Genomic DNA, 144,179 nt, shown 5'->3' on the forward strand with positions numbered 1-144,179 from the left:
TATATATAAAAAGGGACTAAAAGGGACCCTAGCAATTCCAGGCCCATTTCTCTAACAGATGTTGCTGTTGTTGTTAGCTGCGAAGTCGTGTCCGACCCATCACGACCCTATGGACAGCATTCCTCCAGGCCTTCCTGTCCTCTACCACTCTAACAGATATTGTGACTAAAATATATGCAGACGTCCACTTGAAAAGAATTGACAGCAGGTGGATGAAAAGTGTATTCCTTGTAGAAGAACCAGCAGTCTTTAGGCAAATGTGATCCACTATTGAGAATTCTTTTGTCTTGAACCATCTAAGTATAAAAATGTCAGTCAGAGGAGATAATGGTTTGCTGCCTTTATAGCATTTGACACAGTAAACAAAGAAATATTATGGAAGAAATTGCCCTTAAAATGGAGCTCATGCCCTTAAAATGACTGCCCTTAAAATGGAGCTCATGACGTTCTCCATTAATGGAGATTTTCAAAAAGAGGCTTGACATTCATTTTGTCAGGATCTCTTGCTATGGGCAGGGGGTTGGACTAGAAAACCTCCATGGTCCCTTCCATCCCATTTTTGTTCATTTGTTTGAGAGTGTGTTTGGGGCTCAATGGAGCCATGAGAAGTAAGATTGATATGTATCAAAAGGTAAGACAAAGGTGTTGCCAATATGACATTTGGGTTGCATGTGCTGTTAAGAAGACTTGGCTCCTATTCTCATAATAATTATCTGATTATGGATGAGTCAAAGTCAAAAGTGATGGTCTTTGGAAAATGATAGCATTGCCATATAGGGCTAATAGATAAGGAGGCAACAGAGCAAGTTCACACCCTTCCTTACCTGGGGGAACTTTTATCTGTGACTGGATCTGGGCTCCCTCAACGTCAAAGGAGCTCATTTAGAAGGCACAAGTGAATGCACTGTTAATTTTTTTAAAACAAAATCATAGGTATGCAGCTTCCTTAGACTGAATTATTAAATACAAAATACTAATGTTACTATTATGCACTTATATTGAGCTGAAATTTGGGATTTAATTTATATCACTACTAGAACAAACCCGATCGCATCATCTGAGAAGTATCTTGAGGGTGGATAAAAGGACTTCAGGTGCTGCCCTCAGGGCTGAATTGGGAATTTATACAATTTATAAAATTGGAGTCATATAATAATGATGATGATGATGATGTTAATATAAATAATAATAACGTCATCTAGCCCAACACCCTGCTCAGGCAGGAAACCCTAGAGCCCTCTCTGTGGGAAGGTGCACTGTCACCCCAGTCCTAGGCCTTCAGATGGGTTTTACAAAACCTTTTCGCTTAGGCCTCCACTGCTGTGTGAAAAAAAAAGGTTCAATCAATCATTCATTTTCAACTTCTTGCAGGAAAAAAAAAGTTGGAATTGATTGATTGAACTTTTTAGTCTCACCCAGTCTGCAGTTACAACTGCAGCCATGCCCACCCAATGGTCATGCCCACCCAATGGGCCACCAATCCGGGTGGCAAGGCTCCATTGATGGCGGCCGTTTTGGCCGTCAGCCCCGCTGTTTTCCCTAGAGCTGCCAAAAACAGCGACGATCAGCTGTTTGGCGGCTCGGAAACCCGCTCCTCGGGAGAAGAGGAGGGGGTGAGCGCTTAGGCAGGGGTAGAGCTCCCCTAGATCACCAGAGTTAAACTCTTGTGGTTGAAGGGTGTGAGCCCCCCCCCGAAGCCTGAGTATTCTCCGGACTCCGGGATGCCTCTGCTCCAAGGCTTTGGAACAGAGCAGGATGCTGCAACCATCCCTGCCATTGATAGCTAACTGTGGATTACTTGGATGCAGGCAGAGCTGTGCAGGAGAATGCTGTAAAGCAAGTATTTGAACTTTAACTCAGAGTACTTTGTGGAAAAGTTGCAAGCGGTGCGGAAAGTGAAAGTGCTCAATAGAATTAAGTGGTGTTAAAATGGCTTCCAAACCAACTAAAGTTACTAGAAGTGCTGGTGCCTTGCCAGTTCAGCAGTCTTCATTACAGGCTTTGATGCCTCCTCCTGTGGCACCCGCACCAGCTTTAACAATAAAAGATTTGCAGGATGCTTTGCAAGAGGCTTTGAAAAAACAATCTCAACAAATAGCTGAACTTATTGAGGAGAAGAATACAGAAATAAGAGCAGACATTTTGGTTGCATTTCAAGGGCTTGCTGTTTGCATTGAGCATCTGGATGAGAGAGTGGAAGAGCTTAGCCAAAATAATATGAGATTAGATGCTAAAATGATGGACACTGAAACTGTGATGGAGAAGATTGATGATGATTTAATAATGGTACAGTACCGCGAAATGGAGTTTGCTGTGAGAATCAGAGGTTTGAAAGAAGATCCTAAGGAAAATTTGAAAAAAGTATTGTCAGAAGCTCTTGAACAGGTTCTGGGGCGTTCAGCAGAAGATATTATGGTGGATATAGATAAAATATTTCGTGATAACTCCTGGATTGCAAGACAAAGGAAGTGACCTAGAGATGTGGTGGTTTATTTTATGAAGAGAGCAATTAGAAATGAGGTTATTCAAGCCTTTTATAATAACAAATTTACAGTGGCAGAGCAAGAAGTTTTAATTCTGAAAGAGATTCCTCCAAGAATTTTAAGGAAAAGGAAAGAATTTGCTTTTTTGGCAGAAGAATTAAGGAAACAGGATATCCAGTTTAGATGGGAGATCCCAGTAGGCATGGTGGTGATGCACGCAGGCACGAGATATCATCTTAACACAGTTTTACAGGCACGAGATTTTTATGCTAATATTTTGAAGGCAGGCTCCCCACCGTCCACGGAATTTAAAAGGAGGAATGGTGAAGGAGAGCGTCAGCCACGAAGGGAGAGTATAAAAGGAGCTGAAGGAGTTACTCAGTTGAAAGATGGAGAATCCCAGCAAACTACAGGAGTGGATCAGATTCCAGTGCCAATGGAAGAGGTTAGAGATCAAAGAATGACACGGGCTGCAACCAGACGAATGAGACAAGAGCAAGAACAACAGAAAGCCATGACTACATCTGAAAAACTTACTTATAGTGAAGCAGTGGGAGGAGCGAAGCCAAAGAGAGTGCAGGTGATTCTGGAAGAGGCGCTCCAAAAGCTTCAGGTCGCAAAAGATGGCGACAAAGCTTCTAACTTGGAATGTTAATGGATTAAATTCTCCACATAAAAGAAAGAAAGTATTTCAATATCTAAAACAATTTAAAAATGATGTTATTTGCTTACAGGAAATGCATATTCAAGCAGCTGATCAAAAGTATTTGATAAACTTTAGGCTGGGTACACAGTTTATTGCCTCTGCTCCTGACAAGAAAAATAGAGTTGTTATTTATGTCAAGAATACTTTAACAGCTAGTTTAATTGAAACAGATAAACAAGGAAGATATGTTATAATTGAAGTATTAATAGAAGGCAAGAAAATACTTCTGGTTGGATTATATGCTCCTAACCAACAGCAAGGAGATTATTACACAGCAAGATTATTCAGTGGGATTACAAATCTTGTATTCTTATGGGAGACTGGAATGGCGTTTTGGATGTACAAATGGACAAAAGAGGCCTTTTTAGAAGTACGCCAAGTCACGCTAGACTGCCTAAATCATTTTTTGAGATGAAGGATGACTTGGAATTGAGAGATGTTTGGAGAGAAAGGAACTTGCAAGAAAAAGACTTTACTTTTTTCTCTGATAGGCATCAATTTTTATCCAGGATTGATTTTGTATTAATTACTAATGACTTTTTTTCTAGGATTAAGAAGATTAAGATATGTCCAAGAACTATATCTGATCATAGTCCAGTATGGTTGGAGATAGAAAAATATAATGGAGACAGATGGTCTATAGACAGACTAAATGAAAATTTGTTTAGATATCAGGAAAATGTGGAAGAGTGTAAAAAACAGATGAAAGAATTTTTTAAAATTAATATGCATAAGGGTACTCCTATTGAGATGGTTTGGGATGCAAGTAAAGCTTATATGAGAGGAGTGTTAATATATTTGAATAATAAACATAGACGTAAATTGGAATTTAGGCAGCAAGAAGTAGAGGAGGAAATTAAGAGAAAAGAAAAGGCTTTAATTTTGAATCCATCTGATGGGAAGATTAAAGAGGTAATTACTTTACTAAGAGGTCAGTTTGATATGTTGATGGGAGATCAAATGGCAACTAACTTACGGTATGCTAGACATAACACTTTTTGTAATGCTAATAAACCGGGTAGGTGGTTAGCTTACTTGTTAAGGAAGAAACAAAGGGTATGTAATATAGATAAAATAGAGTACAAGGGTAAAGTGGTGTATCAGCAGAATCTTATTAAAAAGGCTTTTGTTGATTTTTATTCTAAGTTGTATGTTAGAGATAAGATTCAAGATAGAGATATAGATAGATACTTGCAGGAAGCTAACATTCCTGTTCTTACACAAGAACAAAGGGAGGGGATGAATCAATTGATAAATGATGAAGAAATGTTTTTTAGCAATTAAGCAATTAAAGGTGGGTATAGCACCGGGAATTGATTGAACTTTTTAGTCTCACCCAGTCTGCAGTTACCACCGCAGCCCTGCCCACCCAATTGCCATGCCCACCCAATGGGCCACACCAACCCAATGAGCCACACCCACCCAGCATCCGAAAATACATAAGTGGGTTTTGGGTTGCGTTTTGGGCACTCAGTCTCTAAAAGGTTCACCATCATTGCCCTATACCATTTCAGAGAAATGGCTGTCCAGTCTCTTCTGAAAAACTTCCAATGTTGGAGTATTCACAGCTTATGGAGGCAGGTTGTTCCATTGGTTAATTGTTCTCACTGTCAGGAAGTTTCTCCTTAGTTCCAGGTTGCTTCTCTCCTTGACTAGTTTCCATCCGTTGCTTCTTGTCCTGCTTTCAGGTGCTTTGGAGAATAGCTTGATTCCCTCTTCTGTTTGGCAGCCTCTGAGATATTGGAACACTGCTATCATGTCACCTCTGGTCCTTCTCTTCATTAAACTAATAAGAGTCTTCAAACGCTAGTAGAAGAAAGAAATTTCATTTAAAACATTCTGTCAGAACCCATATTCTAACGGGGCTCTTTTCTTTCTTTAACTCAAACTGTGTTCTCTCTATACTTCTGGGTTCTGCCATGTTCCTGGATGGGACAGGGGAAAAGCACTGTGGGTTATTGCTTTATTTTCCTCTATTGCTACACTGTAATACTTTGCTCTTTCTGCATACTTCATCTGTGAACTATCTCTCCCCTTGATGTCAGCTAGAAAAGGGGGGAGGAGAAAGGAATGCGCCTCCGGCAACTGGTTTATCTCCACATTCGGAAGGGAAGGTGTGAAGAGCCAACAAAACATCACTGCTAACCTGAGACAGCCCGGCGTAATCTACTCTTTCCCACAATGGACTTTAACACCTGGGGATTGGCCTATTTGAACTGACCGGATGTACTATGGGGTGGGGTTTGCTTGGGACACTTTTAACCTATTGATCTGAGTGGGAAACCCTCAGATCCTGTCTATTATGCCTGCTATCAGCTTCTCCTAATAAAAGTTCTTTTTGGAAGAAACTGCTTCTACGAGTTATGCTTTCTTAGGATGAGGTTTTGAAGTGGGCCCCGATACATTCTTGATTTTATATTAGGAATTATCATCTCCCTGTCTTTTTTGCCACTTGAGAAAAACCAAAAAAAATGCTGCACAAAGAATCCAAGATGTTCAAAATAGAGAAAAGTAGGGCCATCCTCAGAAAGGTTGGCACACTGAAAGGCATCAACTGCTACAAATGTACCTTCCAAATATTAAGTTAAATCTTCCAAAGTCCTTACAATGAATATATTTGTATTTCTGGAGCTCCAGAAAGAGAAGATGTAACAGATCTATTATTTTGAATGACAATTATTTAAGAAAGAGGGAGATCAATATCTTGGATTGCACTTTAGAGAAGCAATCTATTGGGATTCCAATATTTGAAAAAATGTATTTCCTTTGCGCTCAGAATTCAAAAATTATATATAATAAAGCCCTATTTGGAAGGAAATTGTGGTCTGATTGTGGTAAATTCTGAGGTTATAAAGAAATACCATTTTCATTCTTTATGCTTATTCTATTTTACCTTTTTTCTAAATTCTGTTTTTCAATGCAATCTTGTTAAATTTTCTGTATATTATATTCTGTATCGTGATATGGCCTAATGACTAATCAACAGGAAATGTTCTAATATGTGCATGAGGAAAAAGTTGGATTAATTAAAAGCTAAAAATTGGGACTTGGTAGGATGCCAAATATAACACAGAATTCTTCATTGTTTTTTTCAGGTCAGTGGGAGAATTGCTTCAGAGGCTCTGAGTGATAAAATTCATTTCCCTTTTTTCCATCTGATGCTCCCCAAAGAAGGGATCCAGTACCCAGGAATTGTCCAACTGCTCCTCCATTTTGGATGGAGCCTGATTGGTCTCTTTGCTCCAGACACAGAGAAGGGAGAGAATTTCATGAGGACTTTTACTCCTATGCTTGTCAAGAATAGAATTTGTGTTGTTATATCACAACTAATCTCAACGACTGAACATACCCCATTCCTCAGGGATGCCCTCTCTAAGTGGAGACAAGTCAACGTCTTTGTTCACTTCATAGAATTTGATTCCCTTTGGGAAAGAATTCTTCCCTTCCATTCAGCACTTGAAGGTTTGCCAGGACCCATTGAAGGGAAAGTCTGGATCATGACATTGGTTGGAGGTTTTTCAATTAAAAAGGATTGGCGTCTCAAGCACGTCCATAGTATTTGGATCTTTCCCTTGCAGTTGAAAAAGAGTTGGAAAAATGATAATGCCTATAAATCACCTTTCTTTGTGGAACCTGAATTTCAAGCTGAGCTTTTTCACTGTTCTGTTTCAAAACACACCATTTCTGTCAAAGGCCGGAGAAGATGCACCCAGAAAGCACCAGTGGAGACCCAAGAGAAAAAGAATAGGATGCGGATCCGAAATAATTTTGTTACTTATAGCATCATTAAGGTTCTGACCCACGCCTTAGGTGCTGCATCCAAACCCCAGGGGAGAAGGAAGAAGGGTCAAGAGAGGTTGGGGGCTCAAAGGCTGCAGCCATGGAAGGTATGGGGTCCCAACAAGGATCCATCAAACTAAATTCCTTCTCAGGGTCTTTTGTGCTCTCTGGACTTGGTGGTTTAAGATCTTATGCTTCTGTACAACATCTCCTACGTATCAGAAGAGTGCTGCATTATCCCTTCAACAACCAAGACCTTTATTATATTCAAAAAAAAGTTCCCAGACTTTTTCTAATTTTAAGTTCCTGTAAACTAGGAAAAGAAACAAGGGCTGGAAACAGATAAAAGAGAGAAGCAACCTGGAATTAAGGAGAAACTTCCTAACAGTGAGGACAATTAACCAGTGGCGCAGCTTGGCTTCAGAAGTCATGGGTGCTCCATTACTGGAGATTTCTAAAAAGAGACTAGACAGTCACTTGTCTGAGATGGTATAGGTTCCCCTGCTTGAGCGGCGGGCTTCACTAGAAGACTTCCATGGTCTATTCTATTCTATTCTATTCTATTCTATTCTATTCTATTCTATTCTATTCCATTCCATTCCATTCCATTCCATTCCATTCCATTCCATTCCATTCCATTCCATTCCATTCCATTCCATTCCATTCTATTCTATTCTATTCTATTCTATTCTATTCTATTCTATTCTATTCTATTCTATTCTATTCTATTCTATTCTATTCTATTCTATTCCAACATGATTCTTCTGCCTCAAGTCTTAAAGCAGCTCCTTTGATCTCTTCCTCCCTTCTTTGTCCATGACTATAGCTGGTGAAAATTTTGCGCAGTGTCTTCTCCAAGTGTGGTTCCTGCAAGAGGACCTGGTATCATTCCACTGCATCATTAATGATATTATCGACAAATTAATAATACGGTTATTATCGTAACATTAAAATATTACTCTACTTTATTATAATCAGTAACCATTCTATGCATAGAATAATGTGAGAAAAATTACAAATAAAATATTAATACAGATTATAGCTGCCATTCATTACATTCACACAATTGTGAATCAAGTCCTGGATGCTAACAATTAGTTAGTTTCCTATTGAATTTTACTGATGCACCTCTCTCTAACAGAAAAACATATTTTTTATTTTCTGGAAGCTGAAAGGCCCTGCCTCAGTTGAATCTCTCAGGAAAGCAGAACTCTTGAAATTAGCATCATATCAAAAGGAACTTTTATTGAGAGTCAGTGACAGCAAGAGAAGGCAGGCAGAATCTGACATTCCCAGGTAAAATTGTTAGGCTAAACCCCATTGTTTGGAAACTTTGGTAAGATGTTCCCGGGCATTTCTTCCTTGGTGTGGTGAGGCAGATGATCTCTGGCAGCAGAACCAAGTCAACAAAGCAAAGCTAAACACATGACAGGAGACCTCCAAGGGTCCCCCCTTCCATCAGGATGGCAGGATCCTGACAGGGACCTATAGGGACCTGAGAGAAGTTGGGAATTTTTAAAGGAGACCAAAATAACTTTGTTTAAGTGTTATTATAATTTTTGCATCACAAAATCAAAATTTATCTACTTCCTTTATTAAAGAAAATATAGAAAAAACAATGACCAAGGTGTAATTGTTTTTCATAACTCCCTAGTTTCATCAGTAATATTAATATTTATTTGAGTACAATTTTTGAGACAGTTGTATCCACTTAATTATCTCATACCATCCAGCACTCAATAGAATAGATCCCCTGTTAAGTTCGGAGCTGTCCAGCACAGCGCCTCCTGTAGTTAACCTGTATGTCAGTCGCATACATTACACCCCTTCCCCCATAAGAACAGACATGCCATCCACTTGTGTTCCCCCCCTTAACCTATAATGAATAACTATTATTGACTCTATGTTCCCCTCATGACCGTACATAATCTGAGAGGTAGCTCGGGGGTCTGTGTTCCCGGACTGACCGCCTCAGTGTTTTCCCTGAGTCCTGTGTAGTGTTGTTTCCATGTCTGAGTTGTCTATGTGCCTGGGAATTCCCCTGATCCTTCTGTTGCTGTGTTTGTGTGGGCCTTATTGTTCACTGATCAGTGTCCCCACTGCCAGTTTCTGTATCTGATTGGTCCGGATTATCTGTATCTGGATGGTCAGGGTGTTTGAGATCTGGGCCCTCCATTTGTGTGGTGTTGTCTGGTGCATTCTCAGGAGCTCTTCTCCTTACTTGGTCTACATTTTGCCTCCATTGACGGCCCCCCTCCACCCTTACTATGAATGATAATGGCCCCGTTCTATGAATCACTTCCCCTGGCACCCACACATGTCCAGACCCATAGTTCCTTGCCCAGACCAGGTCTCCGATGTTGAATTTTCTGTGGGGCTTGGGTTGCTCTGTTTCAGCTGCTACCCTGTCGGGGTGAAGTCTGTCTAGTTTTGTGATGAGTCTTCTGCCCCAACGCAGTTCCGCTGGACTTTTTCCTGTGGATGTGCAGGGTGTGGTGTGTTGATGAATTGTGCTAACCTCTGTCTCCAGTCCCCATGTATGATGCATTTCAGAGCATCTTTGGTTGTGCGCATCATGCGTTCTGCCATCCCGTTAGACGCTGGATGGAACGGGGCAGGCGTGACGTGTCTAATCCCGTTGGTCTTTGCAAACATCTGGAACTCCGTAGATGTGAATTGAGGACCGTTATCAGAGACTAACATGTCAGGGAGGCCATGTATGGCAAAGAGTTCCCTGAGCACTTGGATTGTCCTTCCTGTGGTCATGCTACTTACTGGCACCACCTCCAACCACTTAGAATGGCTGTCCACTACTACTAAGAATGTCTGTCCCTGAAATGGTCCCGCATAGTCAATATGGACTTGGGACCAAGGAGTGTGTGTAACTTCCCACTTGTGGACTGGTGCCTGCGGCTGTTCAGGCCGAGACCTCTGGCAGGTGTAACAACCAGCTACCTGTTCCTCTATCGCCTTGTCCAGACCCGGCAACCACAGGTAGCTCCTGGATAGGGCCTTCATTCGCACAATTCTGGGGTGCCCCTCATGGAGTGAATGTATGACCCTATTCCTCAACTTCTCTGGAATTATGACCTGGCACCCACACAGCAAACAACCTTTGTATGCAGACAGTTCATGTCGCCTGTTAAAGAATGCTTGGACCTCCTGGCCTGGTGATTTATCTTGCCACCCTGTGCTCACCCAAGACCGTACCCTGCTCAGCAGTTTGTCAGCCAGCGTTGCTGCTGCAATGTCCTTTGCATTGATGGGGCACTCAGGAAGATCCTGCAGTGACAATATTTGATGTGCAGGAGCTGGATCAGGTTCAGTACTTGCTATAGGTAGTCTGCTTAATCCGTCAGCGTGGCCCATCTTCTTGCCTGGCTTGTGTACTAGCTTGCAAGCATAAGCCGACAGGAAGATGGACCACCTGAGCATCCTGGGAGACAGGATCTGTGGGGTCTGTTTGTCTGTGGTGAAGAGACCTAATAGGGGTTTATGGTCAGTGAATATGATGAATTCTCTACCATACAGATAGTCATGGAACTTCTTGACTCCTGCGACTATTGCCATGGCCTCTTTTTGTCTATCTGTGTGTAATTCTGTTCTGCCACTGACAATGTCCTGGAGTAATATGCAATGGGAGCTTGCTTCCCATTGTCTTCTAAATGGCTTAGGACTGCCCCCACCCCATGGGGGATGCATCACAAGCAATACAGATTGGCTTGGACTCTATGAAGTGAGTGATTGTGGCATTACTTGCTAAGAGATCCTTTAACGCCCTGAAACTCTTGTCATGCATGTTTGTCCACTTCCATGTAGTGTTCTTGTCCAGAAGCCTAGGCAAAGGCTCTGCTATAGATGTTTTGTGGGGTAAGAAGGCATGGTAGAAATTTAATAGCCCCAAGAAAGCTTGGAGTTCTTCCTTATTCTTTGGTGTGGGAGCTCCTTTAATTGCTGCCACCTTGGATGCTGCAGGGTGGATACCCTGAGCATCTATCCTGAACCCCAGGAATTCAGTGTCTGTTACCCCAATGCTGCATTTGTCTCTTTTAAGTTTGAGACCTGCAGCCCTAAATCTTTCAAGCACAGCGTGTAAATGCTCAGCCAATACCTCCTTGTTTTTTCCTGCAATCAGGATATCATCAAAGTAGGGGCATACTCCTGGAATGCCCTTGAGCGTTCGCTCGATGATCTCCTGAAAGATGCCTGGAGCTACGCTAACTCCAAATTGCAACCGGTCTACCCAAAACGCCCCCTTGTGGGTAACAATCATCTGTGCATCCACGGTCTCTTTGCTGACTGGCAGCTGCTGATACGCTTGTGCTAGATCGAGTTTTGCAAAGATTTCGCCACCCTGAAGCGACGCAAGGATTCTACTGACCATTGGGACTGGGTAAGCATGCTGATTTAAGCCTCTATTTATAGTACATTTATAGTCTGTGCAGAACCTCACCTTGCCGTTTGCCTTGAGTGGGGTGACTATAGGAGTCTCCCACTCGGCTCTATCAACTGGCTTCAGGAGCCCTTGCACGACTAATTTGTCCAGCTCCCTCTCTATCTTGTGTTTGAGGGTGAACGGTACCCTCCGGGGTTTGATTTTGATGGGGGTAACATTGGGGTTTAATTTAAACGTGATTGGTGGCCCTGTGTACTTCCCTAGAGTCTCTTTGAATACGTCTGCAAAAGCATTGCAAACGGATTTGATGTTGTGAGCTTGGGTGGTATGTATTCCTGTTATACTGATGCCCAGGGGCTTGAACCAGTTTAATCCTATGAGGCTAGTCCACTGCCCTTTGACCACTAGGACATCCAGTTGCCCCTGGAATCCCCATAGCACACTGCAAGTGTTGCCTCCCCCTTAATTTTGATAGGCGTTTGCTGAAAATCTGTTAGTGTGAGACTAGATGGCCTCAAGGTAGCCCTCTATTTGCTCCAGCTGCAAATCTGGGTAAATGTCTCATGTGAGATCACTGAGACTGCTGAGCCAGAGTCAAGCTCCGTGTTACAGGGGATGCCCTGGAGCCGCACGTCCAGCCTGATTTTGGGAGTTAGCCAGCAGTTTCCCGTGTTATGGACGGCTTGCCTGCCTTCGAAACAGTTAACCAATGTAATTTGCTGTTGAGCCCCAGTACCTGTCGATTGAGGGTCTTCCACGTCCACGTTGTGAAGGCTGTTGTGGGTACGGTTGCGCCAGATGGCCGTGATGTGACCGGTCTTCCTACACGCTCTGAACTTGGTCGTCTGGAACTTACAGGTAGACCGGGGGTGGTTGCCTCTGCATCCTGCGCATTTCAGCTTGGTGTTGCAGCAAGAGCATCCAGAGCACTTCTTCTCTGGGTTGGCTGCTGTCGACCATTGTCCCTTCTGGTTGTCGTGTCGCACCAGTGGTTGGCCCCGTTTCATCTGGAGTGCATCCACTCTGGTCTGGTTGATGGTGCCGCTGCTTTTCCCGCACACGTTCACCTGGTGTACGGCTGCCCCAGAACTGCTGGTCTGGGACTCTGATTGTTCTGGTTGTTCAGCCAACTCTTATGCCAGAACCTCATCTTGGACCTCCTGCAGCGTCATCTTGGGTCGTGCAAAAAGTTTCTGCCACAGCTTTCGGTCCTGGAGACCGAAGATGAGTCTGTCCCTTAGACGCTCTTCCAGGTTGTTGAACTGGCACAAACGGGCCGCTTGCTGGACCTCAGTGATGAAGTTAGCAGCCGATTCACCGGGCCGCTGATCCAGGCCAGCTCCAACATCCGCGGGTTAAAATGCTGGTCCAACTTGGACCGGAGATCACTGTAGTCGGCTTCGTCCGGGGATTCTGGGGCGCACAACCCTACTGCTATATCGTAAACATCCGATCCACTCGAGCAGAGTAGGGCTGCCACCTTTAACTCATTGCCCCTGATGCGGTTCATTTTTATGAACAGTTCCACTTGACCCACGTGTGACTCCCATCATTCTGGATGAGTGATGTCGAATGCAGGTATCTGGCCAAATTGTGCCATCGCATCCAATCTTGCTGTTTCTCTGCTCCTGGGTTCCGATCCTGCTTCGAGCATCCGCCGGGTTGACTGGTTGAGCGCGGCTTCTTCGGCGGTCGATGCTGGGTAGACTGGTTGAGCGCGGCTGCTTCGGCGGTTGATGCTGGGTAGACCGGTTGAGTGTGGCTGTTTCGACGGTTGATGCTGGGTTGATTGGCAGTTGTTAGCAGATACCAAAACAGGATCCCATCCTTGTCTCCACTGTTACGTTTTGAGCAGTAACACACACACGCGTGATGGCTACAAATGATCTTTATTGGAATGGCAGACTGGAACAAATCAAACTGGGGAAACGAGGTTACTTGGGTCCTTTTGTACCTGTCCAGGTGGGTGCTAGCCAATGGATTCAAACCTGGTTTTCCCGCCAGGGTGTCACCCAAAGGGCTTGCAAGGTTTTCCCGCCGAACGTGGCTCCTTGCCGGAGCTGTCCAGCACAGCGCCTCCTGTAGTTGTTAAACTGTATGTCAGTCACATACATTACATCCCCAATCATCACATCATGAAGGATTTTTCTAATTCTTTCCTAAAAACAACTTATACCACCAGCATTCAAACAATCTGTTAAGGAAGTATAATGATGTCAAGTTTCCGATGTATGGGCTTTTCAAGTCCTTTATTAGCCTAATACACTGGCAAATGTATGCTCAATGGAAGCTGGAATCTGAAATCTCCGCCCCTTGCACAATATATTTAAACACAATTCTCCACCTTTCTAATTTTGCCATTAATCATATTCTCCAATTAATTTAAAGAATCAGTTTCCCTTCCGTGAGAAAACCCTCCAAGGTCTTATCTTCTTAGTTAGAAATGGCCTTGAAAGGTGCAATCCTACTTGTCCCCCCTCCCAACCTTAGACTAAATGTATTAAGGCAATACACAAGTTTAACATATGAAATAGCTACTCCTTCATCTCTTGTCAAGCAATAACTTTCGATGTTAGCAGTGTTGACAAACGATACATGTGAATTGGTTTGGAGGACAAGAGAACGAGATGCAGGAAAGGATCAGATAAGATGGTTTGGGGGGGAAGGCAACCCAGAGCTGCATAATAGGCAGAGAAATAAACTCAGAAAAAGTCCTCCCTAAATTTGACTGTCAGAAGAGATGGTGAAAGGTTTGTGCTTCCACACTGCAAGATTTTGTTAATATAGCCTTACAATAAAGTAGAATTACTTCATCTGGTCATTTTCCAATCTCCTCTACCTGAATGAAGATTAGCCTTGCAATTTTCTTCTTAACAAATCCTTGCTTTCTCGTAATCACCCTGTTGTTTGCAAGGAGTTTATGAATATTCTAGTTATTTGTGTATTTTGTTTACTCGAAAGGTGATCTTTGCTAGATTGACATTTTTTGTCAATTACATTTTGTCAGTATGCATTTTATCAGTGTAATACATGATTTAGAAATATTGCTGAATCTTCGTACTTCAGTTTTGAAGATAATGGTAATACCTGTTCTCCCAACTCACAATATTTGCAAGTTAAACCACTATAGAAGAAAGATTCAAATGTAAAAAGTGATAAGAGATAAGAAACCAAGATTTCTGCTTTTAAATTCCTGGATGTTTCCATTCTAGTTCCATCCATTTCTAAAGAAGAGGGAATTGTACAATCTTTCCCTGCTGAAAGTGTACTTGGATCAGAATGGAGACGTAGCAGCAGATCTGCAGATCATTAGTAGATTAGTTCTCCCCAAGGAGGATCCCATGCACAAGCAATTGGGGAGTTTTGAAAGACAAAGAATTACAATCCACCAAGATGCTTTGTTCAAGTTGCTCAACAAGGTGGGGAAAATTTTGATGTCTTTTCTCTTTTTTTCCAAAGCCATTTCAAGTGGGCTAAACCCAGTCAAAAAATAGTGGGCAACCTTCACTGAGAATTGAATGTGTGGAATAAACCTCTATAATTTTCTTAGGCAGATAAGCATGCTTCAATTCTGTTGACCAAGGCTTTTCTTCTTCTTCTTTTTGAAGAGATTTTATTGGTTTTTATAGGATTGGGGAGGGGTATGAAGGGGTGGGAATTAGGGTTAGGGTACAGGGAAGGTTGGGGTGAGGGTTGGGTTTTCTCCCAATAACATTCAATATTTGGCTAACAGCATATTGTCTGGGTAAATATATATAAATTAAAATGATAAAGCTAATGATTGATAACAATAATAAGCATAGTAAATTATCATAAACAATATTAAGTTTTCAAGGCATAGTATTTTTCTTACTAAAATAAAGTCAAAATTACATATCACATTCCTTTCTCTCTAATTCATTTATCTAGCCATTGATAAAATTTATTCCAAGTTCTGGATTAAACTGAATGCTCTTTCTCTTTAAACTCTAATGTTAATCTATCCATTTCTGCACAATCTAATATTTTCTGAATTAATACTTCTTCAGTCGGTAAATTTTTATTTTTCCAATATTGAGCATACATAATTCTCGCTGCTAGCGGTACATGTAACATTAAGTATCCACTCTCCTTGTCATAGTTGGGAACTATCATTCCTAACAAAAATAATTCTGGTTTGAATTCTATTTGTTTTTTTTAATTCTTTTCTCCAACCATATGTGTATCTTAAGCCAGAACCTTTTAGCTTTAGGACATGTCCACCAGATATGAAAATAAGTACCTGCATTCAGGTTTACAGTTTTCATCATTGTTGTGCTCTATTTCCTCTCCAAGTCATTTTATTGGATTGTGGTCTGCCCAGTCATTGGTTTTGATTTCCGCTTCTTGAATCTTTAGTTTCAAGTCCAACAAAATCCATATCATGTTGATTCTTGACCATGATTTGTGTCTATTTGAGTAAAATATATATTGTAGTTTCTCTGGGCTTTTCTCTCGCCATGTATCTAAAATGCTGAATTCTTCTATCATTTTTGAAAATGCTCTAGATAACAAATTTCCTCCTTTCCTTCCTTGCTTGGCACTTTTATAGTCCAAAGTTCCACCCACTGTTGCATTAAAGTCTCCCATTATACAAACATTTTGGTAGTTTAGGTCTAATATTTTCTTACATAGTTCAAGATAAAATTGTTCTTGGTTATCATTAGGTGCATATATTCCAATCATTAATATCTGCTTTTGGTCCATCATAATTTCAACCATTAGAATTCCCCTCTTCATCCACATAGATTTGTTTGGGACTCGTCTTTTCTTTAATGTAAAAGGATATTCCTCTTTTCTTTTTGAGATGCCCATGCGAAGTAGAGTTTGCCAATTTTTGATTGCTCTAAAATTTTGATATGTTTCCTCTTATTATGCGTTTTTGAAGACAAATTATGTCCATTTTTAATTTTTTGTAAGTATGTAAAAAAATTTCTCCCTTTAGAGGGGGAATTTAAGACATTGATATTTATTGATAAGATCCCAGTCTCCTCCATCCATTTCAATTATTGTTGTTGTTGTTGTTAGTTGCGAAGTCGTGTCCGACCCATCGCGACCCTATGGACAATGTTCCTCCAGGCCTTCCTGTCCTCTACCATCTTCTGGAGTCCATCTAAGCTCACGCCTACTGCTTCAGTGACTCCATCCAGCCACCTCATTCTCTGTCGTCCCCTTTTCAATTATATATAGGTCTTAATCTTCTAGTTGATCTTATCTGTCTCTGATCTCTTGGTCTTATGCCTTCTTCTGAGTAGGAGTATGTAGTTTTAGTTTCTTTAGTCTATACCCTCACTCTTTGGTTGGCCTCACCTTTAACTGGCATTTCCTCTTGTTTTTTGGGTTCCGGTTTGTCTCTCTCCAGAAAGGGTCTGTGACTGTCAAAGAACTCCAATGTTTTAAGTGGTGTATCCAGTCTGTATCTTTTCGTATCCCAATAGATTAAAATCCCTTCTGGAATCAGCCATCTAAAGTTCACTCCTTTTTCAACAAGTTTCTTAGTTAGAAATTGGCAAGCCTCTCTTATCCTTCTAGGGATTTGCTTGAGAACCACGATTTCTTTTTCTTTGTATTTCAATGGTTCATCTCTTACTTTTCTCAGAATCTCATCTCTTGTAGCTCTTTTATCAATTTGAGTTGACACGATAGGCCTGGTCTACTTCCCCTTCCATTTGTGACTTCCCAAATCCTAATACATCTGCCAGCAACTCTGTTATCAATTCTAAAAGATCCTCCTCCTTCTCTTCTTGTATGTTTTGAAATCTTAAAAAGTATGATGCTTGCTCCATTTCTATGACCGTAAGAGAGTCTTCCAGTTCTCCATTTATTTGCATCATTTTTTAGTTTTCATCTTTCAAGTCTTCTAGTTTCTATCAACCTCAGTTGACTTATGTCCCATTTTTTGAATTTTTTGTTGATTTTCTGCAATCAGCCAACTTGGGGAAACAGCCAAGTTTCAATCAGAGATAACTCAATTCAGGGAGGGTGGATAAAATTTTCAGGTTTCACCACTATTTATTTATTTTATTTATTTATTAATTGAATTTATATACCGCCCTATTCCCGAAGGACTCAGGGCGGTAGATGGCACTAACTATCAATTCCCACCCTGTTTGCAAGGAAATTAAAAAGAAATAATAATTTTCGAATTTAAAAAGTTTAAGAAGTAAAAATAGAAAGTGAAAGTTATGATGGCTTCCACACAGAATGCCTAGTCCTATAGAGACAAAAGCTTTCCCAAACATTTTTTTTAATTTTAATCCCATTTATATCCCACCCTTCTCTGAATACTCAGGGCGGCTTACAAGCTTAGCAGTAGCCTTCATTCTATGTATATCCCTGCTTATTAAGGCTTTCACACACACCCCAAGCGGCATTATTACAAAGTCAGCTTAATTGCCCCCAACAATCTGGGTCCTCATTTTACCTACCTCGGAAGGATGGAAGGCTGAGTCAACCTTGAGCCTGGTGGGATGCGAACCTGCACTAATTGCAGGCAGCTGGTTGTGGTCCCATCCATGACCATTTATGCCACAAACAGCCTTGTAATAAAATAACATTTTCACTTAGCCGGGAGCTTAAACCACCGCTTGTAGGAATGACTTGGGAAGTCTATCAGTCTCCATTTCATTATTTTATTTATTTTTATTTATTTTATTTATTTTATTAACTTTGCACCAGTAGTTATATGCTTTAAAACTGCTGCTAGTATTTATGAAGAATGGAGGAATGCATGTTAATTCCACTACGAGGAGGAACCCACCGGTTGCCAATTAATGGTTAAATGTTTTCTCAGTTTTATCCCTCCAGACTTTGTTAAGTAGAAAGGTACTTTTTCTTTTTTGTAATCTGATATGTCAGAAGAAAAAGGGAAAAACTGAATGAAGCATCTTCCTGCAATTGTATCTCCTGCAAGCATTTGAAAGGGGTCAGAGATTTCATATTTGTCTGTGTGAAGCCCAGAGACAACTTGGCCAATGCTCATGTCTACCTCCATCTTACATGGATGGTGAGTCCTAACATATTTTTTTGACATTTCTTCTTTTTCTCTTTAGTCTTTGCCTCAGTCTAAATGTGTGGAAAAATGCCATCCTGGATTTGTCAAGCAGGCTCGAGAAGGACAGCCATTTTGCTGCTATGACTGCATTCCTTGTCCAGAGGGGACCATCTCCACTCAGGAAGGTGGGTGACACCATAGGGAAACTTTGATCAATAGGCATGTTAAAGACACATGTAAATTTGATTTTTTTTAGTTCTTAATTTTAATGGTGTCCAATTTCTTCCCTAAATGGGATTTATACGAAAAAATATCTTGAATGATGAGGTAGAATGAAGGATGTTGTGGATGGCATAGGAAATATCCCTTTTATTTGCCAGTTTGGATGTGTCCTTCCACATTTATCTTTGCTAGGAACACATAAATTCTCCGTATCTTGAGAAATGATTTTACATCTGTTGAAAGAAAAATCTTCATCAGGGTCCAGTCCAAGCTGGGAATAAACAATGGAAATTGCTTTAGAAAGAACGTTGAAGTCTATTGAAGAGAAGAGCCAGACAGAAGCGTGGCTCTGGGAAAGCTGACCACATGTTTTTGGAAGTGGTGGGTTTTTATACCTTCTGCGGCTTTTTATGTTGTTTCCTGTTCCTGTTTGAGGATTTGTATTTCCTTTGTCATGCACTTTGTATGTTGGCTTCAAGAAGCAAATGAAAATCAAACAGAGGATTCACCACAAAATCTTTGTGGATATTTCCTTCCCACCTTTTCTTATCTTTCCCATTTTCTTTGTTCTTAAATAGTGATATTTATTCGGCCCTACATGGCATGGGTCCGAAGTACCTCAGGGAGCACCTGCTGCCGGCATCAACTTCCCTCCGCCCTGTGCGTTCCCACAGAGAGGGCCTCCTCAGGGTGCAACCGATCAGAGAATGTCGATTGGTGGCCCCCAGGGGGAGGTCCTTCTCTGTGGGCGCCCCGGAGCTATGGAATCGGTTGCCAGTTGAGCTCCGGATGGCGCCCGACCTTCGCTCCTTCCGTCACGATCTGAAGACACTCTTATTTGAACAAGCCGGCCTGGCCTGATGGGGGATGGCTTGGGTTTTTATTGTTATTTTAATATATGTATTTACTGTTTTTAGTTGGGCATATGTTTAATTTTCTTTTAACTTTTGTATTTTTGTAGTTTTTATATATCTGCCCTGTTCACCGCCCTGAGTCCTTCAGGAGAAGGGCGGTATATAAATAAAATTATTAAATTAAATTAAATTAAATATACAAACAGTTACAACAGGAACAAAAAAAGAATATAGTCCTAGTTCTGAAAGGGGAAAAAAATTACATGCTGTGTTAGGATTAAAATGAACAGAAAAGGGGGGAGGAGAACTAATAAAAGATCAATCTACTTACCATCCATTGATACCAATGTTGAATTTATTCTCTCTTTAAAATTATTTGCCAAATCTAGAGAGTATGGAAATATATCACTTCATCTTCTCATTTCTACAGTGTAAAAAGACTTTGCAGACAAAGTTTGTGTTTTATGAATTCCTTCATGAATTAATTTTCCTTAAGGTCAAGATGCTACCTACCATGCAAGCAGCACACAGGGCCCTGTTTCCAGGAGATCTCCAGGGTTGTTGAAAGAGTCATATTTTAAGGGATTTTTAAAAAGGCCTCATAGTTTGGAGATACTGTGAATTTCTGTGCTCTAATGATTATTTTTGCTGAAATTCACCTTTTAAAACCGTACATGAGAAAGGACCAGGGTATCTGCAGGGCTTCCTCTCCTTGAGGATACCTGCTTGTCCCACGAGAGCAGATAATAATTGGCATTCAAAAAGATATGTTCCCTAAAAGATTCCCACTTGATGGGTCCTCAGATGCCTGCTTTTTCTGGTGTAGCTCTTGCCCCATTGGACCCACTCCCCCTTGAAATTCAATAGGCCCCCATTTTCTTAAACCTGTGGAGACTTGCTACTTCTCCCAACCATTAGGAATAAAGTAAAATCAGTGCAAGATAAAAATCTGGTGGATTACCTCAGAGTAGGGAGGTTGCGGCACCATTATTTCTTCTTTTATTTTTCTTTTGTTGTTCTTGGTTTTAATAGTTATATATATTGGGGAACTTTTTTGCTGGAGTGTAAGAATATACCATCATTAAGACTTTCTTGTTTCTTGTTTCTCAGATACTGACAAATGCACCAAGTGCCCAGATGAACAATATCCAGCCAAGAACCAAGTCCGATGTATCCCCAAAAGAATAAGCTTCCTGTCCTATGAAGAGCATCTGAGCATCAGCCTCATCTCCTTTGCCCTACTCTTGTTCCTAACCACAGGCCTTGTTTTAATCATATTCATTCAAAACCTAGAAACTCCCATTGTCAAAGCCAACAACCGGGACCTCTCCTTCATCCTCCTGATCTCCCTCCTGCTTTGCTTTTTGTCCTCCTTTCTCTTCATTGGCCAACCAAGAAAAGTCACCTGTCTTCTCCGACAAACAATGTTCAGCATTGTCTTCTCAGTAGCCGTGTCTTCTGTGTTGGCCAAAACTATCATGGTGGTGATGGTCTTCCTGGCCTCAAAACCAGGGACTAGAATGAGAAGATGGTTAGGGAAGAGCTTGGCCAACTTTATCATCCTTTCTTGTTCAGTTATCCAAATTTTCATTTGTATCATGTGGCTGGGAGTTTCTCCCCCATTTCCTGACTCTGATCTTCATTCCCAGCCTGGAGAGATCATTCTTCAATGCAATGAAGGATCTCTCACCATGTTTTATGTTGTCCTTGGCTACATGGGTTTCCTTGCTGCCATTTGTTTCACTGTGGCTTTCCTGGCCAGAAATCTGCCTGGAGCTTTCAATGAAGCCAAACTGATCACCTTCAGCATGCTGGTCTTCTGCAGTGTCTGGATCTCCTTCCTCCCCACTTACTTGAGCACCAGAGGAAAATACATGGTGGCCGTGCAGGTTTTCTCCATCTTGGTCTCCAGTGGTGGACTGTTGGGCTGTATCTTCTTCCCCAAGTGCTACATTATCATCCTGAGACCAGATCTAAACACTAAGGGAGATCTAGTGATAAAAGTAGGGAACTGATAATGAAATTGTTTCTTGGGTTCCTAAAATTTAATTATTGATTTTGTTTGTTCTTGGTTTATATGTTTAGTCTGCCTGTTTGACTATTAAGGTTATTTAAAGTATAAGGAAATAAAGAAGTTAGATTAATAAAATTAAAATCCAACATAATTATCAAATAATAAAATAAATTAATAATTAATATTTGTGTTTTTAAACTGTTGCTAGCCCTCCTTTTCCTCAGCATGCAGGTTAACCAATATTTGGATTAAGCAACCCTTTAAGAGAGAACACATAGGAGCATTATCCTGGGCTTTGGACTGCTTTAAGCTTGGTAGGTATCTTTAAAGTTAGTTAGGAGGTTATCAACTTCATCTCCTTCATGATTCTTTCTGAATTGGTATTTCAGTTCCTCCAAGGTCTGTGTCAAGGTTCTGGTTGATGATCCCAACAATGCAAACACCTATGAGACATTCTAATCTCTTCATGTAAATCTTTATTGAGTACATCATTTTGGCACGTATGAAAGCAGAAGAAGCTCTGGCAAAACCCCCCCAAGCCCTACATAGAAAAAGCATAGTATTCTCTCTCCTCCCTCTCAATATTGGGGCCAATTGAATGCAGCAGTATTGTTTTGAGAAAGTTTGGTCAGACACCTGGTAAATGTCCTGGGTTCCCATGGTCTGCTTCCTTAATCATTGAAGTCTGCATTCAAATCTGATTCCTTTCCCCCAAGTACATTGGCAAGCTGAGAAGCAATAACTGTTGCAGCAGGAAAAAAAGGTCCTTTGAAACTTGACAGGCGAACCCTCCTAATATCTAGCAAGTACCTGGAAAATAGCAAACACATATTAAGGCATTTGTTTTCCCTTAATTCCCCATTTAAGGGCCCCTGGCTTTTGAAGATATTCTGGCTGGAATCTACTTATTAAGTCTTCTGCTCTAATGTTATGGGGTTTGATCCAACTTTCTCCCTCACTGGATAACCTCTCCACTGTAATAGATACTGTAGTTTCCCCTTATGGATTCTAAAGTCTATGATTTGCTTAACCTCATAATATATTTCCCCCTCCACCCTTACTGGATCAGGTGCTTCTTTTCCAACTGGTACCAGTTTTGATTATTATTATTATTATTATTATTATTATTATTATTATTATTATTATTATTATTAAATTTTTATACCGCCCTTCTCCCGAAGGACTCAGGGCGATGTACAGGGCATACTTTACCCAGCATTCTGTGCAGTTTCAGTTCTGTAGTCATCGGGTGCATAATTTTCACAATCGGGGAAGGACCTATGTACTTAGGGCCTTGTTTTCACAGGGAATCCTCAACTTTAGGTACTTGGTGCATTGAAACATTTTATCTTTTTTTAAAAAATCCCATTTATATCCCGCCGTTCTCCGAAGACTGAGGGCGGCTTAAAATATAAGCACAAATCAATGTGCTTAGCAATAGCCTTCATTCTATGTATATGCCTGCTTATTAGGGCTTTCGCCACCCCCAAGTGGCATTATTACAAAGTCAGCTTAATTGCCCCCAACAATCTGGGTCCTCATTTTACCTACCTCGGAAGGATGGAAGGCTGAGTCAACCTTGAGCCTGGTGGGATGCGAACCTGCACTAATGGCAGGCAGCTGGTGTTACTTAAGGAGGCATTAGCCCACTGCTCCACCAAGGCTATATCTCCATCTCTTCTCCTCCTATCTTCTTCTATGAGTCTCCCTGTGAGGTAGGACAGATTTATGTCTTCCCTCCTGGCCCCTTCCAGTGAAACAATGAAATTGCTCCAACTCCTGTCCAGGGAAGCCAGAATGATAGCTACCATGTTGGCATCAGTTACAGGGTATTCTCTGGACATCAGTTCTGCCCTGAGTGCCTTTAATTTTGCAAGATGTTCAGGCATGCTGGCACCAAACCTCAGTCTGGTTGTGTAAAACTCAGTTGTGTGTCTGGTGATCGAACCAATGGTATTGCTGTTGAATAAATTGTATAATAACTGCCAAACTTCACCAGCTCTGAGTCCTTCTGGAATGCTGGAGAACAAGTTGTTATCCAGTGAACTCAGCAGCGTTGTATAGGCCTGCCTGTGCCGCCACTCTTCTCGGGGTCCCCACGGAAGTGGAGGAGGTTTCTGTACCATTTCTAGAGTCCCATTCTTTAATAGATATACCTGCACATCTCTACTCCAACTGTTGTAATTCTCCCCCCCAAGTTGCAGTTTTTTAAAGTCATTCGGAAGATTAGATGTTGGAGAAAAGGAATTCTTGTCAGTGGCATTTTGAAACATTTGAGAGGTGTCCATTGAGATAAAAGGTAAAGGTATCCCTCTAGTGGTCATGGGGGGAATTTTTCCTTGATTATTTGGTAAATCCATCTGGGCATGCTCGGGATTCTTCTCTTCCCATGAGGCATAGGGGGGCGGAGCCCAGATTTGCCAGCTGGCAGGAGCTCCAAAGATTTTTCCTGAGGATTGCAAAATGCCTCCTGGCAGGATGGAGGCTGGATGGCACGTGGATTGCCTAGATTGCCTGAATTGCCTTGAGAAGCCCATCGCTGGTCCTGAAGACCTGAAGAGAAGGTGGGAGGCCATGGGGGTTGATGGTTGGTAGGCTCCAGGCTGGACCCCTCCCGGCAGTTAGGCCCTGGGGAGAGGGTAGGCGGCCTTGGAGGGGGGCTGGTCACTCCTGATGTCTTTTTGGCCTCCAGGGCTGCAACCAGGACCTGGATGGCTGTCTCAAGTGCTGATGTATCAGCCTCGGCTGGACAGTCTTTATTGCTATAATAGGATTTTAGGCTTTGTGGTGGGGAGGACCCAGGGGATTGCATGCTACTTCGGCTGGATGCCAGGGATTGCATGCTACTTCGGCTGGATGCCAGGGATTGCTGGGCCTCCAGGCTTAGTTGAGGCCTGTCTTTATTAGACCATGTGGGGTTACTGGGGGCCGCCATCTTGTTTCCTGTGCCAGGCCATGTGGACGCCCTGGGGGGAGCCATCTTGTTTCCGGTTGCCCCAGGAAGCTGTAGCTCACAGTTGGGTGGGGAACTTCGCGCCAAAAGCCCTGGGGTCCCGGGGTCACTAAGGGTGGCGGGTGCCATATTTGGGGGCCTCATGGTCATTTGGGAAAGACTCACCAGGTGTTCAGAGGTTTCCTGGGCTGGTGTCCCCCTCTTTTGTGTTGTAAGGAGCTTTAGAAGCAGCTCTTCACGTTCCTGTTCAGTCATCTTACTCACGCGGCGTTTGGCTTCAGCCAGGTCTGTTTCTGCAGCATCTGAGCAGTCTTGGGCAGTCTGCAAGCCTTCCATGCTTCCCTCTGTGGCGTTCAGTGGTAGGGAGGCATGCAAAGCTCTGCTGGATCCTCTGAGGGAATGGAGGTCATCTGTGCTCTCACCTGCAGCGGAGTTTGCTTCAGGGGCTGGAGGCAGGGATGCCGTCTTTGATTGAAGACTTCTGTTGTGATTCAGGGTCAGCCTGTGGGTCTGGCAGCCGGCTCGGATGTCTCGGATGACTCAGACGAGGGGGAGGAGGAGGGTGTTGAAGACGAACTTGCTGATGATGGCTTGGAGGCTTCGCAGAGCCCCCAGCCAGGCCCCTCTGGCTTGGTGGAGACTCAGCTGCGAGAGGCCGACAGTGCAGATGAAGAGGACCCACAGCTGGCCCTCTGTGGGGAAGGGCTGGTTGCTGAAAGCAACCGCTCCGTTTGAGGATCAAAGTTCCGGTATCTTGTTTCTTGTTCTGTTGTTTGTTTGTGAATTAAACTTGGCAGACGTTTTCCAGCCTCAGACGTTCCAGCCTCTGCCGTTTGTACAGGGGTTGCCTTTCTGCAAGGCTGGTAGCAGGCTGGTACAGAACAGTTTGCTTTCAGCCTCCCACCCCTTACAACTATTATGGAGCAGCTACGTGCCGAGAATGCTCAGCTCACTCAGCAACTCACTTTGCTGGCAGCTCAGGTGGCTCAACTGCAAGCACAGATTCATGCTGCACCCCCACCCAGGAGAAAATGCCAAGTTGCAATGCCGGACAAATTTACAGGTATTCCTAAACAGTTTCCTGCTTTCCTGGGACAATGCCAGCTCTTTATCAGCGTGAGAGCAGCTGATTTCCCCACTGACCGGGATAAGGTGAGGTTTGTGTTAAGCCTTCTTTCGGGGGATGCAGCTCGTTGGGGCACGCCTCTGCTGGCACAACCTAGCCCATTGTTGGACAACTTTGTGGGGTTTTGTGACCATATGCGTCTAATGTACGAGGACCCAATTAAGACGCAGACTGCCACCCGACGCCTGAAAGCTCTGAGGCAGGGTCAACGCCCCCTACAGGGCTATATCAGCGATTTCCGGCTGCTTAGCCAGGATTCCGCCTGGAATGAGGCTGCGCTCGTGGATGCCTTCCAGGATGGATTGTCGGAGGAGATGTTGGATGAGCTGGCCCGTGTGGACATTCCCTCAGATCTGAATGGGCTGACTCATCTTTGCCTGCGGATCGATGCCCGGTTGCAGCAGCGAAAGAGTCGCCGTGCCACCCCACAGACCCCTGCCGCCCCTGTTGTGCGTGAGCCCCCAGTCCAAAGGGAGGAGCCAATGGAGCTGGGTGCCGCCAGGTCTCGTCTATCGGTGACGGAAATGAACAGACGACGATCGGGGGGGGTTGTGTTTTTACTGTGGGGACCCTGGACATTTGGCTGCTTCTTGCCCAAAGAAGCGTCAGCGGGCATCAGTGACCAAGCCTGCCCCGAGACAGTCCCCTACTTTGCTGTCGGGAAATGCCCCGAGCCCGATCTAGACGGTGTGATAGATCGGGCGTCCCACAACAACAACACCGAGTGACGCCGTTCCGATGGTGCCTGTGAACCTCCACGGCATTTGATTTTGGAGGCACGTCTGATCCTTCCTGGCAAGCCAGAGGGGATTCCAGTCCATGCCTTAATTGACTCTGGGGCCACCACAAACTTTATGGACTCAGCCTTTGTGGCCAAATGGGCTGTTCCCCAGTGTCCGGTGGATCCGCCCATGTTAGTGGAGACTATCGATGGTCGAGTGCTCCTGTCCGGGCCTATTACGGCCGCCACGCAACCAGTATGTATGGCCATCAGTTCCCATGTGGAGGCCATCCAGTTCTACATCACTTCAGATCTGCACTTCCCCGTGGTCTTGGGACTGGCGTGGCTCCGGGCGCATGACCCACAGATCTATTGGTCACAGAACTTGGTCACCTTCCCAAGCTTGCAGTGCGTGGACCACTCCCGCCATATCTGTGCTGGCCAGGTGGAGGGTTCCCCAGGGGTTTCCTTGCCTCCCGAACTGTCCGACTTTGCTGATGTGTTCAGCGAGTCAGAGGCGGATCAATTACCCCCACACAGGCCCTATGACTGCTCCATTGATTTAGTCCCTGATGCGCCTCTCCCAGTGGGGCGTTTGTACTCCATGTCGGAGCCCGAGTTGGCTGCATTGCGGGACTTCCTGGAGAAGAATTTGGCTCGCGGTTTCATCCGGCCCTCGTCCTCGCCAGTGTCTGCAACCGTGCTCTTCATCAAAAAGAAGTCGGGCGAATTACAGCTTTGCTGCAAATACCGGAAACTCAACGCCATCACGGTGCGCAACCGTTACCCGCTGCCCCTCATCCCCGAGCTCTTGGACCGACTCTGGGAGGCTAAGATCTTCACGAAATTGGACCTGCGTGGAGCTTACAACCTCGTCAGGGTTCGGCCGGGTGATGAGTGGAAGACGGCGTTTGGTACTCGCTATGGACATTTCGAGTACACGGTGATGCCGTTTGGCCTGACCAACGCCCCCGCTGTGTTTCAGCATTTTATGAACGACATCTTTCGGGATTTGTTGGACCAGTTTGTTGTGATCTACCTGGACGACATCCTGATCTACTCCCCGTCGCGTGAAGTGCATCATCAGCATCTCTGTCAGGTCCTGCAGCGACTCCGAGAACATCGGCTGTTTGCCAAGTTGGAGAAGTGCCAGTTCTACCAGGTGACCATCGATTTCCTGGGTCACCGCATTTCTCCTGAGGGCATCGCCATGGAGCCGAGTAAGGTGGAGTCGTTGCAGAGTTGGCAACCCCCGCGTCGCGTGAAGGATGTTCAGCAACTTCTTGGATTTGCCAACTACTATCGAACTTTCATCCCTGGCTTTGCTGCCTTGACAGCCCCCCTCACCCGGCTCCTGCAGAAGAAGACTCGGTTCCAGTGGAACGCACCAGAACAACAGGCGTTCCAGGCTTTGAACGAAGCCTTCATGAAGGAGCCCATCTTGAAGCATCCTGACCCGCAACGGCCGTTTGTCGTGGAGGCGGACGCCTCCGACATTGCCATTGGGGCAGTGTTACTCCAGGCAACGATGCCCAGCGGTACCCTTTTCCCTTGCGCGTATCACTCGGAAATTGAACCCCTCGGAGCGCAACTATACCATCTGGGAGAAGGAGCTGCTGGCCATCAAGGCGGCGTTCAAGGCTTGGAGGCATCATCTGGAGGGAGCGCGGCATCAAATCGAGGTCCGGACGGACCATAAGAATCTGGAAAGCCTGCAGACCGCTCGGAATTTGAACCAACGCCAGATCCGGTGGTCTCTTTTCTTTGCGAGGTTTGACTTCCGGGTTCGGTACATACCAAGCGGGCACAATCAGAGAGCGGATGCTCTGTCCAGGAAGCCCGAATATACCCGAGTGGAAGACAAGCTTCTGCCCAGGACAGTGATCCCCGTTGAGTCTTTTGCTGCGGTACGGGAGCCGGTTGATATACGGGCTCGGATCCGGGAGGCGCAGCAGCAGGAGGCGTGGGTGGCTCAGCGGAAGGAGGAGGTGGGGCCAGATTCGCTTTGGACGGTCACGGATGGACTCTTGTATTATCGTGACCGGCTCTATGTTCCGGGAGGGCCACTCAGGGGACTCGTCCTCAGCCAGTGTCATGATAACCCGGCAGCGGGGCATTTTGGCCTGTTCAAGACTCTGAACCTGGTCTCCTGTACCTTCTGGTGGCCCCGAGTCCGACACGACGTCCAGTCTTATGTCACCTCCTGCATTCCATGCAGGCAGGCCAAGTCAGCGACAGGGGCCCCACCTGGATTACTGCAGCCTTTGCCAACACCCAAGAGACCCTGGGGGGCTGTGACCATGGACTTTCTGACGGATTTACCCCCATCCTCCGGCTTCACGACAGTGTTTGTGGTGGTGGACATGCTGACCAAGATGGCGCACTTCATCCCCTGTCGCGGCTTACCGTCAGCTCGCGCCACTAGTTGCAGGTTCATCCAACAGGTGTTTCGGCTGCACGGCCTCCCCGATAGAGTCGTCTCCGATAGGGGGGCCCAGTTTACAGCCCGCTTCTGGCAGGAGTTGATGCGTGCGCTGGACATCAAGGTTTGCCTCTCGTCCGCGCATCATCCTCAAACTGACGGGCGAACCGAGAAGGTCATCGGTATCCTGGAACAGTATCTGCGCTGCTTTGTCAACCTGCAGCAGAACAATTGGGTGGACTATCTGGCCATAGCTGCGTTTGCCTTTAACAACTCGCAGCACACCTCCACGCAGATGACACCGTTCTTGGCCAATGTGGGTTATCACCCCCGGTTTTTCCCCCTTTCTCCCGTGGACTCACCGGAGCCGGCAGCGAACGACTTCATGGCAGAGTTACAGGCGATCCATCAATTGGTGCGACGGCAGCTGGAGAAGGCCAAGGCTGATTACAAGAGGTTCGCCGATCGGTCGAGACGGGATACGCCTCCACTATCGGTGGGGGATCGGGTCTGGCTGTCCACCAGGAACCTACCATCCACACGGCCGGCGAGGAAGCTGGATCACCGATATCTAGGACCGTTCCCAGTCGAGGCTGTCATCAATCCGGTCGCCTATCGCTTGACTCTGCCACGTTCCCTGCACATGCACCCCGTCTTCCAACGGTCTCTGTTGGTCCCCGAGCAACCGGCTTGTCCACTCCACAAAGCGGAACCTCCCCCATCAGGACCTCGTGATGGAGGCAGCACCCCCGAGTACGAGGTCGCCAGCATTAGGGATTCCCGTTGGCTGAAAGGTCGTTTCCAGTACTTGATCGAGTGGAAAGGATACGGACCGGAGGACTTCACCTGGGAAGACGCGACCGCCGTTCATGCCCCTGCGTTGGTGACTGCTTTTCATGAACAATTCCCATCCCGACCGCATCCGGATCGGCAGCCCCGGGGGAAGGGCCCTGCGGTGCGGGATAGTGTTGTGATTCAGGGTCAGCCTGTGGGTCCGGCAGCCGGCTCGGATGTCTTGGATGACTCAGACGAGGGGGAGGAGGAGGGTGTTGAAGACGAACTTGCTGATGATGGCTTGGAGGCTTCGCAGAGCCCCCAGCCAGGCCCCTCTGGCTTGGTGGAGACTCAGCTGCGAGAGGCTGACAGTGCAGATGAAGAGGACCCACAGCTGGCCCTGTTCAAGGACGCCCGACGCAGGAGGCAGACCAGTAGAAGCAAGCAGAGAAAGGCTGTGGGACTCCTCGGAAGGAGGCACAGGGAGGCCACGCCCTGAACTCTAATAAAGGGAGTGTTTGGGGAAGGGCTGGTTGCTGAAAGCAACCGCTCCGTTTGAGGATCAAAGTTCCGGTATCTTGTTTCTTGTTCTGTTGTTTGTTTGTGAATTAAACTTGGCAGACGTTTTCCAGCCTCAGACGTTCCAGCCTCTGCCGTTTGTACAGGGGTTGCCTTTCTGCAAGGCTGGTAGCAGGCTGGTACAGAACAACTTCTGGTCACAATCGGAGATCTCCTGCCATCTGTTTTAAATGGATTTGTGCTGGATCTTCCAGACATCTTGTAGTATAGCTGCTGGCTGGCTTGGAAGCGTTCCCTTAAACCATCCTCTTGCTTCCAACTTGTGAAATGGTCTCACGAGGTCGATGGATCGTTAAGGTGCTTCCAAGTGAAAAGGCATCACGCAGAGATGCAATCATATGAAGTTTATTCAATGATAGATTAAAGAGAAAGAATTACTTGGCATGAAGGCATTCATGCCTGCATGTGAGAGAGAACAAAAGAAAAGAAAACAAGCTAGCATAGCATAACTGGAACAGAAGAAGAACAAAAACTGAAGAGGATCTGAACAAAAAGCCGCCCCTTTGAGCAGAGGTATTTATGGGGGGTCTTGGCCCCTTTCTAACCATAGAACTCTCTCGCCAATGGGGTTGTAGGGGTCTGGGACCCCTGACTCATCAGTGGAAGCAAAGAAGCCTCTTTGCTTCCATCTGATGACCCTTTTGGGTAACTGCCATGGCTGGCACATAACATCTAACATATTCTGTGTATGTTAGATGTTACAATCTTTGGGCTGTGAATATCACTTGGGATTTTAAAGGTTAAATGTTAACACTATAACTAATATCAAAAGATAAAATTTAATAACAGGACATGGATATATTTCATTGAAATTGGACTGGTAATTTTTTTCTTTAATTGACCATGCTATTCTTAGAAATTTGTTAGTTTAAACACGTTGCATTGAACATTAAGGGAAATAGAGAAGGATGTGATGATAACGTAACCACAAACCATCTCTGGGATGGCCAATACGGTACGTCTGTACAGAGAATTTGAAACTTTTAAAGGATCTACTTTGGATTCAGGGTCCATGGCTATCCAGCATGGCAACATTGACAAGAGGAGAGAAGCCATTGCTGTGCCTGGCTCTGTTCTTGCAAGCCCATACAGGTGGCCTCCAACTCCCTAAAATTGGGCTGACGTTTTGTTGCTGGTTGTGCTGCAGACAGGTGACAAGAAATTCCCCTTCCTGACAAGAAGAATGGGTTTCAAGTCCTCATGAAGGCAACTGGGGGGATGGGGCAATGAAGCATGGGTCCTGGAGAGCCAGGAATGGCAGAGGGAGGGCGCTCTGGAAGAGAAAAGGGAAGGCAGAGCCCCCAACCCAATCCAGTCAGGGCAGCCTTGGGTGTGATCAGAAACCTCTCTTCTGAGGGAGGGGCCTGTTCAGCATCACTAACATCACAATCAGCATTGTCAACACAGAGCAAAAATTGTATTTTCTTGCTTCCTTCCTTCTTTCTATTCTTTAACTCTCAAAGTAAGTTACAGATTTTGAACCAACCTAGAACTAAGGAGAAATTTCCTGACAAAACAATTAATCAGTGGAACGGCTTGTCTCCAGAGGTTGTGGAGAGAGAGAAGCCAAATGCAGCTGATTCCATCTGTCTCTGCCCAAAGTCTCCCCTGGAGGATTCGGCCAAAGAGCAGAGCTGAAACTTTGAGGATAATAATAATAATAATTCTCCCTCTCACCAGAGATCCCCGGCTAAATCAACTAGTTCTTGGACTCAGAGTTTGTTGGGCACTTCTCTGGAGAGAAATGAAAGGGGAACAATCCCCATAGGATTCAAAATGATAGGGCAGAGCTAGAATTAAATCAGTCAGCAAGAATTGAGAGGTTGGAAAGCTCCATGCTTGAAATTAGCCCCAGAGGGAAGACACGGCACCTGTGGCTGAAGAAAAAGAAATCTGACATTTGTTGGCATAATAGCGGTTAAAGAGAAAACCCCGGGGACTACTTCATGCCTGAACATGTCACAGAACTGGAATAGCTTCCTACTGACTTAAAAACAAAGTTTACTTTATTGTGAAAGTTAATGCTGAAGGACACCAATATAAAAAGACTGATGCAATAGTGTGACCAGGATAAAAATAAATTAAAAAAATCTTCTATTTAAATACTAGTCATCAGGACTTGACACAGTTTTTTTAAAAAATCACACACCTGCACAGAGAATGAGAAAGAGAGAGAGAGAATGAGAGAGAGAGAGAAAGAGAAATGAGACAAATAAAGGAAGGAAGAAAGGGAAGGGAAGGACCCATGTTCCACTGCAGCTCCCTTCCACACATGGGGCACTGAGGGGGGAAAAGCAAAGCCCAGACTTGTCACGTTGCCCATAGAAAAGGCTCAGCAAGGAGGAGGGGAACTGGGGGAACCCTTCACACACACACACATTCTGGGAAGAGACTAACATGGATTTTCAGGGGAAAATGCAGCCAAGGGGGGGGGGGTTGTGAAGCTCTGGTTCTTCTTCGTGTGTTTCCAGGAAAGGCTCCTGGTGGGGAGAAGCCACACAGGGCCTTTGTCTCCAAAGGGGGATCTGGCTTTGCTGGGGAGGGAAAGGCGAGGGGGGTCTCCCTGGAGGGACCCTCTGGGGCTCTGGGGAAATATCCTTATTGGATATTTTCTTGTCCCCCCCTTGTCTTTGCTCATTCAAACTCTTCTCCATGAGTCTGATTGGTGGTGTTCTGTTCCAGTCTATGACCGGCCCTGTTTGAATGTCAGGGACAACCCCTTTTTATAATCAACAGGCTGGAAAAAAACCCAAGCAAATTTATTTCCAAAGAGTTCAAACAAAAGTGAAATGAACAGTTGAAACAAGACTTAAACCAAAAGGTTAAACAAGAGTTAAACAAGAACAACAGACCAGGACTCTAGCAGAAGATCTTCAAATGGTTGCTTTCAACAACCAGCACCTCCCACACCTACTCCTTTTATCAGCAGTCCCAAGGCGTGGCTTCTCATTGCCTTCTCCCAAGTTGCCTCATTGCCTTCCTTTGTTCTGCTCTGCTAGATTGCCTCCTGCTCCTAGCATCCCTGAACAAAGCCAGCTGTGGATCGTCTTCTTCCAATCCCTCATGCTCACACAGCTGAGTCTGAGGAGGAACAAGACAGGAGGGCCTGGCTGAGAGTTCTGCAGTGCATCAGAACCTTCCTCTGACACCAAAGGCTCTCCAAACCCCTCCTCCTCCTCCTCTTCAGAATCATCAGACTCAGCTGCCGAAATGACAGGCTGATGCTGAATCACAACAGGAACTGATGGCCATACATAACGGTTGTGTGGCGGCCTTAATTGGCCCAGACAGGAGCACATGACCATCGATAGTCTCCACTAACATGGGTGGTTCTACCGGGCACTGGGGAACAGCCCATTTGGCCACAAATGCTGAGTCCATAAAATTTGTGGTGGCCCCAGTCAGTTTAGGCATGGACTGGAATCCTCTTCAGCTTGCCGGGGAGGATCAGACATGCCTCCAATATCAGATGCTGTGGAGGTCCACAGGTAGCATCGGAAAGACATTGCTGTTTTAAACCAGCCTGCTACCGGCCTTGCAATAAGGCAAACCCCTGTTCAAACAGTAGAGACTGGAGAGCGTCTGAGGCTGGAAAGCGTCTGCCAAGATTTATTACAACAGAACAAGAAACAAAACACTGGAACTTGAATCGTTTACGTTTACGTTTTATTTAATTTATATACCGCCCTTCTCCCTGGGGACTCAGGGCGGTTCACAGGGCATATAAATAAAAATACAATACTATACAAAAGTTAAAACAAAGATTAAATCAGTGCCCAATTAAAAAAACAATAATGCAATCTAAAATGACAATTTAAAACCCAGCTCCCCCATCAGGCCAGACCGGCCAATTCAAACAAATGGGTCTTCAGACCACGACGGAAAGTTCGGAGGTCCGATGCCGTCCGGAGCTCCACCGGCAGTTGGTTCCACAAAGCCGGGGCACCCACAGAGAAGGCTCTCCCCCTGGGGGCCGCCAGTCGGCATTCCCTGACCGGAGGCACCCTGAGGAGGCCCTCTCTGTGGGAACGCACAGGGCGGAGGGGAGTTGAAGCCGGCAGCAGGTGGTCCCCGAGGTACCCCGGACCCATGCCATGTAGGGACTTAAAGATCATAACCAAGACCTTGAACCTCACCCGGAAGACAACTGGTAACCAATGCAGCTCGCGGAGCAAAGGTGTAACATGGGAGTACCGAGAAACTCCCAAGACAACTCTCGCGGCCGCATTCTGTACCAGTTGGAGCCTCCGAGTGGTCTTCAAGGGAAGCCCCATGTAGAGAGCATTACAGTAGTCAAGGCGAGAGGTCACGAGCGCATGAGTGACCGTGCACAGGGCATCCTGGTCCAGATAGGGCCGCAACTGGCGCACCAGGCGAACCTGGGCAAAAGCCCCCCTAGTCACGGCCACTACATGATCTTCTAGGGTAAGCTGTGAATCTAGGAGGACTCCCAAGTTGCGAGCCCTATCCACGGGGGGTAAGAGCTCACCCCCCATAGAAAGAGATGGAACATTTTGAATGTCCCGGGATGCCAGAATGCACAGCCACTCAGTCTTGTCAGGGTTGAGCTGAAGTCTGTTCCTCCCCATCCAGACCCGAACCGCCTCCAGGCAACGGGACATCACAGCGAGGGCATCACTGGGGTGGTTTGGGGTCGAAAAGAAAAGTTGGGTATCATCGGCATATTGATGATACCCAACTCCAAAACCACGAATGATCTCACCCAGCGGTTTCATGTAGATGTTGAACAGGAGAGGCGAGAGAACCGACCCCTGAGGAACTCCACAAACGAGAGACCTAGGGGCCGATCTCTGCCCCCCTTCCAACACCGACTGCGAACGTCCCAGGAGATAGGAGGAGAACCACCGAAGAACCGTGCCTCCCACTCCCAATCCCCTGAGACACCGCAGCAAGATACCATGGTCGATGGTATCGAAAGCCGCCGAGAGGTCTAATAGGACTAGGACAGAGGAATATCCCCTGTCCCAAACCCTCCAGAGATCATTCACCAGAGCGACCAATGCCGTCTCCGTGCTGTACCCGGGCCTGAAACCCGATTGGGTTTCAGGGAGTCTCCCGATACTCCCATGTTACACCCCTGCTCCGCGAGCTGCATTGGTTCCCAGTTGTCTTCCGGGTGAGATTCAAGGTGCTGGTAATGACCTACAAAGCCCTTCATGGCATGGGTCCGGAATACCTCAGGGAGCACCTGCGGCCGGCATCAACTTCCCTCCGCCCAGTGCGCTCCCACAGAGAGGGCATCCTCAGGGTGCCACCGGTCAAAGAATGTCGACTGGTGGCCCCCAGGGGGAGGGCGTTCTCTGTGGGCGCGTCGGATTTATGGAACCATCTTCCGGTTGAGCTCCGGATGGCGCCCGACCTTCGCTCCTTCCGGTGCGATCTAAAGACTTACCTGTTTGAACAAGCCGGCCTGGCCTGATGGGTGATGGGTTTGGGTTTTATTGTTTTTTATGTATTTTAACTTAACTTATTGTTATAGTTTTTGGGCATCTTGTTTAATCTTTTTTAACTTTTGTATTCTTGTTTTTTAACATGTATTACCCTGTTCACCACCCTGACTCCTTCGGGAGAAGGGCGGTATACAAATATAATAAAATAAATAAATAAATAAATAAATAAATAAATAAATAAATAAATAAATAAATCACGAACGTAGATATGTCGCAAAGTGGCCCAACAACTAGCAGCAGACACCTCACCACGAATATGGGCAAACTGCTGGTCATTCAGTGTAAATCCAATTATACATAGAGCTTTTTCATTGTCACGGTTAAAGTTACAAAGGCACTGAATAAAGTGGCTTATGACCATTTTTCACTTATGACCATTGCAGCAAAACCAGGGATCATGTGCCTCTCTCCTTCTCATTCCCATCTCCTTCCTTCCTTCCCCCTCCCCTCCTTCCTTGCCTGCCACCCTTTCTCATTCCCATCTCCTTCCTTCTTCTCATTGTCCCTTCCTTCCTTCCTTCCTTCCTTCCTTCCTTCCTTCCTTCCTTCCTTCCTTCCTTCCTTCCTTCCTTCCTTCCTTCCTTCCTTCCCTCCCCCTCTGTGCCCAGGAAGTGTGAATGAAGGGAGCAGAAAGAGCTTGGAGCAAAGGGGGGGGAGGGACGGGAAGTGTGAATGAACACTTTCTGCTCTGTACATTCCCCCCCATTCACTCCAAGCTCTCTCTGCCCTCCAGGCTCTTTCTCCTCTGTACATTTGCACATTCCCCCATTCGCTCCAAGCTCTCTCTGCCCTCCAGGCTCTTTCTTGTATGGGGGAAGGGTGAGTGCTGGGCCAGAGAGCCTGGATGGACAGCAGCAATGAGGGAAAGCCGGGCCATCTCCTTGCCACCACTCGGTGGCCATGGGGGGTGGGTTCTGGGCATGGCCCACAATACGGTGATTAGCCGCCTGCCATGGCAGGGGGAGAGAAGATTGTTGCCCCAAGCTGCCTCACAGATCGCCATGCCATGACACCAAATTCCATAACTCTTTGTGACCTTCCCTAGAAGCCTCTGGAGGCAAGAGACTCCATTGAAGGACAGCAGAAGTCACTTTCATTTCTCTTGAACTATCTCCATCCAGCATGACCTTCTGGACATGTCCTAACAGGAAGGACTAAGACCACTACAGAACACTGCCCCAGGGGGTCTATCTGTGACTTTTCCCTAACATGCTTTTTTCCAGCTACCCCTCCTTACATGGAAGAAGTTTATTTATTTTATTACATTTATATACCGCCCTTTCCCGAGGGACTCAGGGCAGTTTACAGGGTAATTAAAAACCCAAAATACAAAAGTTAAAAACCAAGTTTAAAAAAGATTAAATTTATCCCTGTATAAAAAAAACCCCAATTAAAATAAATTAATCCTCAGCCTGGGCCAGAGAGCTCGAAGAGCCAGGTCTTCAGGCCCCGGCGGAATGAACGGAGGTTGGGGGCAGTCCTCAGCTGGTTCCAAAGGGCAGGCGCCCCCACTGAGAAGGCTCTGTCTCTGGGTGTTACCCGCCGGCAATCTCTTACCAGTGGCACCCTGAGCAGACCCTCCCTGTGGGAGCGCACCGGACGAAGGGAACTTGATGCCGGCAGCAGGTGTTCCCTCAGATATCCCAGACCCAAGCCATTTAGGGCTTTATAGGTCATCACCAGCACCTTGAAAGTTCAGGGTCCCAAGAGCAGAAGCTCCTTCTCACTGCAATCATCACCATCCGTATCTCTCTCAGACCTCTTCTCCTGTGTCTCCAGTGACTGCCTTTGATGTCAACATGAGACTGAAGCAACATGGAAGGGATCTTGCATCAGAAAAGGATAAATATCACAGCTTATGCTTTTTGTGGCTCACATTACAGGACAGACAGGAGATGCGCTCTTGAATATATTTTCTCTCTCTTTCGGGGGAATCTTGGTTTCTGTGTCTGAATCAGGAAAGCCACTGGATATTCCACCCTGTCAAAGCCCTTTGAATTCTAATTCTTTTTTTAGAAAGAGGAAGGAGATTGATCCCACCCCATGAATTATGGACCTCCTGCTTCTTCTTCTGATGCTGCTGGTGTCCCAGCCAATCTGTGGGAAGCTGAGGATGAAGTGCCCGCTGAATTTGGACCACCAGGATGGAGAAAAGCCATGGAGCTACTATAGGCCAGGAGATCTTCTCATTGGTATAGTCATCTCACCATCAAAAATAGTACCTGCAACATTACCTTTCAACAAGATTCCTTCTAGTCAGATTCGGCTGTAAGTCATGCGATGGAGTTTCATTCCTTTCATTTGCAGTTCTAACACTCTTCTTTTCTTCTTCTTGTTTTACTTGCTCTTATATTGCATTTCAATATAATTTTTTTAAATCATTTTGACTAACAAAGCCTTTCCCTTTTGCCTTATTTTCTGAGAGTAGAAACATGAGGCAAATGAAACCTGAAAGAAGTTCACATTATTTTCCTCTCTCTGTTCAATCCTAAATTCATGACTGGAATACTGACTTTTCTTCAAAGTAATGATTGAAATGTCCTAATTTCCTCTGCCCAACCATTCCTATATTTTTTATAACTGATTGATATGCAATGTCTGATTTTTAAAGGAATAGAAGAAAAATAATTGTATGTTTCTGATTTGTTAAATCTTTTTGAGGACTATCTTCAACACTAACATTATTAAAGTTTGATGGGTGACTATCATTTGCCTCTGGTTTTGGATCAATATTGGATAATGTTTCAGTTAGTTTGTGGAGAAAAAAGATGACTAGATGGAGAAAAAGTATTTTTGCTGTTGTTGCTGTTGATGATGGTAATATTAACATGATCATGGTTTTACATTAGTTCATCCTATGGAAAGCAATTCATACTACTCATGATTTTCAATATTGAAGTGGTTAGCAAAATTCCGCGGCTCCTGCACAATCTCACACTTGGCTACAACATCCAGGACAACTATGATAACACCCTCGGCACTTCAGATGCCTTGCTGGACATGCTCTCTACTGGAGAAGCCAATGTTCCCAACTACAGCTGTGGAAGGAAGGACAAGCTTTTGGCTCTTGTTGATGGAGCTATCAGAGACAGCTCCATCCAGATGTCAACATTAGCAGGCACCTACAAAGTCCCACAGGTTTGTGTTTGTCCTTCCCTTTCTGTAATGTTAGTGGAGTGTTGGTGTGTAAGTGATAGATCCAACTGTGTCTTCTCTAGGTAATTCAATATTATTTTGAATAATAATGATGATCAGTCTATACTTCGAAAGGAACTTTACTCCATTCCAAGAAATGGTGTCAAATTAATAACACCTATCTTATTGCAAAAGCCTCCTTGTGTAAACCAGCCCATTTCCTCTCTGTTTCAGAAAACTTTCATAAAATGTACATGCAGGGCTGCAGATCCCCCTGTTGTAGAAAGAAGAGACTCACGCAAGCTCTTCAGGAAAGGAAAGATTTATTGCACAGGTTCAGAAGGCTTAAACAAAGCAAAGGGTCTGAACCCCGAAGGGCTCATGAACAGACATATTTATACACCTCTAATTCCTAGTTATACATTGTTATACATCGTTCCTTATATGGTTACATCCTGCACATTCTTATCAGACAACAGTTTACAGAAGAAAATTACATGAAGTACGTGTAGTTTCACAGACAGGATATGGCTATCCCAATCAACATCTACCTTAAGGAAAAGACTATGTTTGCTTAAACCATCTTTGTACACTTCCTCTTTACCCCTAAGGTTTTTTTGTAGGAAGACTATGCTCACCGCAACATCACTAACATCATCTTGGATGATGAAAGTTTCCTCAGGATCAGGGTGTTTAAGAACTGGTTCTGCTGCAAATAATCTTTTCACCGTGGCATTTGTAAGTCTTATAAATAAATATTGGGATATGCAATCTGGAGGAAGCAAGAATCAAAAGAGACCTGTCTTTTCATGACATCATCCCAGTTGCTTAGAGGCTTCTGCTGCACACTTGTGAAGATGAGGAGAGGCTGTATGTCCAGTCAAAGGATCTTCTGTACAATAGGAATGTGCAGTACTGATTTTTTTTACATGGTCTTAGTTAAAATAATGATATCCTTAATCATGAACAAATCTCAGATTTTTAAACAGAGTCCAACGGGATTATCTTTCCTACTGATGATAAAACATATATGTATTATGAACCTTTAGGAGACACTAACATTAACCAACCATTTTATCAAAAATCTACAAATATGTTAGGCAACGTATCAACTATTTTTTGCCCTAAAATTCTCATGGTCAGATTCATAATAAAAGGTTTGAAGAGCAATATGGCCTCTGGAGAGGAATTTCTACCAGCTGAACAATTCAAGAAATATCCCGACTGGTGGGGCCCTCCATTGACAGATACTTTTATACATATAAATAATATCCGCCAAGCCCATTTGGGTCAAAGATGGCAATTGTAATTCCTATATATATATAAAGGGACTAAAAGGGACCCTAGCAATTCCAGGCCCATTTCTCTAACAGATGTTGCTGTTGTTGATAGCTGCGAAGTCGTGTCCGACCCATCACGACCCTATGGACAGCATTCTTCCAGGCCTTCCTGTCCTCTACCACTCTAACAGATATTGTGAATAAAATATATGCAAATGTCCACTTGAAAAGAATTGACAGCAGGTGGATGAAAAGTGTATTCCTTGTAGAAGGACCAGCAGTCTTTAGGCAAATGTGATCCACTATTGAGAATTCTTTTGTCTTGAACCATCTAAGTATAAAAATGTCAGTCAGAGGAGATAATGGTTTGCTGCCTTTATAGCATTTGACACAGTAAACAAAGAAATATTATGGAAGAAATTACCCTTAAAATGGAGCTCATGCCCTTAAAATAACTGCCCTTAAAATGGAGCTCATGACGTTAATGGAGATTTTCAAAAAGAGGCTTGACATTCATTTTGTCAGGATCTCTTGCTATGAGCAGGGGGTTGGACTAGAAAACCTCCATGGTCCCTTCCATCCCATTTTTTTTCATTTGTTTGAGAGTGTGTTTGGGGCTCAATGGAGCCATGAGAAGTAAGATTGATATGTAGCAGAAGGTAAGACAAAGGTGTTGCCAATATGACATTTGGGTTGCATGTGCTGTTAAGAAGACTTGGCTCCTATTCTCATAATAATTATCTGATTATGGATGAGTCAAAGTCAAAAGTGATGGTCTTTGGAAAATGACAGCATTGCCATATAGGGCTAATAGATAAGGAGGCAACAGAGCAAGTTCACACCTTTCCTTACCTGGGGGAACTTTTATCTGTGACTGGATCTGGGATCCCTCAACATCAAAGGAAGGCACAAGTGAATGCATTGTTAATTTTTTTAAAACAAAATCATAGTTATGCAGCTTCCTTAGACTGAATTATTAAATACAAAATGCTAACGTTACTATTATGCACTTATATTGAGCTGAAATTTGGGATTTAATTTATATCACTACTAGAACAAATCCGATCGCATCATCTGAGAAGTATCTTGAGGGTGGATAAAAGGACTTCAGCTGCTGCCCTCAGGGCAGAATTGGGAATTTATACAATTTATAAAATTGGAGTCATATAATAATAATGATGATGATGATGGTGTTAATATAAATAATAATAAAGTCATCTAGCCCAACACCCTGCTCAGGCAGGAAACCCTATACCTGTGGTGGTGAACCTATGGCACGTGTGCCACAGGTGGCACACAGAGCCCTCTCTGTGGGAAGGTGCACTGTCACCCCAGTCCTAGGCCTTGATTGATTGGAATTGATTGATTGAACTTTTTAGTCTCACCCAGTCTGCAGTTACCACCGCAGCCATGCCCACCCAATGGCCATGCCCACCCAATGGGCCACCAATCCGGGTGGCAAGGCTGCATTGATGGCGGCCGTTTCGGCCGTCAGCCCCACTGTTTTCCATAGAGCTGCCAAAAACAGCGACGATCAGCTGTTTGGCGGCTCGGAAACCCGCTCCTCGGGAGAAGAGGAGGGGGTGAGCGCTTAGGCAGGGGTAGAGCTCCCCTAGATCGCCAGAGTTAAACTCTGGTGGTTGAAGGGTGTGAGCCCCCCTGAAGCCTGAGTGTGCTCCGGACTCCGGGATGCCTCTGCTCCAAGGCTTTGGAACAGAGCAGGACGCTGCAACCATCCCTGCCATCGATAGCTAACTGTGGATTACTTGGATGCAGGCAGAGCTGTGCAGGAGAATGCCGTAAAGCAAGTATTTGAACTTTAACTCAGAGTACTTTGTGGAAAAGTTGCAAGCGGTGCGGAAAGTGAAAGTGCACAATAGAATTAAGTGGTGTTAAAATGGCTTCCAAACCAACTAAAGTTCCTAGAAGTGCTGGTGCCTTGCCAGTTCAGCAGTCTTTATTACAGGCTTTGATGCCTCCTCCTGTGGCACCCGCACCCGCACCAGCTTTAACAATAAAAGATTTGCAGGATGCTTTGCAAGAGGCTTTGAAAAAACAATCTCAACAAATAGCTGAACTTATTGAGGAGAAGAATACAGAAATAAGAGCAGACATTTTGGTTGCATTTCAAGGGCTTGTTGTTTGCATTGAGCATCTGGATGAGAGAGTGGAAGAGCTTAGCCAAAATAATATGAGATTAGATGCTAAACTGACGGATGCTGAAACTGTGATGGAAAAGATTGATGATGATTTAATAATGGTACAGTACCACGAAATGCAGTTTGCTGTGAGAATCAGAGGTTTGGAAGAAGATCCTAAGGAAAATTTGAAAAAAGTATTGTCAGAAGCTCTTGAACAGGTTCTGGGGCGTTCAGCAGAACATATTATGGTGGATATAGATAAAATATTTTGTGTTAACTCCTGGATTGCAAGACAAAGGAAGTTACCTAGAGATGTGGTGGTTTATTTTACGAAGAGAGCAATTAGAAATGAGGTTATTCAAGCCTTTTATAATAACAAATTTACAGTTGCAGAGCAAGAAGTTTTAGTTCTGAAAGAGATTCCTCCAAGAATTTTAAGGAAAAGGAAAGAATTTGCTTTTTTGGCAGAAGAATTAAGGAAACAGGATATCCAGTTTAGATGGGAGATCCCAGTAGGCATGGTGGTGATGCACGCAGGCATGAGATATCATCTTAACACAGTTTTACAGGCACGAGATTTTTATGCTAATATTTTGAAGGCAGGCTCTCCACCATCCACGGAATTTAAAAGGAGGAATGGTGAAGGAGAGCGTCAGCCACGAAGGGAGAGTATACAAGGAGCTGAAGGAGTTACTCAGTTGAAAGATGGAGAATCCCAACAAACTACAGGAGTGGATCAGATTCCAGTACCAATGGAAGAGGTTAGAGATCAAAGAATGACACGGGCTGCAACCAGACGAATGAGACAAGAGCAAGAACAACAGAAAGCCATGACTACATCTCAAAAACCTACTTATAGTGAAGCAGTGGGAGGAGCAAAGCCAAAGAGAGTGCAGGTGATTCTGGAAGAGGCGCTCCAAAAGCTTCAGGTCGCAAAAGATGGTGACAAAGCTTCTAACTTGGAATGTTAATGGATTAAATTCTCCACATAAAAGAAAGTATTTCAATATCTAAAACAATTTAAAAATGATGTTATTTGCTTACAGGAAACGCATATTCAAGCAGCTGATCAAAAGTATTTGATAAACTTTAGGCTGGGTACACAGTTTATTGCCTCTGCTCCTGACAAGAAAAATGGAGTTGTTATTTATGTCAAGAATACTTTAACAGCTAGTTTAATTGAAACAGATAAACAAGGAAGATATGTTATAATTGAAGTATTAATAGAAGGCAAGAAAATACTTCTGGTTGGATTATATGCTCCTAACCAACAGCAAGGAGAATTTTATAAATTATTACACAGCAAGATTATTCAGTGGGATTACAAATCTTGTATTCTTATGGGAGACTGGAATGGCGTTTTGGATGTACAAATGGACAAAAGAGGCCTTTTTAGAAGTACGCCAAGTCACGCTAGACTGCCTAAATCATTTTTTGAGATGAAGGATGACTTGGAATTGAGAGATGTTTGGAGAGAAAGGAACTTGCAAGAAAAAGACTTTACTTTTTTCTCTGATAGGCATCCATCTTTATCCAGGATTGATTTTGTATTAATTACTAATGACTTTTTTTCTAGGATTAAGAAGATTAAGATATGTCCAAGAACTATATCTGCTCACAGTCCAGTATGGTTGGAGATAGAAAAAGATAATAGAGACAGACGGTCTTTAGAAAGACTAAATGAAAATTTGTTTAGATATCAGGAAAATGTGGAAGAGTGTAAAAAACAGATGAAAGAATTTTTTAAAATTAATATGCATAAGGGTACTCCTATTGAGATGGTTTGGGATGCAAGTAAAGCTTATATGAGAGGAGTGTTAATATATTTGAATAATAAACATAGACGTAAATTGGAATTTAGGCAGAAAGAATTAGAGGAGGAAATTAAGAGAAAAGAAAAGGCTTTAATTTTGAATCCATCTGATGGGAAGATTAAAGAGGTAATTACTTTACTAAGAGGTCAGTTTGATATGTTGATGGCAGATCAAGTGGCAACTAACGTACGGTATGCTAGACATAACACTTTTTGTAATGCTAATAAACCGGGTAGGTGGTTAGCTTACTTGTTAAGGAAGAAACAAAGGGTATGTAATATAGATAAAATAGAGTACAAGGGTAAAGTGGTGTATCAGCAGAATCTTATTAAAAAGGCCTTTGTTGATTTTTATTCTAAGTTGTATGTTAGAGATAAGATTCGAGATACAGATATAGATAGATACTTGCAGGAAGCTAACATTCCTGTTCTTACACAAGAACAAAGGGAAGGGATGAATCAATTGATAAATGATGGAGAATTTTTTTTAGCAATTAAGCAATTAAAGGTGGTTAAAGCACCGGGAATTGATTGAACTTTTTAGTCTCACCCAGTCTGCAGTTACCACCGCAGCCCTGCCCACCCAATGGCCATGCCCACCCAATGGGCCACACCAACCCAATGAGCCACACCCACCCAGCATCCGACAATACATGAGTGGGTTTTGGGTTGTGTTTTGGGCACTCAGTCTCTAAAAGGTTCACCATCACTGCCCTATACCATTTCAGAGAAATGGCTGTCCAGTCTCTTCTGAAAAATTTCCAATGTTGGAGTATTCGCAGCTTATGGAGACAGGTTGTTCCATGATTAATTGTTCTAACTCTCAGGAAATTTTTCCTTATTTCTAGGTTGCTTCTGTCTTTTGCTAGATTCCATCTGTTGCTTCTTATCCTGCCTGCAGGTGCTTTGGAGAATAGCTTGATTCCCTCTTCTGTTTGGCAGCCTCTGAGATATTGGAACACTGCTATCATGTCACCTCTCGTCCTTCTCTTCATTAAACTAATAAGAGTCTTCAAATGCTAGTAGAAGAAAGAAATTTCATTTAAAACATTCTGTCAGAACCCATATTCTAACGGGGCTCTTTTCTTTCTTTAACTCAAACTGTGTACTCTCTATACTTCTGGGTTCTGCCATGTTCCTGGAGGGACGGGGGAAAAGCACTGTGGGTTATTGCTTTATTTTCCTCTATTGCTACACTGTAATACTTTGCTCTTTCTGCATACTTCATCTGTGAACTATCTCTCCCCTTGATGTCAGCTAGAAAAGGGGGGAGGAGAAAGGAATGCGCCTCCGGCAACTGGTTTATCTCCGCATTCAGAAGGGAAGGTGTGAAGAGCCAACAAAACATCACTGCTAACCTGAGACAGCCCGGCGTAATCTACTCTTTCCCACAATGGACTTAACACCTGGGGATTGGCCTATTTGAACTAACCGGATGTACTATGGGGTGGGGTTTGCTTGGGGCACTTTTAACCTATTGATCTGAGTGGGAAACCCTCAGATCCTGTCTATTATGCCTGCTATCAGCTTCTCCTAATAAAAGTTCCTTTTGGAAGAAACTGCTTCCACGAGTTATGCTTTCTTAGGATGAGGTTTTGAAGTGGGCCCCGATACATTCTTGATTTTATATTAGGAACTATCATCTCCCTGTCTTTTTTGCCACTTGAGAAAAACAAAAAAAAAATGCTGCACAAAGAATCCAAGATGTTCAAAATAGAGAAAAGTAGGGCCATCCTCAGAAAGGTTGGCACACTGAAAGGCATCAACTGCTACAAATGTACCTTCCAAATATTAAGTTAAATCTTCCAAAGTCCTTACAATGAATATATTTGTATTTCTGGAGCTCCAGAAAGAGAAGATGTAACAGATCTATTATTTTGAATGACAATTATTTAAGAAAGAGGGAGATCAATATCTTGGATTGCACTTTAGAGAAGCAATCTATTGGGATTCCAATATTTGAAAAAATGTATTTCCTTTGCGCTCAGAATTCAAAAATTATATATAATAAAGCCCTATTTGGAAGGAAATTGTGGTCCGATTGTGGTAAATTCTGAGGTTATAAAGAAATACCATTTTCATTCTTTATGCTTATTCTATATTACCTTTTTTCTAAATTTGGTTTTTCAATGCAATCTTGTTAATTTTCTGTGTTTTGTATTCTGTATCATGATATGGCCTAATGTCTAATCAACAGGAAATGTTCTAATATGTGCATGAGGAAAAAGTTGGATTAATTAAAAGCTAAAAATTGGGACTTGGTAGGATGCCAAATGTAACACAGAATTCTTCATTGTTTTTTCAGGTCAGTGGAAGAATTGCTTCAGAGGCTCTGAGTGATAAAAGTCAATTCCCTTTTTTCCATCTGATGCTCCCCAAAGAAGGCATCCAGTACCCAGGAATTGTCCAAATTCTCCTCCATTTTGGATGGAGCCTGATTGGTCTCTTTGCTCCAGACACAGAGAAGGGAGTGAATTTCATGAGGACTTTTACTCCTATGCTTGTCAAGAATAGAATTTGTGTTGTTATATCACAACGATTCTCCACGACTGGACATACCCCATTCCTCAGGGATGCCCTCTCTAAGTGGAGACAAGTCAACGTCTTTGTTCACTTCATAGAATTTGATTCCCTTTGGGCCAGAATTCTTCCCTTCCATTTAGCACTTGAAGGTTTGCCAGGACCCATTGAAGGGAAAGTCTGGATCATGACATTGGTTGGAGGTTTTTCAGTTAAAAAGGATAGGCATCTCAAGCACGTCCATAGTATTTGGAGTTTTCCCTTTCAGAAAAAGAGTTGGAAAAACGATAATTCCTATAAATCACCTTTCTTTATGGAACCTGAATTCCAAGCTGAGTTTTTTCACTGTTCTGTTTCAAAACACACCTTTTCTGTCAAAGGCCGTAGAAGATGCACCCAGAAAGCACCAGTGGAGACCCAAGAGAAAAAGAATAGGATGCAGGTCACAAATGCAGCCATTACTTATAGCATCATTAAGATTCTGGTCCACGTCTTAAATGCTGCATCCAAACCCCAGGGGAGAAGAAAGAAGGGTGAAGAAAGGTTGGGGGCTCAAAGGCTGCAGCCGTGGAAGGTATGGGGTCCCAACAAGGATCCATCAAACTAAATTCCTTCTCAGGGTCTTTTGTACTGTCTGGACTTGGTGGTTTAAGATCTTAAGCTTCTGTACAATATCTCCTACTTATCAGAAGAGTGCTGCATTCTCCCTTCAACAACCAAGACCTTTTTTATATTAAAAAAAAGTTCCCAGACTTTTTCTAATTTTAAGTTCCTGTAAACTAGGACAAGAAACAATGGCTGGAAACAGATAAAAGAGAGAAGCAACCTGGAATTAAGGAGAAACTTCCTAACAGTGAGGACAATTAACCAGTGGCGCAGCTTGGCTTCAGAAGTCATGGGCGCTCCATTACTGGAGATTTCTAAAAAGAGACTAGACAGTCACTTGTCTGAGATGGTATAGGTTCTCCTGCTTGAGCGGCGGGCTTCACTAGAAGACCTCCATGGTCCCTTCTAATTCTATTCTATTCTATTCTATTCTATTCTATTCTATTCTATTCTATTCTATTCTATTCTATTCTATTCTATTCTATTCTATTCTATTCTATTCTATTCTATTCTATTCTATTCTATTCTATACTATTCTATTCCATTCCATTCCATTCCATTCCATTCCATTCCATTCCATTCTATTCTATTCTATTCTATTCTATTCTATTCTATTCTATTCTATTCTATTCTATTCTATTCTATTCTATTCTATTCTATTCTATTCTATTCTATTCCAACATGATTCTTCTGCCTCAAGTCTTAAAGCAGCTCCTTTGATCTCTTCCTCCCTTCTTTGTCCATGACTATAGCTGGTGAAAATTTTGCGCAGTGTCTTCTCCAAGTGTGGTTCCTGCAAGAGGACCTGGTATCATTCCACTGCATCATTAATGATATTATCGGCAAATTAATAATACGGTTATTATCGTAACATTAAAATATTACTACTACTTTATTATAATCAGTAACCATTCTATGCATAGAATAATGTGAGAAAAACTACAAATAAAAAATTAATACTGTACAGATTATAGCTGCCATTCATTACATTCACACAATTGTGAATCAAGTCCTGGATGCTAACAATTAGTTAGTTTCCTATTGAATTTTACTGATGCACCTCTCCCTAACAGAAAAACATATTTTTTATTTTCTGGAAGCTGAAAGGCCCTGCCTCAGTTGAATCTCTCAAGAAAGCAGAACTCTTGAAATTGGCATCATATCAAAAGGAACATTTATTGAGAATCAGTGACAGCAAGAGAAGGCAGGCAGAATCTGACATTCCCAGGTAAAATTGTTAGGCTAAACACCATTGTTCAAAGACCAACTGCCCAGTCCATAGGAGCCAATCTAGAGGTGCAAAGAGGTTGTGAGAACTCCAGAGGGAAACTGTGGTAAGATGTTCCCAGGCATTTCTTCCTTGGTGTGGCGAGGCAGATGATCTCTGGCAGCAGAACCAAGTCAACAAAGCAAAGCTAAACACATGACAGGAGACCTCCAAAGGTCCCCCCTTCCATCAGGATGGCAGCATCCTGACAGGGACCTATAGGGACCTGAGAGAAGTTGGGAATTTTTAAAGGAGACCAAAATAACTTTGTTTAAGTGTTATTATAATTTTTGCATCACAAAATCACAATTTATCTACTTCCTTTATTAAAGGAAATATAGAGAAAACAATGAGCAAGGTGTAATTGTTTTTCACAACTCCCCAATTTCATCAGTAATATTAATATTTATTTGAGTACAATTTTTGAGACAGTTGTATCCACTTAATTATCTCATACTATCCAGCACTCAGTAGAATAGATCCCCATTCATCACATCATGAAGCATTTTGCTAATTCTTTCCTAAAAACAACCTATACCACCAGCATTCACACAATCTGTTAAGGAAGTATAACGATGTCAACTTTCCGATGTATGGGCTTTTCAAGTCCTTTATTAGCCTAATACAGTGGCAATTGTTTGCTCAAAGGAAGCTGGAATGTGAAATCTCCACCCCTTGCTCAATATATTTAAACACAATTCTCCACCTTTCTAATTTTGCCATTAATCATATTCTCCAATTAATTTAAAGAATCAGTTTCCCTTCCATGAGAAAACCCTCCAAGGTCTTATCTTCTTAGTTAGAAATGGCCTTGAAAGGTGCAATCCTACTTGTCCCCCCTTCCAACCTTAGACTAAATGTATTAAGGCAATACACAAGTTTAACATATGAAATAGCTACTCCTTCATCTCTTGTCAAGCAATAACTTTCGATGTTAGCAGTGTTGACAAACGATACATGTGAATTGGTTTGGAGGACAAGAGAACGAGATGCAGGAAAGGATCAGATAAGATGGTTTGGGGGGGAGGCAACCCACAGCTGCGTATCAGGCAGAGAAATAAACTCAGAAAAAGTCCTCCCTAAATTTGACTGTCAGAAGAGATGGTGAAAGGTTTGTGCTTCCACACTGCAAGATTTTGTTCATATAGCCTTACAATAAAGTAGAATTACTTCATCTGGTCATTTTCCAATCTCCTCTACCTGAATGAAGATTAGCCTTGCAATTTTCTTCTTAACAAATCCTTGCTTTCTCGTAATCACCCTGTTGTCTGCAAGGAGTTTATGAATATTCTAGTTATTTGTGTATTTTGTTTACTTGAAAGGTGATCTTTGCTAGATTTTTATATATGATTGACAATTTTTGTTAATTATATTTTGTCAATATGCATTTTATCAATATACTACATGATTTAGAAATATTGCTGAATCTTCGTACTTCAGTTTTGAAGATAATGGTAATACTTGTTCTCCCAACTCACAACATTTGCAAGTTAAACCACCATAGAAGAAAGATTCCAATGTAAAAAGTGATAAGAGATAAGAAACCAAGATTTCTGCTTTTAAATTCCTGGATGTTTCCATTCTAGTTCCATCCATTTCTAAAGAAGAGGGAATTGTACAATCTTTCCCTGCTGAAAGTCTACTTGGATCAGAATGGAGATGTAGCAGCAGACCTGAGGATCATTAGTAGATTAGTTCTCCCCAAGGAGGATCCCATCCACAAGCAATTGGGGAGTTTTGAAAGACAAAGAATTACAATCAACCAAGATGCTTTGTCACAGTTAAAGTTGCTCAACAAGGTGGGGAAAATTTTGGTGTCTTTTCTCATTTTTCCAAAGCCATTTCAAGTTGACTAAACCCAGTCAAAAAAGTGGGTAACCTTCGCTGAGAATTGAATGTGTGGAATAAACCTCTATAATTTTCTTAGGCAGATAAGCATGCTTCAGTTCTGTTGACCAAGGCTTCTCTTCTTTTTCTTTTGGAAAAGATTTTATTGGTTTTTATAGGGTTGGGGAGGAGGATGAAGGGGTGGGGATTAGGGTTAGGGTACAGGGAAGGTTGGGGTGAGGGTTGGGTTTTCTCCCAATAACATTCAATATTTGGCAAACAGCATATTGTCTGGGTAAATATATATAAATTAAAATGATAAAGCTAATGATTGATAATAATAAGCATAGTAAATTATCATAAACAATATTAAGTTTTCAAGGCATAGTATTTTTCTTACTAAAATAAAGTCAAAATTACATATCACATTCCTTTCTCTCTAATTCATTTATCTAGCCATTGATAAAATTTATTCCAAGTTCTAGATTAAACTGAATGCTCTTTCTCTTTAAACTCTAATGTTAATCTATCCATTTCTGCACAATCTAATATTTTCTGAATTAATACTTCTTCAGTCGGTAAATTTTTATTTTTCCAATATTGAGCATACATAATTCTCGCTGCTAGCGGTACATGTAACATTAAGTATCCACTCTCCTTGTCATAGTTGGGAACTATCATTCCTAACAAAAATAATTCTGGTTTGAATTCTATTTGTTTTTTTTTTAATTCTTTTCTCCAACCATATGTGTATCTTAAGCCAGAACCTTTTAGCTTTAGGACATGTCCACCAGATATGAAAATAAGTACCTGCATTCAGGTTTACAGTTTTCATCATTGTTGTGCTCTATTTCCTCTCCAAGTCATTTTATTGGATTGTGGTCTGCCCAATCATTGGTTTTGATTTCCGCTTCTTGAATCTTTAGTTTCAAGTCCAACAAAATCCATATCATGTTGATTCTTGACCATGATTTGTGTCTATTTGAGTAAAATATATATTGTAGTTTCTCTGGGCTTTTCTCTCGCCATGTATCTAAAATGCTGAATTCTTCTATCATTTTTGAAAATGCTCTAGATAACAAATTTCCTCCTTTCCTTCCTTGCTTGGCACTTTTATAGTCCAAAGTTCCATCCACTGTTGCATTAAAGTCTCCCATTATACAAACATTTTGGTAGTTTAGGTCTAATATTTTCTTACATAGTTCAAGATAAAATTGTTCTTGGTTATCATTAGGTGCATACTGTATATTCCAATCATTAATATCTGCTTTTGGTCCATCATAATTTCAACCATTAGAATTCCCCTCTTCATCCACATAGATTTGTTTGGGACTCGTCTTTTCTTTAATGTAAAAGGATATTCCTCTTTTGTTTTTGAGATGCCCATGCGAAGTAGAGTTCGCCAATTTTTAATTGCTCTAAAATTTTGATATGTTTCCTCTTATTATGCGTTTTTGAAGACAAATTATGTCCATTTTTAATTTTTTGTAAGTATGTAAAAAAATTTCTCCCTTTAGAGGGGGAATTTAAGACATTGATATTTATTGATAAGATCCCAGTCTCCTCCATCCTTTTCAATTATTGTTGTTGTTGTTAGTTGCGAAGTCGTGTCTGACCCATCGCGACCCTATGGACAATGTTCCTCCAGGCCTTCCTGTCCTCTACCATCTTCTGGAGTCCATCTAAGCTCACGCCTACTGCTTCAGTGACTCCATCCAGCCACCTCATTCTCTGTCGTCCCCTTTTCAATTATATATAGGTCTTAATCTTCTAGTTGATCTTATCTGTCTCTGATCTCTTGGTCTTATGCCTTCTTCTGAGTAGGAGTATGTAGTTTTAGTTTCTTTAGTCTATACCCTCACTCTTTGGTTGGCCTCACCTTTAACTGGCATTTCCTCTTGTTTTTTGGGTTCCGGTTTGTCTCTCTCCAGAAAGGGTCTGTGACTGTCAAAGAACTCCAATGTTTTAAGTGGTGTATCCAGTCTGTATCTTTTTGTATCCCAATAGATTAAAATCCCTTCTGGAATCAGCCATCTAAAGTTCACTCCTTTTTCAACAAGTTTCTTAGTTAGAAATTGGCAAGCCTCTCTTATCCTTCTAGGGATTTGCTTGAGAACCACGATTTCTTTTTCTTTGTATTTCAACGGTTCATCTCTTACTTTTCTCAGAATCTCATCTCTTGTAGCTCTTTTATCAATTTGAGTTGACACGATAGGCCTGGTCTACTTCCCCTTCCATTTGTGACTTCCCAAATCCTAATACATCTGCCAGCAACTCTGTTATCAATTCTAAAAGATCCTCTTCCTTCTCTTCTTGTATGTTTTGAAATCTTAAAAAGTATGATGCTTGCTCCATTTCTATAACCGTAAGAGAGGCTTCCAGTTCTCCATTTATTTGCATCATTTTTTAGTTTTCATCTTTCAAGTCTTCTAGTTTCTATCAACCTCAGTTGACTTATGTCCCATTTTTTGAATTTTTTGTTGATTTTCTGCAATCAGCCAACTTGGGGAAACAGCCAAGTTTCAATCAGAGATAACTCCATTCAGGGAGGGTGGATAAAATTTTCAGGTTTCACCACTGTTTATTTATTTTATTTATTTATTAATTGAATTTATATACCGCCCTATTCCCGAAGGACTCAGGGCGGTAGATGGCACTAACTATCCATTCCCACCCTGTTTGCAAGGAAAGTAAAAAGAAATAATAATTTTCGAATTTAAAAAGTTTAAGAAGTAAAAATAGAAAGTGAAAGTTATGATGGCTTTCACACAGAATGCCCAGTACTATAGAGACAAAAGCTTTCCCAAACATTTATGCCACAAACAGCCTTGTAATAAATAAATCCAATGAAATGAAAATGTAGTATATATATAAGGTAAAGGTAAAGGATCCCCCGCACATGCGTGCTAGTTGTTTCCAACTCTAGGGGCCGGTGCTCATCTCCGTTTCAAAGCCGAAGAGCCAGCGCTTGTCCGAGGATGTCTCTGTGGTCATGTGGCCGGCATGACTAGACGCCAAAGGCTCACGGAACGCTGTTACCTTCCCACCGGAGCGGTCCCTATTTTTCAACTTGCATTTTTACGTGCTTTCGAACTGCTAGGTTGGCAGAAGAATATATATATATATTACCATGAAGTTCAATCTAAAATTTAGCATTTATGGATATTTTAAAATCAAGTATTTATGAAGAATGGAGAAATGCACGTTAATTCCACTATGAGGAGGAACCCACTGGTTGCCAATTAATGGTTAAATGTTTTCTCAGTTTTATCCCTCCAGACTTTGTTAAGTAGAAAGGTACTTTTTCTTTTTTGTAATCTGATATGTCAGAAGAAAAAGGAGGAACTGAATGAAGCATCTTCCTGCAATTGTATCTCCTGCAACCATTTGAAAGGGGTCAGATATTTCATATTTGTCTGTGTGAAGCCCAGAGAGAACTTGGCTGATGTTCATGTCTACCTCCATCTTACATGGATGGTGAGTCCTAACATATTTTTTTGGCATTTCTTTTTCTGTTTAGTCTTTGCCTCAGTCTAAATGTGTGGAAAAATGCCATCCTGGATTTGTCAAGCAGGCTCGAGAAGGAGAACCATTTTGCTGCTACGACTGCATTCCTTGTCCAGAGGGGACCATCTCCACTCAGGAAGGTGGGTGACACCAGAGGGAAACTTTGATGAAGTTGCATATTAAATACACATGTAAGTTTGATTTTTTTTAGTTCTTAATTTTAATGGTGTCCATTTTCTTCCCTAAATGGGATTTATACGAAAAAATATCTTGAATGATGAGGTAGAATGAAGGATTGTTGTGGATGGCATAGGAAATCTCCCTTTTATTTGCCAGTTTGGATGTGTCCTTCCACATTTATCTTTGTTAGGAACATATGAATTCTCCGTAACTTGAGAAATGATTTTATATCTGTTGAAAGAAAAATCTTCATCAGGGTCCAGTCCAAGCTGGGAATAAACAAAATGGAAATTGCTTTAGAAAGAACGTTGAAGTCTATTGAAGAGAAGAGCCAGACAGAAGCGTGGCTCTGGGAAAGCTGACCACATGTTTTTCGAAGTGGTGGGTTTTTATACCTTCTGCGGCTTTTTATGTTGTTTCCTGTTCCTGTTTGAGGATTTGTATTTCCTTTGTCATGCACTTTGTATGTTGGCTTCAAGAAGCAAATGAAAATCAAACAGAGGATTCACCACAAAATCTTTGTGGATATTTCCTTCCCACCTTTTCTTATCTTTCCCATTTTCTTTGTTCTTAAATAGTGATATTTATTCGGCCCTACATGGCATGGGTCCGAAGTACCTCAGGGAGCACCTGCTGCCGGCATCAACTTCCCTCCGCCCTGTGCGTTCCCACAGAGAGGGCCTCCTCAGGGTGCAACCGATCAGAGAATGTCGATTGGTGGCCCCCAGGGGGAGGTCCTTCTCTGTGGGCGCCCCGGAGCTATGGAATCGGTTGCCAGTTGAGCTCCGGATGGCGCCCGACCTTCGCTCCTTCCGTCACGATCTGAAGACACTCTTATTTGAACAAGCCGGCCTGGCCTGATGGGGGATGGCTTGGGTTTTTATTGTTATTTTAATATATGTATTTACTGTTTTTAGTTGGGCATATGTTTAATTTTCTTTTAACTTTTGTATTTTTGTAGTTTTTATATATCTGCCCTGTTCACCGCCCTGAGTCCTTCAGGAGAAGGGCGGTATATAAATAAAATTATTAAATTAAATTAAATTAAATATACAAACAGTTACAACAGGAACAAAAAAAGAATATAGTCCTAGTTCTGAAAGGGGAAAAAATTACATGCTGTGTTAGGATTAAAATGAACAGAAAAGGGGGGAGGAGAACTAATAAAAGATCAATCTACTTACCATCCATTGATACCAATGTTGAATTTATTCTCTCTTTAAAATTATTTGCCAAATCTAGAGAGTATGGAAATATATCACTTCATCTTCTCATTTCTACAGTGTAAAAAGACTTTGCAGACAAAGTTTTTGTTTTATGAATTCCTTCATGAATTAATTTTCCTTAAGGTCAAGATGCTACCTACCATGCAACCAGCACACAGGGCCCTGTTTCCAGGAGATGCCCAGGGCTGTTGAAAGAGTCATATTTTAAGGGATTTTTAAAAAGGCCTCATAGTTTGGAGATACTGTGAATTTCTGTGCTCTAATGATTATTTTTGCTGAAATTCACCTTTCAAAACCGTACATGAGAAAGGACCAGGGTATCTGCAGGGCTTCCTCTCCTTGAGGATATCTGCTTGTCCCACGAGAGCAGATAATAATTGGCATTCAAAAAGGTCTGTTCCCTAAAAGATTCCCACTTTATGGGTCCTCAGATGCCTGCTTTTTCTGGTGCAGCTCCTGCCCCATTGGACCCACTCCCCCTTGAAATTCAATAGGCCCCCATTTTCTTAAACCTGTGGAGACTTGCTACTTCTCCCAACCATTAGGAATAAAGTAAAATCAGTGCAAGATAAAAATATGGTGGATTGCCTCAGAGAAGGGAGGTTGCGGCATCATTATTTCTTCTTTTATTTTTCTTTTGTTGTTCTTGGTTTTAATAGTCATATATATTGGGGAACCTTTTTGCTGGAGTGTGAGAATATACCATCATTAAGACTTTCTTGTCTCTCAGTATCACCTAATCCAAAGGTTTTCTTGAAATTTTAAAGAGTATGAAAGAAATATTACTTTGTTTCTCAGATACTGACAAATGCACCAAGTGCCCAGATGATCAATATCCAGCCAAGAACCGAGTCCGATGTATCCCCAAAAGAATAAGCTTCCTGTCCTATGAAGAGCATCTGAGCATCATCCTCATCTCCTTTGCCCTACTCTTGTCCCTAACCACAGGCCTTGTTTTAATCATATTCATTCAATACCTAGAAACTCCCATTGTCAAAGCCAACAACCGGGACCTCTCCTTCACCCTCCTGATCTCCCTCCTGCTTTGCTTTTTGTCCTCCTTTCTCTTCATTGGCCGACCAAGAAAAGCCACCTGTCTTCTCCGACAAACAATGTTCAGCATTGTCTTCTCAGTAGCTGTGTCTTCTGTGTTGGCCAAAACTATCATGGTGGTGATGGTCTTCCTGGCCTCAAAACCAGGGACTAGGATGAGAAGATGGTTAGGGAAGAGCTTGGCCAACTCCATCATCCTTTCTTGTTCAGTTATCCAAATTTTCATTTGTATCATGTGGCTGGGAGTTTCTCCCCCATTTCCTGACTCTGATCTTCATTCCCAGCCTGGAGAGATCATTCTTCAATGCAATGAAGGATCTCTCACCATGTTTTATGTTGTCCTTGGCTACATGGGTTTCCTTGCTGCCATTTGCTTCACTGTGGCTTTCCTGGCCAGAAATCTGCCTGGAGCTTTCAATGAAGCCAAACTGATCACCTTCAGCATGCTGGTCTTCTGCAGTGTCTGGATCTCCTTCCTCCCCACTTATTTGAGCACCAGAGGAAAATACACGGTGGCCGTGCAGGTTTTCTCCATCTTGGTCTCCAGTGGTGGACTGTTGGGCTGTATCTTCTTCCCCAAGTGCTACATTATCCTTCTGAGACCAGATCTAAACACTAAGGAAGATCTAGTGATAAAAGTAGGGAACTGATAATGAAATTGTTTCTTGGGTTCCTAAAATTTAATTATTGATTGTGTTTGTTCTTGGTTTATATGTTTAGTCTGCCTGTTTGACTATTAAGGTTATTTAAAGTCTAAGGAAATAAAGAAGTTAGATTAATAAAATTAAAATCCAACATAATTATCAAATAATAAAATAAATTAATAATTAATATTTGTGTTTTTAAACTGTTGCTAGCCCTCCTTTTCCTCAGCATGCAGGTTAACCAATATTTGGATTAAGCAACCCTTTAAGAGAGAACACATAGGAACATTATCCTGGGCTTTGGACTGCTTTAAGCTTGGTAGGTACCTTTAAAGTTAGTTAGGAGGTTATCAACCTCATCTCCTTCATGATTCTTTCTGAATTGGTATTTCAGTTCCTCCAAGGTCTGTGTCAAGGTTCTGGTTGATGATCCCAACAATGCAAACACCTATGAGACATTCTAATCTCTTCATGTAAATCTTTATTGAGTACATCATTTTGGCATGTATGAAAGCAGAAGAAGCTCTGGCAAAACCCCACCCAAGCCCTACATAGAAAAAGCATAGTATTCTCTCTCCTCCCTCTCGATATTGGGGCCAATTGAATGCAGCAGTATTGTTTTGAGAAAGTTTGGCCAGACACCTGGTAAATGTCCTGGGTTCCCATGGTCTGCTTCCTTAATCATTGAAGTCTGCATTCAAATCTGATTCCTTTCCCCCAAGTACATTGGCAAGCTGAGAAGCAATAACTGTTGCAGCAGGAAAAAAAGGTCCTTTGAAACTTGACAGGCAAACCCTCCTAATATCTAGCAAGTACCTGGAAAATAGCAAACACATATTAAGGCATTTGTTTTCCCTCAATTCCCCATTTAAGGGCCCCTGGCTTTTGAAGATATTCTGGCTGGAATCTGGTTGGTTCTCAGCCCATCAGTCGAGCACCTGAGGGAGAGGGTTGTCAGTCAGATTCTTGACAGTCTTGATGTATTTGGGGGAGAAGAGTAAGTGTAGAAGATGCAGTGTTGCAAAGTCAACAGCTCTAATTGGATTTGGTGCTTCTTTCATTTTTCTCCTGATGGATTCTTTCTCAGCAATCACCATTTTTTTAAGCTCCAGATCAACTTTTATCCTTTTCTTGGCTTCTTCTCCTCTAGCCTCTCATTCCAGCTTCTCTGGGCTGAGGTGCTGAGCAGACTTTCTTCCTTCTGGTGAGGAATCTTCTTTAGCAGACATCTTTATAGTCTGTGTCTTTCTGACAGGGTTGGCATACAGGTATCTTTGCCACTTCTCAATAATGTGACTGCCCTAGCACCACCTAGCCTGTCCATTGCTGCCAGTTTCTACTGGGGTGGGGAAAGTAAAGACCTGTGGTTGGTATGTGACCTCTACTGATTGTCAGAGGAATATTTTTTTAAAAAAAGCCCCACCTTTTGATTCCCTCCTTACTCCCTAATGCTCAATATCCCACTTCTAGTACCGTATAATAGAGGAAAAGGTGTCCTCAGAATTAAATCTTCACTGCCTCTGAGCTACTTCAGTTCTGAAGAGACCCAGTAATGGGGGAGCAGCTACTGGCCAATTTGCTCTCTTTGCTCCCTCCCTCCCTCTGGGGAACCAGAAGAGGATTGAAGGGAAAATCCTCAGCCACCTACCGTTAGAGTGTCTCCTCTGCCAGTGGACAGTGGAAACAAATCTTTCTTCTTAGAGGATGGAAAATTCCTTCCAGTGTGCAGCATCCTACTTCTTGTGGAATCAGATGTAAGACCCAAAGGAAGTAACAAATTCTTACCGTGTTTCCCTGAAAGTAAGGCCTACACTGAAAATAAGCCCTAGTTTTGGGGTGAGGCACATATGTAAAAGTCAAGCTAGGGTGGGGTTGCGGGTGTGGAGCTGCCCCACATGCCCCACACACATTTATACTGCAGCCAGGCCTCTTCCGTTTTGCCACGCCACGCCGTGGGTGCGTGGAACCAATTAGATGGTACCGCCCCAGACGCTTAATGGATCCCGAGAGGTTCCTGGCAGCGCTGGGGTCCCCACCTGCCTCCTTCGCTCACAGCTCAGCAGATGCCTTAGTGGAAGCCTGGGAAAGGGCAGCCAGTGAGGCTCTTGACCAAGTTGTACCCTTGCGGCCCCTGACCTGGTGCAGATCCCGTCAAGCTCCATGGTTTTCCGTGGAGCTCCGGGAGATGAAGCGTCGGAGACGGGGCCTAGAGAGCGGTTGGAGATCCAGCCGATCCGAATCCGACCGATTGCGACTAAGAGCCTATATTAGGTCTTATCTCGCTGCGATAAGGGTGGCGATGTCTAATCACTTTGCTACCCTTATCGCGTCCGCAGATAATCGCCCAGCCGCCCTGTTTAGGGTGAATCGCTCCCTCCTTAATCAAGAGGTGAGGGAGGAACCCTTGCAGGGTCATGCCAAGGAGTTTAACCAACATCTGTCGGACAAAATCGCTCGGATTCGGACCGGTCTGGACTCTGACTGGGCAGAGTCTGACGATCAGGACACGGGCGGTCTTGTCGATATTACCTGGGAGGAGTTTGATTCTGTAACTCCGGAGGAAGTGGACAGGATTATGGGGAGGCTGAGCTCCACCACATGTTTATTGGACCCGTGCCCTTCCTGGCTGGTCTATGCAGCCCGGGAGAGGACACGAAGCTGGTTCCAGGCAGTTATATCGGCTTCTTTGAGTGAGGGTAGCTTCCCCGCCGTCTTGAAAGAGGTGGTGGTGAGGCCTCTCCTCAAGAAGCCTGCCTTAGACCCAGCTGAGTTGAACAACTTTCGTCCGGTCTCCAACCTTCGCTTTCTTGCGAAGGTTGTTGAGAGTGTGGTGGCGCATCAGCTCCCTCTGGTCCTGGATGAAGCGGATTATCTAGGCCCGTACCAATCGGGTTTCAGGCCCGGGTACAGCACGGAGACGGCATTGGTCGCGCTGGTGAATGATCTCTGGAGGGCTCAGGACAGGGGACATTCCTCTGTTCTAGTCCTATTAGACCTCTCAGCGGCTTTTGATACCATCGACCATGGTATCTTGCTGCGGCATCTCAGGGGATTGGGAGTGGGAGGCACGGTTTTACAGTGGTTCTCCTCCTATCTCCAGGGACGTTTGCAGTCGGTGTTGACAGGGGGGCAGAGGTCGACCGTGACGTCTCTCGTTTGTGGAGTTCCTCAGGGGTCGGTCCTCTCGCCTCTCCTGTTCAACATCTATATGAAACCTCTGGGTGAGATCATTCTTGGTTTTGGAGTTGGGTATCATCAGTACGCTGATGATACCCAGCTTTTTCTTTTGACCCCAAACCACCCCAGTGATGCCCTCAATGTGATGTCCCGTTGCCTGGAGGCGGTTCGGGTCTGGATGGGGAGGAACAGACTTCAACTCAACCCCGACAAGACTGAGTGGCTTTGCATACCTTCATCCCGGGTCAATTCGGATATTCCATCTCTCTCTATGGGGGGGTGAACTATTACCCCCCGTAGATAGGGATCGCAACTTGGGAGTCCTCCTAGATTCACGGCTCACCTTGGAAGATCACATAGTGGCTGTGACTAGGGGGGCTTTCGCCCAGGTTCGCCTGGTGCGCCAGTTGCGGCCCTATCTAGGCCGGGATGACTTATGCACGGTCATTCACGCGCTCGTGACCTCTCGTCTGGACTACTGCAATGCTCTCTACATGGGGCTGCCCTTGAGGAGCACCCGGAGGCTCCAACTGGTACAGAATGCAGCCGCGAGAGTTGTGTTGGGAGTCTCCCGATACTCCCATGTTACACCTCTGCTCCGTGAGCTGCATTGGTTACCAGTTGTCTTCCGGGTGAGATTCAAGGTACTAGTAATGGTGTTTAAAGCCCTACATGGCAGGGGTCCGGAGTACCTTAGGGAACACCTGCTGCCGGCATCAACTTCCCTTCGCCCTGTGCGTTCCCACAGAGTGGGCCTCCTCAGGGTGCCACCAATCAGAGAATGTCGATTGGTGGCCCCCAGGGGGAGATCCTTCTCTGTGGGCGCCCCGGAGCTATGGAATCAGTTACCGGTTGAGCTCCGGATGGTGCCCGATCTTCGCTCCTTTCGCCGCGATCTAAAAACATTCTTATTCGAACAAGCCGGCCTGGCCTGATGGGGGATTGTGGGGTTTTTTACTGTTGTTTTATTGGGGTTTTAATATTGTATTGATTGTTTTTAGTGGGCATGTATTTAATCCTTTTTTAATTTTTGTAGTTCTGTATTTTTATTCTTGCCCTGTTCACCGCCCTGAGTCCTTCGGGAGAAGGGCGGTATAGAAATAGTATTAAATTAAATTAAATTAAATTAAATTAGCATCCCCGAAAATAAGACTGGGTCTTTTTTTTGCCTCCAAAAGATGCACCAGGTCTTATTTTCAGAGGATGTCATACTCACCTCCAGCACTGACAGCCCTGCCCAGCAGGTTCACTTCTTTTGCGGCCAAAGGAACAGTTTCATTCTGCAGCTTCATTCCGATCTGCAATTTGCGGTCAGGTCTTTTCAGAAGGCCTCTGCAGTTGAGTACCGAGCTATGGATGGAATCCATAGCTCATCCATAGCTCGTTTCTTGTTTGCAGTGGCCCTCTGGAAAGGCCTGTGACAGAGAAATGCAGACCTGGCTGCAGAAGACATGGGCTGGCGAGGAGAGGCCTGGCTGCAGTATAAATGTGTGTGGGGCACGTGGGGCAGCTCCACACTCGCAACCCCGCCCTAGCTTGACTTTTACATATGTGCCTCACCCCAAAACTAGGGCTTATTTTCAGTGTAGGCCTTACATTCAGGGAAACACGGTAATATTGAGAGATGGCCCCACACTCAATAAATAGATGCACACCTATTTGTGTATCTCAAAATGTCAGGAGAGACTAAGTAACAAATGATGTAAGTGTACATATTCATAGGTGAAGGATGTCAAGGAATTATCAGTGAGTTTAAAGCAACACAAACCTGAAAGCTCCTCACAGCCATGGTATTGTGTAGTGGGTCCGACGCAAGAGAGACGCCAGCTGGTGTGTGAGTTCAGCTCTTTATTGGAAGGGGAAGTGAACTGAGGAATGAGGGCTACCTGGCCTCCTTATATACCTGGCCAGGTAAGCTAACAGCCAATGGGGTTGGCCCTAGGTTTCCCGCCGAAACTGTCCAGGCCAACGCCCCCTGATGGCTGTTGCTATGCAGATGCCTGCATACATAACACATGGGGCATGTTGAATAGCATAAAGTCAATGGCCAAGATGTTCTGCAAAATTGCCCTTCTTTGCTGTTTCTGATCCTCATTCAGGAGAGGAGTAGCATTTGATGTTTGGCTTATATTTTTTTACTATTAAACAAGCCAGTTTTATAATATTGACGTAGACATGGGCTGCTTGGGTTGTTTAGCCAATTATAGAGCTAGCAAGCCCATAAACCATTTCTCTGTTTGATTACCCTATATGGTCATCCCAACTATTGTGAAGTGGGGAGCCCCCAATGAGTTGTGTTGTGTTCCTGCACGCTCGCCTGGGCATGTGACTATGGTTTGAACCTACTTTAGGTCAATAGCCTCCCGGCTATTGGATACCACATGAACAAGGAATCCAGGACTCTGAGTAACTGGAATCTGCTCAGATTCACATTACTGCCCCCTGATACAACAATCACAAGGTTCCAGTGACTGAGAGGACTCTGCTGGCTCTGTGGCTTGTCATCCCCATTGCTTGATGCCTGGGTGAGGCTGTCCCTCTGCCTGCTCCAGCCTTGCCCAGGCTGAAAGCTTCCCTTCTCCAGATTCTCTGAGATCTGGTCTCCCCAGCCCTGCCTGTCATCTGCTTGTGGGAAGGAGGACAAGGAGGGAGCTTCATGAGCTTTTGTTCCAACTGCCCCAATGGCTTGAAACAGGGAGACATAGAGACACAGGACTTTGGAGGGAACTTGGGTAATCTCAGCCTTTACTCAGATTTATTTTGCGGTTTGTCTAAAGAAATTTAACCAAGACATGGTGAACTTTGCACATGCCTGGGTGTCATCAGCGCACAGCAACAAGTCATCAACCCATGGAATCCTTTTTTTTAATTTTTATGAAAGAGAGAGGGTGTTACTTAGAAGGTGCTGGTTTTGCCCCCCTCCCCAGGTGGGGGGTGGTTTCAATCTCTTCATTCAGCTTCCAGAAAAAACATTCTTGCTTTGTGTTGTTGTTGTTAGCTGCAAAGTCATGTCCGACCCATCGCGACCCTATGGACAACGTTCCTCCAGGCCTTCGTGTCCTCTACCATCTTCTGGAGTCCATTTAAGCTCACGCCTACTGCTTCAGTGACTCCATCCAGCCACCTCATTCTCTGTCGTCCCCTTCTTTTCTTGCTTTGTAGCAGCACCATTAAAAAATATTCCTAGCCTAGCAGTTCATCCTCACATGCACAACCTTGTTGCTCTAACAAGGGAGTGTTTTCAATGCTAAAATTGCTATAATAATAATAATAATAATAATAATAATAATAATAATAATAATAATAATAATAATAATAATAATAATAATAAATCTTTCTCACACACTTTCATTTTAAGCAGAGGCTGGGAGGGGAATCAGGAATTGTTCTGGGCCCGCTTCCTCCCTTTCTGAATCACTGGCATCCATTGCCCTCCGTGGGATTTCTTCCTTCCCTGAAAAATGTTCCTCACAAACACCTTCAAGTTCCCTCTTAAAAACACTTCCAAGAGTTTCTTCCCTCAGAAACTCTTTCCTGATTCTTCCCTGTTCCTGTCACAAGCAGATACGCCTTAACCATCTCTTCCAAATGCTGCTATCTCCATCAAAGGCTCCATTCCAGAAGGAGTAAATTAGCACAACTCAGTGGGGAGCTGAGCACCAGTGGAGGTGGCAGACTGTCTCTCCTCCCCCTGTACCCCATGTAAATTTCCCTTCTCTTTTGGGGTAAAATATTTCCAGGGTAGGGCAGGTCAGAAAACCCCATTCATCAAGGCTAACATGGTCAGTCAAATTAGGCCGGTGAGACTGTCCTGGTTAAAATCTCCATCCAGGAGGGGAGCCAAAGCCAGCAGGCCTATTTCCTAGCTCGAAGCTCTCGTGCCAGAAGAGAGAAGGTGATAGGACATCGCCAATAGTCCTCCTCATCCCACACTCTGTCCCCTTCTTTCTGAACACCCAGCAGTGAGGTGGAGGCTGTACAGGAGCTACAGACAGAGAGGCTTGTTAAGAACGTGGGGGAGCTGAAAGTGCTGCATGTCCTCCATCCTCCAAAGAATAACATGGCTAAATGCCTATGCACCAAATTCTCCATTTTTGGTCAGTTACAGAATCTCTACCAAATAACTTCACACAGGCATATGGACTGAGAACTGAATTCAATCATGCCCTCTGTGAAGTAATTAATCACACTAAATGATGATCTCATTTGTGGAAATGATCAGAAACCTAGCTGAAATTAGTCCTCTTAACTGGAATTCTGTGTGGGAAAACAACACAAATTTAATTTAGAGGGATACTGGGAACAGTTTCTCATCAATCTGTATCCACATTCTGGGTCTTAACTGAAGAAACCCAAGATTGTGATTTATTCACTGGAAATCCACCCCCCACCCCAAGAATTGTTATTAAACACTCTATTTCTCTTCTTTAGAGAGGATTATACTTCAGCATTCATGCAATTTGCATAGGAGAAAAGATGAGTTTTTTGCTCAAAATCTGGACCAAGGAAAAACAGTAAGGATTCAGGAGCAAAACAGGATTAGCAGGTTGCTTATTCGCCTTGTTTCCATTGAACATGCTCAACTTCTGATCTGGTGCCATAGATGTTGTTGGGTTGCTTCGAATTTATATCAAACTTATCAATCTATTTTCTTTGCCATTTCATCTTCCTATTTAGGCCCTTTCCAAAGCCAAGTGGGAGGAATGTTATCCACCACGATTCTTGAAGGTACCTCATGGAGAAGACTATACATTTTCAAATTTCTATTTTATTTCCACTATTTGTGTCTCTCTCCCAATTTATGAAAATTGAGGACCTTGGAAACAGCCCTTCTCTGTCATAGCACCTCCCCCCTAAAACAATATCCTCCCTCCTAGCAGCCTCTGGAGGCAAGAGACTCCATTGAAGGACAGCAGAAGTCACTTTCATTTCTCTTGAACTATCTCAATCCAGCATGACTTTCTGGACATGTCCTAACAGGAAGGACTAAGACCACTAGAGAACACTGCACCAAGGGGTCTATCTGTGACTTTTCTCTAACATACATTTCTCCAGCTACCCCTCCTTACGTGGAAGAGTCCCAAGAGCAGAAGCTCCTTCTCACCACAATCATCATTATCCCTGTCTCTGAGACCTCTTCTCCTATGTCTCCAGTGACTGCCTTTGATGTCAACATCAGACTGAAGCAACATGGAAGGGATCTTGCATCAGAAAAGGATAAATATCACAGGTTATGCTTTTTGTAAGGGACGCGGTGGCTCAGTGGGTTAGAGTAAAGTGCCTTTTGAAGTATAGACTGATCATCATTATTATTCAAAATAATCTTGAATTACCTAGAGAAGACACAGTTGGATCTATCACTTACACACCAACACTCCACTAACATTGCAGAAAGGGAAGGACAAACACAAACCTGTGGGACTTTGTAGGTGCCCCCTAATGTTGACATCTGGATGGAGCTGTCTCTGATAGCTCCATCAACAAGAGCCAAAAGCTTGTCCTTCCTTCCACAGCTGTAGTTGGGAACATTGGCTTCTCCAGTAGAGAGCATGTCCAGCAAGGCATCTGAAGTGCCGAGGGTGTTATCATAGTTGTCATGGATGTTGTAGCCAAGTGCGAGATTGTGCAGGAGCCGCGGAATTTTGCTAACCACTTCAATATTGAAAATCATGAGTAGTATGAGTTTCTTTCCATAGGATGAACTAATGTAAAACCATGATCATGTTAATATTACCATCATCAACAGCAACAACAACAAAAATACTTTTTCTCCATCTGCAAATGAAAGGAATGAAACTCCATCGCATGACTTACAGCCGAATCTGACTAGAAGGAATCTTGTTGAAAGGTAATGTTGCAGCTGCTATTTTTGATGGAGATATGACTATACCAATGAGAAGATCTCCTGGCCTATAGTAGCTCCATGGCTTTTCTCCATCCTGGTGGTCCAAATTCAGCGGGCACTTCATCCTCAGCTTCCCACAGATTGGCTGGGACACCAGCAGCATCAGAAGAAGAATCAGGAGCTTCATAATTCATGGGGCGGAATCAATCTCCTTCCTCTTTCTAAAAAAAGAATTAGAATTCACAGCATTCTGACAGGGTGAAATATCCAGTGGCTTTCCTGATTCAGACACAGAAACCAAGATTCACCTGAAAGAGAGAGAAAATATATTCAAGAGCGCAGCTCCTGTCTGTCCTGTAATGTGAGCCACAAAAAGCATAACCTGTGATATTTATCCTTTTCTGAGGCAAGATCCCTTCCATGTTGCTTCAGTCTGATGTTGACATGAAAGGCAGTCACTGGAGACATAGGAGAAGAGGTCTCAGAGACAGGGATGGTGATGATTGCAGTGAGAAGGAGCTTCTGCTCTTGGGACCCTGAACTTCTTCCACGTAAGGAGGGGTAGCTGGAGAAATGTATGTTAGAGAAAAGTCACGGATAGACCCCTTGGGGCAGTGTTCTGTAGTAGTCCTTCCTGTAGGGACATGTCCAGAAAGTCATGCTGGATTGAGATAGTTCAAGAGAAATGAAAGTGACTTCTGCTGTCCTTCAATGGAGTCTCTTGCCTCCAGAGGTTGCTAGGAGGGAGGATATTGTTTTAGGGGGGAGGTGCTATGACAGAGAAGGGCTGTTTCCAAGGTCCTCAATTTTCATAAATTGGGAGAGAGACACAAATAGTGGAAATAAAATAGGAATTTGAAAACGTATAGTCTTCTCCATGAGGTACCTTCAAGAATCATGGTGGATAACATTTCTCCAACTTGGGTTTGGAAAGGGCCTAAATAGGAAGATGAGTTCAAATGGGAAAGAAAATAGATTGATAAATTTTGATATAAATTCGAAGCAACCCAACAACATCTATGGCACCAGATCAGAAGTTGAGCATGTTCAATGGAAAAAAGGCGAATAAGCGACCTGCTAATCCTGTTTTGCCCCTGAATCCTTACTGGTTTTCCTTGGTCCAGATTTTGAGCAAAAAACTCATCTTTTCTCCTATGCAAATTGCATGAATGCTGAAGTATAATCCTCTCTAAAGAAGAGAAATAGAGTGTTTAATAACAATTCTTGGGGTGGGGGGTGGATTTCCAGTGAATAAATCACAATCTTGGGTTTCTTCAGTTAAGACCCAGAATGTGGATACAGATTGATGAGAAACTGTTCCCAGTATCCCTCTAAATTAAATTTGTGTTGTTTTCCCACACAGAATTCCAGTTAAGAGGACTAATTTCAGCTAGGTTTCTGATCATTTCCACAAATGAGATCATCATTTAGTGTGATTAATTACTTCACAGAGGGCATGATTGAATTCAGTTCTCAGTCCATATGCCTGTGTGAAGTTATTTGGTAGAGATTCTGTAACTGACCAAAAATGGAGAATTTGGTGCATAGGCATTTAGCCATGTTATTCTTTGGAGGATGGAGGACATGCAGCACTTTCAGCTCCCCCACTTTCTTAACAAGCCTCTCTGTCTGTAGCTCCTGTACAGCCTCCACCTCACTGCTGGGTGTTCAGAAAGAAGGGGACAGAGTGTGGGATGAGGAGGACTATTGGCGATGTCCTATCACCTTCTCTCTTCTGGCACGAGAGCTTCGAGCTAGGAAATAGGCCTGCTGGCTTTGGCTCCCCTCCTGGATGGAGATTTTAACCAGGACAGTCTCACCGGCCTAATTTGACTGACCATGTTAGCCTTGATGAATGGGGTTTTCTGACCTGCCCTACCCTGGAAATATTTTACCCCAAAAGAGAAGGGAAATTTACATGGGGTACAGGGGGAGGAGAGACAGTCTGCCACCTCCACTGTTGCTCAGCTCCCCACTGAGTTGTGCTAATTTACGCCTTCTGGAATGGAGCCTTTGATGGAGATAGCAGCATTTGGAAGAGACGGTTAAGGTGTATCTGCTTGTGACAGGAACAAGGAAGAATCGGGAAAGAGTTTCTGAGGGAAGAAACTCTTGGAAGTGTTTTTAAGAGGGAACTTGAAGGTGTTTGTGAGGAACATTTTTCAGGGAAGGAAGAAATCCCACAGAGGGCAATGGATGCCAGAAAGGCACAGGCTATAAAGATGTCTGCTAAAGAAGATTCCTCACCAGAAGGAAGAAAGTCTGCTCAACACCTCAGCCCAGAGAAGCTGGAATGAGAGGCTAGAGGAGAAGAAGCCAAGAAAAGGATAAAAGTTGATCTGGAGCTTAAAAAAATGGTGATTGCTGAGAAAGAATCCATCAGGAGAAAAATGAAAGAAGCACCAAATCCAATTAGAGCTGTTGAATTTGCAACACTGCATCTTCTACACTTACTCTTCTCCCCCAAATACATCAAGACTGTCAAGAATCTGACTGACAACCCTCTCCCTCAGGTGCTTGACTGATGGGCTGAGACAGGCCGTCAGATACTTCCATTGCACCAACTCTTCCCACTTAGCAGATCACTTCTCTTTCCACCTCAGGATTTATATGGGCTCCATCCCAAGGGAAGCTTAGTGGGAACTCGGCTTTGGCCACCTTTGGCATCATGACCTTCCATATCTCCCCTCCTGTCGAGGATTGGCTCCCGGTTGCCATGATCCTGTCTCATGTCACCAGTGGTTCCTTTGGATGGGTCACCATCACATGAGCTCCGAAGTCCATTTGGCCCATGTCCTGGCCATTCTTTGCCAGACCCATTCCAGCCATCTTCCCCCAAGTCTTTACAGCTCTTCTCGAACCTACTGGACAGGCTGCAGGGGCTTTGGACCCCTTGTGAAAATTCTTCTTAAAGGAGAGCTGGTGTAACATTCCATGTAGGAGATATAGCCTTGGTGGAGCAGTGGGCTAATGCCTCCTTAAGTAACACCAGCTGCCTGCCATTAGTGCAGGTTCTCATCCCACCAGGCTCAAGGTTGACTCAGCCTTCCATCCTTCCGAGGTAGGTAAAATGAGGACCCAGATTGTTGGGGGCAATAAGCTGACTTTGTAATAATGAGGCTTGGGGGGGGGGCGAAAGCCCTAATAAGCAGGCATATACATAGAATGAAGGCTATTGCTAAGCACAGTGATTTGTGCTTCTTAGATTGTAAGCTGCCCTGAGTCTTCGGAGAAGGGCGGGATATAAATGGGATTTTTTTAAAAAAAGATAAAATGTTTCAATGCACCAAGTACCTAAAGTTGAGGATTCCCTGTAAAAACAAGGCCCTAAGTACATAGGTCCTTCCCCGATTGTGAAAATTATTCACCCGATGACTACAGAACTGAAACTGCACAGAATGCTGGGTAAAGTGCACCCAGAATTTCATCGCATACGGCTGAATCTGGCTCAGGGATCAAAACTGATACCAGTTGGAAAAGAAGTACCTGATCCAATAAGGATGGAGGAGAAATATATTATGAGGTTAAGCAAATCATAGACTTTAGAATCCATAAGGGGAAACTACAGTATCTATTACAGTGGAGAGGTTATCCAGTGAGGGAGAAAGTCGGATCAAACCTCATAACATTAGAGCAGAAGACTTAATAAGTAGATTCCAGCCAGAATATCTTCAAAAGCCAGGGGCCCTTAAATGGGGAATTAAGGGAAAACAAATGCCTTAATATGTGTTTGCTATTTTCCAGGTACTTGCTAGATATTAGGAGGGTTCGCCTGTCAAGTTTCAAAGGACCTTTTTTTCCTGCTGCAACAGTTATTGCTTCTCAGCTTGCCAATGTACTTGGGGGAAAGGAATCAGATTTGAATGCAGACTTCAATGATTAAGGAAGCAGACCATGGGAACCCAGGACATTTACCAGGTGTCTGGCCAAACTTTCTCAAAACAATACTGCTGCATTCAATTGGCCCCAATATCGAGAGGGAGGAGAGAGAATACTATGCTTTTTCTATGTAGGGCTTGGGTGGGGTTTTGCCAGAGCTTCTTCTGCTTTCATACATGCCAAAATGATGTACTCAATAAAGATTTACATGAAGAGATTAGAATGTCTCATAGGTGTTTGCATTGTTGGGATCATCAACCAGAACCTTGACACAGACCTTGGAGGAACTGAAATACCAATTCAGAAAGAATCATGAAGGAGATGAAGTTGATAACCTCCTAACTAACTTTAAAGATACCTACCAAGCTTAAAGCAGTCCAAAGCCCAGGATAATGTTCCTATGTGCTCTCTCTTAAAGGGTTGCTTAATCCAAATATTGGTTAACCTGCATGCTGAGGAAAAGGAGGGCTAGCAACAGTTTAAAAACACAAATATTAATTATTAATTTATTTTATTATTTGATAATTATGTTGGATTTCAATTTTATTAATCTAACTTCTTTATTTCCTTAGACTTTAAATAACCTTAATAGTCAAACAGGCAGACTAAACATATCAACCAAGAACAAATGCAATCAATAATTAAATTTTAAGACCCCAAGAAACAATTTCATTATCAGTTCCCTACTTTTATCACTAGATCTTCCTTAGTGTTTAGATCTGGTCTCAGAAGGATAATGTAGCACTTGGGGAAGAAGATACAGCCCAACAGTCCACCACTGGAGACCAAGATGGAGAAAACCTGCACGGCCACCATGTATTTTCCTCTGGTGCTCAAGTAAGTGGGGAGGAAGGAGATCCAGACACTGCAGAAGACCAGCATGCTGAAGGTGATCAGTTTGGCTTCATTGAAAGCTCCAGGCAGATTTCTGGCCAGGAAAGCCACAGTGAAACAAATGGCAGCAAGGGTACCCATGTAGCCAAGGACAACATAAAACATGGTGAGAGATCCTTCATTGCATTGAAGAATGATCTCTTCAGGCTGGGAATGAAGATCAGAGTCAGGAAATGGGGGAGAAACTCCCAGCCACATGATACAAATGAAAATTTGGATAACTGAACAAGAAAGGATGATAAAATTGGCCAAGCTCTTCCCTAACCATCTTCTCATTCTAGTCCCTGGTTTTGAGGCCAGGAAGACCATCACCACCATGATAGTTTTGGCCAACACAGAAGACACAGCTACTGAGAAGACAATGCTGAACATTGTTTGTCGGAGAAGACAGGTGACTTTTCTTGGTCGGCCAATGAAGAGAAAGGAGGACAAAAAGCAAAGCAGGAGGGAGATCAGGAGGATGAAGGAGAGGTCCCGGTTGTTGGCTTTGACAATGGGAGTTTCTAGGTATTGAATGAATATGATTAAAACAAGGCCTGTGGTTAGGGACAAGAGTAGGGCAAAGGAGATGAGGATGATGCTCAGATGATCTTCATAGGACAGGAAGCTTATTCTTTTGGGGATACATCGGACTTGGTTCTTGGCTGGATATTGTTCATCTGGGCACTTGGTGCATTTGTCAGTATCTGAGAAACAAGAAACAAGAAAGTCTTAATGATGGTATATTCTTACACTCCAGCAAAAAGTTCCCCAATATATATAACTATTAAAACCAAGAACAACAAAAGAAAAATAAAAGAAGAAATAATGGTGCCGCAACCTCCCTACTCTGAGGTAATCCACCAGATTTTTATCTTGCACTGATTTTACTTTATTCCTAATGGTTGGGAGAAGTAGCAAGTCTCCACAGGTTTAAGAAAATGGGGGCCTATTGAATTTCAAGGGGGAGTGGGTCCAATGGGGCAAGAGCTACACCAGAAAAAGCAGGCATCTGAGGACCCATCAAGTGGGAATCTTTTAGGGAACATATCTTTTTGAATGCCAATTATTATCTGCTCTCGTGGGACAAGCAGGTATCCTCAAGGAGAGGAAGCCCTGCAGATACCCTGGTCCTTTCTCATGTACGGTTTTAAAAGGTGAATTTCAGCAAAAATAATCATTAGAGCACAGAAATTCACAGTATCTCCAAACTATGAGGCCTTTTTAAAAATCCCTTAAAATATGACTCTTTCAACAACCCTGGAGATCTCCTGGAAACAGGGCCCTGTGTGCTGCTTGCATGGTAGGTAGCATCTTGACCTTAAGGAAAATTAATTCATGAAGGAATTCATAAAACACAAACTTTGTCTGCAAAGTCTTTTTACACTGTAGAAATGAGAAGATGAAGTGATATATTTCCATACTCTCTAGATTTGGCAAATAATTTTAAAGAGAGAATAAATTCAACATTGGTATCAATGGATGGTAAGTAGATTGATCTTTTATTAGTTCTCCTCCCCCCTTTTCTGTTCATTTTAATCCTAACACAGCATGTAATTTTTTTCCCCTTTCAGAACTAGGACTATATTCTTTTTTTGTTCCTGTTGTAACTGTTTGTATATTTAATTTAATTTAATTTAATAATTTTATTTATATACCGCCCTTCTCCTGAAGGACTCAGGGCGGTGAACAGGGCAGATATATAAAAACTACAAAAATACAAAAGTTAAAAGAAAATTAAACATATGCCCAACTAAAAACAGTAAATACATATATTAAAATAACAATAAAAACCCAAGCCATCCCCCATCAGGCCAGGCCGGCTTGTTCAAATAAGAGTGTCTTCAGATCGTGACGGAAGGAGCGAAGGTCGGGTGCCATCCGGAGCTCAACTGGCAACCGATTCCATAGCTCCGGGGCGCCCACAGAGAAGGACCTCCCCCTGGGGGCCACCAATCGACATTCTCTGATCGGTTGCACCCTGAGGAGGCCCTCTCTGTGGGAACGCACAGGGCGGAGGGAAGTTGATGCCGGCAGCAGGTGCTCCCTGAGGTACTTCGGACCCATGCCATGTAGGGCCGAATAAATATCACTATTTAAGAACAAAGAAAATGGGAAAGATAAGAAAAGGTGGGAAGGAAATATCCACAAAGATTTTGTGGTGAATCCTCTGTTTGATTTTCATTTGCTTCTTGAAGCCAACATACAAAGTGCATGACAAAGGAAATACAAATCCTCAAACAGGAACAGGAAACAACATAAAAAGCCGCAGAAGGTATAAAAACCCACCACTTCGAAAAACATGTGGTCAGCTTTCCCAGAGCCACGCTTCTGTCTGGCTCTTCTCTTCAATAGACTTCAACGTTCTTTCTAAAGCAATTTCCATTGTTTATTCCCAGCTTGGACTGGACCCTGATGAAGATTTTTCTTTCAACAGATGTAAAATCATTTCTCAAGATACGGAGAATTTATGTGTTCCTAGCAAAGATAAATGTGGAAGGACACATCCAAACTGGCAAATAAAAGGGATATTTCCTATGCCATCCACAACATCCTTCATTCTACCTCATCATTCAAGATATTTTTTCGTATAAATCCCATTTAGGGAAGAAATTGGACACCATTAAAATTAAGAACTAAAAAAAATCAAATTTACATGTGTCTTTAACATGCCTATTGATCAAAGTTTCCCTATGGTGTCACCCACCTTCCTGAGTGGAGATGGTCCCCTCTGGACAAGGAATGCAGTCATAGCAGCAAAATGGCTGTCCTTCTCGAGCCTGCTTGACAAATCCAGGATGGCATTTTTCCACACATTTAGACTGAGGCAAAGACTAAAGAGAAAAAGAAGAAATGTCAAAAAAATATGTTAGGACTCACCATCCATGTAAGATGGAGGTAGACATGAGCATTGGCCAAGTTGTCTCTGGGCTTCACACAGACAAATATGAAATCTCTGACCCCTTTCAAATGCTTGCAGGAGATACAATTGCAGGAAGATGCTTCATTCAGTTTTTCCCTTTTTCTTCTGACATATCAGATTACAAAAAAGAAAAAGTACCTTTCTACTTAACAAAGTCTGGAGGGATAAAACTGAGAAAACATTTAACCATTAATTGGCAACCGGTGGGTTCCTCCTCGTAGTGGAATTAACATGCATTCCTCCATTCTTCATAAATACTAGCAGCAGTTTTAAAGCATATAACTACTGGTGCAAAGTTAATAAAATAAATAAAATAAATAAAAATAAATAAAATAATGAAATGGAGACTGATAGACTTCCCAAGTCATTCCTACAAGTGGTGGTTTAAGCTCCCGGCTAAGTGAAAATGTTATTTTATTACAAGGCTGTTTGTGGCATAAATGGTCATGGATGGGACCACAACCAGCTGCCTGCAATTAGTGCAGGTTCGCATCCCACCAGGCTCAAGGTTGACTCAGCCTTCCATCCTTCCGAGGTAGGTAAAATGAGGACCCAGATTGTTGGGGGCAATTAAGCTGACTTTGTAATAATGCCGCTTGGGGTGTGTGTGAAAGCCTTAATAAGCAGGGATATACATAGAATGAAGGCTACTGCTAAGCTTGTAAGCCGCCCTGAGTATTCAGAGAAGGGTGGGATATAAATGGGATTAAAATTAAAAAAAATGTTTGGGAAAGCTTTTGTCTCTATAGGACTAGGCATTCTGTGTGGAAGCCATCATAACTTTCACTTTCTATTTTTACTTCTTAAACTTTTTAAATTCGAAAATTATTATTTCTTTTTACTTTCCTTGCAAACAGGGTGGGAATTGATAGTTAGTGCCATCTACCGCCCTGAGTCCTTCGGGAATAGGGCGGTATATAAATTCAATTAATAAATAAATAAAATAAATAAATAGTGGTGAAACCTGAAAATTTTATCCACCCTCCCTGAATTGAGTTATCTCTGATTGAAACTTGGCTGTTTCCCCAAGTTGGCTGATTGCAGAAAATCAACAAAAAATTCAAAAAATGGGACATAAGTCAACTGAGGTTGATAGAAACTAGAAGACTTGAAAGATGAAAACTAAAAAATGATGCAAATAAATGGAGAACTGGAAGACTCTCTTACGGTCATAGAAATGGAGCAAGCATCATACTTTTTAAGATTTCAAAACATACAAGAAGAGAAGGAAGAGGATCTTTTAGAATTGATAACAGAGTTGCTGGCAGATGTATTAGGATTTGGGAAGTCACAAATGGAAGGGGAAGTAGACCAGGCCTATCGTGTCAACTCAAATTGATAAAAGAGCTACAAGAGATGAGATTCTGAGAAAAGTAAGAGATGAACCATTGAAATACAAAGAAAAAGAAATCGTGGTTCTCAAGCAAATCCCTAGAAGGATAAGAGAGGCTTGCCAATTTCTAACTAAGAAACTTGTTGAAAAAGGAGTGAACTTTAGATGGCTGATTCCAGAAGGGATTTTAATCTATTGGGATACGAAAAGATACAGACTGGATACACCACTTAAAACATTGGAGTTCTTTGACAGTCACAGACCCTTTCTGGAGAGAGACAAACCGGAACCCAAAAAACAAGAGGAAATGCCAGTTAAAGGTGAGGCCAACCAAAGAGTGAGGGTATAGACTAAAGAAACTAAAACTACATACTCCTACTCAGAAGAAGGCATAAGACCAAGAGATCAGAGACAGATAAGATCAACTAGAAGATTAAGACCTATACATAATTGAAAAGGGGACGACAGAGAATGAGGTGGCTGGATGGAGTCACTGAAGCAGTAGGCGTGAGCTTAGATGGACTCCAGAAGATGGTAGAGGACAGGAAGGCCTGGAGGAACATTGTCCATAGGGTCGCGATGGGTCAGACACGACTTCGCAACTAACAACAACAACAATAATTGAAATGGATGGAGGAGACTGGGATCTTATCAATAAATATCAATGTCTTAAATTCCCCCTCTAAAGGGAGAATTTTTTTTACATACTTACAAAAAATTAAAAATGGACATAATTTGTCTTCAAAAACGCATAATAAGAGGAAACATATCAAAATTTTAGAGCAATCAAAAATTGGCGAACTCTTCTTCGCATGGGCATCTCAAAAAGAAAAGAGGAATAGCCTTTTACATTAAAGAAAAGATGAGTCCCAAACAAATCTATGTGGATGAAGAGGGGAATTCTAATGGTTGAAATTATGATGGACCAAAAGCAGATATTAATGATTGGAATATATGCACCTAATGATAACCAAGAACAATTTTATCTTGAACTATGTAAGAAAATATTAGACCTAAACTACCAAAATGTTTGTATAATGGGAGACTTTAATGCAACAGTGGATGGAACTTTGGACTATAAAAGTGCCAAGCAAGGAAGGAAAGGAGGAAATTTGTTATCTAGAGCATTTTCAAAAATGATAGAAGAATTCAGCATTTTAGATACATGGCGAGAGAAAAGCCCAGAGAAACTACAATATATATTTTACTCAAATAGACACAAATCATGGTCAAGAATCAACATGATATGGATTTTGTTGGACTTGAAACTAAAGATTCAAGAAGCGGAAATCAAAACCAATGACTGGGCAGACCACAATCCAATAAAATGACTTGGAGAGGAAATAGAGCACAACAATGATGAAAACTGTAAACTTGAATGCAGGTACTTATTTTCATATCTGGTGGACATGTCCTAAAGCTAAAAGGTTCTGGCTTAAGATACACATATGGTTGGAGAAAAGAATTAAAAAAACAAATAGAATTCAAACCAGAATTATTTTTGTTAGGAATGATAGTTCCCAACTATGACAAGGAGAGTGGATACATATACCGCTAGCAGCGAGAATTATGTATGCTCAATATTGGAAAAATAAAAATTTACCGACTGAAGAAGTATTAATTCAGAAAATATTAGATTGTGCAGAAATGGATAGATTAACATTAGAGATTAAAGAGAAAGAGCATTCAGTTTAATCTAGAACTTGGAATAAATTTTTATCAATGGCTAGATAAATGAATTAGAGAGAAAGGAATGTGATATGTAATTTTGACTTTATTTTAGTAAGAAAAATAATATGCATTGAAAACTTAATATTGTTTATGATAATTTACTATGCTTATTATTATCAATCATTAGCTTTATCATTTTAATTTATATATATTTACCCAGACAATATGCTGTTTGCCAAATATTGAATGTTATTGGGAGAAAACCCAACCCTCACCCCAACCTTCCCTGTACCCTAACCCTAATCCCCACCCCTTCATCCTCCTCCCCAACCCTCTAAAAACCAATAAAATCTTTTCCAAAAGAAAAAGAAGAGAAGCCTTGGTCAACAGAACTGAAGCATGCTTATCTGCCTAAGAAAATTATAGAGGTTTATTCCACACATTCAATTCTCAGCGAAGGTTACCCACTTTTTTGACTGGGTTTAGTCAACTTGAAATGGCTTTGGAAAAATGAGAAAAGACACCAAAATTTTCCCCACCTTGTTGAGCAACTTTAGATGTGACATAGCATCTTGGTTGATTGTAATTCTTTGTCTTTCAAAACTCCCCAATTGCTTGTGGATGGGATCCTCCTTGGGGAGAACTAATCTACTAATGATCTGCAGATCTGCTGCTTCGTCTCCATTCTGATCCAAGTAGACTTTCAGCTGGGAAAGATTGTACAATTCCCTCTTCTTTAGAAATGGATGTAACTAGAATGGAAACATCAAGGAATTTAAAAGCAGAAATCTTGGTTTCTTATCTCTTATCACTTTTTACATTTGAATCTTTCTTCTATAGTTGTTTGACTTGCAAATATTGTGAGTTGGGAGAACAAGTATTACCATTATCTTCAAAACTGAAGTACGAAGATTCAGCAATATTTCTAAATCATGTATTATACTGATAAAATGCATACTGACAAAATATAATTAACAAAAAATGTCACTCATATATAAAAATCTATCAAAGATCACCTTTCAAGTAAACAAAATACACAAATAACTAGAATATTCATGAACTCCTTGCAGACAACAGGGTGATTATGAGAAAGCAAGGATTTGTTAAGAAGAAAATTGCAAGGCTAATCTTCATTCAGGTAGAAGAGATTGGAAAATGACCAGATGAAGTAATTCTACTTTATTGTAAGGATATATTAACAAAATCTTGCAGTGTGGAAGCACAAACCTTTCACCATCTCTTCTGACAGTCAAATTTAGGGAGGACTTTTTCTGAGTTTATTTCTCTGCCTGATACGCAGCTGTGGGTTGCCTCCCCTCCCAAACCATCTTATCTGATCCTTTCCTGCATCTCGTTCTCTTGTCCTCCAAACCAATTCACATGTATCGTTTGTCAACACTGCTAACATTGAACGTTATTGCTTGACAAGAGATGAAGGAGTAGCTATTTCATATGTTAAACTTGTGTATTGCCTTAATACATTTAGTCTAAGGTTGGGAGGGGGGACAAGTAGGATTGCACCTTTCAAGGCCATTTCTAACTAAGAAGATAAGACCTTGGAGGGTTTTCTCACAGAAGGGAAACTGATTCTTTAAATTAATTGGAGAATATGATTAATGGCAAAATTAGAAAGGTGGAGAATTGTGTTTAAATATATTGTGCAAGGGGCGGAGATTTCAGATTCCAGCTTCCATTGAGCAAACATTTGCCAGTGTATTAGGCTAATAAAGGACTTGAAAAGCCCATACGTCGGAAACTTGGCATCGTTATACTTCCTTAACAGATTATTTGAATGCTGGTGGTATAAGTTGTTTTTAGGAAAGAATTAGCAAAATCCTTCATGATGTGATGATTGGGGATGTAATGTATGTGACTGACATACTGATTAACAACTACAGGAGGCACTGTGCTGGACAGCTCCGGCAAGGAGCCACGTTCGGCGGGAAAACCTTGCAAGCCCATTGGGTGACAGCCTGGTGGGAAAACCAGGTTTGAATCCATTGGCTAGCGCCCACCTGGAAAGGTACAAAAGGACCCAAGTAACCTTGTTTCCCCAGTTTGCTTTGTTCCAGTCTGCCATTCCAATAAAGATCATTTGTAGCCATCACGCGTGTGTGTGTTACTGCTCAAAACGTAAAAGTGGAGACAAGGATGGGATCCTGTTTTGGTATCTGCTAACAACTGCCAATCAACCCAGCGTCAACCGTCGAAACAGCCACACTCAACCAGTCTACCCAGCATCAACCGCCGAAGCAGCCGCGCTCAACCAGTCTACCCAGCATCGACCGCCGAAGTAGCCGCGCTCAACCAGTCAACCCGGCGGATGCTCGAAGCAGGATCGGAACCCAGGAGCAGAGAAACAGCAAGATTGGATGCGATGGCACAATTTGGCCAGATACCTGCATTCGACATCACTCATCCAGAATGATGGGAGTCACACGTGGGTCAAGTGGAACTGTTCATAAAAATGAACTGCATCAGGGGCAATGAGTTAAAGGTGGCAGCCCTACTCTGCTCGAGTGGATCGGATGTTTACGATATAGCAGTAGGGTTGTGCACCCCAGAATCCCTGGACGAAGCCGACTACAGTGATCTCTGGTCCAAGTTGGACCAGCATTTTAACCCGCGGATGTCGTAGCTGGCCTGGAGATACCAGTTCGAGAAGCAGGATCAGCGGCCCGGTGAGTTGGCTGCTAACTTCATCACTGGGGTCCAGCAAGCGGCTCGTTTGTGCCAGTTCAACAACCTGGAAGAGCGTCTAAGGGACAGACTCATCTTCGGTCTCCGGGACCGAAAGCTGCGGCAGAAATTTTTTGCACGAACCAAGATGACGCTGCAGGAGTTCCAAGATGAGGTTCTGGCATAAGAGTTGGCCAAACAACCAGAACAATCAGAGTCCCAGACCAGCAGTTCTGGGGCAGCCGTACACCAGGTGAACATGTGCGGGAAAAGCAGCGGCACCATCAACCAGACCAGAGTGGATGCACTCCAGATGAAACGGGGCCAACCACTGGTGCGACACAACAACCAGAAGGGACAATGGTCGACAGCAGCCAACCCAGAGAAGAAGTGCTCCGGATGCTCTTGCTGCAACACCAAGCCGAAATGCGCAGGATGCAGAGGCAACCACCCCCGGTCTACCTGTAAGTTCCAGACGACCAAGTTCAGAGTGTGCAGGAAGACCGGTCACATCACGGCCATCTGGCGCAACCGTACCCACAACAGCCTTCACAACGTGGACGTGGAAGACCCTCAATCGACAGGTACTGGGGCTCAACAGCAAATTACATTGGTTAACTGTTTTGAAGGCAGGCAAGCTGTCCATAACACGGGAAACCGCTGGCTAACTCCCAAAATCAGGCTGGACGTGCGGCTCCAGGGCATCCCCTGTAACACGGAGCTTGACTCTGGCTCAGCAGTCTCAGTGATCTCACATGAGACATTTACCCAGATTTGCAGCTGGAGCAAATAGAGGGCTACCTTGAGGCCATCTAGTCTCACACTAACAGATTTTCAGCAAACGCCTATCAAAATTAAGGGGGAGGCAACACTTGCAGTTTGGTATGGGGATTCCAGGGGCAACTGGATGTCCTAGTGGTCGAAGGGCAGTGGACTAGCCTCATAGGATTAAACTGGTTCAAGCCCCTGGGCATCTGTATAACAGGAATACATACCACCCAAGCTCAGAACATCAAATCCGTTTGCAATGCTTTTGCAGACGTATTCAATGAGACTCTAGGGAAGTACACAGGGCCACCAATTATGTTTAAATTAAACCCCAATGTTACCCCCATCAAAATCAAACCCCGGAGGGTACTGTTCACCCTCAAACACAAGATAGAGAGGGAGCTGGACAAATTAGTCGTGCAAGGGCTCCTGAAGCCAGTTGATAGAGCCGAGTGGGAGACTCCTATAGTCACCCCACTCAAGGCAAATGGCAAGGTGAGGTTCTGCACAGACTATAAATGTACTATAAATAGAGGCTCAAATCAGCATGCTTACCCAGTCCCAATGGTCAGTAGAATCCTCGCGTCGCTTCAGGGTGGCAAAATCTTTGCAAAACTCGATCTGGCACAAGCGTATCAGCAGCTGCCAGTCAGCAAAGAGACCGTGGATGCACAGATGATTGTTACCCACAAGGGGGTGTTTCGGGTAGACCGGTTGCAATTTGGAGTTAGCGTAGCTCCAGGCATCTTTCAGGAGATCATCGAGCGAACGCTCAAGGGCATTCCAGGAGTATGCCCCTTTGATGATATCCTGATTGCAGGAAAAAACGAGGAGGTATTGGCTGAGCATTTACACGCTGTGCTTGAAAGATTTAGGGCTGCAGGTCTCAAACTTAAAAGAGACAAATGCAGCATTGGGGTAACAGACACTGAATTCCTGGGGTTCAGGATAGATGCTCAGGGTATCCACCCTGCAGCATCCAAGGTGGCAGCAATTAAAGGAGCTCCCACACCAAAGAATAAGGAAGAACTCCAAACTTTCTTGGGGCTATTAAATTTCTACCACGCCTTCTTACCCCACAAAACATCTATAGCAGAGCCTTTGCCTAGGCTTCTGGACAAGAACACTACATGGAAGTGGACAAACATGCATGACAAGAGTTTCAGGGCGTTAAAGGATCTCTTAGCAAGTAATGCCACAATCACTCACTTCATAGAGTCCAAGCCAATCTGTATTGCTTGTGATGGGGTGGGGGCAGTCCTAAGCCATTTAGAAGACAATGGGAAGCAAGCTCCCATTGCATATTACTCCAGGACATTGTCAGTGGCAGAACAGAATTACACACAGATAGACAAAAAGAGGCCCTGGCAATAGTCGCAGGAGTCAAGAAGTTCCATGACTATCTGTATGGTAGAGAATTCATCATATTCACTGACCATAAACCCCTATTAGGTCTCTTCACCACAGACAAACAGACCCCACAGATCCTGTCTCCCAGGATGCTCAGGTGGTCCATCTTCCTGTCGGCTTATGCTTGCAAGCTAGTACACAAGCCAGGCAAGAAGATGGGCCACGCTGACGGATTAAGCAGACTACCTATAGCAAGTACTGAACCTGATCCAGCTCCCACACATCAAATATTGTCACTGCAGGATCTTCCTGAGTGCCCCATCAATGCAAAGGACATTGCAGCAGCAACGCTGGCTAACAAACTTCTGAGCAGGGTACTGTCATGGGTGAGCACAGGGTGGCAAGGTAAATCACCAGGCCAGGAGGTCCAAGCATTCTTTAACAGGTGACATGAACTGTCTGCCTACAAAGGTTGTTTGCTGTGTGGGTGCCGGGTCATAATTCCAGAGAAGTTGAGGAATAGGGTCATACATTCACTCCATGAGGGGCACCCCAGAATTGTGCGAATGAAGGCCCTATCCAGGAGCTACCTGTGGTTGCCGGGTCTGGACAAGGCAATAGAGGAACAGGTAGCTGGTTGTTACACCTGCCAGAGGTCTCGGCCTGAACAGCCGCAGGCACCAGTCCACAAGTGGGAAATTACACACACTCCTTGGTCCCGAGTCCATATTGACTATGCGGGACCATTTCAGGGACAGACATTCTTAGTAGTAGTGGACAGCCATTCTAAGTGGTTGGAGGTGGTGTCAGTAAGTAGCATGACCACGGGAAGGACAATCCAAGTGCTCAGGGAACTCTTTGCCATACTCCCTGACATGTTAGTCTCTGATAACGGTCCTCAATTCACATCTACGGAGTTCCAGATGTTTGCAAAGACCAACGGGATTAGACACGGCACGGCTGCCCCGTTCCATCCAGCATCTAACAGGATGGCAGAACGCATGATGTGCACAACCAAAGATTCTCTGAAATGCATCATACATGGGGACTGGAGACAGAGGTTAGCACAATTCATCAACACACCACACCCTGCACATCCACAGGAACACGTCCAGCGGAACTGCGTTGGGGCAGAAGACTCATCACAAAAGTAGACAGACTTCACCCCAACAGGGTAGCAGCTGAAACAGAGCAACCCAAGCCCCACAGAGAATTCAACATCGAAGACCTGGTCTGGGCAAGGAACTATGGGTCTGGACACGTGTGGGTGCCAGGAGAAGTGATTCATAGAACAGGGCCATTATCATTCATAGTAAGCGTGGAGGGGGACCGTCAATGGAGGCGAAATGTAGACCAAGTAAGGAGAAGAGCTCCTGAGAATGCACCAGACAACACCACACAGATGGAGGGCCCAGATCTCAAACACCCTGACCCTCCAGATACAGATAATCCGGACCAATCAGATACAGAAGCTGGCAGTGGGGACACTGATCAGTGAACAATAAGGCACACACAGACACAACAACAGAAGGATCAGGGGAATTCCCAGGCACATAGACAACTCAGACATGGAAACAACACTACACAGGACTCAGGGGAAACACTGAGGCGGTCAGTCCGGGAACACAGACCCCCGAGCTACCTCTCAGATTATGTACGGTCATGAGGGGAACATAGAGTCAATAATAGTTATTCATTATAGGTTAGGGGGGGGAACACAAGTGGATGGCATGTCTGTTCTTATGGGGGAAGGGGTGTAATGTATGCGACTGACATACAGGTTAACTACAGGAGGCGCTGTGCTGGACAGCTCCGAACTTAACAGGGGATCTATTCTATTGAGTGCTGGATAGTATGAGATAATTAAGTGGATACAACTGTCTCAAAAATTGTACTCAAATAAATATTAATATTACTGATGAAACTGGGGAGTTATGAAAAACAATTACACCTTGGTCATTGTTTTTTCTATATTTTCTTTAATAAAGGAAGTAGATAAATTTTGATTTTGTGATGCAAAAATTATAATAACACTTAAACAAAGTTATTTTGGTCTCCTTTAAAAATTCCCAACTTCTCTCAGGTCCCTATAGGTCCCTGTCAGGATGCTGCCATCCTGATGGAAGGGGGGACCTTTGGAGGTCTCCTGTCATGTGTTTAGCTTTGCTTTGTTGACTTGGTTCTGCTGCCAGAGATCATCTGCCTCACCACACCAAGGAAGAAATGCCCGGGAACATCTTACCAAAGTTTCCAAACAATGGGGTTTAGCCTAACAATTTTACCTGGGAATGTCAGATTCTGCCTGCCTTCTCTTGCTGTCACTGACTCTCAATAAAAGTTCCTTTTGATATGATGCTAATTTCAAGAGTTCTGCTTTCCTGAGAGATTCAACTGAGGCAGGGCCTTTCAGCTTCCAGAAAATAAAAAATATGTTTTTCTGTTAGAGAGAGGTGCATCAGTAAAATTCAATAGGAAACTAACTAATTGTTAGCATCCAGGACTTGATTCACAATTGTGTGAATGTAATGAATGGCAGCTATAATCTGTATTAATATTTTATTTGTAGTTTTTCTCACATTATTCTATGCATAGAATGGTTACTGATTATAATAAAGTAGTAGTAATATTTTAATGTTACGATAATAACCGTATTATTAATTTGTCGATAATATCATTAATGATGCAGTGGAATGATACCAGGTCCTCTTGCAGGAACCACACTTGGAGAAGACACTGCACAAAACTTTCACCAGCTGTAGTCATGGACAAAGAAGGGAGGAAGAGATCAAAGGAGCTGCTTTAAGACTTGAGGCAGAAGAATCATGTTGGAATAGAATAGAATAGAATAGAATAGAATAGAATAGAATAGAATAGAATAGAATAGAATAGAATAGAATAGAATAGAATAGAATAGAATAGAATAGAATAGAATAGAATAGAATTAGAAGGGATCATGGAGGTCTTCTAGTGAAGCCCGCCACTCAAGCAGGGGAATCTATACCATCTCAGACAAGTGACTGTCTAGTCTCTTTTTAGAAATCTCCAGTAATGGAGCGCCCATGACTTCTGAAGCCAAGCTGCGCCACTGGTTAATTGTCCTCACTGTTAGGAAGTTTCTCCTTAATTCCAGGTTGCTTCTCTCTTTTATCTGTTTCCAGCCATTGTTTCTTGTCCTAGTTTACAGGAACTTAAAACTAGAAAAAGTCTGGGAACTTTTTTTTAATATAAAAAAGGTCTTGGTTGTTGAAGGAAGAATGCAGCACTCTTCTAATAAGTAGGAGATGTTGTACAGAAGCTTAAGATCTTAAACCACCAAGTCCAGACAGTACAAAAGACCCTGAGAAGGAATTTAGTTTGATGGATCCTTGTTGGGACCCCATACCTTCCACGGCTGCAGCCTTTGAGCCCCCAACCTTTCTTCACCCTTCTTTCTTCTCCCCTGGGGTTTGGATGCAGCATTTAAGACGTGGACCAGAATCTTAATGATGCTATAAATAATGGCTGGATTTGGGATCTTTATCCTATTCTTTTTCTCTTGGGTCTCCACTGGTGCTTTCTGGGTGCATCTTCTCCGGCCTTTGACAGAAATGGTGTGTTTTGAAACAGAACAGTGAAAAAGCTCAGCTTCAAATTCAGGTTCCACAAAAAAAGGTGATTTATAGGCATTATCATTTTTCCAACTCTTTTTCACCTGAATGGGAAAGATCCAAATACTATGGACGTGCTTGAGACGCCAATCCTTTTTCATTGAAAAACCTCCAACTGCTGTCATGATCCAGACTTTCCCTTCAATGGGTCCTGGCAAACCTTCAAGTGCTGAATGGAAGGGAAGAATTCTGTCCCAAAGGGAATCAAATTCTATGAAGTGAACAAAGACGTTGACTTGTCTCCACTTAGAGAGGGCATCCCTGAGGAATGGGGTATGTCCAGTCATTGAGATTAGTTGTGATATAACAACACAAATTCTATTCTTGACAAGCATAGGAGTAAAAGTCCTCATGAAATTCTCTCCCTTCTCTGTGTCTGGAGCAAAGAGACCAATCAGGCTCCATCCAAAATGGAGGAGAATTTGGACAATTCCTGGGTACTGGATCCCTTCTTTGGGGAGCATCGGATGGAAAAAAGGGAATTGAATTTTATCACTCAGAGCCTCTGAAGCAATTCTGCCACTGACCTGAAAAAACAATTAAGAATTCTGTGTTATATTTGGCATCCTACCAAGTCCCAATTTTTAACTTTTAATTAATCCAACTTTTTCCTCATGCACATATTAGAACATTTCCTGTTGATTAGTCATTAGGCCATATCACGATACAGAATATAATATACAGAAAATTTAACAAGATTGCATTGAAAAACAGAATTTAGAAAAAAGGTAAAATAGAATAAGCATAAAGAATGAAAATGGTATTTCTTTATAACCTCAGAATTTACCACAATCAGACCACAATTTCCTTCCAAATAGGGCTTTATTATATATAATTTTTGAATTCTGAGCGCAAAGGAAATACATTTTTTCAAATATTGGAATCCCAATAGATTGCTTCTCTAAAGTGCAATCCAAGATATTGATCTCCCTCTTTCTTAAATAATTGTCATTCAAAATAATAGATCTGTTACATCTTCTCTTTCTGGAGCTCCAGAAATACAAATATATTCATTGTAAGGACTTTGGAAGATTTAACTTAATATTTGGAAGGTACATTTGTAGCAGTTGATGCCTTTCAGTGTGCCAACCTTTCTGAGGATGGCCCTACTTTTCTCTATTTTGAACATCTTGGATTCTTTGTGCAGCATTTTTTTTGGTTTTCTTAAGTGGCAAAAAAGACAGGGAGATGATAATTCCTAATATAAAATCAAGAATGTATCAGGGCCCACTTCAAAACCTCATCCTAAGAAAGCATAACTCGTAGAAGCAGTTTCTTCCAAAAAGAACTTTTATTAGGAGAAGCTGATAGCAGGCATAATAGACAGGATCTGAGGGTTTCCCACTCAGATCAATAGGTTAAAAGTGTCCCAAGCAAACCCCACCCCATAGTACATCCGGTCAGTTCAAATAGGCCAATCCCCAGGTGTTAAAGTCCATTGTGGGAAAGAGTAGATTACGCCGGGCTGTCTCAGGTTAGCAGTGATGTTTTGTTGGCTCTTCACACCTTCCCTTCCGAATGCGGAGATAAACCAGTTGCCGGAGGTGCATTCCTTTCTCCTCCCCCCTTTTCTAGCTGACATCAATGGGAGAGATAGTTCACAGATGAAGTATGCAGAAAGAGCAAAGTATTACAGTGTAACAATAGAGGAAAATAAAGCAATAACCCACAGTGCTTTTCCCCCGTCCCATCCAGGAACATGGCAGAACCCAGAAGTATAGAGAGAACACAGTTTGAGTTAAAGAAAGAAAAGAGCCCCGTTAGAATATGGGTTCTGACAGAATGTTTTAAATGAAATTTCTTTCTTCTACTAGCGTTTGAAGACTCTTATTAGTTTAATGAAGAGAAGGACGAGAGGTGACATGATAGCAGTGTTTAAATATCTCAGAGGCTGCCAAACAGAAGAGGGAATCAAGCTATTCTCCAAAGCACCTGCAGGCAGGATAAGAAGCAACAGATGGAATCTAGCAAAAGACAGAAGCAACCTAGAAATAAGGAAAAATTTCCTGAGAGTTAGAACAATTAATCATGGAACAACCTGTCTCCATAAGCTGTGAATACTCCAACATTGGAAGTTTTTCAGAAGAGACTGGACAGCCATTTCTCTGAAATGGTATAGGGCAGTGATGGTGAACCTTTTAGAGACTGAGTGCCCAAAACACAACCCAAAACCCACTTATGTTTTGTCAGATGCTGGGTGGGTGTGGCTCATTGGGTTGGTGTGGCCCATTGGGTGGGCATGGCCATTGGGTGGGCAGGGCTGTGGTGGTAACTGCAGACTGGGTGAGACTAGAAAGTTCAATCAATTCCCGGTGCTTTAACCACCTTTAATTGCTTAATTGCTAAAAAAATTTCTTCATCATTTATCAATTGATTCATCCCTTCCCTTTGTTCTTGTGTAAGAACAGAAATGTTAGCTTCCTGCAAGTATCTATCTATATCTGTATCTCGAATCTTATCTCTAACATACAACTTAGAATAAAAATCAACAAAAGCCTTTTTAATAAGATTCTGCTGATACACCACTTTACCCTTGTACTCTATTTTATCTATATTACATACCCTTTGTTTCTTCCTTAACAAGTAAGCTAACCACCTACCTGGTTTATTAGCATTACAAAAAGTGTTATGTCTAGCATACCGTAAGTTAGTTGCCACTTGATCTGCCATCAACATATCAAACTGACCTCTTAGTAAAGTAATTACCTCTTTAATCTTCCCATCAGATGGATTCAAAATTAAAGCCTTTTCTTTTCTCTTAATTTCCTCCTCTAATTCTTTCTGCCTAAATTCCAATTTACGTCTATGTTTATTATTCAAATATATTAATACTCCTCTCATATATGCTTTACTTGCATCCCAAACCATCTCAATAGGAGTACCCTTATGCATATCAATTTTAAAAAAAATCTTTCATCTGTTTTTTACACTCTTCCACATTTTCCTGATATCTAAACAAATTTTCATTTAGTCTGTCTAAAGACCATCTGTCTCCATTATCTTTTTCTATCTCCAACCATACTGGACTATGATCAGATATAGTTCTTGGACATATCTTAATCTTCTTAATCCTAGAAAAAAAGTCATTACTAATTAATACAAAATCAATCCTGGATAAAAATTGATGCCTATCAGAGAAAAAAGTAAAGTCTTTTTCTTGCAAGTTCCTTTCTCTCCAAACATCTCTCAATTCCAAGTCATCCTTCATCTCAAAAAATGATTTAGGCAGTCTAGCGTGACTTGACGTACTTCTAAGGCCTCTTTTGTCCATTTGTACATCCAAAACGCCATTCCAGTCTCCCATAAGAATACAAGATTTGTAATCCCACTGAATAATCTTGCTGTGTAATAATTTATAAAATTCTCCTTGCTGTTGGTTAGGAGCATATAATCCAACCAGAAGTATTTTCTTGCCTTCTATTAATACTTCAATTATAACATATCTTCCTTGTTTATCTGTTTCAATTAAACTAGCTGTTAAAGTATTCTTGACATAAATAACAACTCCATTTTTCTTGTCAGGAGCAGAGGCAATAAACTGTGTACCCAGCCTAAAGTTTATCAAATACTTTTGATCAGCTGCTTGAATATGTGTTTCCTGTAAGCAAATAACATCATTTTTAAATTGTTTTAGATATTGAAATACTTTCTTTTATGTGGAGAATTTAATCCATTAACATTCCAAGTTAGAAGCTTTGTCACCATCTTTTGCGACCTGAAGCTTTTGGAGCGCCTCTTCCAGAATCACCTGCACTCTCTTTGGCTTTGCTCCTCCCACTGCTTCACTATAAGTAGGTTTTTGAGATGTAGTCATGGCTTTCTGTTGTTCTTGCTCTTGTCTCATTCGTCTGGTTGCAGCCCGTGTCATTCTTTGATCTCTAACCTCTTCCATTGGTACTGGAACCTGATCCACTCCTGTAGTTTGCTGGGATTCTCCATCTTTCAACTGAGTAACTCCTTCAGCTCCTTGTATACTCTCCCTGACGCTCCCTGACGCTCTCCACCATTCCTCCTTTTAAATTCCGTGGATGGTGGGGAGCCTGCCTTCAAAATATTAGCATAAAAATCTCGTGCCTGTAAAACTGTGTTAAGATGATATCTCGTGCCTGCGTGCATCACCAACATGCCTACTGGGATCTCCCATCTAAACTGGATATCCTGTTTCCTTAATTCTTCTTCCAAAAAAGCAAATTCTTTCCTTTTCCTTAAAATTCTTGGAGGAATCTCTTTCAGAATTAAAACTTCTTGCTCTGCAACTGTAAATGTGTTATTATAAAAGGCTTGAATAACCTCATTTCTAATTGCTCTCTTCGTAAAATAAACCACCACATCTCTAGGTAACTTTCTTTGTCTTGCAATCCAGGAGTTAACACGAAATATTTTATCTATATCCACCATAATATCTTCTGCTGAACGCCCCAGAACCTGTTCAAGAGCTTCTGACAATACTTTTTTCAAATTTTTCTTAGGATCTTCTTCCCAAGCTCTGATTCTCACAGCAAACTCCATTTTGCGGTACTGTACCATTATTAAATCATCATCAATCTTTTCCATCACAGTTTCAGCGTCCATCAGTTTAGCATCTAATCTCATATTATTTTGGCTAAGCTCTTCCACTCTCTCATCCAGATGCTCAGTGCAAACAGCAAGCCCTTGAAATGCAACCAAAATGTCTGCTCTTATTTCTGTATTCTTCTCCTCAATAAGTTCAGCTATTTGTTGAGATTGTTTTTTCAAAGCCTCTTGCAAAGCATCCTGCAAATCTTTTATTGTTAAAGCTTGTGCGGGTCCCACAGGAGGAGGCATCAAAGCCTGTAATGAAGACTGCTGAACTGGCAAGGCACCAGCACTTCTAGGAACTTTAGTTGGTTTGGAAGCCATTTTAACACCACTTAATTCTATTGAGCACTTTCACTTTCCGCACCGCTTGCAACTTTTCCACAAAGTACTCTGAGTTAAAGTTCAAATACTTGCTTTACAGCATTCTCCTGCACAGCTCTGCCTGCATCCAAGTAATCCACAGTTAGCTATCGATGGCAGGGATGGTTGCAGCGTTCTGCTCTGCTTCAAAGCCTTGGAGCAGAGGCATCCCGGAGTCCGGAGCACACTCAGGCTTCAGGGGGGCTCACACCGTTCAACCTCCAGAGTTTAACTCTGGCAATCTAGGGGAGCTCTACCCCTGCCTAAGCGCTCACCCCCTCCTCTTCTCCTGAGGAGCGGGTTTCCAAGCCGCCAAACAGCTGATCGTCACTGTTTTTGGCAGCTCTACGGAAAACAGCGGGGCTGATGGCCAAAACGGAGCCATGCTACCCAGATTGGTGGCCCATTGGGTGGGCATGGCCATTGGGTGGGCATGGCTGCAGTGGTAACTGCAGACTGGGTGAGACTAAAAAGTTCAATCAATCAATTCCAAATTTTTTTTCCTCCAAGAAGTTGAAATTAATTGATTGATTGAACCTTTTTTTTTTCACATGGCAGTGGAGGCCTAACCGAAAAGGTTTTGTAAAACCCATCTGAAGGCCTAGGACTGGGGTGACAGTGCACCTTCTCACAGAGAGGGCTCTAGGGTTTCCTGCCTGAGCAGGGTGTTGGGCTAGATGACGTTATTATTATTTATATTAACATCATCATCATAATCATCATTATATGACTCCAATTTTATAAATTGTATAAATTCCCAATTCTGCCCTGAGGGCAGCAACTGAAGTCCTTTTATCCACCCTCAAGATACTTCTCAGATGATGTGATCAGATTTGTTCTAGTAGTGATATAAATTAAATCCCAAATTTCAGCTCAATATAAGTGCATAATAGTAACGTTGGTATTTTGTATTTAATAATTCAGTCTAAGGAAGCTGCATACCTATGATTTTGTTTAAAAAAAGTTAACAGTGCATTCACTTGTGCCTTCTAAATGAGCTCCTTTGATGTTGAGAGAACCCAGATCAAGCACAAAGAAAAGTTCCCCCAGGTAAGGAAAGGTGTGAACTTGCTCTGTTGCCTCCTTATCTATTAGCCCTATATGGCAATGCTGTCATTTTCCAAAGACCATCACTTTTTTTTTAATCCCATTTGTATCCTGCCCTTCTCCGAAGACTCAGGGCGGCTTACAAACTTAGCAGTAGACTTCATTCTATATATATGCCTGCTTATTAGGGCTTTCAGGGGGCCCCCAAGTGGCATTATTACAAAGTCAGCTTATTGCCCCCAACAATCTGGGTCCTCAATTTACCTACCTCAGAAGGATGGAAGGCTGAGTCAACCTTGAGCCTGGTGGGATGCGAACCTGCACTAATTGCAGGCAGCTGGTGTTACTTAAGGAGGCATTAGCCCACTGCTCCACCAAGGCTCTTTTGACTGATTCATTCACAATCAGATAATTATTATGAGAATAGGAGCCAAGTCTTCTTAACAGCACATGCAACCCAAATGTCATATTGGCAACACCTTTGTCTTACCTTTTGATACATATCAATCTTACTTCTCATGGCTCCATTGAGCCCCAAACACACCCTCAAACAAATGAACAAAAATGGGATGGAAGGGACCATGGAGGCTTTCTAGTCCAATCCCCTGCCCATAGCAAGAGATCCTGACAAAATGAATATCAAGCCTCTTTTTGAAAATCTCCATTAATGGAGAACCCACAACGTCATGAGCTCCATTTTAAGGGCAGTCATTTTAAGGGCATGAGCTCCATTTTAAGAGCAATTTCTTCCATAATATTTCTTTGTTTACTGTGTCAAATGCTATAAAGGCAGCAAACCATTATCTCCTCTGACTGACATTTTTATACTTAGATGGTTCAAGACAAAAGAATTCTCAATAGTGGATCACATTTGCCTAAAGACTGCTGGTTCTTCTACAAGGAATACACTTTTCATCCACCTGCTGTCAATTCTTTTCAAGTGGACATTTGCATATATTTTAGTCACAATATCTGTTAGAGTGGTAGAGGACAGGAAGGCCTGGAGGAATGCTGTCCATAGGGTCGTGATGGGTCAGACACGACTTTGCAGCTAACAACAACAGCAACATCTGTTAGAGAAATGGGCCTGGAATTGCTAGGGTCCCTTTAAGTCCCTTTTTATATATATAGGAATTACAGTTGCCATCTTTGACCCAAATGGGCTTGGCGGATATTATTTATATGTATAAAAGTATCTGTCAATGGAGGGTCCCACCAGTCGGGATATTTCTTGAATTGTTCAGCTGGCAGAAATTCCTCTCCAGAGGCCATATTGCTCTTCAAACCTTTTATTATGAATTTGACCATGAGAATTTTAGGGCAAAAAATAGTTGATACGTTGCCTAACATATTTGTAGATTTTTAATAAAATGGTTGGTTAATGTTAGTGTCCCCTAAAGGTTCATAATACATATATGTTTTATCATCAGTAGGAAAGGTAATCCTGTAGGACTCTTTTTAAAAATCTGAGATTTGTTCATGATTAAGGATATCATTATTTTAACTAAGACCATGTAAAAAAATCAGTATTGCACATTCCTATTGTACAGAAGATCCTTTGACTGGACACACAGCCTCTCCTCATCTTCACAAGTGTGCAGCAGAAGCCTCTAAGCAACTGGGATGATGTCATGAAAAGACAGGTGTCTTTTGATCCTTGCTTCCTCCAGATTGCATATCCCAATATTTATTTATAAGACTTACAAGTGCCATGGTGAAAAGATTATTTGCAGCAGAACCAATTCTTAAACACCCTGATCCTGAGGAAACTTTCATCATCCAAGATGATGGTAGTGATGCTGCGGTGGGCATAGTCTTCGTACAAAAAAACCTTAGGGGTAAAGAGGAAGTGTACAAAGGTCATTGTTTAAGCAAACATTGTCTTTTCCTTAAGGTAGATGTTGATTGGGATAGCCATATCCTGTCTGTGAAACTACACGTGCTTCATGTAATTTTCTTCTGTAAACTGTTGTCTGATAAAAATGTGCAGGTAGTAACCTTATAAGGAACAATGTATAACAATGTATAACTAGGAATTAGAGGTGTATAAATATATCTGTTCATGAGCCCTTCGGGGTTCAGACCCTTTGCTTTGTTTAAGCCTTCTGAACCTGCACAATAAACCTTTCCTTTTCTGAAGAGCTTGCGTGAGTCTCTTCTTTCTACATCAGTTTCATGGCAACCACGAAGGGACTCCATAGTGAGGCGATGTTTTGCTGAGGGCAGCCCGACCCCTCGGACCCGATGAGAGGCCACTCCTGAATCATTCTCCAGGCGCCACAGGGGAAAGCACCTCTGGGAGACAGCAGTGACACCTCTGCAGGGCCGACAGTGCTGACGGCAAGTCCAAGATCCCTTGAGGGAAGGAAAGGAGGTCTGAACGCGAATCCTGGCCAGGAACGGGAGAGGACGAAGTGTGAAGATGCCTCAGGCAAGTATGTGTTAAGGGGGGAAATTACCGATCTCATTTGAAGATAGAAGAGGGGGACTGATCACCCTTCTGGACTCAGGACAGCGATCCTAAAGTAGTCTTTGTTAAGCTGTGTATGTATTAAAGTTGTAAAGTATCTATCTCACCTGAAGATAGGAGAAGGGGGAATGATCACCCTCCTGGACTCGGGATGGCGATCCTAAAGTAGTCCATGTCAGACTGTGTGGGAGGTTAAGCCATTCCAGTTCCTATCAGTGACCGTTGGAACGTCCAGCACCGTAGGTCAGTGGCAGTGTTCTTAGAATGGGGGGGGAGAAGCAATGTTCCCAGCACACAGCTGGAATGCAGATTTAAAGGTTTTGATGATTATTTTAATCATACGCAGTATAAAGGCCCCTATCCTAAGGTGCCGAAAGAGAGACTGAGGTTTCTATGTGAAAAGCAGTGGTCACATATGGGGGTTGGGTGGCCGCAAGAGGGTACATTCCAAAACCAGCTCATCAATGACCTCAGAGCCATGATAGCAGCAAATGAGGAAAACTACCCCAATCAATATCAGTATATAGATCAGTGGTGTAATGTAGTAGAAGAGAAGGCAGAAGAGCTATTACAATGTCAGGCTGAGATGGTTTGACTCTGTGTTGCCAGATCTAAAGGAAAGAAGTTGGAGGATGTGTCAAAAAGATTTAAGGACGTGAAAATATCTGAAATATGATGTGAAGAAAGAGGTATTGGTTGAGGAGGAGGAGGTGATTCTTAGACCCCCTCTGTATGTGCCACATCCACTCCTGCTACCTTAACCATTAGTGGCAGCAGCTGCTGCAACACCAAGTGGAGTGCAGCCAGCAGTAAGAAAGAAGCAGAGAAGAAAGTAGCCTATGGCTCCCAAGGATGAGGGGGGGTTCTCTGTGAGTGAGAGTGGTGAGATAGGTGAAGGTAATAGTGTGGCAAGCACTCTGTTGGAGCGCATGTTTAAGGGATTTGATACATATTTCAATCATGCCCAATACAGGGTCCCTTCTCTGAAAGCCACCAAATGGCAATATAGCCAAATAATCAAGACATGGTTAGGGGCCAGGTCTTAGTGAACCCTCTGGTTCGAGTCCAGGGGGTGGAGGAGGCAGAAGAGAGGAGGAAGATGAAGAAACTGGGGTGGCATCCCCAGTAGCCATATATACAAGGGGAGTGGAATAGAAGAGGGGGGAACTCATGGCACCCTTAAGGCAAGTTGATCAGAGAGTCATTGATGCCATGGGACAAGCGAACGTGGAACCTGTTTGCTAGTATGTCCCCTTCACTGCAACTGATTTGTTCAATTGGAAACAATGTTACGGATCTGTCAGAGAAGTCCAAAGAGTTAACCAAACTAACACAAGTGGAGAGCTGCGGATAGGAAGTGTGTTATAGACAGGTACCTTAACACGCAGAATATACAGGCAATGTTACAGACAAGGGCACCGGAGCAGGATCCAGATTGGAACGTTAGGGATGCAGCGCAAAGGATGTTGTTGCGGGAATATCAGAATTTAACAGTAGAGGCACTTTGGAAGGAAGGAAAAACCCCTGTGAATATGTCTAAGCCATCTTTGGTAATGCAGGGAGCAGATGAAAGCCCAGAGAGGTTTTTTGCAATGGCTGATACTTATGAGCTATATACGCAGATAGATCCGAGACACTCAGACAATGTACGAATGTTGAATGAGAGATTCATAGCACAAAGTTATGGTGATATAAGGAAGAAGTTACAGAGGTTGGAAGAAGCTCTGGGAAAGAATACCAGTAAATTGTTGGAGGTGGCAAGGAAAGTGTATGTTAATAGAGAGAAAGAGAGAGGGTAGCACGAATGCAGAGGAAAACGGAATTGTTGGTGGTAGCTTTACAAGGAAAGACCAGTGCGCATATTGTAGGGAAGAAGGTCATTGGCCTAGGGAATGTCCGAAGAGAGGACGAGGCTGGAGAGGAAGGACAGGTTTTGGAAGAGGAAGGTCTATAGGCAAGGTACAGACTGGATTTCCCTTGAGAGGTAGAGGATCCGGAGGGAACCGAGGAGGTAGAGGAAGGATTGAGGGTGAACGTGAGATAGAGGGGATTGGATTGGCAGGGACAAGTTGGAGGGATTGACGGAGACCGGGCTTAGAGGAGCCCCCCCTAGCCTTTGGTAACTATGAATATAGGGGGCCATAGAATGACGTTTTTGGGAGATACAGGAGCGGGAAGGTCAGTCATAAATAGCCGGGCGTGGTGGCGCAAGCCTGTAATCCAGCTATTCTGGAGGCTGAGGCTGGCGGATCGCTTGAACTCAGGAGTTATGGGCTGCAGTGGGCTATGCCGATAGGGTGTCCAAAAAGAAGGTACAGTTGGTACAGTAGAAAGTAAGGCACTTGGGATATGATATTGAGCATGGTCAGAGAGCCCTAGGACAGGAAAGGAAGCAAGCGATTCTATCCATTGCTGAACCAGCAAACCGAAGGTAGCTGCGAGGCTTTTTGGGGTTAGGTTTTTATAAGAACTATATCCAATAGCTTAGCTTTACTTGCTGAAAGAAAAGCTACTGCGCAGGTAATGGCAATGTGGGAATATGAAAGGTTACAAACCAAAGAAGACCTCTGTTGAGACTCATCGTCACAAGTTGAGATAAGTCTCAAAAGGGGGGAATAAAGAGGAAGCGTACAAAGCAAACATAGTCTTGTCCTTAAGGTAGATGTTGATTGGGATAGCCATATCCTGTCTGTGAAACTACACGTACTTCATGTAATTTTCTTCTGTAAACTGCAAACTGTCCAGTCAAATCCTTTGACTGGACACACAGCCTCTCCTCATCTTCACAAGTGTGCAGCAGAAGCCTCTACGCAACTGGGATGATGTCATGAAAAGACAGGTCTCTTTTGATCCTTGCTTCCTCCAGATTGCATATCCCAATATTTATTTATAAGACTTACAAATGCCATGGTGAAAAGATTATTTGCAGCAGAACCAGTTCTTAAACACCCTGATCCTGAGGAAACTTGCATCATCCAAGATGATGGTAGTGATGTTGCGGTGGGCACAGTCTTCCTACAAAAAAACCTTAGGAGAATCTGCAACCTTGCATGTACTTTTTATAAAGGTTTTCTGAAACAAAGAGGAGGAAATGGGCTGTTTCACACAAAGAGGCTTTTGCAGTAAGATGGGCATTATTAATTTGTCACCATTTTTTGGAAGGGAGTAAAGTGCCTTTCGAAGTATAGACTGATCATTATTATTATTCAAAATAATCTTGAATTACCTAGAGAAGACACAGTTGGATCTATCACTTACACACCAACACTCCACTAACATTGCAGAAAGGGAAGGACAAACACAAACCTGTGGGACTTTGTAGGTGCCTCCTAATGTTGACATCTGGATTGACCTGTCTCTGATAGCTCCATCAAGAAGAGCCAAAAGCTTGTCCTTCTTTCCACAGCTGTAGTTGGGAGCATTGGCTTCTCCAGTAGAGAGCATGTCCAGCAAGGCATCTGAAGTGCCGAGGGTGTTATCATAGTTGTCCTGGATGTTGTAGCCAAGTGTGAGATTGTGCAGGAGCCGCGGAATTTTGCTAAGCACTTCAATATTTAAAATCATGAGTAGTATGAGTTTCTTTCCATAGGATGAACTAATGTAAAACCATGATCATGTTAATATTATCATCATCAACAGCAACAACAACAAAAATACTTTTTCTCCGTCTAGTCATCTTTTTTCTCCACAAACTAGCTGAAACATTATCTAATAGTGATCCAAAACCAGAGGCAAATGATAGTCACCCATCAAACTTTAATAATGTTAGTGTTGAAGATGGAGATAGTCCTCAAAAAGGTTTAACAAATCAGAAACATACAATTATTTTTCTTCTATTCCTTTAAAAATCAGACATTGCATATTAATCAGTTATAAAACATATAGGAATGGTTGGGCAGAGGAAATTAGAACATTTCAATCATTACTTTGAAGAAAAGTCAGTATTCCAGTCATGAATTTAAAATTGAACAGAGAGAGGAAAATAATGTGAACTTCTTTCAGGTTTCATTTGCTTCACGTTTCTACTCTCAGAAAATAAGGGAAAAGTGAGAGGCTTTGTTAGTCAAAATGATTTTAAAAATTATATTGAAATGCAATATAAGAGCAAGTAAAAGAAGAAGAAGAAAAAGAAAGAAATGCATATGGAGGGAATGAAACTCCATCGCATGACTTACAGCCGAATCTGACTAGAAGGAATCTTGTTGAAAGGTAATGTTGCAGGTGCTATTTTTGATGGAGAGATGACTATACCAATGAGAAGATCTCCTGGCCTATAGTAGCTCCATGGCTTTTCTCCATCCTGGTGGTCCAAATTCAGCGGGCACTTCATCCTCAGCTTCCCACAGATTGGCTGGGACACAAGCAGCATCAGAAGCAGAAGCAGAAGATCCATAATTCATGGGGTGGAATCAATGTCCTTCCTCTTTCTAAAAAAAGAATTAGAATTCAAAGCGCTCTGACAGGGTGGAATATCGAGTGGCTTTCCTGATTCACCTGAAAGAGAGAAAAAATATATTCAAGGGAACAACTCCTGACTGTCTTGTAATGTGAGCCACAAAAAGCAAAACCTGTGATATTTATCCTTGTCTAATGCAAGATCCTTTCCATGTTGTTTCAGTCTGATGTTTACATCAAAGGCAGTCACTGGAGACACAGGAGAAGAGGTCTCAGAGACAGGGATAATGATGATTGTGGTGAGAAGGAGCTTCTGCTCTTGGGACCCTGAACTTCTTCCATGTAAGGAGGGGTGGCTGGAAAAAAGTATGTTAGAGAAAAATCACAGATAGACCCCTTGGGGCAGTGTTCTGTAGTAGTCCTTCCTGTTAGGACATGTCCAGAAAGTCATGCTGGATTGAGATAGTTCAACAGCCAGGAAAGTGACTTCTGCTGTCCTTCAATGGGGTCTCTTGCCTCCAGAGGCTGCTAGGGAAGGTCACCCAGAGTTATGGGGTTTGGTGCCATTCTAGGTTGGCGACCCTTAACTCGAGTGCTGCTTGTGCTTTATCTGCATGGAAGCTCTCAGTATCCTTGAACCCAGCCTAATGTTGAGAGTTTGGGATTTTCTTTTCAATGAGATCTCCATGTATCAATCCTGATTTGGATCTCATTTTATAATTCCTTGTAACTGAAATGTTCAACATGTATGAAACCCTATTTGGCAAGCTGCCTGACATTTTTATAGCGTATGTCTATGTGGCGAGACCTAGATCCCACCGCATGTGCCCCCGAGATTGCAATCGCGGCCGTGTTGTTCTCTAGAATTTGGATGGGCAGAGGAGGAGATGCCCAGATGCTTGTTATCAGATCATTGAACCAAATCAAATCATTGGCCATGTCTGACAGGCTGGCATATTCAGCCTCGGCCGTGGAGCAAGAAATAAATTTTTGCTGCCTAAAATGTCAATGTATTGGACAGTCTTCCCCTTCTCTGGTTCTAGCACAAGGAGAGCATCAGCCGTGCCCCTAAGGTATCTAAGTACCCTTTTAACAGCAGTCCAGTGGAATTCCTTTGGGTGTTCCACGTGCCTGGACAATAGATTCACAGCTAAAGCTATGTCAGGCCTGCTCCAATTGCTGATGTATAGCAAGGAGCCAATCACAGATCTGTAAAGCGTGTTATCTGTGAACTCAGGACCGTCCTTGTGAGTGTGGTTGTAAAAGTCACTTTGCATTGGACTATGCGTAGGGTTAGATTCTGCCATTTTGCATTTGGCCAATAACTCCTCTATCTTTTCTTTTTGAGATAGAGCGAACCCCCCCCCCTTAGTGGCCAAAATATGCACACCCAAGTACTTCTCAACCCACCCCAAAGACTTCAGAGTAAACTTTTCTTCCAGGGCCTTGGCAAATTCATCACACCCTTCCTTGTCAGGCCCTACATATAATAGGTCGTCCACATAAACTAACACCCGTTCTGTGGTACCCTTGGAGTTGCGTGTGAAGACACATTCATCTGCATGGGATGCAGTGAAACCAACTCGTTCTAAACTCTTTCTAAGATAGTGATACCATAATTTCCCTGACTGCTTGAGGCCATATAACCCTTTGTGGAGCAACCATGTATTTTCCCTTTCTTGCTGGTAGCCAGGAGGGGCCCTCACGTAGATCTGCCGGTCCAAGTTGGCGTGGAGGTAAGCCGTCTGGATGTTGAATTGGTAGACTTCCTCTCCTAGAGCGGCTGCAGTCACAAGGGCGGCCTTGACGCTCTCTGCCTGGATGGTTGGAGAGTAGGTCTCGGCGTAGTCCTCCATGTAGCGCTGAGCGAAGCCCTGGGCTACCAAACGGGACTTATACAGGTAGAGGCCATTGGCAAGTGGTTTGGCTTTGTAAACCCACCTTGTGCCAATGACTTTTCTCTCCTTTGGTGGTTGCTGGGTGGTGAATACCTTGATTTTCTTTAAGCTCTGCATCTCCTTCTCCATCGTGAGCTGCCATTTCTCCTGTTCTTCAATGGGTAGCCCCTGGATGTCAGAGAAGGATTTTGGGGTGACCACAACGCTGTTGACAGACGCAATGTGGCCAATGTCAATTCTCTTTGGCGAGATTCCTTTGTTGGGCTGCTTTGACCTCCTTACCTTCTGCCACTCACCGCCCTTTTCTTCCGCGGGTCTCTGAGGCATCGCTGGGAGTGAGGACGGCGTGTCTTCCTCCATGGGACTGGACGCATCTTCGTCTTGTTCCTCACTTTCGTCGGTGGCAGGGTATGTGGTCGTCTCAGGTGATGTCATGGTCGGTGTGTCCTTGCTGGGTCGGTTGGCATATGGGCTCAGATCATTCGAGTGGATCTGGGTCCAATTGGAGTCCTCTTCGAAAGAGGCAGATTGGGAAGTCACAGGCCTGCCCCCTTCTCCCAGGAAATGATAGGCCTTGGAGCCAGGAGCATAGCCCAAGAACCTTAGTCTCTGGGAGACAGATCTCCCCTTCTTCCGCAGCTGCTTGGGGATGTGCACCCATGCGTAGGAACCAAACACACGCAAATGTCCCAGATTTGGTTTCCTACCGTGAACCAGGAAATATGGGGTCTGGTTCACAAAACTGCTCCAGGTGCGGTTTAAGGTGTAATTGGCGTAGTGCACCACTTCCCCCCAGTATGATTCTGTGACTCCAGCATCTGCAATCAGACTACGCATCATAGTTTGCCGGATTCCATTTCTTTTCTCAGCTACGCCATTCTGAGAGGGGGTGAATGGTGCAGTAAGAAAATGGCGGATGCCCTTACGCCTTACCCAGTCCTGGAACTTTCGGGACATGAACTCAGCCCCGTGATCGCTCTGCAATTGTGCGATCTTGGTCTTATACTGGGTCTCTACAAAGTTGTACAGTGACTTTATGGCGTCAAAGGCTTCGGATTTTTCTGTGAGGGTATACACGTGGCCGTATCGTGAAAAAATCATCAACAGCAGTGAGAAAATACTGTCTTTTCCCTAGGGATGGTGTGAAAGGCCCAACCAAATCAACATGTACTAGTTGGTACGGGTACTGGGCTTTACGCAGTGACATTTTAGGAATGGGGGCAGCCTTCCTCTTTGTCTTTTTGTAAATGGCACAGTCCAGGAACACGTCACAATCCTTGAGCTGGACTCCCTCAGCAAATTCTCCCATCTTTTTAACTACAGGGAAGCTCGCATGACCTAATCTCCTTTGTAAGAGATGGGCACACTTATCATGGAGCGGCTTCCCCACTGAGACCCTCTTGGCTCTAGTTGCTTTGAGTGGTGCTGTAGGTGCCTGCTGAGATTCAGGTTCCTTGCCCACACTGCCCTTGGAAAGCCTTGGGGCTGGCTGTGGGGCCCCTTCTGAGGTGGGTGGGCTCTCAGGGGAGAAATATGGCAAACCATTTATGATGGCTATATTTCCAATGACCCTCTGGTTCCGGGTGACATGACCTCCCCCCTTGCGAAATAAAACTTCCACCTCATCATCGTCACATAATTTGATAATACTTAATAGGTTGTTGGCAATGGATGGAGCATGTAAAACACCTTCAACTTTTCCAAGTCCGGGTACAGAAACAGTGCCCTCCCCAACAACTAAAGCTTTATCGCCATTGGCCACCTTGACAGATGAGTTAATTTTCTTTAACCTTTTAAACCCTTGACTTATATTGGTAATGTGAGAAGAAGCTCCAGAGTCCAGTAACCATAAATCAGTGGGGCTATCAGCCTTTGTAATGGGGGTAAGGGAACAAGTATGCAGAAAATTTCCCTTGGTATTTCCTTTGCTCCCGCCACGCCCCCTTCCTTGCCCCTTGCCCCTTACTTGATTGGGACCACGTTTGGGGGCTTGTTGTTGATGAGGGCAGTCTTTCTTGAGGTGCTCCTCAGAGCCACAGATAAAACACTTAAGTAGAGCATTAATTTGCTCTGAGTTGTGGCGCCCCCTTTTGGCTTGCTGAGTGGTGACTCTGGCGTATTCTCCTGCATCTCTTCTCCTCCTATCTTCTTCTATGAGTCTCCCTGTGAGGTAGGACAGATTTATGTCTTCCCTCCTGGCCCCTTCCAGTGAAACAATGAAATTGCTCCAACTCCTGTCCAGGGAAGCCAGAATGATAGCTACCATGTTGGCATCAGTTACAGGGTATTCTCTGGACATCAGTTCTGCCCTGAGTGCCTTTAATTTTGCAAGATGTTCAGGCATGCTGGCACCAAACCTCAGTCTGGTTGTGTAAAACTCAGTTGTGTGTCTGGTGATCGAACCAATGGTATTGCTGTTGAATAAATTGTATAATAACTGCCAAACTTCACCAGCTCTGAGTCCTTCTGGAATGCTGGAGAACAAGTTGTTATCCAGTGAACTCAGCAGCGTTGTATAGGCCTGCCTGTGCCGCCACTCTTCTCGGGGTCCCCACGGAAGTGGAGGAGGTTTCTGTACCATTTCTAGAGTCCCATTCTTTAATAGATATACCTGCACATCTCTACTCCAACTGTTGTAATTCTCCCCCCCAAGTTGCAGTTTTTTAAAGTCATTCGGAAGATTAGATGTTGGAGAAAAGGAATTCTTGTCAGTGGCATTTTGAAACATTTGAGAGGTGTCCATTGAGATAAAAGGTAAAGGTATCCCTCTAGTGGTCATGGGGGGAATTTTTCCTTGATTATTTGGTAAATCCATCTGGGCATGCTCGGGATTCTTCTCTTCCCATGAGGCATAGGGGGGCGGAGCCCAGATTTGCCAGCTGGCAGGAGCTCCAAAGATTTTTCCTGAGGATTGCAAAATGCCTCCTGGCAGGATGGAGGCTGGATGGCACGTGGATTGCCTAGATTGCCTGAATTGCCTTGAGAAGCCCATCGCTGGTCCTGAAGACCTGAAGAGAAGGTGGGAGGCCACGGGGGTTGATGGTTGGTAGGCTCCAGGCTGGACCCCTCCCGGCAGTTAGGCCCTGGGGAGAGGGTAGGCGGCCTTGGAGGGGGGCTGGTCACTCCTGATGTCTTTTTGGCCTCCAGGGCTGCAACCAGGACCTGGATGGCTGTCTCAAGTGCTGATGTATCAGCCTCGGCTGGACAGTCTTTATTGCTATCATAGGATTTTAGGCTTTGTGGTGGGGAGGACCCAGGGGATTGCATGCTACTTCGGCTGGATGCCAGGGATTGCATGCTACTTCGGCTGGATGCCAGGGATTGCTGGGCCTCCAGGCTTAGTTGAGGCCTGTCTTTATTAGACCATGTGGGGTTACTGGGGGCTGCCATCTTGTTTCCTGTGCCAGGCCATGTGGACGCCCTGGGGGGAGCCATCTTGTTTCCGGTTGCCCCAGGAAGCTGTAGCTCACAGTTGGGTGGGGAACTTCGCGCCAAAAGCCCTGGGGTCCCGGGGTCACTAAGGGTGGCGGGTGCCATATTTGGGGGCCTCATGGTCATTTGGGAAAGACTCACCAGGTGTTCAGAGGTTTCCTGGGCTGGTGTCCCCCTCTTTTGTGTTGTAAGGAGCTTTAGAAGCAGCTCTTCACGTTCCTGTTCAGTCATCTTGCTCACGCGGCGTTTGGCTTCAGCCAGGTCTGTTTCTGCAGCATCTGAGCAGTCTTGGGCAGTCTGCAAGCCTTCCATGCTTCCCTCTGTGGCGTTCAGTGGTAGGGAGGCATGCAAAGCTCTGCTGGATCCTCTGAGGGAATGGAGGTCATCTGTGCTCTCACCTGCAGCGGAGTTTGCTTCAGGGGCTGGAGGCAGGGATGCCGTCTTTGATTGAAGACTTCTGTTGTGATTCAGGGTCAGCCTGTGGGTCTGGCAGCCGGCTCGGATGTCTCGGATGACTCAGACGAGGGGGAGGAGGAGGGTGTTGAAGACGAACTTGCTGATGATGGCTTGGAGGCTTCGCAGAGCCCCCAGCCAGGCCCCTCTGGCTTGGTGGAGACTCAGCTGCGAGAGGCCGACAGTGCAGATGAAGAGGACCCACAGCTGGCCCTCTGTGGGGAAGGGCTGGTTGCTGAAAGCAACCGCTCCGTTTGAGGATCAAAGTTCCGGTATCTTGTTTCTTGTTCTGTTGTTTGTTTGTGAATTAAACTTGGCAGACGTTTTCCAGCCTCAGACGTTCCAGCCTCTGCCGTTTGTACAGGGGTTGCCTTTCTGCAAGGCTGGTAGCAGGCTGGTACAGAACAGTTTGCTTTCAGCCTCCCACCCCTTACAACTATTATGGAGCAGCTACGTGCCGAGAATGCTCAGCTCACTCAGCAACTCACTTTGCTGGCAGCTCAGGTGGCTCAACTGCAAGCACAGATTCATGCTGCACCCCCACCCAGGAGAAAATGCCAAGTTGCAATGCCGGACAAATTTACAGGTATTCCTAAACAGTTTCCTGCTTTCCTGGGACAATGCCAGCTCTTTATCAGCGTGAGAGCAGCTGATTTCCCCACTGACCGGGATAAGGTGAGGTTTGTGTTAAGCCTTCTTTCGGGGGATGCAGCTCGTTGGGGCACGCCTCTGCTGGCACAACCTAGCCCATTGTTGGACAACTTTGTGGGGTTTTGTGACCATATGCGTCTAATGTACGAGGACCCAATTAAGACGCAGACTGCCACCCGACGCCTGAAAGCTCTGAGGCAGGGTCAACGCCCCCTACAGGGCTATATCAGCGATTTCCGGCTGCTTAGCCAGGATTCCGCCTGGAATGAGGCTGCGCTCGTGGATGCCTTCCAGGATGGATTGTCGGAGGAGATGTTGGATGAGCTGGCCCGTGTGGACATTCCCTCAGATCTGAATGGGCTGACTCATCTTTGCCTGCGGATCGATGCCCGGTTGCAGCAGCGAAAGAGTCGCCGTGCCACCCCACAGACCCCTGCCGCCCCTGTTGTGCGTGAGCCCCCAGTCCAAAGGGAGGAGCCAATGGAGCTGGGTGCCGCCAGGTCTCGTCTATCGGTGACGGAAATGAACAGACGACGATCGGGGGGGGTTGTGTTTTTACTGTGGGGACCCTGGACATTTGGCTGCTTCTTGCCCAAAGAAGCGTCAGCGGGCATCAGTGACCAAGCCTGCCCCGAGACAGTCCCCTACTTTGCTGTCGGGAAATGCCCCGAGCCCGATCTAGACGGTGTGATAGATCGGGCGTCCCACAACAACAACACCGAGTGACGCCGTTCCGATGGTGCCTGTGAACCTCCACGGCATTTGATTTTGGAGGCACGTCTGATCCTTCCTGGCAAGCCAGAGGGGATTCCAGTCCATGCCTTAATTGACTCTGGGGCCACCACAAACTTTATGGACTCAGCCTTTGTGGCCAAATGGGCTGTTCCCCAGTGTCCGGTGGATCCGCCCATGTTAGTGGAGACTATCGATGGTCGAGTGCTCCTGTCCGGGCCTATTACGGCCGCCACGCAACCAGTATGTATGGCCATCAGTTCCCATGTGGAGGCCATCCAGTTCTACATCACTTCAGATCTGCACTTCCCCGTGGTCTTGGGACTGGCGTGGCTCCGGGCGCATGACCCACAGATCTATTGGTCACAGAACTTGGTCACCTTCCCAAGCTTGCAGTGCGTGGACCACTCCCGCCATATCTGTGCTGGCCAGGTGGAGGGTTCCCCAGGGGTTTCCTTGCCTCCCGAACTGTCCGACTTTGCTGATGTGTTCAGCGAGTCAGAGGCGGATCAATTACCCCCACACAGGCCCTATGACTGCTCCATTGATTTAGTCCCTGATGCGCCTCTCCCAGTGGGGCGTTTGTACTCCATGTCGGAGCCCGAGTTGGCTGCATTGCGGGACTTCCTGGAGAAGAATTTGGCTCGCGGTTTCATCCGGCCCTCGTCCTCGCCAGTGTCTGCAACCGTGCTCTTCATCAAAAAGAAGTCGGGCGAATTACAGCTTTGCTGCAAATACCGGAAACTCAACGCCATCACGGTGCGCAACCGTTACCCGCTGCCCCTCATCCCCGAGCTCTTGGACCGACTCTGGGAGGCTAAGATCTTCACGAAATTGGACCTGCGTGGAGCTTACAACCTCGTCAGGGTTCGGCCGGGTGATGAGTGGAAGACGGCGTTTGGTACTCGCTATGGACATTTCGAGTACACGGTGATGCCGTTTGGCCTGACCAACGCCCCCGCTGTGTTTCAGCATTTTATGAACGACATCTTTCGGGATTTGTTGGACCAGTTTGTTGTGATCTACCTGGACGACATCCTGATCTACTCCCCGTCGCGTGAAGTGCATCATCAGCATCTCTGTCAGGTCCTGCAGCGACTCCGAGAACATCGGCTGTTTGCCAAGTTGGAGAAGTGCCAGTTCTACCAGGTGACCATCGATTTCCTGGGTCACCGCATTTCTCCTGAGGGCATCGCCATGGAGCCGAGTAAGGTGGAGTCGTTGCAGAGTTGGCAACCCCCGCGTCGCGTGAAGGATGTTCAGCAACTTCTTGGATTTGCCAACTACTATCGAACTTTCATCCCTGGCTTTGCTGCCTTGACAGCCCCCCTCACCCGGCTCCTGCAGAAGAAGACTCGGTTCCAGTGGAACGCACCAGAACAACAGGCGTTCCAGGCTTTGAACGAAGCCTTCATGAAGGAGCCCATCTTGAAGCATCCTGACCCGCAACGGCCGTTTGTCGTGGAGGCGGACGCCTCCGACATTGCCATTGGGGCAGTGTTACTCCAGGCAACGATGCCCAGCGGTACCCTTTTCCCTTGCGCGTATCACTCTCGGAAATTGAACCCCTCGGAGCGCAACTATACCATCTGGGAGAAGGAGCTGCTGGCCATCAAGGCGGCGTTCAAGGCTTGGAGGCATCATCTGGAGGGAGCGCGGCATCAAATCGAGGTCCGGACGGACCATAAGAATCTGGAAAGCCTGCAGACCGCTCGGAATTTGAACCAACGCCAGATCCGGTGGTCTCTTTTCTTTGCGAGGTTTGACTTCCGGGTTCGGTACATACCAAGCGGGCACAATCAGAGAGCGGATGCTCTGTCCAGGAAGCCCGAATATACCCGAGTGGAAGACAAGCTTCTGCCCAGGACAGTGATCCCCGTTGAGTCTTTTGCTGCGGTACGGGAGCCGGTTGATATACGGGCTCGGATCCGGGAGGCGCAGCAGCAGGAGGCGTGGGTGGCTCAGCGGAAGGAGGAGGTGGGGCCAGATTCGCTTTGGACGGTCACGGATGGACTCTTGTATTATCGTGACCGGCTCTATGTTCCGGGAGGGCCACTCAGGGGACTCGTCCTCAGCCAGTGTCATGATAACCCGGCAGCGGGGCATTTTGGCCTGTTCAAGACTCTGAACCTGGTCTCCTGTACCTTCTGGTGGCCCCGAGTCCGACACGACGTCCAGTCTTATGTCACCTCCTGCATTCCATGCAGGCAGGCCAAGTCAGCGACAGGGGCCCCACCTGGATTACTGCAGCCTTTGCCAACACCCAAGAGACCCTGGGGGGCTGTGACCATGGACTTTCTGACGGATTTACCCCCATCCTCCGGCTTCACGACAGTGTTTGTGGTGGTGGACATGCTGACCAAGATGGCGCACTTCATCCCCTGTCGCGGCTTACCGTCAGCTCGCGCCACTAGTTGCAGGTTCATCCAACAGGTGTTTCGGCTGCACGGCCTCCCCGATAGAGTCGTCTCCGATAGGGGGGCCCAGTTTACAGCCCGCTTCTGGCAGGAGTTGATGCGTGCGCTGGACATCAAGGTTTGCCTCTCGTCCGCGCATCATCCTCAAACTGACGGGCGAACCGAGAAGGTCATCGGTATCCTGGAACAGTATCTGCGCTGCTTTGTCAACCTGCAGCAGAACAATTGGGTGGACTATCTGGCCATAGCTGCGTTTGCCTTTAACAACTCGCAGCACACCTCCACGCAGATGACACCGTTCTTGGCCAATGTGGGTTATCACCCCCGGTTTTTCCCCCTTTCTCCCGTGGACTCACCGGAGCCGGCAGCGAACGACTTCATGGCAGAGTTACAGGCGATCCATCAATTGGTGCGACGGCAGCTGGAGAAGGCCAAGGCTGATTACAAGAGGTTCGCCGATCGGTCGAGACGGGATACGCCTCCACTATCGGTGGGGGATCGGGTCTGGCTGTCCACCAGGAACCTACCATCCACACGGCCGGCGAGGAAGCTGGATCACCGATATCTAGGACCGTTCCCAGTCGAGGCTGTCATCAATCCGGTCGCCTATCGCTTGACTCTGCCACGTTCCCTGCACATGCACCCCGTCTTCCAACGGTCTCTGTTGGTCCCCGAGCAACCGGCTTGTCCACTCCACAAAGCGGAACCTCCCCCATCAGGACCTCGTGATGGAGGCAGCACCCCCGAGTACGAGGTCGCCAGCATTAGGGATTCCCGTTGGCTGAAAGGTCGTTTCCAGTACTTGATCGAGTGGAAAGGATACGGACCGGAGGACTTCACCTGGGAAGACGCGACCGCCGTTCATGCCCCTGCGTTGGTGACTGCTTTTCATGAACAATTCCCATCCCGACCGCATCCGGATCGGCAGCCCCGGGGGAAGGGCCCTGCGGTGCGGGATAGTGTTGTGATTCAGGGTCAGCCTGTGGGTCCGGCAGCCGGCTCGGATGTCTTGGATGACTCAGACGAGGGGGAGGAGGAGGGTGTTGAAGACGAACTTGCTGATGATGGCTTGGAGGCTTCGCAGAGCCCCCAGCCAGGCCCCTCTGGCTTGGTGGAGACTCAGCTGCGAGAGGCTGACAGTGCAGATGAAGAGGACCCACAGCTGGCCCTGTTCAAGGACGCCCGACGCAGGAGGCAGACCAGTAGAAGCAAGCAGAGAAAGGCTGTGGGACTCCTCGGAAGGAGGCACAGGGAGGCCACGCCCTGAACTCTAATAAAGGGAGTGTTTGGGGAAGGGCTGGTTGCTGAAAGCAACCGCTCCGTTTGAGGATCAAAGTTCCGGTATCTTGTTTCTTGTTCTGTTGTTTGTTTGTGAATTAAACTTGGCAGACGTTTTCCAGCCTCAGACGTTCCAGCCTCTGCCGTTTGTACAGGGGTTGCCTTTCTGCAAGGCTGGTAGCAGGCTGGTACAGAACAACTTCTGGTCACAATCGGAGATCTCCTGCCATCTGTTTTAAATGGATTTGTGCTGGATCTTCCAGACATCTTGTAGTATAGCTGCTGGCTGGCTTGGAAGCGTTCCCTTAAACCATCCTCTTGCTTCCAACTTGTGAAATGGTCTCACGAGGTCGATGGATCGTTAAGGTGCTTCCAAGTGAAAAGGCATCACGCAGAGATGCAATCATATGAAGTTTATTCAATGATAGATTAAAGAGAAAGAATTACTTGGCATGAAGGCATTCATGCCTGCATGTGAGAGAGAACAAAAGAAAAGAAAACAAGCTAGCATAGCATAACTGGAACAGAAGAAGAACAAAAACTGAAGAGGATCTGAACAAAAAGCCGCCCCTTTGAGCAGAGGTATTTATGGGGGGTCTTGGCCCCTTTCTAACCATAGAACTCTCTCGCCAATGGGGTTGTAGGGGTCTGGGACCCCTGACTCATCAGTGGAAGCAAAGAAGCCTCTTTGCTTCCATCTGATGACCCTTTTGGGTAACTGCCATGGCTGGCACATAACATCTAACATATTCTGTGTATGTTAGATGTTACAATCTTTGGGCTGTGAATATCACTTGGGATTTTAAAGGTTAAATGTTAACACTATAACTAATATCAAAAGATAAAATTTAATAACAGGACATGGATATATTTCATTGAAATTGGACTGGTAATTTTTTTCTTTAATTGACCATGCTATTCTTAGAAATTTGTTAGTTTAAACACGTTGCATTGAACATTAAGGGAAATAGAGAAGGATGTGATGATAACGTAACCACAAACCATCTCTGGGATGGCCAATACGGTACGTCTGTACAGAGAATTTGAAACTTTTAAAGGATCTACTTTGGATTCAGGGTCCATGGCTATCCAGCATGGCAACATTGACAAGAGGAGAGAAGCCATTGCTGTGCCTGGCTCTGTTCTTGCAAGCCCATACAGGTGGCCTCCAACTCCCTAAAATTGGGCTGACGTTTTGTTGCTGGTTGTGCTGCAGACAGGTGACAAGAAATTCCCCTTCCTGACAAGAAGAATGGGTTTCAAGTCCTCATGAAGGCAACTGGGGGGATGGGGCAATGAAGCATGGGTCCTGGAGAGCCAGGAATGGCAGAGGGAGGGCGCTCTGGAAGAGAAAAGGGAAGGCAGAGCCCCCAACCCAATCCAGTCAGGGCAGCCTTGGGTGTGATCAGAAACCTCTCTTCTGAGGGAGGGGCCTGTTCAGCATCACTAACATCACAATCAGCATTGTCAACACAGAGCAAAAATTGTATTTTCTTGCTTCCTTCCTTCTTTCTATTCTTTAACTCTCAAAGTAAGTTACAGATTTTGAACCAACCTAGAACTAAGGAGAAATTTCCTGACAAAACAATTAATCAGTGGAACGGCTTGTCTCCAGAGGTTGTGGAGAGAGAGAAGCCAAATGCAGCTGATTCCATCTGTCTCTGCCCAAAGTCTCCCCTGGAGGATTCGGCCAAAGAGCAGAGCTGAAACTTTGAGGATAATAATAATAATAATTCTCCCTCTCACCAGAGATCCCCGGCTAAATCAACTAGTTCTTGGACTCAGAGTTTGTTGGGCACTTCTCTGGAGAGAAATGAAAGGGGAACAATCCCCATAGGATTCAAAATGATAGGGCAGAGCTAGAATTAAATCAGTCAGCAAGAATTGAGAGGTTGGAAAGCTCCATGCTTGAAATTAGCCCCAGAGGGAAGACACGGCACCTGTGGCTGAAGAAAAAGAAATCTGACATTTGTTGGCATAATAGCGGTTAAAGAGAAAACCCCGGGGACTACTTCATGCCTGAACATGTCACAGAACTGGAATAGCTTCCTACTGACTTAAAAACAAAGTTTACTTTATTGTGAAAGTTAATGCTGAAGGACACCAATATAAAAAGACTGATGCAATAGTGTGACCAGGATAAAAATAAATTAAAAAAATCTTCTATTTAAATACTAGTCATCAGGACTTGACACAGTTTTTTTAAAAAATCACACACCTGCACAGAGAATGAGAAAGAGAGAGAGAGAATGAGAGAGAGAGAGAAAGAGAAATGAGACAAATAAAGGAAGGAAGAAAGGGAAGGGAAGGACCCATGTTCCACTGCAGCTCCCTTCCACACATGGGGCACTGAGGGGGGAAAAGCAAAGCCCAGACTTGTCACGTTGCCCATAGAAAAGGCTCAGCAAGGAGGAGGGGAACTGGGGGAACCCTTCACACACACACACATTCTGGGAAGAGACTAACATGGATTATGGGCTTTGGAGTTGCATTTCAGGGGAAAATGCAGCCAAGGGGGGGGGTTGTGAAGCTCTGGTTCTTCTTCGTGTGTTTCCAGGAAAGGCTCCTGGTGGGGAGAAGCCACACAGGGCCTTTGTCTCCAAAGGGGGATCTGGCTTTGCTGGGGAGGGAAAGGCGAGGGGGGTCTCCCTGGAGGGACCCTCTGGGGCTCTGGGGAAATATCCTTATTGGATATTTTCTTGTCCCCCCCTTGTCTTTGCTCATTCAAACTCTTCTCCATGAGTCTGATTGGTGGTGTTCTGTTCCAGTCTATGACCGGCCCTGTTTGAATGTCAGGGACAACCCCTTTTTATAATCAACAGGCTGGAAAAAAACCCAAGCAAATTTATTTCCAAAGAGTTCAAACAAAAGTGAAATGAACAGTTGAAACAAGACTTAAACCAAAAGGTTAAACAAGAGTTAAACAAGAACAACAGACCAGGACTCTAGCAGAAGATCTTCAAATGGTTGCTTTCAACAACCAGCACCTCCCACACCTACTCCTTTTATCAGCAGTCCCAAGGCGTGGCTTCTCATTGCCTTCTCCCAAGTTGCCTCATTGCCTTCCTTTGTTCTGCTCTGCTAGATTGCCTCCTGCTCCTAGCATCCCTGAACAAAGCCAGCTGTGGATCGTCTTCTTCCAATCCCTCATGCTCACACAGCTGAGTCTGAGGAGGAACAAGACAGGAGGGCCTGGCTGAGAGTTCTGCAGTGCATCAGAACCTTCCTCTGACACCAAAGGCTCTCCAAACCCCTCCTCCTCCTCCTCTTCAGAATCATCAGACTCAGCTGCCGAAATGACAGGCTGATGCTGAATCACAACAGGAACTGATGGCCATACATAACGGTTGTGTGGCGGCCTTAATTGGCCCAGACAGGAGCACATGACCATCGATAGTCTCCACTAACATGGGTGGTTCTACCGGGCACTGGGGAACAGCCCATTTGGCCACAAATGCTGAGTCCATAAAATTTGTGGTGGCCCCAGTCAGTTTAGGCATGGACTGGAATCCTCTTCAGCTTGCCGGGGAGGATCAGACATGCCTCCAATATCAGATGCTGTGGAGGTCCACAGGTAGCATCGGAAAGACATTGCTGTTCTAAACCAGCCTGCTACCGGCCTTGCAATAAGGCAAACCCCTGTTCAAACAGTAGAGACTGGAGAGCGTCTGAGGCTGGAAAGCGTCTGCCAAGATTTATTACAACAGAACAAGAAACAAAACACTGGAACTTGAATCGTTTACGTTTACGTTTTATTTAATTTATATACCGCCCTTCTCCCTGGGGACTCAGGGCGGTTCACAGGGCATATAAATAAAAATACAATACTATACAAAAGTTAAAACAAAGATTAAATCAGTGCCCAATTAAAAAAACAATAATGCAATCTAAAATGACAATTTAAAACCCAGCTCCCCCATCAGGCCAGACCGGCCAATTCAAACAAATGGGTCTTCAGACCACGACGGAAAGTTCGGAGGTCCGATGCCGTCCGGAGCTCCACCGGCAGTTGGTTCCACAAAGCCGGGGCACCCACAGAGAAGGCTCTCCCCCTGGGGGCCGCCAGTCGGCATTCCCTGACCGGAGGCACCCTGAGGAGGCCCTCTCTGTGGGAACGCACAGGGCGGAGGGGAGTTGAAGCCGGCAGCAGGTGGTCCCCGAGGTACCCCGGACCCATGCCATGTAGGGACTTAAAGATCATAACCAAGACCTTGAACCTCACCCGGAAGACAACTGGTAACCAATGCAGCTCGCGGAGCAAAGGTGTAACATGGGAGTACCGGGAAACTCCCAAGACAACTCTCGCGGCCGCATTCTGTACCAGTTGGAGCCTCCGAGTGGTCTTCAAGGGAAGCCCCATGTAGAGAGCATTACAGTAGTCAAGGCGAGAGGTCACGAGCGCATGAGTGACCGTGCACAGGGCATCCTGGTCCAGATAGGGCCGCAACTGGCGCACCAGGCGAACCTGGGCAAAAGCCCCCCTAGTCACGGCCACTACATGATCTTCTAGGGTAAGCTGTGAATCTAGGAGGACTCCCAAGTTGCGAGCCCTATCCACGGGGGGTAAGAGCTCACCCCCCATAGAAAGAGATGGAACATTTTGAATGTCCCGGGATGCCAGAATGCACAGCCACTCAGTCTTGTCAGGGTTGAGCTGAAGTCTGTTCCTCCCCATCCAGACCCGAACCGCCTCCAGGCAACGGGACATCACAGCGAGGGCATCACTGGGGTGGTTTGGGGTCGAAAAGAAAAGTTGGGTATCATCGGCATATTGATGATACCCAACTCCAAAACCACGAATGATCTCACCCAGCGGTTTCATGTAGATGTTGAACAGGAGAGGCGAGAGAACCGACCCCTGAGGAACTCCACAAACGAGAGACCTAGGGGCCGATCTCTGCCCCCCTTCCAACACCGACTGCGAACGTCCCAGGAGATAGGAGGAGAACCACCGAAGAACCGTGCCTCCCACTCCCAATCCCCTGAGACGCCGCAGCAAGATACCATGGTCGATGGTATCGAAAGCCGCCGAGAGGTCTAATAGGACTAGGACAGAGGAATATCCCCTGTCCCGAGCCCTCCAGAGATCATTCACCAGAGCGACCAATGCCGTCTCCGTGCTGTACCCGGGCCTGAAACCCGATTGGTAGTGGTCCAGATAATCCGCTTCATCCAGGACCAGAGGGAGCTGATGCGCCACCACACTCTCAACAACCTTCGCAAGAAAGCGAAGGTTGGAGACTGGACGAAAGTTGTTCAATACAGCTGGGTCCAAGGCAGGCTTCTTGAGGAGAGGTCTCACCACCGCCTCCTTCAAGACGGTGGGGAAATAACCCTCACTCAAAGAAGCAGATATAACCGCCTGGAGCCAGCCTCGTGTCCTCTCCCTAGCCAGGAAGGGCACGGATCCAACAAACATGTGGAGGAGCTCAGCCTCCCCATAATCCTGTCCACTTCATCAGGGATCACAGAATCAAACTCTTCCCAGATAAACAGAATCCTCAAACAGAACGGTTGCTTTCAGCAACCAGCCCTTCCCCAAACACTCCTTTTATTTAGAGTTCAGGGCGTGGCCTCCCTGTGCCTCCTTCCGAGGAGTCCCACAGCCTTTCTCTGCTTGTTCCTGCTCGACTGCCTCCTGCGTCGGGCGTCCTTGAACAGGGCCAGCTGTGGGTCATCATCCTCCGCACTATCGGGCTCACGCAGCTGAGAAGAGGGCCCCGGCTGGGGGCTCTGCGAAGCCTCCAAGCCATCATCAGCCAGTTCATCTTCCACACCCTCCTCCTCCCCCTCATCTGAGACATCCGAAACATCTGAGCTGGCTGCCGGACCCACAGGCTGGCCCTGAATCACAACACTATCCCACACCGCAGGGCCCTTCCCCCGGGGCTGCCGATCCGGATGCGGTCGGGATGGGAATTGTTCGTGAAAAGCAGTCACCAACGCAGGGGCATGAACGGCGGTCGCGTCTTCCCATGTGAAGTCCTCTGGTCCGTACCCTTTCCACTCGAAAGCGACCTTTCAACCAACGGGAATCCCTGATGCTGGCGACCTCGTACTTGGGGGTGCTGCCTCCATCACGAGGTCCTGATGGGCGAGGTTCCGCTTGGCGAAGTGGACAAGCCGGTTGTTCAGGGACCAACAAGGACCGATGGAAGACGGGGTGCACGTGCAGGGAATGTGGCAGAGTTAAACGATAGGCGACCGGATTGATGACAGCCTCGACTGGGAACGGTCCTAGGTAATGGTGGTCCAGCTTCCTCGCCGGCCGTGTGGATGGTAGGTTCCTGGTGGACAGCCAGACCCGATCCCCCACCGATAGTGGAGGCGTATCCCGTCTCGACCGATCGGCGAACCTCTTGTAGTCGGCCTTGGCCTTCTCCAGCTGCCGTCGCACCAACCGATGGATCGCTTGTAACTCCGCCATGAAGTCGTTCGCTGCCGGCTCCGGTGAGTCCACGGGAGAAAGGGGGAAAAACCGGGGGTGATAACCCACATTGGCCAAGAACGGTGTCATCTGCGTGGAGGTGTGCTGCGAGTTGTTAAAGGCAAACTCGGCTATGGCCAAATAGTCCACCCAATTGTCCTGCTGCAGGTTGACGTAGCAGCGCAGATTCTGCTCTAAGATACCGATGACCTTCTCGGTACCCCCGTCAGTTTGAGGATGATGCGCGGACGAGAGGCAAACCTTAATGTCCAATGCACGCATCAACTCCTGCCAGAAGCGGGCTGTTAACTGGGGCCCCCTATCGGAGACGACTCTATCGGGAAGGCCGTGCAGCCGAAACACCTGTTGGATGAACATGCGACTAGTGGCGCGAGCTGACGGTAAGCCGCGACAGGGGATGAAGTGCGCCATCTTGGTCAGCATGTCCACCACCACAAACACTGTCGTGAAGCCGGAGGATGGGGGAAGATCCGTCAGAAAGTCCATGGACACAGCCCCCCAGGGTCTCTTGGGTGTTGGCAAAGGCTGCAGTAAACCAGGCGGGGCCCCTGTCGCTGACTCGGCCTGCCTGCATGGGATGCAGGAGGTGACATAAGACTGGACATCGTGTCGGACTCGGGGCCACCAGAAGGTACGGGAGACCAGGTTCAGAGTCTTGAACAGGCCAAAATGCCCCGCAGCCGGGTTATCATGACACTGGCTGAGGACGAGTCCCCTGAGTGGCCCTCCCGGAACATAGAGCCGGTCACGATAATACAAAAGTCCATCCGTGACCGACCAAGGCGAATCTGGCCCCACCTCTTCCTTCCGCTGAGCCACCCATGCCTCCTGCTGCTGCGCCTCCCGGATCCGAGCCCGTATATCAACCGGCTCCCGCACCGAAGCAAAAGACTCGATGGGGATCACTGTCCTGGGCAGAAGCTTGTCTTCCACTCGGGTATATTCGGGCTTCCTGGACAGAGCATCCGCTCTCTGATTGTGCCCGCTTGGTATGTACCGCACCCGGAAGTCAAACCTCGCAAAGAAAAGGGACCACCGGATCTGGCGTTGGTTCAAATTCTGAGCGGTCTGCAGGCTTTCCAGATTCTTGTGGTCCATCCGGACCTCGATTTGATGCCGTGCCCCATCCAGATGATGCCTCCAAGCCTCAAACGCCACCTTGATGGCCAGCAGCTCCTTCTCCCAGATGGTATAGTTGCGCTCCGAGGGGTTCAATTTCCGAGAGTGATACGCGCAAGGGAAAAGGGTACCGCTGGGCGTCGTTGCCTGGATTAACACGGCCCCAATGGCAATGTCGGAGGCGTCCGCCTCCACGACAAACGGCCGTTGCGGGTCAGGATGCTTCAAGATGGGCTCCTTCATGAAGGCGTCCTTCAAAGCCTGGAACGCCTGTTGTTCGGGTGCGTTCCACTGGAACCGAGTCTTCTTCTGCAGGAGCCGGGTGAGGGGGGCTGTCAAGGCAGCAAAGCCAGGGATGAATGTTCGATAGTAGTTGGCAAATCCAAGAAGTCGCTGAACATCCTTCACGCGACGCGGGGGTTGCCAACTCTGCAACGACTCAACTTTACTCGGCTCCATGGCGATGCCCTCAGGAGAAATGCGGTGACCCAGGAAATCGATGGTCACCTGGTAGAACTGGCACTTCTCCAACTTGGCAAACAGCCGATGTTCCCGGAGGCGCTGCAGGACCTGACGGAGATGCTGATGATGCACTTCACGCGACGGGGAGTAAATCAGGATGTCGTCCAGATAGATCACGACAAACTGGTCCAACAGATCCGGAAAGATGTCGTTCATAAAATGCTGAAACACAGCGGGGGCGTTGGTCAGGCCAAACGGCATCACCGTGTACTCGAAATGTCCATAGCGATTACCAAACGCCGTCTTCCACTCATCACCCGGCCGAACCCTGACGAGGTTGTAAGCTCCACGCAGGTCCAGTTTCGTGAAGATCTTAGCCTCCCGGAGTCGGTCCAAGAGCTCGGGGATGAGGGGCAGCGGGTAACGGTTACGCACCATGATGGCGTTGAGTTTCCGGTAGTCACAGCAAAGCCGTAACTCGCCCGACTTCTTTTTGACGAAGAGCACGGGCGCAGACACTGGCGAGGACGAGGGCCGGATAAAACCGCGAGCCAAATTCTTTGTCAGGAAGTCCCGCAATGCAGCCAACTCGGGCTCCGACATGGAGTACAAACGCCCCACTGGGAGAGGCGCATCAGGGACTAAATCAATGGAGCAGTCGTAGGGCCTGTGCGGGGGTAATTGATCCGCCTCTGACTCGCTGAACACATCAGCAAAGTCGGACAGTTCAGGAGGCAAGGAAACCCCTGGGGAACCCTCCACCTGGCCGGCACAGATATGGCGGGAGTGGTCCACGCACTGCAAACTTGGGAAGGTGACCAAGTTCTGAGACCAATAGATCTGTGGATCATGCGCCCGGAGCCACGCCAGTCCCAAGACCACGGGGAAGTGCAGATCCGAAGTGATGTAGAACTGGATGGCCTCCACATGGGAACTGATGGCCATACACACTGGTTGCGTGGCGGCCGTAATAGGCCCGGACAGGAGCACTCGACCATCGATAGTCTCCACTAGCATGAGCGGATCCACCGGACACTGGGGAACAGCCCATTTGGCCACAAAGGCCGAGTCCATAAAGTTTGTGGTAGCCCCAGAGTCAATTAAGGCATGGACTGGAATCCCCTCTGGCTTGCCAGGAAGGATCAGACGTGCCTCCAAAATCAAATGCCGTGGAGGTTCACAGGCACCATCGGAACGGCGTCGCTCGGTGTGGTCGTTGTGGGTCGCCCGATCTATCACACCGTCTAGATTGGGCTCAGGCCGTTTCCCGACAGCAAAGTAGGGGACTTTCTCGGGGCAGGCTTGGTCACTGATGCCCGCTGACGCTTCTTTGGGCAAGAAGCAGCCAAATGTCCAGGGTCCCCACAGTAAAAACACAACCCCCCCGATCGTCATCTGTCCATTTCCATCACCGATAGACGGGACCTGGCGGCACCCAGCTCCATTGGCTCCTCCCTCTGGACTGAGGGCTCACGCACAACAGGGGCGGCAGGGGTCTGTGGGGTGGCACGGCGACTCTTTCGCTGCTGCAGCCGGGCATCGATCCGCAGGCAAAGATGGATCAGCCCATTCAGGTCTGAGGGAATGTCCACGCGGGCCAGCTCATCCAACATCTCCTCCGACAATCCATCCTGGAAGGCATCCACGAGCGCAGCCTCATTCCAGGCGGAATCCTGGCTAAGCAGCCGGAAATCGCTGATATAGGCCTGTAGGGGGCGTTGACCCTGCCTCATAGGTTTCAGGCGTCGGGTGGCAGTCTGCGTCTTAATTGGGTCCTCGTACATAAGGCGCATATGGTCACAAAACCCCACAAAGTTATCCAACAAAGGGCTAGGTTGTGCCAGCAGAGGCGTGCCCCAACGAGCTGCATCCCCCGAAAGAAGGCTTAACACGAATCCCACCTTATCCCGGTCAGTGGGGAAATCAGCTGCTCTCACGCTGATAAAAAGCTGGCATTGTCCCAGGAAGGCAGGAAACAGTTCTGGATTGCCAGCAAATTTATCCGGCATTGCTATCTGACATTTCCTCCTGGGTGGGGGTGCAGCATGTACCTGAGCTTGCAGTTGAGCCACCTGAGCTGCCAGCAAAGTGAGTTGCTGGGTGAGCTGAGCATTCTCGGCACGTAGCTGCTCCATCATAGTAATAAGGGGTGGGAGGCTGAAAGCAAATTGTTCTAAACCAGCCTGCTACCGGCCTTGCAATAAGGCAAACCCCTGTTCAAACAGTAGAGACTGGAGAGCGTCTGAGGCTGGAAAGCGTCTGCCAAGATTTATTACAACAGAACAAGAAACAAAACACTGGAACTTGAATCCTCAAACAGAACGGTTGCTTTCAGCAACCAGCCCTTCCCCAAACACTCCTTTTATTTAGAGTTCAGGGCGTGGCCTCCCTGTGCCTCCTTCCGAGGAGTCCCACAGCCTTTCTCTGCTTGTTCCTGCTCGACTGCCTCCTGCGTCGGGCGTCCTTGAACAGGGCCAGCTGTGGGTCATCATCCTCCGCACTATCGGGCTCACGCAGCTGAGAAGAGGGCCCCGGCTGGGGGCTCTGCGAAGCCTCCAAGCCATCATCAGCCAGTTCGTCTTCCACACCCTCCTCCTCCCCCTCATCTGAGACATCCGAAACATCTGAGCCAGCTGCCGGACCCACAGGCTGGCCCTGAATCACAACACTTGCTCAGTGTTGCCGGACGCCCAACCTAACACACCTTTTAGATCGGGCTTGGGCCATTTCCCAACAGAGGAGTAGGGGGCTTTCCCGGGGCAGACATGGTCACTGATGCCCGTTGTCGCTTCTTTGGGCAGAAGGCAGCCAAATGCCCAGGGTCCCCACAGTAAAAGCACAACCCCCCCGAATGTGTCGATCCACAGACAGAGATAGATCAGCCCACTTAGATCTGAGGGAACATCAACACAGGCCAGCTCATCCAATATCTCCTCCGACAATCCATCCTGGAAAGCATCCATGAGCGCAGCCTCGTTCTAGGCTGAATCCTGGCTAAGTAGCCAAAAATCGCTGATATAGCCCTGTAGGGGGCGTCGTCCTTGCCTCAGAGCTTTCGGGAGTCGGGTAGCAGTCTGCGTCTTTATGGGGTCCTCATACATCAGACAGAAATGATTACAAAACTCCACAAAGTTGTCCAACAATGGACTAGGTTGGGCCAGCAGACGTGTGCCCCAATGAGCTGCATCACCAGAGAGAAGGCTTAACACAAACCCTTAACACAAATGGGCTAACATATCCCCATTCTTGTGAAGACAAGCCTTAAACAGTTTACGTGTGAGGTGTATGTGTGGTGAGACCTCTCCTCAAGAAGCCTGCCTTGGACCCAGCTGTGTTAAATAACTTTCGTCCGGTCTCCAACCTTCGCTTTCTTGCGAAGGTTGTTGAGAGCGTGGTGGCGCATCAGCTCCCTCTGGTTCTGGATGAAGCGGATTATCTAGACCCGTACCAATCGGGCTTCAGGCCCGGGTACAGCACGGAGACGGCATTGGTCGCTCTGGTAAATGATCTCTGGAGGGCTTGGGACAGGGGATATTCCTCTGTCCTAGTCCTATTAGACCTCTCAGCGGCTTTTGATACCATCGACCATGGTATCCTGCTGCGGCGTCTCAGGGGATTTGGAGTAGGAGGCACGGTTCTTCAGTGGTTCTCCTCCTATCTCCTGGGACGTTCACAGTCGGTGTTGGCAGGGGGACAGAGGTCGACCTCGAGGCCTCTCGCTTGTGGAGTTCCTCAGGGGTCGGTCCTCTTGCCTCTCCTGTTCAACATCTATATGAAGCCGCTGGGTGAGATCATTCGTGGTTTTGGAGTTGGGTATCATCAGTATGCGGATGATACCCAGCTTTTCATTTTGACCCCAAACCACCCCACTGATGCCCTCGACGTGATGTCCCATTGCCTGGAGGTGGTTCGGGTCTGGATGGGGAGGAACAGGCTTCGACTCAACCCTGACAAGATTGAGTGGCTGTGCGTATCGGCATCTCAGGATATTCAGAATATTCCATCTCTTTCTATGGGGGGTGTTATTACCCCCCATAGATAGGGCTCGCAACTTGGGAGTCATCCTAGATTCACAGCTTTCTTTAGAAGACCATATAGTAAATATGACTAGGGGGGCCTTTGCCCAGGTTCGCCTGGTGCGCCAGTTGCGGTCCTATCTAGACCGGGATGCCTTGCGTACGGTCACTCACGCGCTCGTGACCTCTCGTTTGGACTACTGCAATGCTCTCTACATGGGGCTGCCCTTGAGGACCACTCGGAGGCTCCAACTGGTACAGAATGCAGCCGCAAAGAGTTGTGTTGGGAGTCTCCCGATACTCCCATGTTACACCCCTGCTCCGCGAGCTGCATTGGTTCCCAGTTGTCTTCCGGGTGAGATTCAAGGTGCTGGTAATGACCTACAAAGCCCTTCATGGCATGGGTCCGGAATACCTCAGGGAGCACCTGCGGCCGGCATCAACTTCCCTCCGCCCAGTGCGCTCCCACAGAGAGGGCCTCCTCAGGGTGCCACCGGTCAAAGAATGTCGACTGGTGGCCCCCAGGGGGAGGGCGTTCTCTGTGGGCGCACGAGATTTATGGAACCATCTTCCGGTTGAGCTCCGGATGGCTCCTGACCTTCGCTCCTTCCGGCGTGATCTAAAGACTTACCTGTTCGAACAAGCTGGCCTGGCCTGATGGGTGATGGGTTTGGGTTTTATTGTTTTTTATGTATTTTAACTTAACTTATTGTTATAGTTTTTGGGCATCTTGTTTAATCTTTTTTAACTTTTGTATTCTTGTTTTTTAACATGTATTGCCCTGTTCACCGCTCTGAGTCCTTCGGGAGAGGGGCGGTATACAAATATAATAAAATAAATAAATAAATAAATAAATCACGAACGTAGATATGTTGCAAAGTGGCCCAACACCTAGCAGCAGACACCTCACCACGAATATGGACAAACTGCTTGTCATTCAGTGTAAGTCCAATTATACATAGAGCTTTTTCATTGTCACGGTTAAAGTTACAAAGGCACTGAATAAAGTGGCTTATGACCATTTTTCACTTATGACCATTGCAGCAAAACCAGGGATCATGTGCCTCTCTCCTTCTCATTCCCATCTCCTTCCTTCCTTCCCCCTCCCCTCCTTCCTTGCCTGCCACCCTTTCTCATTCCCATCTCCTTCCTTCTTCTCATTGTCCCTTCCTTCCTTCCTTCCTTCCTTCCTTCCTTCCTTCCTTCCTTCCTTCCTTCCTTCCTTCCCTCCCCCTCTGTGCCCAGGAAGTGTGAATGAAGGGAGCAGAAAGAGCTTGGAGCAAAGGGGGGGGGAGGGACGGGAAGTGTGAATGAACACTTTCTGCTCTGTACATTCCCCCCCATTCACTCCAAGCTCTCTCTGCCCTCCAGGCTCTTTCTCCTCTGTACATTTGCACATTCCCCCATTCGCTCCAAGCTCTCTCTGCCCTCCAGGCTCTTTCTTGTATGGGGGAAGGGTGAGTGCTGGGCCAGAGAGCCTGGATGGACAGCAGCAATGAGGGAAAGCCGGGCCATCTCCTTGCCACCACTCGGTGGCCATGGGGGGTGGGTTCTGGGCATGGCCCACAATACGGTGATTAGCCGCCTGCCATGGCAGGGGGAGAGAAGATTGTTGCCCCAAGCTGCCTCACAGATCGCCATGCCATGACACCAAATTCCATAACTCTTTGTGACCTTCCCTAGCAGCCTCTGGAGGCAAGAGACTCCATTGAAGGACAGCAGAAGTCACTTTCATTTCTCTTGAACTATCTCCATCCAGCATGACCTTCTGGACATGTCCTAACAGGAAGGACTAAGACCACTACAGAACACTGCCCCAGGGGGTCTATCTGTGACTTTTCCCTAACATGCTTTTTTCCAGCTACCCCTCCTTACATGGAAGAAGTTTATTTATTTTATTACATTTATATACCGCCCTTTCCCGAGGGACTCAGGGCAGTTTACAGGGTAATTAAAAACCCAAAATACAAAAGTTAAAAACCAAGTTTAAAAAAGATTAAATTTATCCTTGTATAAAAAAACCCCAATTAAAATAAATTAATCCTCAGCCTGGGCCAGAGAGCTCGAAGAGCCAGGTCTTCAGGCCCCGGCGGAATGAACGGAGGTTGGGGGCAGTCCTCAGCTGGTTCCAAAGGGCAGGCGCCCCCACTGAGAAGGCTCTGTCTCTGGGTGTTACCCGCCGGCAATCTCTTACCAGTGGCACCCTGAGCAGACCCTCCCTGTGGGAGCGCACCGGACAAAGGGAACTTGATGCCGGCAGCAGGTGTTCCCTCAGATATCCCAGACCCAAGCCATTTAGGGCTTTATAGGTCATCACCAGCACCTTGAAAGTTCAGGGTCCCAAGAGCAGAAGCTCCTTCTCACTGCAATCATCACCATCCGTATCTCTCTCAGACCTCTTCTCCTGTGTCTCCAGTGACTGCCTTTGATGTCAACATGAGACTGAAGCAACATGGAAGGGATCTTGCATCAGAAAAGGATAAATATCACAGCTTATGCTTTTTGTGGCTCACATTACAGGACAGACAGGAGATGCGCTCTTGAATATATTTTCTCTCTCTTTCGGGGGAATCTTGGTTTCTGTGTCTGAATCAGGAAAGCCACTGGATATTCCACCCTGTCAGAGCGCTTTGAATTCTAATTCTTTTTTTAGAAAGAGGAAGGAGATTGATCCCACCCCATGAATTATGGACCTCCTGCTTCTTCTTCTGATGCTGCTGGTGTCCCAGCCAATCTGTGGGAAGCTGAGGATGAAGTGCCCGCTGAATTTGGACCACCAGGATGGAGAAAAGCCATGGAGCTACTATAGGCCAGGAGATCTTCTCATTGGTATAGTCATCTCTCCATCAAAAATAGCACCTGCAACATTACCTTTCAACAAGATTCCTTCTAGTCAGATTCGGCTGTAAGTCATGCGATGGAGTTTCATTCCTTTCATTTGCAGTTCTAACACTCTTCTTTTCTTCTTCTTGTTTTACTTGCTCTTATATTGCATTTCAATATAATTTTTAAAATCATTTTGAATAACAAAGCCTCTCCCTTTTGCCTTATTTTCTGAGAGTAGAAATGTGAAGCAAATGAAACCTGAAAGAAGTTCACATTATTTTCCTCTCTCTCTCTGTTCAATCCTAAATTCATGACTGGAATACTGACTTTTCTTCAAAGTAATCATTGAAATGTTCTAATTTCCTCTGCCCAACCATTCCTATATTTTTATAACTGATTAATATGCAATGTCTGATTTTTAAAGGAATAGAAGAAAAATAATTGTATGTTTCTGATTTGTTAAACCTTTTTGAGGACTATCTCCATCTTCAACACTAACATTATTAAAGTTTGATGGGTGACTATCATTTGCCTCTGGTTTTGGATCAATATTAGATAATGTTTCAGCTAGTTTGTGGAGAAAAAAGATGACTAGATGGAGAAAAAGTATTTTTGTTGTTGTTGCTGTTGATGATGGTAATATTAACATGATCATGGTTTTACATTAGTTCATCCTATGGAAAGCAATTCATACTACTCATGATTTTCAATATTGAAGTGGTTAGCAAAATTCCGCGGCTCCTGCACAATCTCACACTTGGCTTCAACATCCATGACAACTATGATAACACCCTTGGCACTTCAGATGCCTTGCTGGACATGCTCTCTACTGGAGAAGCCAATGTTCCCAACTACAGCTGTGGAAGGAAGGACAAGCTTTTGGCTCTTGTTGATGGAGCTATCAGAGACAGCTCCATCCAGATGTCAACATTAGGAGGCACCTACAAAGTCCCACAGGTTTGTGTTTGTCCTTCCCTTTCTGCAATGTTAGTGGGGGTGTGTAAGTGATAGATCCAACTGTATCTTCTCTAGGTAATTCAAGATTATTTTGAATAATAATGATGATCAGTCTATAATTCAAAAGGCACTTTACTCCCTTCCAAAAAATGGTGCCAAATTAATAATGCCCGTCTAACTGCAAAAGCCTCTTTGTGTGAAACAGCCCATTTCCTCCTCTTTGTTTCAGAAAACCTTTATAAAAAGTACATACAATGTTGCAGATTCCCCTAAGGTTTTTTTGTAGGAAGACTGTGCCCACCAAAACATCACTACCATCAACTTGGATGATGAAAGTTTCCTCAGGATCAGGGTGTTTAAGAACTGGTTCTGCTGCAAATAATCTTTTCACCATGGCATTTGTAAGTCTTATAAATAAATATTGGGATATGCAATCTAGAGGAAGCAAGGATCAAAGGATACTTGTCTTTTCATGACATCATCCCAGTTGCTTAGAGGCTTCTGCTGCACACTTGTGAAGATGAGGAGAGGCTGTGTGTCCAGTCAAAGGATTTGACTGGACAGTTCGCAGTTTACAGAAGAAAATTACATGAAGTACGTGTAGTTTCACAGACAGGATATGGCTATCCCAATCAACATCTACCTTAAGGACAAGACTATGTTTTCTTTGTACGCTTCCTCTTTATTCCCCCCTTTTGAGACTTATCTCAACTTGTGACGATGAGTCTCAACAGAGGTCTTCTTTGGTTTGTAACCTTTCATATTCCCACATTGCCATTACCTGCGCAGTAGCTTTTCTTTCAGCAAGGAAAGCTAAGCTATTGGATATAGTTCTTATAAAAACCTAACCCCCAAAAGCCTCACAGCTACCTTCTGTTTGCTGGTTCAGCAATGGATAGAATCGCTTGCTTCCTTTCCTGTCCTAGGGCTCTCTGACCATGCTCAATATCATATCCCAAGTGCCTTACTTTCTGCTGTACCAACTGTACCTTCTTTTTGGACACCCGATCGGCATAGCCCACTGCAGCCCATAACTCCTGAGTTCAAGCGATCCGCCAGCCTCAGCATCCGGAATAGCTGGATTACAGGCTTACTCCACCATGCCCGGCTATTTATGACTGACCTTCCCGCTCCTGTATCTCCCAAAAACGTCATTCTATGGCCCCCTATATTCATAGTTACCAAAGGCTAGGGGGGGCTCCTCTAAGCCCGGTCTCTGTCAATCCCTCCAACTTGTCCCTGCCAATCCAATCCCCTCTATCTCACGTTCACCCTCCATCCTTCCTCTACCTCCTCGGTTCCCTCGGGATCCTCTACCTCTCAAGGGAAATCCAGTCTGTACCTTGCCTATAGACCTTCCTCTTCCAAAACCTGTCCTTCCTCTCCAGCCTCGTCCTCTCATCCCTCTTTTCGGACATTCCCTAGGCCAATGACCTTCTTCCCTACAATATGCACACTGGTCTTTCCTGGTAAAGCTACCACCAACAATTCCGTTTTCCTCTGCATTCGTGCTTCCCTCTCTCTTTCTCTCTATTAACATACACTTTCCTTGCCACCTCCAACAATTCACTGGTATTCTTTCCCAGAGCTTCTTCCAACCTCTGTAACTTCTTCCTTATATCACCATAACTTTGTGCTATGAATCTCTCATTCAATATTCATACATTGTCTGAGTGTCTCGGGTCTATCTGCGTATACATCTCATAAGCCTCTATCAGCCATTGCAAAAAACCTCTCTGGGCTTTCATCTGCTCCCTGCATTACCAAAGATGGCTTAGACATATTCACAGGGGTTTTTCCTGCCTTCCAAAGCGCCTCTACTGTTAAATTCTGATATTCCCGCAACAACATCCTTTGCGCTGCATCCCTAACGTTCCAATCTGGATCCTGCTCTGGTGCCCTTGTCTGCAACTCTGCCTGTATATTCTGCGTGTTAAGGTACCTGTCTATAACACACTTCCTATCCGCAGCTCTCCACTTGTGTTAGTTCGGTTAACTCTTTGGACTTCCCTGACAGATCCGTAACATTGTTTCCAATTGAACAAATCAGTTGCAGTGAAGGGGACATACTAGCAAACAGGTTCCACGTTCGCTTGTCCCGTGGCATCAATGACTCTCTGATCAACTTGCCTTAAGGGTGCCATGAGTTCCCCCCTCTTATATTCCGCTCCCCTTTTATATTCTTCTGCCTCCTCCACCCCCTGGACTCGAACCAGAGGGTTCACTAAGACCTGGCCCCTAACCACGTCTTGATTATTCGGCTATATTGCCGTTTGGTGTCTTTTGGATAAGGGACCCTGTATTGGGCATGATTGAAATATGTATCAAATCCCTTAAACATGCGCTCCAACAGAGTGCTTGCCACACTATTACCTTCATCTATCTCACCACTCTCACTCATAGAGAAGCCCCCCACCTCATCCTTGGGGGCTGTATGCACCCTTCTCCTTCGTTCTTAGGAGCCATAGGCTCCTTTTTTCTCTGCTTCTTTCTTACTGCTGGCTGTACTCCACTTGGTGTTGCAGCAGCTGCTGCCGCTAACGGTTAAGGTAGCAGGAGTGGACGTGGCACATACGGAGAGGGTCTAAGAATCACCTCCTCCTCCTCAACCAATACCTCTTTCTTCACATCATATTTCAGATATTTTCATGTCCTTAAATCTTTTTGACACATCCTCCAACTTCTTTCCTTTAGATCTGGCAACACAGAGTCAAACCATTTCAGCCTGACATTGTAATAGCTCTTCTGCCTTCTCTTCTACTACATTACACCACTGATCTATATACTGATATTGATTGGGGTAGTTTTCCTCATTTGCTGCTATCATGGCTCTGAGGTCGTTGATGAGCTGGTTTTTGAATGTACCCTCTTGCGGCCACCCAACCCCCATATGTGACCACTGCTTTTCACATAGAAACCTCAGTCTCTCTTTCGTCACCTTAGGATAGGGGACTTTATACTGCATATGATTAAAATAATCATCAAAACCTTTCAATCTGCATTCCAGCTGTGTGCTGGAAACATTGCTTCTCCCCCCCATTCTAAGAACACTGAAACTGACCTACGGTGCTGGACGTTCCAACGGTCACCGATAGAAACTGCAATGGCTTAACCTCCCACACAGTCTGACATACACTACTTTAGGATCGCCATCCCGAGTCCAGGAGGGTGATCATTCCCCCTTCTCCTATCTTCAGGTGAGATAGATACTTTACAACTTTAATACATACACAGCTTAACAAAGACTACTTTAGGATCGCTGTCCTGAGTCCAGAAGGGTGATCAGTCCCCCTCTTCTATCTTCAAATGAGATAGGCACTTCCCCCCCTTAACACATACTTGCCTGAGGCATCTTCACACTTCGTCCTCTCCCGTCCTGGCCAGGATTCGCGTTCAGACCTCCTTTCCTTCCCTCAAGGGATCTTGGACTAGCCGTCAGCACTGTCGGCCCTGCAGAGGTGTCACTGCTGTCTCCCAGAGGTGCTTTCCCCTGTGGCGCCTGGAGAATGATTCAGGAGTGGCCTCTCATCGGGTCCGAGGGGTCGGGCTGCCCTCAGCGAAACATCGCCTCACTATGGAGTCCCTTCGTGGTTGCCATGAAACTGTTGTAGAAAGAAGAGACTCACACAAGCTCTTCAGGAAAGGAAAGGTTTATTGTGCAGGTTCAGAAGGCTTAAACAAAGCAAAGGGTCTGAACCCCGAAGGGCTCATGAACAGACATATTTATACACCTCTAATTCCTAGTTATACATTGTTATACATTGTTCCTTATAAGGTTACAACCTGCACATTTTTATCAGACAACAGTTTACAGAAGAAAATTACATGAAGTACGTGTAGTTTCACAGACAGGATATGGCTATCCCAATGAACATCTACCTTAAGGAAAAGACAATGTTTGCTTAAACAATGACCTTTGTACACTTCCTCTTTACCCCTAAGGTTTTTTTGTAGGAAGACTATGCCCACCGTAGCATCACTACCATCATCTTGGATGATGAAAGTTTCCTCAGGATCAGGGTGTTTAAGAACTGGTTCTGCTGCAAATAATCTTTTCACCATGGCATTTGTAAGTCTTATAAATAAATATTGGGATATGCAATCGGGAGGAAGCAAGGATCAGAAGAGACCTGTCTTTTCATGACATCATCCCAGTTGCTTAGAGGCTTCTGCTGCACACTTGTGAAGATGAGGAGAGGCTGTGTGTCCAGTCAAAGGATCTTCTGTACAATAGGAATGTGCAGTACTGATTTTTTTACATGGTCTTAGTTAAAATAATGATATCCTTAATCATGAACAAATCTCAGATTTTTAAACAGAGTCCAACGGGATTATCTTTCCTACTGATGATAAAACATCTATGTGTTATGAACCTTTAGGGGACACTAACATTAACCAACCATTTTATTAAAAGTCTACAAATATGTTAGGCAACGTATCAACTATTTTTTGCCCTAAAATTCTCATGGTCAAATTCATAATAAAAGGTTTGAAGAGCAATATGGCCTCTGGAGAGGAATTTCTGCCAGCTGAACAATTCAAGAAATATCCCGACTGGTGGGACCCTCCATTGACAGATACTTTTATACATATAAATAATATCCGCCAAGCCCATTTGGGTCAAAGATGGCAACTGTAATTCCTATATATATAAAAAGGGACTTAAAGGGACCCTAGCAATTCCAGGCCCATTTCTCTAACAGATGTTGCTGTTTTTGTTAGCTGCGAAGTCGTGTCCGACCCATCACAACCCTATGGACAGCATTCCTCCAGGCCTTCCTGTCCTCTACCACTCTAACAGATATTGTGACTAAAATATATATAAATGTCCACTTGAAAAGAATTGACAGTAGGTGGATGAAAAGTGTATTCCTTGTAGAAGAACCAGCAGTCTTTAGGCAAATATGATCCACTATTGAGAATTCTTTTGTCTTGAACCATCTAAGTATAAAAATGTCATTCAGAGAAGATAATGGTTTGCTGCCTTTATAGCTTTTGACACAATAAACAAAGAAATATTATGGAAGAAATTGCCCTTAAAATGGAGCTCATGCCCTTAAAATGAGTGCCCTTAAAATGGAGCTCATGACGTTGTGGGTTCTCCATTAATGGAGATTTTCAAAAAGAGGCTTGACATTCATTTTGTCAGGATCTCTTGCTATGGGCAGGAGGTTGGACTAGAAAGCCTCCACGGTCCCTTCCATCCCATTTTTGTTCATTTGTTTGAGGGTGTGTTTGGGGCTCAATGGAGCCATGAGAAGTAAGATTGATATGTAGCAGAAGGTAAGACAAAGGTGTTGCCAATATGACATTTGGGTTGCATGTGCTGTTAAGAAGACTTGGCTCCTAGTCTCATAATAATTATCTGATTATGGATGAGTCAAAGTCAAAAGTGATGGTCTTTGGAAAATGACAGCATTGCCATATAGGGCTAATAGATAAGGAGGCAACAGAGCAAGTTCACACCTTTCCTTACCTGGGGGAACTTTTATCTGTGACTGGATCTGGGCTCCCTCAACGTCAAAGGAGCTCATTTAGAAGGCACAAGTGAATGCACTGTTAATTTTTTAAAACAAAATCATAGTTATGCAGCTTTCTTAGACTGAATTATTAAATACAAAATACTAACGTTACTATTATGCACTTATATTGAGCTGAAATTTGGGATTTAATTTATATCACTACTAGAACAAACCCGATCGCATCATCTGAGAAGTATCTTGAGGGTGGATAAAAGGACTTCAGGTGCTGCCCTCAGGGCTGAATTGGGAATTTATACAATTTATAAAATTGGAGTCATATAATAATGATGATGATGATGATGTTAATATAAATAATAATAAAGTCTTCTAGCCCAACACCCTGCTCAGGCAGGAAACCCTAGAGCCCTCTCTGTGGGAAGGTGCACTGTCACCCCAGTCCTAGGCCTTCAGATGGGTTTTACAAAACCTTTTCGCTTAGGCCTCCACTGCTGTGTGAAAAAAAAAGGTTCAATCAATCATTCAATTTCAACTTCTTGCAGGAAAAAAAAAGTTGGAATTGATTGATTGAACTTTTTAGTCTCACCCAGTCTGCAGTTACCACTGCAGCCATGCCCACCCAATGGCCATGCCCACCCAATGGGCCACCAATCCAGGTGGCAAGGCTCCATTGATGGTGGCCGTTTTTGCCGTCAGCCCTGCTGTTTTCCGTAGAGCTGCCAAAAACAGCGACGATCAGCTGTTTGGCGGCTCGGAAACCCGTTCCTTGGGAGAAGAGGAGGGGGTGAGCGCTTAGGCAGGGGTAGAGCTCCCCTAGATCGCCAGAGTTAAACTCTTGTGCTTGAAGGGTGTGAGCCCCCCTGAAGCCTGAGTATGCTCCAGACTCCAGGATGCCTCTGCTCCAAGGCTTTGGAACAGAGCAGGACGCTTCAACCATCCCTGCCATCGATAGCTAACTGTGGATTACTTGGATGCAGGCAGAGCTGTGCAGGAGAATGCTGTAAAGCAAGTATTTGAACTTTAACTCAGAGTACTTTGTGGAAAAGTTGCAAGCGGTGCGGAAAGTGAAAGTGCTCAATAGAATTAAGTGGTGTTAAAATGGCTTCCAAACCAACTAACGTTCCTAGAAGTGCTGGTGCCTTGCCTGTTCAGCAGTCTTCATTACAGGCTTTGATGCCTCCTCCTGTGGCACCCGCACCCGCACCAGCTTTAACAATAAAAGATTTGCAGGATGCTTTGCAAGAGGCTTTGAAAAAACAATCTCAACAAATAGCTGAACTTATTGAGGAGAAGAATACAGAAATAAGAGCAGACATTTTGGTTGCATTTCAAGGGCTTGCTGTTTGCATTGAGCATCTGGATGAGAGAGTGGAAGAGCTTAGTCAAAATAATATGAGATTAGATGCTAAACTGATGGACGCTGAAACTGTGATGGAAAAGATTGATGATTTAATAATGGTACAGTACCACGTTGGTACAGAACACACAGCGTTCCGTGCGCCTTTGGTGTCTAGTCATGCCAGCCACATGACCACGGAGATATCCTCGGACAAGCGCTGGCTCTTCGGCTTTGAAACGGAGATGAGCACCGGCCCCTAGAGTCAGAAACGACTAGCACGCATGTGCGGGGGAACCTTTACCTTTACCTTTATAGTACCACGAAATGGAGTTTGCTGTGAGAATCAGAGGTTTGAAAGAAGATCCTAAGGAAAATTTGAAAAAAGTATTGTCAGAAGCTCTTGAACAGGTTCTGGAGCGTTCAGCAGAAGATATTATGGTGGATATAGATAAAATATTTCGTGTTAACTCCTGGATTGCAAGACAAAGGAAGTTACCTAGAGATGTGGTGGTTTATTTTACGAAGAGAGCAATTAGAAATGAGGTTATTCAAGCCTTTTATAATAACAAATTTACAGTTGCAGAGCAAGAAGTTTTAATTCTGAAAGAGATTCCTCCAAGAATTTTAAGGAAAAGGAAAGAATTTGCTTTTTTGGCAGAAGAATTAAGGAAACAGGATATCCAGTTTAGATGGGAGATCCCAGTAGGTATGGTGGTCATGCACGCAGGCACGAGATATCATCTTAACACAGTTTTACAGGCACAAGATTTTTATGCTAATATTTTGAAGGCAGGCTCCCCACCATCCACGGAATTTAAAAGGAGGAATGGTGGAGAGCATCAGTCACGAAGGGAGAGTATACAAGGAACTGAAGGAGTTACTCAGTTGAAAGATGGAGAATCCCAGAAAAGTACAGGAGTGGATCAGATTCCAGTACCAATGGAAGAGGTTAGAGATCAAAGAATGACACAGGCTGCAACCAGACGAATGAGACAAGAGCAAGAACAAGAAAAAGCCATGACTACATCTCAAAAACTTACTTATAGTGAAGCAGTGGGAGGAGCGAAGCCAAAGAGAGTGCAGGTGATTCTGGAAGAGGCGCTCCAAAAGCTTCAGGTTGCAAAAGATGGCGACAAAGCTTCTAACTTGGAATGTTAATGGATTAAATTCTCCACATAAAAGAAAGAAAGTATGACTTGGAATTGAGAGATGTTTGGAGAGAAAGGAACTTGAAAGAAAAAGACTTTACTTTTTTCTCTGATAGGCATCCATCTTTATCCAGGATTGATTTTGTATTAATTACTAATGACTTTTTTTTCTAGGATTAAGAAGATTAAGATATGTCCAAGAACTATATCTGATCACAGTCCAGTATGGTTGGAGATAGAAAAAGATAATGGAGACAGATGGTCTTTAGACAGACTAAATGAAATTTTTTTTAGATATCAGGAAAATGTGGAAGAGTGTAAAAAACAGATGAAAGAATTTTTTAAAATTAATATGCATAAGGGTGCTCCTATTGAGATGGTTTGGGATGCAAGTAAAGCTTATATGAGAGGAGTGTTAATATATTTGAATAATAAACATAGACGTAAATTGGAATTTAGGCAGAAGGAATTAGAGGAGGAAATTAAGAGAAAAGAAAAGGCTTTAATTTTGAATCCATCTGATGGGAAGATTAAAGAGGTAATTACTTTACTAAGAGGTCAGTTTGATATGTTGATGGCAGATCAAGTGGCAACTAACTTACGGTATGCTAGACATAACACTTTTTGTAATGCTAATAAACCGGGTAGGTGGTTAGCTTACTTGTTAAGGAAGAAACAAAGGGTATGTAATATAGATAAAATAGAGTACAAGGGTAAAGTGGTGTATCAGCAGAATCTTATTAAAAAGGCTTTTGTTGATTTTTATTCTAAGTTGTATGTTAGAGATAAGATTCGAGATACAGATATAGATAGATACTTGCAGGAAGCTAACATTCCTGTTCTTACACAAGAACAAAGGGAAGGGATGAATCAATTGATAAATGATGAAGAAAGATTTTTAGCAATTAAGCAATTAAAGGTGGGTAAAGCACCGGGAATTGATTGAACTTTTTAGTCTCACCCAGTCTGCAGTTACCACCGCAGCCCTGCCCACCCAATGGCCATGCCCACCCAATGGGCCACACCAAGGCAATGAGCCACACCTACCCAGCATCCGACAATACATGAGTGGGTTTTGGCTTGCGTTTTGGGCACTCAGTCTCTAAAAGGTTCACCATCACTGCCCTATACCATTTCAGAGAAATGGCTGTCCAGTCTCTTCTGAAAAACTTCCAATGTTGGAGTATTCACAGCTTATGGAGGCAGATTGTTCCATGATTAATTGTTCTAACTCTCAGGAATTTTTTCCTTATTTATAGGTTGCTTCTGTCTTTTGCTAGATTCCATCTGTTGCTTCTTATCCTGCCTGCAGGTGCTTTGGAGAATAGCTTGATTCCCTCTTGTGTTTGGCAGCCTCTGAGATATTGGAACACTGCTATCATGTCACCTCTCGTCCTTCTCTTCATTAAACTAATAAGAGTCTTCAAACGCTAGTAGAAGAAAGAAATTTCATTTAAAACATTCTGTCAGAACCCATATTCTAACGGGGCTCTTTTCTTTCTTTAACTCAAACTGTGTTCTCTCTATACGTCTGGGTTCTGCCATGTTCCTGGATGGGACAGGGGAAAAGCACTGTGGGTTATTGCTTTATTTTCCTCTATTGCTACACTGTAATACTTTGCTCTTTCTGCATACTTCATCTGTGAACTATCTCTCCCCTTGATGTCAGCTAGAAAAGGGGGGGGAGGAGAAATGAATGCGCCTCCGGCAACTGGTTTATCTCCACATTCGGAAGGGAAGGTGTGAAGAGCCAACAAAACATCACTGCTAACCTGAGACAGCCCGGCGTAATCTACTCTTTCCCACAATGGACTTTAACACCTGGGGATTGGCCTATTTGAACTGACCGGATGTACTATGGGGTGGGGTTTGCTTGGGACACTTTTAACCTATTGATCTGAGTGGGAAACCCTCAGATCCTGTCTATTATGCCTGCTATCAGCTTCTCCTAATAAAAGTTCCTTTTGGAAGAAACTGCTTCTACGAGTTATGCTTTCTTAGGATGAGGTTTTGAAGTGGGCCCCGATACATTCTTGATTTTATATTAGGAACTATCATCTCCCTGTCTTTTTTGCCACTTGAGAAAAACCTAAAAAAATGCTGCACAAAGAATCCAAGATGTTCAAAATAGAGAAAAGTAGGGCCATCCTCAGAAAGGTTGGCACACTGAAAGGCATCAACTGCTACAAATGTACCTTCCAAATATTAAGTTAAATCTTCCAAAATCCTTACAATGAATATATTTGTATTTCTGGAGCTCCAGAAAGAGAAGATGTAACAGATCTATTATTTTGAATGACAATTATTTAAGAAAGAGGGAGATCAATATCTTGGATTGCACTTTAGAGAAGCAATCTATTGGGATTCCAATATTTGAAAAAAATGTATTTCATTTGCGCTCAGAATTCAAAAATTATATATAATAAAGCCCTATTTGGAAGGAAATTGTGGTCCGATTGTGGTAAATTCTGAGGTTATAAAGAAATACCATTTTCATTCTTTATGCTTATTCTATTTTACCTTTTTTCTAAATTTGGTTTTTCAATGCAATCTTGTTAATTTTCTGTGTTTTGTATTCTGTATCGTGATATGGCCTAATGACTAATCAACAGGAAACCTTCTAATATGTGCATGAGGAAAAAGTTGGATTAATTAAAAGCTAAAAATTGGGACTTGGTAGGATGCCAAATGTAACACAGAATTTTTCATTGTTTTTTCAGGTCAGTGGAAGAATTGCTTCAGAGGCTCTGAGTGATAAAATTCAATTCCCTTTTTTCCATCTGATGCTCCCCAAAGAAGGGAACCAGTACCCAGGAATTGTCCAAATTCTCCTCCATTTTGGATGGACCCTGATTGGTCTCTTTGCTCCAGACACAGAGAAGGGAGTGAATTTCATGAGGACTTTTACTCCTATGCTTGTCAAGAATAGAATTTGTGTTGTTATATCACAACGATTCTCCACGATTGGACATACCCCATTCCTCAGGGATGCCCTCTCTAAGTGGAGACAAGTCAACATCTTTGTTCACTTCATAGAATTTGATTCCCTTTGGGCCAGAATTCTTCCCTTCCATTTAGCACTTGAAGGTTTGCCAGGACCCATTGAAGGGAAAGTCTGGATCATGACATTGGTTGGAGGTTTTTCAGTTAAAAAGGATAGGCATCTCAAGCACGTCCATAGTATTTGGAGTTTTCCCTTTCAGAAAAAGAGTTGGAAAAACGATAATTCCTATAAATCACCTTTCTTTATGGAACCTGAATTCCAAGCTGAGTTTTTTCACTGTTCTGTTTCAAAACACACATTTTCTGTCAAAGGCCGTAGAAGATGCACCCAGAAAGCACCAGTGGAGACCCAAGAGAAAAAGAATAGGATGCAGGTCACAAATGCAGCCATTACTTATAGCATCATTAAGATTCTGGTCCACGTCTTAAATGCTGCATCCAAACCCCAGAGGAGAAGGAAGAAGGGTGAAGAGAGGTTGGGGGCTCCAAAGCTGCAGCCGTGGAAGGTATGGTGTCCGAACAAGGATCCATCAAACTAAATTCCTTTTCAGGGTCTTTTGTACTGTCTGGACTTGGTGGTTTAAGATCTTAAGCTTCTGTACAATATCTCCTACTTATCAGAAGAGTGCTGCATTCTCCCTTCAACAACCAAGACCTTTTTTATATTAAAAAAAAGTTCCCAGACTTTTTCTAATTTTAAGTTCCCGTAAACTAGGACAAGAAACAAGGGCTGGAAACAGATAAAAGAGAGAAGCAACCTGGAATTAAGGAGAAACTTCCTAACAGTGAGGACAATTAACCAGTGGCGCAGCTTGGCTTCAGAAGTCATGGGCGCTCCATTACTGGAGATTTCTAAAAAGAGACTAGACAGTCACTTGTCTGAGATGGTATAGGTTCTCCTGCTTGAGCGGCGGGCTTCACTAGAAGACCTCCATGGTCCCTTCTAATTCTATTCTATTCTATTCTATTCTATTCTATTCTATTCTATTCTATTCTATTCTATTCTATTCTATTCTATTCTATTCTATTCTATTCTATTCTATTCTATTCTATTCTATTCTATACTATTCTATTCCATTCCATTCCATTCCATTCCATTCCATTCCATTCCATTCCATTCCATTCCATTCCATTCTATTCTATTCTATTCTATTCTATTCTATTCTATTCTATTCTATTCTATTCTATTCTATTCTATTCTATTCTATTCTATTCTATTCTATTCTATTCTATTCTATTCCAACATGATTCTTCTGCCTCAAGTCTTAAAGCAGCTCCTTTGATCTCTTCCTCCCTTCTTTGTCCATGACTATAGCTGGTGAAAATTTTGCGCAGTGTCTTCTCCAAGTGTGGTTCCTGCAAGAGGACCTGGTATCATTCCACTGCATCATTAATGATATTATCGGCAAATTAATAATACGGTTATTATCGTAACATTAAAATATTACTACTACTTTATTATAATCAGTAACCATTCTATGCATAGAATAATGTGAGAAAAACTACAAATAAAAAATTAATACTGTACAGATTATAGCTGCCATTCATTACATTCACACAATTGTGAATCAAGTCCTGGATGCTAACAATTAGTTAGTTTCCTATTGAATTTTACTGATGCACCTCTCCCTAACAGAAAAACATATTTTTTATTTTCTGGAAGCTGAAAGGCCCTGCCTCAGTTGAATCTCTCAAGAAAGCAGAACTCTTGAAATTGGCATCATATCAAAAGGAACATTTATTGAGAATCAGTGACAGCAAGAGAAGGCAGGCAGAATCTGACATTCCCAGGTAAAATTGTTAGGCTAAACACCATTGTTCAAAGACCAACTGCCCAGTCCATAGGAGCCAATCTAGAGGTGCAAAGAGGTTGTGAGAACTCCAGAGGGAAACTGTGGTAAGATGTTCCCAGGCATTTCTTCCTTGGTGTGGCGAGGCACATGATCTCTGGCAGCAGAACCAAGTCAACAAAGCAAAGCTAAACACATGACAGGAGACCTCCAAAGGTCCCCCCTTCCATCAGGATGGCAGCATCCTGACAGGGACCTATAGGGACCTGAGAGAAGTTGGGAATTTTTAAAGGAGACCAAAATAACTTTGTTTAAGTGTTATTATAATTTTTGCATCACAAAATCACAATTTATCTACTTCCTTTATTAAAGGAAATATAGAGAAAACAATGAGCAAGGTGTAATTGTTTTTCACAACTCCCCAATTTCATCAGTAATATTAATATTTATTTGAGTACAATTTTTGAGACAGTTGTATCCACTTAATTATCTCATACTATCCAGCACTCAGTAGAATAGATCCCCATTCATCACATCATGAAGCATTTTGCTAATTCTTTCCTAAAAACAACCTATACCACCAGCATTCACACAATCTGTTAAGGAAGTATAACGATGTCAACTTTCCGATGTATGGGCTTTTCAAGTCCTTTATTAGCCTAATACAGTGGCAATTGTTTGCTCAAAGGAAGCTGGAATGTGAAATCTCCACCCCTTGCTCAATATATTTAAACACAATTCTCCACCTTTCTAATTTTGCCATTAATCATATTCTCCAATTAATTTAAAGAATCAGTTTCCCTTCCATGAGAAAACCCTCCAAGGTCTTATCTTCTTAGTTAGAAATGGCCTTGAAAGGTGCAATCCTACTTGTCCCCCCTTCCAACCTTAGACTAAATGTATTAAGGCAATACACAAGTTTAACATATGAAATAGCTACTCCTTCATCTCTTGTCAAGCAATAACTTTCGATGTTAGCAGTGTTGACAAACGATACATGTGAATTGGTTTGGAGGACAAGAGAACGAGATGCAGGAAAGGATCAGATAAGATGGTTTGGGGGGGAGGCAACCCACAGCTGCGTATCAGGCAGAGAAATAAACTCAGAAAAAGTCCTCCCTAAATTTGACTGTCAGAAGAGATGGTGAAAGGTTTGTGCTTCCACACTGCAAGATTTTGTTCATATAGCCTTACAATAAAGTAGAATTACTTCATCTGGTCATTTTCCAGTCTCCTCTACCTGAATGAAGATTAGCCTTGCAATTTTCTTCTTAACAAATTCTTGCTTTCTCGTAATCACCCTGTTGTCTGCAAGGAGATTATGAATATTCTAGTTATTTGTGTATTTTGTTTATGTATTTGTGTATTTTGAAAGGTGATCTTTGCTAGATTTTTATATATGAGTGACAATTTTTGTTAATTATATTTTGTCAATATGCATTTTATCAATATACTGCATGATTTAGAAATATTGCTGAATCTTTGTACTTTAATTTTGAAGATAATGGTAACCAGTGCTTTTTTTGTAAAAGAAAAAGGTGCCGGAACTCACACATGTCATACAACCCGCCTTGGCTACCCTACAAAGTTCCTTCCCAAAAAGGTGCCGGAACTCCGTTCTGAGTGTTCTATGACAAAAAAAGCCCTGATGGTAACACTTGTTCTCCCAACTCACAACATTTGCAAGTTAAACCACCATAGAAGAAAGATTCCAATGTAAAAAGTGATAAGAGATAAGAAACCAAGATTTCTGCTTTTAAATTCCTGGATGTTTCCATTCTAGTTCCATCCATTTCTAAAGAAGGGGGAATTGTACAATCTTTCCCTGCTGAAAGTCTACTTGGATCAGAATGGAGACGTAGCAGCAGACCTGAGGATCTTGAGTAGGGTGATTCTCCCCAAGGAGGATCCCATCAACAAGCAATTGGGGAGTTTTGAAAGACAGAGACTTACAATCAACCAAGATGCTATTTCACAGCTAAAGTTGCTCAACAAGGTGGGGAAAATATTGGTGTCTTTTCTCATTTTTCCAAAGCCAGGCTAAACCCAGTCAAGTGGGCTAAACCCAGTCAAAAATGTGGGCAAGCTTCACTGAGAATTGAATGTGTGGAATAAACCTCTATAATTTTCTTAGGCAGATAAGCATGCTTCAATTCTGTTGACCAAGGCTTTTCTTCTTCTTCTTTTTGAAGAGATTTTATTGGTTTTTATAGGGTTGGGGAGGGGGATGAAGGGGTGGGGATTAGGGTTAGGGTACAGGGAAGGTTGGGGTGAGTGTTGGGTGTTCCCCCAATAACATTCAATATTTGGCAAACAGCATATTGTCTGGGTAAATATATATAAATTAAAATGATAAAGCTAATGATTGATAATAATAAGCATAGTAAATTATCATAAACAATATTAAGTTTTCAAGGCATATTATTTTTCTTACTAAAATAAAGTCAAAATTACATATCACATTCCTTTCTCTCTAATTCATTTATCTAGCCATTGATAAAATTTATTCCAAGTTCTAGATTAAACTGAATGCTCTTTCTCTTTAATCTCTAATGTTAATCTATCCATTTCTGCACAATCTAATATTTTCTGAATTAATACTTCTTCAGTCGGTAAATTTTTATTTTTCCAATATTGAGCATACATAATTCTCGCTGCTAGCGGTACATGTAACATTAAGTATCCACTCTCCTTGTCATAGTTGGGAACTATCATTCCTAACAAAAATAATTCTGGTTTGAATTCTATTTGTTTTTTTTAATTCTTTTCTCCAACCATATGTGTATCTTAAGCCAGAACCTTTTAGCTTTAGGACATGTCCACCAGATATGAAAATAAGTACCTGCATTCAAGTTTACAGTTTTCATCATTGTTGTGCTCTATTTCCTCTCCAATCATTTTATTGGATTGTGGTCTGCCCAGTCATTGGTTTCGATTTCCGCCTCTTGAATCTTTAGTTTCAAGTCTAACAAAATCCATATCATGTTGATTCTTGACCATGATTTGTGTCTATTTGAGTAAAATATATATTGTAGTTTCTCTGGGCTTTTCTCTCGCCATGTATCTAAAATGCTGAATTCTTCTATCATTTTTGAAAATGCTCTAGATAACAAATTTCCTCCTTTCCTTCCTTGCTTGGCAGTTTTATAGTCCAAAGTTCCATCCACTGTTGCATTAAAGTCTCCCATTATACAAACATTTTGGTAGTTTAGGTCTAATATTTTCTTACATAGTTCAAGATAAAATTGTTCTTGGTTATCATTAGGTGCATATATTCCAATCATTAAGGGGGCGGAGCCAAGATGGTGGAGAGGCAGCAAAGGCTGTAAAGAGCTCCTCCAAAAGTAAAGGTTTTATTTTATTTTACTTTATTTTTATTTTAACTTTTTAACCTCTTTTAATATTGTATTTTAACCTACCTTTTTTAAACTTTTTATACCCATTTTTAACCCATTTCAACTTTTTAAACCATAGTTTTAAACTTATTTTTAAACCTGTTTTAACAAACCTGAATGGGGAAAAGAAGGAAGAGACAGCACTCTGCAACAGAAAGTATATCCAAGCCTTTGAAGCAGCAGAAAATGGAGGATTATATTACAAACAGACAGTCTGCTCCAGTAAGTAACTCATTCGCAGGCACCTTATCAGATAAAGTTAATTTATGTGACTCATTGGAATGGGACTTACAGGCCGAAGTGGAGAGCAGACGGCGTGTGGAGTTGTCTTCCTCCCTCTTGGAGAATGGCTCCCCTCCTTGGAATCTGGCAACAGCCTCTTTTACACAGGAGGGAGATGTAGCAAATTTGAAGGGGGAAAATGTGACAGACTTCCTCTCTAGACAATGTTTGCTTACAGCCCAAACTGTAAACTCAATATATAATCTCTTGTCAATTGTCATGGATAAGGTTGATTGTCTGAAAGAGTCTTTTGCAGAGTTTGTTAGGAGCCACCCAAATACTGTGGAAGGACTTGGGAGGATAACCATGGACAGACATGGGATGGCTAACTCAGAAGGTGAAAGTAGAGAAGGACCTTGTTCTCCTCCCAAAAATTTGAACACCTACAGAGAAAGCACTCAATCAGGCAAAGGTCTAAGAGATGACCAATATAACTACAGTCTGCAAACTAACCAGGTTACTTTGCAAATTTATGACAAGAGAGTAAATAGAGGGCGTTGGAGCAATAGAAAAGCTATTAGGCTGTCCCTGAGCCAGCTGCTCCGCTGTGAATCCACTCTGATAGATCTACTACATGTAGAGTGGCTGCCAGCAAGAACACAATGTATGAGAATTCTCCTATCATTCAAGCAGCCCACAATTCCCTCCATGCTCTTCAGAATGAAGCCCTTTCTGAGCTTTTTCTCTATATTTCCAATAAGGGTCTTTTGCTCAGAAAAAGTGTGCCCACTCCTGAAACTGCGTCACCAAGAGGGAACTGTTGCTTTAAATCTAGGCTGCAACAGCCCTCACACTACTAAGCCTGAGGCTGCTGCAACTGAACTGACCCTGAGAAAGCAAAGAAGCAATATACGAACTGTGTTACCCACAGCTGCAGGAACTGCTGAGGATGTGCCAGAGGAAATGTTGATTGACCTATTCAGTGCACTGCCAGAACCTGAGCAAGTTAACATCATTCAAAGATTGGACGACCTAAAAGAGGCACTGACAACAACCCAATCTACAGCAAAGCCTCTATTTAATTTGGATCCACTAAACACACAACCTTGTGACAAGATATTTAATCAACAATCTGCCTTTACCTCAACAGTAAAAAAAGGTGTTGTCACACAGGCTGAGAGTGGAGTAACTGCACTGACTGACCCAGCCTCTGAGAAACAACTGAAAGACAAAGGGCTTCATCACACAGTGCCCCCTAAGCTGACAAACACTAAGGACACAATCCAGCTTCCATCCTCATCTGATTTAGAAGTTCCCACAACATCTCTCCACAAGATGAACCCTCAGCCAAGCCCCTCCAAAAATGGACATAAATCTACATTTATAGACTTAAGCCAGAGTACCTGCTCTTTGGAAAAAAAATCATTCTTGGAGCAAGAGCAGAGGCACACTGGCAACCGAGATATAGAGGAGCAACAACAAGTTCTGCAACCCACGAGGAGAAATATCGAACCTCACAACAACTGTGTTTATATGGGAAGCTTAGATGATATTGACCCAGCTCCATTGTCAAGTTGACATCTGGCATTTCCACCATCTAGCCAATCAACCAAGTCAGACCACGTTGCTTCTGAGAACCCCATACAGTTGATGACCTGGAACATAGCTGGCTGGAAAAGGATGGTTGATAGTGGACTAATGAGCTTTCTTTCTAGATTTGACGTAATAGCCTTTCAAGAAACCTGGCTAACCGAAGTGGATGAACCAGTACAATTGCCAGGCTTTCAGGGATGGGCCTCCCCAGCCCTAAAAACAAAGAACAAAGGGAGACCCTCTGGTGGGCTATGCATTCTTATAAAGGAAGAGTTGCAATGGCAGGGAGAGAAATTATATAACGAAGATAAGTATCCGTACTTTCTAGCTGTCAAATTTGAATATGACCAGTTTGAGTTAATATTGGTAAATGTGTACATTCCTCCAAGCACATCCCAGCACTATAATTTTGAATATTGGATGGGCTTGGAAGTTATCTTAGAAGATTTATCTATATTGTACCCTCAGTCCATAGTGGTATTATTAGGAGATCTGAACGCTAGACTGGGTCCCTCTCTGTATGAGCTTGCCCAGAAGAAGGGAATCCCAGGGGAGTTCTTTGATAACCATCCTCAGTGGCTCTCAAGAGACTGTAAAAGTAATGCCGCTGGCCTGCTCCTAGTCTCCTTAATTTTTAAGGGTAATCTCCAAATTTTGGGAGGTAAGGACAAGAATTATACATACCCTTATACATACCACTCAGCCAATTCAAGTAGTGTACTGGATCTCTTTTGTGTGTCTAGAGATAAGGCTGACCTCTTCTCAGAGGTCACAGTACACCTTAGCGACAATAGCGACCATCAGCCTGTAAGTGTGACATTGCGAGGCCGCTCAGATTTAAGACCATATAACATGGCTGATAGATGGCTCACCAAAAAGGTAGAGGTGACCCAAAATAAAAGGTTAATTTGGGCCAAAGTTGATACTAAGGCAATATTAGAATGCCTTAAAACAGAGAATGCTACTAAGTGGGCTAGAACAATACAGTCATCTACTACTGACTGGATGTCAGCCTTCAATGCATTCTCCAATCTGTGTAACATACTGAAGAAACACCTAACAGCTAAACCTACTACAAAAAGAGCCCAAGTGGGTAGACCTCGCTGGTTTGATCCTGATTGCCAGCGACAGAAAAAGAAATTGAAGGCAGCCATGAGGCTTGCCCAGAGGAATCCTACTGCCCATATACAAGCTAAGATGCTGCACACAAGAAGGGAATATAAAAAAACTATAACATTAAAGAAAAAACGTTTTGCCATTTCAATCTGGTCAGAACTTGAGTTGGCTGCCAGAAGTCATAATTCAGTATTATTTTGGCACTCAGTAGCAGGTATTCTGAAGGAACGGAGATTTGCATTTGACATACCAATCTCTGCTGCGGACTGGGAGAATTATTATCAGTGCTTGTTTGCCCCCACCGAACCGGTAAAGAAATTATTTTTAAACAGTGATTTGGTAAATCCTAGAACCCTCCCCCCTTGGCCACCAGTTTCAGAAAAGGAGATACAGTCCATCATTAAAAGCTTAAAGAGCAATAAAGCCCCAGGCGAGGATTTTTTACCAGCAGAATTATTTAAGAAATTTCCCAACTGGTGGGGCCCTGTATTAGCAGGTCTTTTTACACACATAAATAACACCTGCCATATACCAGACGGGTGGAAGATGGCAATAGTTGTCCCTATATATAAAAAAGGGAATAAAAAGGATCCTAGTAATTATAGGCCCATCAGCCTGATTGACATTGTAGCAAAAATATATGCTAGGTACCTTTTGAACAGAATTGAAATCTGGGTAGAGGAAAACAACATCCTCACAGAAGAACAAGCAGGTT

At 44.3% G+C, this 144,179-nt stretch overlaps 2 protein-coding genes across 2 annotated transcripts; both read left to right on the forward strand.

The window, feature by feature from the left end:
• Positions 1 to 13,237: 13,237 nt before the first annotated feature.
• LOC310633208 (vomeronasal type-2 receptor 26-like) lies at positions 13,238 to 21,468 on the forward strand (the record flags this gene model as incomplete). The annotated part of the gene is made up of 4 exons (XM_083350893.1): positions 13,238 to 13,327; positions 14,578 to 14,784; positions 18,436 to 18,562; positions 20,564 to 21,468. 4 exons carry the CDS (start codon positions 13,238 to 13,240, stop codon positions 21,466 to 21,468), a joined length of 1,329 nt encoding a protein of 442 aa, XP_083207019.1.
• Positions 21,469 to 30,985: 9,517 nt separating this feature from the next.
• LOC310633211 (vomeronasal type-2 receptor 26-like) lies at positions 30,986 to 79,279 on the forward strand (the record flags this gene model as incomplete). The annotated part of the gene is made up of 4 exons (XM_083350896.1): positions 30,986 to 30,997; positions 53,623 to 53,749; positions 55,814 to 56,706; positions 79,052 to 79,279. The coding sequence occupies 4 exons, from the start codon at positions 30,986 to 30,988 to the stop codon at positions 79,277 to 79,279; spliced, it is 1,260 nt and encodes a 419-aa protein (XP_083207022.1).
• Positions 79,280 to 144,179: the final 64,900 nt, after the last annotated feature.

The sequence above is a fragment of the Vipera ursinii genome, assembly GCF_947247035.1.
Source record: "Vipera ursinii genome assembly, chromosome: 2".
Taxonomy (NCBI): domain Eukaryota; kingdom Metazoa; phylum Chordata; class Lepidosauria; order Squamata; family Viperidae; genus Vipera; species Vipera ursinii.